Source organism: Arvicola amphibius, chromosome 1 (assembly GCF_903992535.2).
Source record: "Arvicola amphibius chromosome 1, mArvAmp1.2, whole genome shotgun sequence".
Lineage (NCBI taxonomy): Eukaryota > Metazoa > Chordata > Mammalia > Rodentia > Cricetidae > Arvicola > Arvicola amphibius.
The window spans coordinates 29693898-29838076 of NC_052047.1; the positions used below are offsets into that span (position 1 = coordinate 29693898).

Sequence of the window (144179 nt, forward strand, 5' to 3'; positions counted from 1 at the left end):
GCGCCACCACTGCCCGGCGCTTTTTCAGGTTTTTAAGTGGATTTAGTCACCACGTTGGAGCGCCAATCTGTAGAAAAAGCGGCAGGGTTTGCGTCCTGCCACCCGGCTAGCTTTACCCAAAATAATTACACAGAAACTATATTCATTTAAATACTGCCTGGCCCCTGGCCCATTATCTGTAGCTTCTTATTGGTTGATTCTCATATCTTGCTTTAACCCATATTTAGTAATTTATATAGCACCACGAGGGGTGCCTTACCAGGAGAGATCTTAACCTGCGTCCATCTCGGAGAGGAGAAGCATGGCGACTCACTATGGCGACTCACTATGGCGACTCACTATGGCGACTCACTATGGCGACTCACTATGGCGACTCACTATGGCGACTCACTATGGCGACTCACTATGGCGACTGCCTGAATCGTCTCCCCCTCTTTCCCAGAATTCTGTTCTGTCTACTCCGCCTACCTAATTTTCTGTCTCCTAAAGGGCCAAGGCAGTATCTTTATTAATAAGGAAAGTAACACATAGACATTCCTCCATCAGGATGGGCTTTTTAAACCTCAAAGTTTATTCCCAGTGACATAACCCCTCCAGCGAAGCCACACCTCCTAACCCTTCCCAAATAGTTCCACTGGTTGGAAACCAAGTATTCAAACATATTAGCTTATGTGGGGGACGTTCTCATTCAAGCCACCTCAGTAAGTGTCCCCAAGTTCACAAAGGAGCCATGGGCAGAGCAAAGGTCTACAGATGAAACCACCCGATCCTGGTACCCAAAGTGTAGAGTTGGTTCTTGTTCAATGATGGAGCTGCATGTGGCTCCAGAAGACAAGGATGAGAAAGTAGACAGACTGGTTGACACCTCAGAAGCAGGAGCCAGTGTTTGTGCCTTTGGTTCTGCCAGTCCTTGCCACTCAGCTCCACTGTCATGATTTAGATATGATTAGAGTGTGTCCTCCAAAGGTCCATGTCCTGGAAGCTTGGGAGACCTAGTGGAAAACATTTGCTCCTGGCAGATTCACATCACAAATGGCTTAATGTTTCCCCACAGGACTGGAGCAGGTCTTGAGGGGCTGAGAGTAATTCCCATGTTTTGTCTTAGGGTTTCTGTTGCTGTGAATAGACACCGTGATCATGGCTACTTTTATAAGGAAAAACACTTAATTGGGGTTGGCTTATAGGTTCAGAGGTTTAGTCTGTTATCGTCATGGAGAGAGGGATGGTTGCATGCAGTCAAACATGGTGCTGGAGAGGGGCTATGAGCTCTACATCCAGCAAGAAGAGAGGGGCAGTGGGCCTGCACTGAGTTCCTGAAACCTCAAAGCCTCCATGTAACACATTTCCTACAACAAGACCACACGTACAAGACCGTGCCTTCTAATAGCGCCACTCCCTATGGCCCGTGGGGGCCATTTTCATTCACACCTCCATACTCCTAACCTCTATTCGGGGTTGCCTGCAAACAAAATGCCCCTAAATCTGTGACATCCTGCATTTGTCATCCTCATGAAGGGATCGTGGTACCCCACATTTGAAGCTTCAGATCTGGGGGTTTACAGTTGGCATGCACTTCTCTCAGAAGCTACTCTTGAGAGGCATGGGAAGCTTCAAGAATAATGGCCTACCAGACTCTAAACCTTCTCTTTTTAACCCAAGCTTCTCTACCAGGACACTTCTCCCAGGCAAGACAAAACCACCCAGACTCAGTCTCCAGCTTGTGTCACGTCAGGGTCTGAGGTGGGAAGTATGTTTCTGTGTTTTCCAAGAGTAGATCAAATCCCATCCTGCTTCGGATGGTCCTGGAAAAGTGTGGCTAAGTTGGGAAGGAACCATCCCTGGGAAGAGGCAATGTCTCCATCTCAATGCACCCTGTTCTCTTAAGTTACTTGGAACCCCATGTTCCCTGAGGAGCCCAAGAGATCTGCTGTTCTTAGAGCCCTGAAAGAGGGGAAGCGATGAAGTCATGCCCAGCTGTCTTCTCTCAACAAAGCTCAGAGACTGTTCTGTTTAAAATCGCACTGTCCCTGTTCCTCTGTGTTTGCTGTGCCTCCCTCAGGGCTCTGGGACTTTAGAGCACAAAGGTCTTTAGTCAAGCAGAGCCCTGGGACTGGGGCTGAAACTGCAGGCAGGACTATGAGACATTGGGGTGTCACAGAGCAGGCAGGGCCCCAGCATCTGCTGATTGTGACTACACGTGCCCATGTAAGAGGAACAAATGGAACACAAGACACCAAGGCAGTGACCTGGAGTTTCTGACAATAAAAAGCAGGCCTCTCACCTATGGGAAATCTTGGAGAAAGGCCACGGAGGGTGCAAGAAGAGCCCACGTGGACAGTTTGCTGTAAAGGACTCACCCAACAGACTGAATTCATGCCCTGTCTCCATGCATGCTATTTTACATGCTCTGGGGAAAAAACTAAGGTGCAGCCTCACAAACACCCATTTGCAAGTCAGGCATATGCTCTTTATCTGAGCATTTGGGAGGCAGAAGCAGATGGATCTCTGTGTAGCCTGGTCTACATAGTGAGTTCCAGGTCAGCCAGGACTATTTAGATTCTTTTGGAAGGAAGGAAGAAATAAGGAAGGAAAGAAAGAAGGAAGGAAGGAAGGAAGGAAGGAAGGAAGGAAGGAAGGAAGGAAGGAAGGAAAGAAAGAAAGAAAGAAAGGAAAGAAGAAAGAAAGAAAGGAAGGGAGAGAAAGGGGGAGAAAGAAAAGGAAAGGAAAAGAAAAAGAAATTGGTTAATGTAAGTCAGACTGAGTTTGTTTTTCTGTCTTAAAGCTTAAGGAAATAAAACAAAACTTTGATTTCCCCTCCCTAAACTATGTCTATCCTTTTTGAAAACAGCAGTGAGTGGACTTGTTTTATGTGAGTGGCAGCCATCCTCGTTCACTTAAAGTGAACGGCCAAGATTGGTCCTGGTCTTTATCCTATCATTTTTTTATGTGTGTGGGTGTTTTTCCTGCATGTATGGAAGTGTACTGACTGGATGCCGGGTATTCATAGAAGCCAGAAGAAATCCCCTGTTTCCCTGGAACTGGAGTTACAGGCAGTTGTAAGACACCGTGGATGCTGAGACTGGAACCCCAGACTCCCTGCAAAAGTAGCCAGTGCCCCTAACAGCTGAGCCCTCTCTCCATCCCCTCTTTTTTCTGATGTTAAAAATCAAAACAGAGGCCTGCTGGCAGTCCAGTGGTTGACTTTGTGCATGGATCCTGCTGGTACCCAGGGGTTGGCATCGTGCACAGATCTTGGGTCTGTGGAGAGGTAGGACTTCTTGGGTTCCTGTGACTGTACTGCCATTGTTGGATATTTAGAAATTAGTAACCATATTTAAATGCCTTGAATTGTCTGGGGAAGGGGATCTTAACAGAAAGGAGGCTTAGCCGGGCCCCTCGAGGCAAAATTTGAGCACTCCTTGGTTTTCAGGGTCTGCAGAGTGCTAGCGTTAAGGCTGATTTTAGCTCTTCAACATAAAGTCAAAAAGACACGCATTTCAGAACCCAGCCAAGGAGCTCACAGCAGAGCTGCCCCGGCAGTCAGCAGGCATCCATTCTCTGTCAGTATCTGTCTTTCCCATGCAAGATGTTCCCTTTCAATAAGAATGGTGAAGATATTTTACTCAAATAAAACAGCCTCTGGCTGCTGAATTCCTTCTCAGTTTTATTTACTGCTCCCTTGAAAGGTCAAGCATGCTGTTTTTAGAGCAGCCGGTAATGGCATCTGTACATCAGACTAATAGTTCAGCTCAGTGGTCAGAGTGGGACCTGGACCACCCCCAAGAGTAAGATAGCAGAGGACTGGTGGGATCCGTGCCCACAAACATATCACCAGACACAGAAACTGGCGATCATCTCTGTTTCTCACACACGCCACCCTTCAATCTGGAGACAATAGAGATAAGTTACTGATAACGTGTTGTTTCTGGGATGAGAAAGTCAGTTCTTGGGTTTGATTCTGTTTCCAACAAGACTTAATGAACAGACATAAATCACAGTGGGACCCCCCCCCCCCACCGCGTTCCGGACCTCCCTTAAGATGTGGACACGGCATAATCTAGAGTTCTTCCATTGTTTCCCGATACTGCGCTAAAACGTTAGTGAGTTATTGACCTCTAAAGCTATTGCTTAAATAACCTCACTTGAATTCAAATGCTGGTTTGTTACTCTTTTCCTAAAGACCCCCCCCCCCCCCAAAAAAAAGGAAGAAAGCCAAGCATAAAGCCCAGTTTGAGAAAAATGGCTTCATGGGGATGTGGGCACAGGGGTGCATTGGCGTGGGGGTGTCTCTTAGATAAGACTTCTAGAACTTTGAAGATGCCATTTAAACTGGTCCCGAAGCCTCCTCCTCCCCTCCGGGTTCTCAGTAGGTCATTGGGCCCTGTGCAGCTCCAGAGGAAACTGTTCCCAGCGTGGTCCGGAGGTCTGTCTCAAAAACACTACCACAGCTCTCCCTCTACGGCTGCGGCTTCTCTTCAACAAGGAACCTGATTCCCAGTTTCTGTCAGCTGTGTTCCTAAGCAGCTCAGGGAGGGCAACTTTGATTTGGTTTGCAGGGATTTGTTTGTTTGTTCAGTAAGACTTCTTTAATATTAGGTTTTTATTAATACTTTGAGAATTTATACAAGGCAAACAATGTATTTTGATTATATTTATCCCAACTCCTGCCCCTAACTCCTCCCAGATCTAGTCTCCATTGTAACAGCAGGCTTCTTGTTGGTTCCTGGCTGCCCGGCTAGCTTAGACCCGAAATAATCACACAGAAGTCATATTATTTAAATCACTGCTTGGCCCATGAGCTCTAGCTCATATTAATTTAACCCATTTCTATTAATCTGTATATCACCAAGAGGTCGTGGCCTACCAGCAAAGTTTCAGCACGTCTATCTCCTGAGGCTTCATGGCATCTCTCTGACTCCGCCCTTCCTTCTCCCAGCATTCAGTGCAGCTTTCCCTGCCTACCTAAGTTCTGCCTTGCTGTAGGTCCAAAGCAGTTTATTCATTAATGGAAATCACAGCACACAGAGGGGACTCCCACATCACTCCTCCTTCTCCCCACTCCATCCCAAGTGTGTGTCTTTTAACCATCTATGGAGTCTAGTTTGTGCTACTCACGTACTCACGGGTGGGAGGCCAACCACTTGACGGCAATCAATCTAGCAGAGCCACACCCCTGAGGAAAACTGAGTTTCCCTCCACGGGAAGCTGTCAGATATGGACAGCTCTTCAGGGGTCTGGGCTCACGAGACCCCCATGCTCCATGTTGGCTGGCTTGACCTTGTGCTTATTTTTCCGTAGGGAACTACAGCTGCTGTCAGCCAAGCTCTGCCCCTGACAGAAAAATTCCTGTCTAGAAAGCACAAAGAACTGAAAACCGTGAAACACACACACACACACACACACAAAAAAAAAAAAAAAAAAAAAAAAAAAAACCTCAATGGAACTGAACAGAGGGTGTCAGAAGAACAAATACAGTGGCTAAGAGGTATTTTTTTGTAAATGCTCACCATCCTTAACCATCAGAGGACACAAGTTTAAATGACTTTTAGATTTCGCCTTACCTCAGTCAGAAGGGCTAAGATCCACAAAAGATAAATGTTGTGTGGGCTGTGGGGTTGAGGGTGAAGCACTTCCTCACTTTCCGTTGGGAGTGCAAACTGGTACAGCCGCTATGGAGTGATAGTTCCTCAAGAAACCGGAAGTGGGTCTCCTTCATGACCCAGCTCGACCGGTGGCATAGTCCCAAAGGACTCCACGTCCTACTAGACATGTGCTCATTCATGCTCACTGCCACCCTAGTCACAGCGGCTGTGACATGGAAACAGCCTAGATATCCATCAGCTGATGAGCGGATAAAGAAACCATCCCTATGCCCAGTGGGGTTCTACTCAGCTATAAAGAGAAGGAGATTTGTAGGTAAATGAATGGAACCAGACGACTCGAATGGTAACCTGGATGCAGACAGATGTCACACCTTCTCACTCATACAGGAAGGCAAGGAAAGTAACCCTAAAGCCAAGAGACTGTGCCCCTCTCTGTCCATGTGCCTGAGTTCTCGGGCACCATGTATGTGCAGATGTCTTTAGAGGACGGAAGAGGGCGTCAGATCCCCTGGAGCAATCGTGAGCCATGGTGTGTGTGCTGAGAATCAGCTCAGGGCTTCTGCCCTAGCAGTAAGAGCAAATATCCATGGCATTGCCTCTCGCAGTAAGAACTCTAGATTGACACAATGAGGTGTTAGATTGAATTTCAAATAAAAAAAAAAACTTACCCCACCCTTCCCCTTGAGCTTATAAATTTGGTTTTTGAGCCTTAAGGGAATCAAACATATAAATCCTTTATCAGGTGTTATGGCATAGTTGATTGCAGTTAATTTTCTAGCACGCTATATTTTATATTGACCATTCACTATCAATATAAGCTATTGTCCAAATTTATAGTGAGCTATTAATCCAGTAATGAAGTTGCAGATATAATCTGAGGGCTTTCTACTTCTTTCTCCGTTTGAACCATTGCCTACAGCAAGTGTGTGCCTCTCATTTCCTAAGCAACATTGCCATCTAGTGGCTCCTCTCATATATTTCCCAGGGAAATTCTGGGTCACAGGCCTGGAGCCCCCCTAGGAAATCCAGACCCTGGAATTCCTTCCCATCTGTGGCCTCAGCTAGTCAGGGAGAGAGCGGTCCTGCTGTGAACTATTACAACTTTGGTTTTCAAACTTCCCTGTCGTTTTATAGTACCTCGTCACCATTGGCTAGTCAAGGGAGAAAAGCCGAACTTGAACAAAGGAATGTTAAAAAGAAACGTCATTTCCATCAAACATTTCTTATAGCTCTATTAACCCAGCCAAGCTCACGAATGTTGTCTCACTCAGGTTGGGATTACCTGTGGCTCTTTTCCTAGAATCTACCTTGCACCACTGAGACGTTTTGGGAGGTGGGAAACTAAACTGGGCTTTGAAAGAAAAGAGGGGAAACGCTTCATTTTCATGAGGGAACGAGGCGAGTTCATTTCGGACAGTTTGGGGAATCACTGGTATTTTTTGAAGTAGAAGGTCAAGCTTTTCTATCAGGTGTCTGAGGAAATTCCAGTCACGGAAGGCCATATGGAGAGTCTGGCGTTCAGATATCGCTTTGCCTCCTCTGGAGACAAGCAGAGTCATCGCAAGCCTGGGTCACCCAGGTAGCTTTCGGCTCCCTTTGGCACGTGACCATGACTGTTCAGACACGCCCACAGGGCCTCGTGCCATAGTTATACTCCAACTTTCTGTTACGCACGCTGAACACAGATCTCTACAATGTAAGCAAATGAGGAAACATATCTTCTCAACAACAAAATCATCCAGACACTAAAAACAAGAAAGTGCTGACCTCTGCCGGAGAGAAACAAAATTAGCATTCTTTTTCATCATCCTCCTTTAGCAACCATCTAAATGTATAGCTTATAATTTGCTATGTGTTTTAGATATACATGCCAAAAAAGATTAAATATACCCAACTTTCAGTGACGTACACATTTCTGGGTTAAGATAAATAGCTGAATACACACACTCAGAGGTTTGTGGGTTAGTGCAGCATTTTCTGTTTAGAAAGTTCATGAAAATACATTGGATCTGTGCCATTCTGTTTGTGGGGTTATCAAAGCCTGGTCTTAGGCCGATATTTTCAAACCTACTTATGTGTACTGGCTAGTTTTATGTCAATACAAGCTAGAGTCGTCTGAAAGGAGGGAATCTCAATTGAGAAAACGTCTCCATAAGATCCAGCTGTAAGGCATTTTCTCAACTAGTGATGGGTGGGGGATCAGGGTGGGTGGTGCTATCCCTGTGTTGGTGGTCCTGGGTTCTATAAGAAAGCAGGCCATTGGAGGAAGCCAGTAAGCCACACTCCTCTATGACCTCTGCTTCTGTTCCTGCCTCCAGGTTCCTGCCTCCAGGTTCCTGCCCTGTTTGAGTTCCTGTCCTGACTTCCTTTGATGATGAACAGCGCTGTGGGAGTGCAAGCCAGAGAAACCCTTTCCTTCCCAAGTTGCTTTGGTCCCGGTGTCCATCAGAGCGATGATAACCCTAAGCCAGGCTAATGCAAATAACCCAGAGGCTCTTAATAAGCTTGGTGGGAAGCCCAAGAAGGCATCTCTGATGTGCACAACAGGTATTTTTGCCAAAAGTTTGAGAAATACCAATATTTTCTTTGAACTCAATGAGCTAAGAAAAACCATAGATCAGATTTATTGTACATATAACTAATTTTTAAATGTGTTGCTTTTTAACACCCTAAAAATTTAAAATTTTAAATTACTTGGAAGTTAAGTAAAATTAATGCATTATATAAATCAGGACGTAATGAATCTTTATGTAAAATTCCATTTTTTGTCTTCAATTAATTCATACTTACATTGAAAGTTAGGGGCTGATATTTTGGGGTAAATTAATTTTTATCAAAGATATAAGATCAATTGAAACTCAAGGAAAGGGATAAATTCAAAGAGAACCAGGGAGAAATTAGAAATGAAGATATAAAAATAGGGAATTTAAAGGAAAACACACATGTTGGATAAATTCTGGCATCAGCATAATAAATCAGGAATTTTATTTCATAATAGTTCCATAACAGTTTTATAATACAATTAATATATACTATATCATATATATAATTATGTATTATATTATATATTACACATAATATGTTATACATAACATTATTATACATATTATATACATGTGCATATATAATAGAAAGCAAAGATAAACATGTATATATAAAGAACACAAGAGATTGCCTATTTGGGTCTTTTATCAATAACTGGTTGTATTAGTACACATTTCACTACTATAATAAAATACTTGAGGCAAATTATTTTTTAAAAAGGCTTTATTGTGGCTCAGGGTCCTGGAGGTGCAAGGTCTAAGGGACACATGGAATGATGACCTCCTTGCTAATAGAGTCCACGGACAGCACGGAGCGCCACACAGCAGAAACTAGCGAGTCCATGTGTAAGCATGTCTCTTCTGCAGCCACCAGAACTGAATCACACCCTGCCTAATGACTCTACCACCTAATACTAACCACTTCCCCAAACCCTAACTTCTAAGCATCAGAGAATTAAGATTTCATCCCCAGAATGCCTCATGGTGGAAGTCAAATTTCTACAGGGGCACAACCTGGCCGTACCACACATCACCGTAGCGCTCACCCATCAGTGACTTGGCCAGTGCACTTAGTGGATGGTATAGCTCTGATACGGTATTCACTTGTAGAAGCGAATACAATGGTTTTCTTTTTTTTTTTTTTTTTTTTTTTTTTGGTTTTTCGAGACAGGGTTTCTCTGTGGCTTTAGAGCCTGTCCTGGAACTAGCTCTTGTAGACCAGGCTGGTCTCGAACTCACAGAGATCCGCCTGCCTCTGCCTCCCGAGTGCTGGGATTAAAGGCGTGCGCCACCACCGCCCGGCTACAATGGTTTTCAGTAATCAACAGCATGTTTAATTCTGAAAAATAAAAAAACGCATCCTAAAGACACGCATGTCCTGGAACAGGGTTTCTATAATGCCACCCTGCGAGACCTCCCCTAAAAGCTCTCTCCAACAACTCACATGCCCACCAGCACACCAGGAAAAGCTTCTCGAAAGCTAACAAAGGAGCCTTGTTCCATCCTACCACACACTCAAGGCTCACAGGGCTGGACCAATACTATTTTACAGCAGGGCGCCAGGACTTGTTCCCTGAACCAAAGAGACAGAAGTATCAGTGGAAATGTAACGCCTCGAGCCCCAATGTCCTAACATAGGAAGTGAGTTGCTAAGGGACCTGATTCACAGTATGACACCCAAGATCTTCTGGCCATTGCCCAGTTACTAAGTAGTCTTTCTAGTACATTTTACAACATATTTTAATACGTCTTTTCAATACTAAAAGTCTAAGAGTACATACAACACAATTTGTAATTAAATCTGCAATATACCCACTTGCCACTCTCCTATTTCGTTAACCCAGTAGAGGGGCAAACAGATGCCAGGTAATCGTTGGTGACATATGGAAAGTGTGTTCATGCTGACCCCTGCTGGGCTATTTTTCAAGTGTAAAACTGTCCAGTTCCATTTCATTTGCAATTAGAAAGCTATTCGTATTTTTTTTTTCAAGGCCTCTGCTCATTCCCGTATTAAGGCTAACATACCATTCTAAATCTCATTTATTCATATGGTTCCTGGGCTCACGGTTCCATGATCCAATGCAGTTTGTAAATTTTCTAGCTTCTTTAAAGTCCCATAACATCTTATCCTTAACTACATGTAAGAAATTTTTCAAAGCAACACCACCAAGAAATCTCCTACCAGTTCTAGCCTTACAGAATGATGCTGGCAGCCCTAACCCCACCACAGGAGGTGCGGTGTTCATACCGGCTGATTAGAATGATGGACGAGTGCCCTCTAACTTAGAGATACAATGGGTGGAGCCAACAGCTGTGCTAGAGGGGAACATTCAAAGCGATGTCCTCTGATGCTTCTGCCTTCTCACACTGGCTTCCTTAACGATGCCAGGATTATAAACTCCTTCTGTTCTCCCCCACCGTGCGTGTGTGGGGGGGGGGACAGAGAGGAGAGAGAGGAGAGAGAAATCTTCCCTTCAAACAAACCAAGAACTAGTGCTGTGTGCCAAAATAAGCAGAAGAAAATGAGACAGGGTCTTAGTTTAAAGCAAAAGAAATTGAAACAAGACTGTAGAGTGCACTGAACAAAAAGTTCCTTCTATACGAAGCCACAGGCGCGCCTAGCTATTGTGGGGAAACACTGAAATAAGGTAAATGAAAACGGTTAAGTGGGGTCCGGGGCATCCTGAACAGGTGAGAGGAGCTGTGGATAAGACAAAACAAAGCAGGTTGACTTCCCCATGAGCCGCAGCTCTCTCAGGGTCAACCTGGGGCAGGCTGAAGTCAGTATTTACTTGATGAATGTGTGATGGTGGTTCACATTTGTGGGTTAGTGGAGGTGGGGGGGAGCCTGAGAATCTAAAGGGAAGGCATGTCAGAGTACAGTGCATTACTATGGTTTTATTACAAGACACTCACACGCTCAGGCATAGCCACAAGATACTCAGAGAGGTTTGCTTTTGTTCATCCCCACCAAAAAGCATCAGATGCTGCTTTGCACGCGGACCTCAGAGTAACAAGCCTGTGGCCTGTGTGAAAGGGAAATCAAAAAAAGCAAAGAACCCCTGTTTACCTGGAGAGAATAATGGCCCATTCCTACCTTCACTATATGCTCTCAAGCACAGTGCAGTGAAGCAGTCAAAAGAGATAAACTCGGCTTAAAATCCCCTCACTTGGGGCCCTGAATAAGTGTACTCTGATCAGAGGGCTTTCATGGGAGGTCTTCATTTACAACTAGAGAAGAAAGCGGGAGGTGAGCTTGATATTTCACACACGCATGAAAACGTGACGAGATAAATGGCAGACAGTGAACACTGATCTCACGCTGATGTCTAGCCACGGGTCTGCTCTATAGGAAGTCCTCTCACGTGGACCAGTTCCGGGGCATCTTGTATCACTCAACATTAATTTATCTGTGATAAGTTGCCGGTATATATGCAGTTTAATTCATCAGTTGGTTAAGCTTGGTTGTTAATTGTTAATCGCTAGTTGATTAACTTTGTTGTTTGATTGTATATCTTGCAAGAAAACGTGTAAAGAGGGGAATAATGGGAGAGTTAGTTCTCAGACCCTTGACGCTAAAGCTTCCAGATCTGAGCTGATTAAATGGCACCTGTATACAAAAAGAGAAAGAAAAAAAAGGAAGGAAGGAACAAAGAAATGAAGAAAGAGAGGAGAAAAGAAAACAGAAAACCCAGTAGCTTTGCCATTCAGCCAAAGTATAGAGAGAAAAGCAAGCTAATTGCTCTATCTTTTAAAATGAATATATTCTTATTGTCTACATTTTCCCTAAAGTGAGTGTTAGGGGGACGAGTTTCCCAACCTGAGACTATGAATATACTGGAATCCTTGAGAGGGGATCAGAACACTTAAACTGTGGTTTCAGGGAGCTAAAAGCTGATGCTAGCAACGAGAGGATTCTTGACTGCTCTGTAAATGAAATCGCTCGTCCTTCCTTTGGGATTCAGCTGGAGAGTGACTTCTGCTGTCACTTCTAGAGTGGGCTCTGAAAGAGCCCAGTAGTTAGGGAGAGAAGTCTTTGCCTTTGTAATAGACTTTGTTCTAATGAATATGATCCTATATGCCTATAATTGTTTTATGAAATTAATGGAATTCGCTCCTACGAAACGAAAGGACCTAGAGTGACAAAGGCACTGAGCCAAAGCATTAAACTCTCTGTGCGGAGTGACGCACAGAATTGCCTTTTCATTTCATGTTACGTGAGGTCGGAGGCAGACAAGGCAGGTGGCTGCAGGCACTGAGGAGGTTGGCTGTTCCAATGGACTGTGGCAAACAAACGTGGCTGGTGGTTTTAATATCCTAGGGAGAAAAACAAACAGCTCATTACTACGGCCATGTTTGCACATCCTTCAGAGCTGCCCAAATGAAAAGGGCCATAGCAGTCAAATCTCTCCAAGGAGGTGGTTCTTCTGTAACCCATGAGACCAGCCCAGGCATCATCAGCGAGAGGGCCCAGAAATGAATAAATAGAGCAAATTGGAGAAGAGAGATCTTCCCCCCATGAATAATCATGGTGCTCCAAAATGCGGCATAATATAAAGGATATTTAAGAAACAGAAAGCTTGCTTCGTCTTGACTGTCACACTTACTTGGCAATGTACATCTTATTGGAGAAGGACTCCGACTTCGAGATATCTGAAAACATGAAAGAGCAATGTGAATTAAACAAGATAGAGCTCAGAGGGCAGATTCCTGGGACATGGGTAAGTCTTAAAAGCAGCCAGGGAGTTTCTCTGAGGCACTGCACCACATGAGTCTTCCTAGGCTTTTTAAGTAAATGCACATCTGATTTGGTTTAAGTTATATTGGTGATTGGAAGTTGGGTTCGATGGTTTAAGAGAAGAGAAAACTTTTTAACATGATTAAAAATTTGAGAATCAATGGCTTAATGGGAGAGAATCTTTTTAACACAATTAACCAACAAAAGCTAAAATTATGACATAAACTCAAAGACTCTTTATAAAAGTTTACATGTGTCCAAATCCTGCCCTACTAAGAAAGATCTGAGCATCCACAAAAAAATGCTTTTCAGATCTTACCATAAGCAGAAACTACCACTCTGTGACTTCACACCTGGTACCAGCTACAAGCCGGTTTCCTGTTGTGAACTCTCAAACGTGTTAGGTAAATACATACTGTCCAAGATGGAATCTATTCTGTGGGGATCGTAGCCTTAATTAAGCCTAAAAGGCAGACTAATCGAACTATTCACATTTTCTCTTGGAGGTGCCTATCTTTGTTGAAGGAAGAGAGAGAGAGATGGGCAGAGAAAGGAGGTTGGCTCAGTTTCACCTTTGAGAATATACTTTATGACCTCATCTACACTTGGGTCTATGTTGGCTCTCCCTGAGCAGAGAATGATAAAGAAAAGGGGGTTCAGACATGTCTCAGGACTCAGTGCAGAGGACACTCCCCTTGCATAAAATTTCTACTGAGAATCCAGAGTTCAAGTCTTCAGGGCTGGAGAAGCATCTACCAATACTAGCCTGTCAACTACTATCTCCTCTGATACACCGTTTCCTCTGGGGATGGGGAGACGTTCCATCATGATGCTGCCAATGTTCCCTTTTCCTTTATCAGGTCACGAAATGCATGGTCCTCTTTTTTGCCCTTATCACACACTTATTCATTTATGTTTTATAAAAACCCCAATAGCAAAAGGACCGTGTCCGCTGTGGGTCTTTTCCACTTCCCTAGCATTTCTTATGTGGTTTGTTTCCTCTGTAACATCAGACCGTTCGAAAAGACCAAATCAAATGCCAGCCTTTATGCTGTTTCCTCACCACCTCCAGGTTTTTACGTCACAGACTATATCACACCACACCACCCATGGTCCTCTCAACTTGATCTGCATCATGACCATCCAACTAAGTTGTTCACGTTACACTGATCTTCCTAGATGGTGACCCATTTGTGGAGAAGACCGCATTTGGTGATTTTTGTGTCCCTCTCACATCTGGCCTTTGAGTTATGTTTGAGAAGGAGCCTACGGGAGGGATAAGGGGTGCTTGCTAAACTCCGAGGTGATGGTGGGTCTGTTCTGCTTGGTTCTGCAGAGGAAGCCCTGCCATGGCATTGCCAGAGACACTTGGGATATGTGAGGTATTGCCACCTGTAGTTCTTCTTTGCTACGATTTCCTTGAGAACAAGGTCAAACACACATAGAAAGGATCTCCATTTAAAGAAACGGTAGATCGGTAGCCTGTCTGTCTTGGTCCAGCCCCTCAGTCAACAGATGCTGACTACATGTTATTTGGTGAAAAATAATATTGAGTCATTGTGATGCTTTTAGGGATGCAAATAGTGAGTTTCCAGAAATATTTTTGTTATTTTTTTATTTAAATAGATTAGTAACCTTTCTAAGGATTAATATGCAAAGAAACTAATTTTATCTTTTCTACTTTGAATTTGGAGACAAATTGATACTTTAACTGCCTATTAGAAAGTATTTCGAGCTGGACTCTAAGTAATCCCTCCAACTCATGTGCTGATTTCTGTAAAAGCCAGGGGCCTGTGTTCAGATCTGTGACTCAAGTGCCGCACGTCCATCTGTCTGTTCTCTAACAGCCTGTTCCAGGGTGCAAAGAATAAAACGCTTAAATGAGTAAAGTCCTTTATTCCTTGAAAGACCTAAACAGGAAAAGTGAAAAGACAAGCTCTTCTATCTTTCTCTAGGCTGCTAAATTGCTTAGCCATCGTTATGTAAAAGAGAAAAGTTCCCTTAGGGGTTGGTATCAGGGCAATCACCTCTCTTTCTACCTATGGATTCGCAAACACCCCTTGCACAGGAAAGTATCACTGTAGGTGGTTTTCTGCACCAACGTTTTGACAGGAATGTACCGTGCTTAGTCCAATGCGGTTACGAGGGCAGACGGGGCTTAAACTCCTGCTGCGGCAGCGAGCTACAGGTCGCACAGAACTCCACTGAGGAAAGAGAAAGAGGCAGAGAAAGAGCCGTGAGTTTGTGAAAGCAGACCCGGCTCACCCCAGGCTTTCTCTTGTCACCCGTGTGAGTGACACTCCTAGCATTTCCCGCGACACAGTATTGGGCAAGAGCTTCTCCCGCACAATCCCATTATAATGAACTTGAGGGTATCCACATTCTGGCGCTCAGAGTCTTTTCGTGTGTAAGCTGTTAGACGTCACATTTGGCTTTGGGATTCAAGGCTATTTGTTCACTTGAAGTATCTACCGTGGAAATGAAGCTCTGGGGTCATATATGCTACAGGGTAAATCAGTCTCGCTGAACTCAATGAGAGGCCTCTGCTGGCCAGCTACGGAATCCAGATGAAGAAAATTATACTCCAAGTGCATGGGAGATGTGCTGTTTTAATTGTGTGTCAATGAAAAAGTCAAATGTGTGCTTGTGGGAGAGGAGATCAATAGGCAAAAGCTATTTGACAGGGTCGTAACAACTGCAATGGAGGGAAATAAAAACTGTGACCGAGTCACCTCCTTCCCTTCCAAATTGCACTTCATTAGTAAACTTTTCCTAACAGAGAGTTGTAAGAGCAAGAACCCGGGTTATAAAAATGTTCACTGGAGAGCATATGTGTTGTCAGGTGGACAAAATCCAATTTTGGTAAGCTCAACTTTTGAAACACAAAACGAGATAGTTTTCACTACAGTGGGATTTGAACTTGTAAAACAGCACCAACATCCTAAGCTTTTTATTATAAGCTTCTCTGTTCTACTATACGCAGCCTCAAGGCACCACCATTTTCATCCAGGTCAGAAAACAGGGATTAAAACCACACCTTGGCTTTGCTCTGGACCAAGGGACCCCCTTCAGAATTCACCTAGTTCTCTCTAGGAAAGGATGAGGTAAATAATACATCATGGTCTACACATATCCAAGGTCCCTGTGGCCACGAATCCCAGCACACAAACTCCCTATTCTCACACGCATACGCACGCGTGCGCACATCCACACACACACACACACACACACACACACACACACACTCACACACATGCAAGACTCCATTTGGAGGTTTTCAATTTTTTTAAGATGTTCAAAACATCTCTAACTAAGAACTACAAGAAACACCCCTCCAAAGCAAATAGCTCCTTTCTCCCCGCCCACTCTGCCCCATTTTCTTCCATCCTTCCCTTCCCTATACATCATACCAAGGAGAGAAAAACAGGGTACATGTATAATTTCCCCCAAATGAAGAATTATGAATGTCAAAATATCTCTAAGACGGAGTAGATAAATGAGTCATGGCTAACTCCGTCTTTAGACAGAAGAGCAGCAACGAAGTCACTGCCAGGGAATTGCAAACAATTGTGGGACAGTCCAAAAATCAGGCCGCTGTTTTTTTTCCTTCTCCTTTGTATGAAATCTTATCAAACTCTATCGACTTCTTTTATAGAATCTTTGGGTTTATAAATGTTCTCGAACTTGTGAATCAAACACTGGGGATGAACTGTCACTATGCAAGGCCACCGTACAAAAGCCCCTCTCTTGGTGACAGCTTCTCCCTTCATGATGACACAGTCATTCTCCATGAGAGCAGGCCACACGTGGTAAAAGACCAAGGGGGCAGTGAAATCCGAGTCATAGCTGCGGCGGTACCTGTGGGAATGCACAAGAGAACACAGAAGGTAAGAAACTGCTTTTCCATGGTAGGGATCAAACCCAGAGATCTGAGCATGCTAGACGTACATTCTACTGCTGGGGTATGGCCACCAGTTGGAAGTTAAGCATTTTGTAGCAAGGCTAGGGGAAACTCAACTGCAGAGTTCAGTTTTGACCAGGCTTAGATTTGAACAGGGCCCAGATCCTCATTCCGTGGTTAAGGAGATGGACACGTTGTTAGAACAAAAACCAAAAACAGCTAGCCTCTAGCACAGACTTGCTATGAACACACATCAACAAACTTCATCCCATCTCTAGTCTTCTCAGAATCCTAAGAGCTATCTGTAAGTCTAGAAAACGCTAGAGGCATAGACAAAGTCCTCTAAGGCTTTCTACAATATCTCTCATGCTGTCTCTGTGAACAAAACAAAATAAATCTAGGCGAATGTTTACATCGACAGACTGAAATGTGATTCAGTGGTCACATCTAAAAAGGAACCATCAGCAGATCAATTAGTATCAGACTGAAGATGCTGGGGCCTCGCTCACAGTTTTTTGTTTATGGATATTTTGTGGTATGAATGTCTGGGGTCTATGTCCACGCAGTGCCTGAGGAGGTCAGATCCTCTGGAGCTGGAGTTACAGACAGTTGTGGGATGCTGAGAATTGAACCCTGTTCTCTGTTCTTCCTCTAAGAACAGCCAGTGCTCTTGACCACTGAGCCATCTCTGCAGCACTCTTTCTCCATCTGATGACAAGTCAACATATTTGTCAGTGACTTGGGTAAAATGTAGAAAAAAAATTGCTCAAAAGCAGGCAGAAAAAAACCAAAACCTAGATGATGGCACCCAATAAAATAGCTCAATAGGCTGGGACAGTAAGCCAGGGGTAAGAAGACAAGGCAGTGTGAGCACATGAGAGCGTGCAGGTGGAGTGTGGAAAGTGTGTAAGCATACAAACAGAGGAAACACGGGTGTAGGCAAAGCACAAACAGCAAACAGTAAGAGCAAGCTTAGTTTTACTTGAAATGGGCAAATGCCATTTTCATAATAAAAAAAGTCTGTAATTTAGTTAGATTAATAGAGAGGGATAAACAGGGATGGAAAGGTGCCAGTCCCTCTTTGTTGACCACTTCAATCTAGGTTCCTTTATCCAATTTTTGGATTCTTCCTTTCAAAGGAAAACTCAGCAGAGCTCAGTGCCCACGCCAAGGATCGGAGCTATTTGTCACATAAAAACATGAAAAACTATGACGCCATGAGGCCAAGGAAAGGATTTCAGGAATGCTTCCCAGGAAGGGAACTAAATGCCAGGTACTAAACGCTCTAATGTGTTCTGTGACTGTCTAAAACACTCTGCCCCTTGTATTCAAGGGGGATTGCGTCAGGACCCAGCAGACACCAGGGTCGCCAGATGTTCACGTGCCTTATATAAAATGGTCTCAAAGGCTGAATATGTGGTGTAAACGTGTAATTCTAACACCTGAGAGGCTAAGGCAGAAGGATTGAGTTTAAAATCAGTCTTATGTAGTTAATGAGCTCCAGGCTAGCTTGAGCTGTGTGGTAAGACTGACTATAAATAGATAGATGATAGATAGATAGATAGATAGATAGATAGATAGATAGATAGATAGACAGACAGACAGATAGATACATACATACAGATAGATTTATAGATAGATTGATAGATAAATAGATAATAGATACATAGATAGATGATAGACAGATAATGTTACATTTTCATATAACCTATGGAACTTATCCTGAATAAGTCACATCTAGATTGTTTAGCAATACCTAATACAATGTTAATGAGGTATGACAATTATTAGTCTATACTGTTTAAGAGATGATAAGGAAAAATAGTTTATACATGTTCAGGTTTTTTTCCCCTCATATTTTAAACCCCTGGCTGGTTCACTCAACAGATAGGGACCTCTAGACACAGAGGGACAACAATAGAATCACATTCAATTATAGTTAGGAACTCTGATCTCAACTGCTGAGCCTTTAAGGTTTCCTTTGGTTAAAAGCATGTGATGGAGAGACCCAACAGCTGTCCGCAAACCAAAGTGGGTGACCATCTGGTGATAATACCCATATTCCAAAGAAGAAGGAAAATAAAGCTGGAAGGTGGTAAGAATCTCTGCAGAGAAAAGGACCCAGCTGCAGGGCAATGTCCACACATCCAGCTCTTCTGGAGTGGGTACACACTGGGAACAGTGACCTGAAAGACACTAGAACATGAATCAAGACACAAAATCAAGAGCATGGATCAAACTAACCAGAAAAGCCACTCTTGTGGTGAGAGAAAGATGTGTGGTTTCCCTCATCAGTAAGCGTTCAGGAATGCTGGGCAGCTACCTATCCTGAACTATGGCTAAAACAAAGACCCAGAGTTCAGATTCCTAAGCACTCACTACATGCCTGGCACCATCCTCAACGCTCCATCTGAGTGATCGTAGCTAGCCTTCTACAGGCCTGGGGAAGAAGCATTACAAACCCCACTCCTTGAAAGAGAAGAGACCTGAAGAACAGACAAATAAAGGATCATTCCCAAGATCACAGGGTGACTAAGTAGAGTCAGGATTTAGATCTAGGCAGCTGGAGGCCAGAGCTGGCCTTCTTAACCACTAGCTTGGCCTCTCCTCACGTAATCTCCAGCTATAGATAAGATCTTGCCAAATCTCAGGGAATGTTTCAGCTTATTTCAGCTTCTTCTGACTAGAAGAATATTCGCCATGTGAAATTTGGTAGAATCTAATGGTTCTAGACAGGAGTCCGGCACACGAGTGTGCGTGGAGTATGCCTGCTGTTCATAAACCGCAGCCTTCCGAGCGCCATGCTGCAAACACTGCAGAAAACACTGCACACCTTGGTGAAGACGTGTGCATCCCTAACAGATGCCTGGACTGCTTCTGAGGTTGATGGTGCACCGGTGTCTCTGAACATCAACCTTTGACCTCCTCAAGAGTGTCCATCTGCACACATATGCACACACATGCATATACCGTAAAATAATAATAATAATAATAATAATAATAATAATAATAATAATAATAATAATATTTAACTGTGTTTGTAGTCACAGGATGCATTTTTTTTAAATTTCCAATGATCCAGCAAGGCTCCAGGCAACTCCTTAGGTCTCCCCAAAGCTAATATATTCAGTGAAGAATGAGCCCAAGGAGGATCCAGATGATGGTACAGAGAAACTCATGGCACGGGAGTGGCTACTGATCTCTCTACCCATGGTTCTTTCCCATTTATCTTCCCAGGGAGCAAAGACAGTGAGCATCTTTTAGCACCTGTTCCTGTGTCCCTTACTTGCAATCATTAAAGACTTCTCCGTCGGCCCCAAATGCGATATCTAGCGGTGGATCCAAGGATTGCATTGCAAAGGCAATACAGCATATCTCCTGGATGAAGTCACTGAGGACGCAGAAGTCAATTTCAGGAGGGAATGAGATCTTGGGGTTGACGTTCATGGCACGGATCACATCCTGAAAAACAAATGATGGCATCGACTGGCGGTGACATCCAGAGGATTCTCAGCATCGTGTGACTGATGGGAGATGGGAAAGAGCATGTGAACGAAAATACATGGGTCCAGAAAGGGAGGCAGGTGTACCGTGAGGAGAAGGATGCTGCTGCTCACTAGGGAAAAAAGAGAAGACACAGCAGAAACAAACTGACAGCAAGAAGAATCCCTCTTTAAAAAAAACTGAAGGAAGAGGCCCATGGTGTTTATTAGTTCATATGTGTGTGTGTGGGGGGGGGGGTACGTGTTATTATGGGTGTGAGCACATAGGAATGTGGAGTTCATAGGTTAATGATGGATGTCTTTCTATTGCTCTCAGTCTTGTTTCTTGAGACAGGGTCTCTCACTGAACCTGATTTAGATAGGCTGTCAGGCCAGCCAATGAGTCCCAGAGATCTACCTGCCTCTGACCGCTCATGCTGTGATTATAGACATGTGCCACCTCATCCAGATTTTATGTGTGTGCCTGGGACCTGAACTCGGGTTTTCACCCTTCCATGACGGACGGCATTTTACCAACTGAGGCATCTTCCCTCCTGACCTTTCTTCCATGAGTGAATGTGGGAGATACCAGCCCAAAACTCTGGCTATTACTCCACTACACCATAATGTAAGTAAAATAGCTTGCTTTTTGCGCTAGACAAACGGCCCGCCTCCTTTCGTTGGCCTCTCCCAACAGCTGTGCGGGGATAATGATCTCTGAGGCTCCTTGTCAGAGATTAGAAAGCCAGAGCCCCGAGAGCTTAAATGAATGTGGGAGGCAACACAGTAGTCATGTGACAAAGTCAAGGCCAAATCAGTACTCATTTCCCAGAATCCTTGCTCTTAAGAACTAAAATATTTCAACTCCCAATCTCAAAGACCCACCTAAAGGATGGAAGTATAAAGCTCAGAACATTTCCCCGTAAGATGCCTAGGTAAGAAACTAAAGAGATGGCTCAGTGCGTAGAGCATTTACCACAAGCATGAGGCCCTGTGTTCAAATCCCAGCACTCTCAGAAATTCAGGGTAGCTGTCTTAGCACTAAAGAGGCAGAGACAGGAGGTTCCCTGAGCAACCTGGCTAGCTAAAGTACCTAAGTTGGCAAGCTCAACAAGAGACCTTGCTTTAGCAATTAGAAAGTGATCAAGGCAGATACGCAGTGTCAACCTCTGACTTCCACAGATGTGTACACACCCCACAGACACACAGATACACATGCACGCGCGTGCGCGCACACACACACACACACACACACACACACACACACGCACACCACTTGCATACATATACAGAAGGAAAGCAGTCAATAAGAACTGGTTTTACAGGGTAAGTTGAATGTTGTGCTCCTCTACCCTGTAGACAAAATACCAAAGATACAGTTGGATTCCTAAGTGGTCAGTATTCGGTCATCATCAGCCATTATCAGTCACATGCTAGTCCTCAAAAGAGACCCAACACTTACGTTAACACTGCTCTGAGAGTCATATAGATCAAGATGACAAATGATATAGTCCAGGACTACACACTCGAAGTCATTTGACCCCACGTGCGACGGGGTCAGCATCTTCCTCACCCGGATCTTGAAATGCCTGAACGCCATTTTAGCTACATGAAACGCCTCCTGCACATGAAAACACAGCAGGTTTATCTGATGAGGAGGGGGGAAGGTCCAAAGAAAGGAATTAGGGAGAATTCAGAATGCAACATCAAACAGGCATCTAGATGACCAAACACGGCTGGTCAAACATGGTTTTGACCGGTGAGATAATATGATCTTCAGTGTTAAAACATTTGTAGAAATACATGTGATGACACACTAATTTTAAGACAAGCAAGCATTGTGTTGGTAACTCTGGGTGCCAAAAAGCAGCACGATGCAGACCCAGGGACCTAAGTCCTGTACTGGGGACACACAGCAATGTCATGGTACCTGCCAACATGTTAAGAGAAAACACCCTTGATGTGGGAGGGTTTTCTGTTTGAGTTGATTTCATCGGTTAATACAGAAACTGCCTGGCTCATTTGATTGGCCAGCGCTTAGGTGGGCAGAGTAGACAGAACAGAATGCTGGGAAGGGAAGTTAATAAATCGCCATGCCTCGCCTCTCTGGGGCAGACCGCCATGCCTCTCCTCAGGGAGACATGCAATGAAGCCAGCCACCAGGTCAGACATGCTGAATATTTCCCAGTAAGACACCGCTCGTGGTGCTACACAGATTATTAGATATGGGTTAGTCAAGATGTGAGTAAGAGGCTGAAACTAATGGGCCAGACAGTGTTTAAAAGAATACAGTTTGTGTGTTGTTATTTTGGGGCATAAGCTAGCAGGCGGCTGGGAGCCGGGCGGGACGAAAAGCAGGCCTGCCTGCAGCCCCTCACTACACACCCTGCCCCAGATTTCCCAACAAGCCTTTATCCCATATCTGTTACCCCATATCCCATATGCAGTAACACTGACAAGACTTGGTTTCTTAGGCTTTAGCCAAATCCCTTTAACCAAATCACAACGTAGCTTTAACCAAATCACTCTTAGTTACATAAACTAGGGCCTGGCAAGATCCTCTTATGATGAACCAAATGGTAAATGCTTTCTTTAGGCTTCACTGGCTACCATTTCTGGCACTGATTAATTTTTTATCACACCTCTTTAAAAGTATAAACCCATTCTTCCTTCTTAGCAGCTGGGCAGTGTTTTAGAAACGAGCCAGAAGTGGCCCGGGCACATAGCTTGCTGACCTTTGACATAAATGAATAGACCCAGGATTTCTGATATGTCTGCTCTCACACTAACAAGGTGGGCTTGTAGTCTCATATCACAAAAGGTACACTATCAGTCGATTTGACGGGAACCCATTTGGGACAGTCCTGTGTTGTGGACACTGCAATAAATGTCTGGTCCATGTAAGTGCTAATAGCATATTTGATAGTTCACAGTTGGAACAAAAATGAATAGCTCCCAAATATATTTAATGAAAGGATGGGAGGGAAGGAAAGGAGGACTGGAATCCCCTCTCCCCAGTGACTTCAGGATGTACCAGCCTTTTAAGATTGCACAGTTCATTTGGTGATGGATCTCCCACTGCCCCAAGGACCCGAAGTCCAGTTGCAGATGTCGCATTTACCACTGTGGCGATGTAAATGATCCGCTGCACCGTCTCCGCCCTGTCGATGCAACGCCGCAGCAAGCACTGTGCGTCCAGACGGGCCTGGGAATAGGCATCGCTGAATCGGGACAGGAGAGCCGCTTTGCGAGCCACGCTGGACATTTTGGACCGGTTTGGGGACGGGCTTCTGACCTTGGCCATTGCGGTGCAGGGGCTGTTGGACCGGCTGCGGCTGCGGCTGCGGCTGCGGCTGCGAGGAGGGCTACAGCAGGTAGGGCTAGGAGACCGGCTCCTCACTGACCTGCAGGTGAACAAGAATCAGCTGGGCAAGACTGTGACTCGCTCTTCCCTCATTCCTGGACTTCTTGAGCTCTTAGTCTTCTCAGCATACACTTCACAGATGACACACTAATTGCCCTACAGCCTCTCACATGTGGACAGGCAGAGGGTCTGTGGAGACGGCCTCCCCACTAGGAGTAGCATTTTTGTCTCCAAGGGCCCCAGAAATGGGAGAGAATACTCCATATTTACCCAGCAAATTAGTAATCGCAAAGCCCTTTCATCATGAGAACCCCAACTTATATTTTCAGTGTCTCCAACTTTGACTGCTGAGCATTTCACAAAGGGGGAACTGGTAGTCCTCGAGGACCAACTGGAGGTACCGCCACCAAATGAGGACCGGAGTTAGCATACAAGTCAGATGCTGGAGCTTCTTAGGCTGACCTCGAAGTACTAACACAGCATCCAAGTACCTCCCAGGACCTTGTGATTGAAACTGGGCTGCTATCAAGAGCAAAGTAAACTATTCGAGGTCACACCAGTCAGTGCCACGGCAATGAGGCCCGGAAGAGAAGCCTTACAGAAGGAACTATGCAAGTACGACGGTGAAGCTGTCATCCAGTCAGCCTACTCTGTGAGTGGGGACTGTCACCTTCCTCCCTGGCGTGGTCCATTCCCCTGGGGCAAATACTTCTACTACTCACATTGGCTGATCAGCTCCAGTCAGTATCGGCACTGCACAGAGGAACTGCACAGAGGAGAGCCTCCGCAAAGGAAGGACTCAGGAACCATGGAGGCAAATGTGGATAGGCATGGAGCCAATGCTTCAATAACCTCACTCAAGAGGTGCCAGAGGGGAGAGGGGACTGGCGCAAGTGAGAAACTGCAGTGTTGGTGACACAGCTGCTTTGTCCTCACGCACCCTACTCCTCTCCCCATTGGGTTGAACAGTGGGGTTTCATGAAAACAACCTATGCATGGCCCATCAACAAAGTGAGAAGAGAAGTGTGGTTCTTCTTCACACCTCGTATTCCACCACCCGAGACACTGAGGCAGGAGGATGGCAGACCTCACGACAATTCTGACTACATAGTGAAAGGCGGGACAATCTTGGTTACAAAACGGGACTGTGGCTCAAGGGGAAGAACGCAGTGTGGTAAAATGAACAACCGTCTCTAGTCACTGGACACAGGACTCCCGGGCTTCTGGGGAAAGAGCGTCAGGTTATGGAACATTCTTTCAGCGTATACTATCCATTGAAGAAACAGCTCACACAAGCCTGGTTTCAAGGGCAAGACACCACCTTCGTAAGTTCTCAGGCATTTTTCCTGGATAGAAGGTGCAAGTTCGCGGGCTGGAGAGATGGCTCAGCCGTTAAGAGCACTGACTGTTCTTCCAGAGGTCCTGAGTTCAATTCCCAGCAACCACATGGTGGCTCACAACCACCTATAAGGAGATCTAGTGCCCTCTTCTGGCCTACAGGCAGGATACTGTATAAACAAACAAACAAATAAATAAGTAAAGAAAGAAAGAAAGAAAGAAAGAAAGAAAGAAAGAAAGAAAGAAAGAAAGAAAGAAAGGTGTAAGTTCAAGAAAAAACCCTTTTACAAACCGGAGCTCCCCAGGACATTGGGGTTTTGATTTCAACTCTGTCATCCTCTCCCTACTGTTCAGGCTTTAGCTACTAAGTAAGAAAAACCCTAAAAGGCAAACGAAAGGATCTGAGAGAGTTTGTCAGACCTTCCCTGGAGACCGGACTTTTCAGCAGACAACACAGCTATCTCATCCTTCAGATTTTGGAGATGTTTCTCATAGTCGAACATCACCTCTTGGCCCCGTGGTTCTAAGCCCCGTACATCTGAAGCCCGTGCGTCTGAGCCCCGTGCTTCTGAGGCCCGTGCTTCTGAGGCCCGTGCTTCTGAGCCCCGTGGTTCTGAGGCCCGTTTGCTTGAAGCTCGACGTTCAGATCTTGAAGCCTCTGAGCGCCGACTCTCTGAGTTTCTGTGACGAGCGTCTTCTTGAAGTGATTTAAGTCTAACAACAACAACAAAAAAAAAAATGGGAATGAGAAAGAAAGGAAATAGGGTGGGAAAAAAATGAACCAATGTTTTAGGAGGTAGGGAAGAGATTAGAAAAGGAAGAAGAAAGGAAGGAAGAAAACGAGGCCACTCGCATGCCATTGCTGCATGGGGAGATTCCGAAGGAAACAGATGTGAACACATACAATAAGTAAGGGACAAAATCACAGAGATAGGGATTCACCCCACTTCTACAGCTTCCAAGGTGGGGGGCTCCCTGAAGAAAGGCTATGTACATGGGTCCTCTGGGAACAGCAGCATTTACAACTGAACTCAACTTCCTCGCACTAAACTCCAAAAGCATTTACCCTTCAAAACTTAGTCCAACCCTGGTATAATCCCTACACTCAGGAGCTCATTTCTTGAACGAAGTATGAAGGAAGGGTGCACAAGGGTAGCTGGAGGTATGGACTTCTAAAAAAATAATGCAACATTAAAATAAAAGTGTTAGAAATAAAATCGGCATCCTCATTATGATTCGAAGAGGTGTGACCACTATAACAAAAGCCCGAGAACCTGCCTGCTTTGATGAAGACGACAACAGTGGAGGAGGAAAAGAAGAAGATTGGGATGTGATGGAGCCAGAGCACTGAAGGATTTAAAGGCGCACTAGAAACAACGGAAGACAACTGGGTAACATCAGCCATGAGTTCAAGGTGGTGGACCAACCAGGGCCTAAGAGATCAAAATGAGGCAGGGGAAGAAAGACGTGGAAAACATAACAGCATCTCAAGAAGCCTCAGGAGTGTTCTAGAAGAAATTAACACTAGAACATATATAGAAACTCAATTAAGCTAAAATACATGTGAAAAGTATCCAAAGATGTGTGCCTTGGTGTGTGCATATATGTACATATAAAATACACTTCCCACTTGCTCCTTTGGGGGAAAAGGAGGGAGGCTTCAAAATTAAGAGAAGATAAAGGACGTGTAGCGCACTGTTTCCCTCTAGAAACAATCACTAGGATCTAGTCCAAAGTCTAAGTTAAGATTTGCCAAAAATTTATTCCAATGTCTTTTAATCCAGAATTAAAAGTTAATATCCAAGTACGTGCTCAACATGAAGGAAATTCTAGAACAATTTAAGATGATGAACCTATTTAAAACTAACTTCTGCATTACTTTTATCTCGATGATAATATGTATGTATGTATGTATGTATGTATGTATAATGAAAAGGTGGAGTCCAAAACCGTATAGACCTCAATCTGATCTTAGCTGTTTCAATCTACTAACTGGAAGAAATAAACTGGTAATGTTAAGTGTCATAGTATGAGGAGAGGGATTTTAGGCTCCTGGATACTATGCTACATTTTAGAAATTTCCTGTAGTAGCAAGAAATTCTTGTAGTGAGAAAAAGAAGCTAAGTATTCATAAAACGCCACCACCCTTCCTCATTCATGGTGAAGTCTTGCATTTGTAATAGACCACTGAAAAGCCTAACTCGGTGGCTCGGCAGCAGCTGCAGGGTTCTATGGGTTCTTGTTTTCTTACTGCTTTTTTAGCTGATTTATCTCCTCCTCTGCAGCCATGAGGGATATGGTTGATCTGTTCTTGGTTCCTTCAAGACTCTTTCCAGTGTCAGCCAGACTGTAAGAGAAATCAGTAACTAAAACCAGATTTTCCCAAAATGGCAGACTTTCCAACTCAAGGCATAAATTTTCTAGGAAACTTCTGGCCTGAGTTATAAATTCGCCATTAAAAAAAAAAAAACCATCAGATTCTCAGCCTTCAGACCATGTTGTAGACTTTATGATGGAGTCAAAGAGAAACATGCCAGCATCCTGCTTGGTCAAACGCAGGGAGATTACAAAGCTAGTCCCTAAAGGACTGTGATAACTATCAACATTAGATGGTAAAGGATAAAACTCAATTCCTACTGAGTCCTCTTACATTACCTACCATTTCCATCCAGACCCCAGGTAGCCTCTCTATGGAAGCTCTCCATTTTCCACTATGGGCCAATTCCTAGTCTCAGTTTTCACTGTATGACTTTACTTATTTTACTTTTTCGATGTAAAAATAGTCATTCATCCATTGTGGTGGTGAACTGTAGTTACCAACTTGATTCTATTAAGAATCCTGTCAAAGTAAGGGTTTGGAGGTATGTCTATGGGGATGTTTTCAGGGAAGATTAACTGGAAAGAGGAAGAATAACCTTTAGTAGAGTCAGAGCATCCCATGGGCTGACTAGTGGGGAGCGGGAAGAGGTAGCCACTGAAGGCTAGCATTCTCCTATCTCTACTTCCTGATCCACAAAGACATGAGCAAGCAGCTTCCAAGTGCCTCCAATACCTTGTCTCTCCGGCACACCTTCCTCTCTGTGATAAACTATATCCCTCTAAACCATGAGCCAAGATAAACATTTTTCTCCTAAGTTTCATCTAGTCCGGTATGCTGGTTAATTTTATGTCAGCTTTGACACGAGCCACAGTCATTTTGGGAAGACAGAACTTGAATTGAGAAAATGTCCTCACGAGCCACAGTCATTTGGGAAGACAGAACTTGAATTGAGAAAATGTCCTCACTAACCTGTGATGCATTTTGCTCACTGATTGCTCTCTGAGGGCCCAGCTCACTGTGGGCAGTGCCACCCTTAGGCAGGAAGCCCTAGGTGCTGGAGAAAGCAGGCTGAGCAAGCTATAAGGAGCAAGCCAGTGAGCAGCACTCTTCCATGACCACTGCATCATTTCCTGTCTTCAGGTAACCTGCCACGAGTTCCTGCCTGCCTTCCCTGGATGGGGTACTACAAGCTGTATGATTAAATAAATGCCTTCCTCCCAGGCTGATTTGGGTCATGATGTTTTATCACAGCAACAGAAACCCTAACTAAGACATCAGTTTTTAAGTCACTGACCAAAATTGGTCCTAAAAAGCAGGGCTGTGACTCCCTGACCAGAAGGCTCATGCGACTGGCGTGTAGTTTGAAACTGCAGACTGGAGAAAGCCCTAGAGGCTGCAATTGGAGCTTAATGGATCTCCGGGAGGAGTTTCGAGGACCAGAATGAAGATACTAACCATGTGAGCTATAGAAGCAGGAATGGTACCAGCTCAGATTTAGACTATCAGAACTTCACAGGGAATGGGAGTAGAAGCCTTTCATGTCATTCTGGCCAAGAACCTGGCTGCCTTCTGTCCACACCCCGAGGCTGAACTTAAGAACAGTGCATCGTTTGTTTGGCAAAGGGAATTCCAGGTCAACATGCTATCCAGGTTGTGGTGTGGTGATTGCTCACCGCACTTCCCAGATTTACAGTGAGAGAGAACGATGGAGCATAAAGACGGGAAAGTGTGTGGTGTGTTGAAGAACCACGTGACCCTGTCTAAGGCTACAAACAGAAGCATGTGGTTTAGTGGGGAAAGAAACGTGGACCCAGTTCAAGTTGAAGAACAGGCAGGAAGAGGTTAAAGACATTAGCACCATTAATGAGAAACTTTGGATGCTGCACAGGGACAACACAAAAGTTGCCTAAAGGACAAGATCCCAACCAACAAGAGTTCCTGGGTATGTTCATGTAAATTCATTTAACAGGAGAATGCCTGAGAAAACATGGCCTTCGTGGTACAGCACAGAAAAACAACTGAATAAGAATGTGTTTTCCTGGGTTAAGTGGAGAAGTCCCACAGGTTGCTGCGCTATGTATGGTCCAAGGGGGCTAGGTTACATCTCAAGATGGCGGGAGAAGTTTGGGTGAGGCATACGTACTGGTTTTGCGCATGTGCGCTGTAAGAATGAAGGAGAGAGACATGGAGGTGAGAAACCAAGGATCCAGAAAACCAGTGAGAGCAGGTGATGTGTATCAAGGTTGGTTAGCCTGCATGCAGCTGCAGACTGCACTGTGCACGAAACCGTGAAAGTACAGCTTATGTTGCAGTGAAGACCCCAGAAAGACGGGACTACCTGTAAAGCCAGTGGAGCCTAGATAATTCCACAAGAACCCCGATGCCACACTTGGAGCCTCAGGATTTGGTTTTTGCTAGATCTGTCTTGCTTTGCTCTGTTCTTTCTGTGCTTCAGTTAATACCTTTAAGGAATGGGCATGTTTACTGTGTCGCTGTATATTCAAAGTATAGAACTGACTTTTTAGATTAGATGGGTTAATGGAGCCCCTTGAATCTCAGAAAAGACTTTAAACTTGCACTTCTGAACAATTCTAGAACTCTTAACGCGTTGGGAATTCCTAGAGATGAACTAAATGCATTGTGCACTTTGAGATCCGCATGAGGCTATACAAGCCAGTACATAATACTTTGATGTAAAGCCCTGTACTTGGGTGTTAGGCTAGTTAGAGTTGGGATTAGTGACGGTTGCTTTTCCAAATTCTCTTTTTATAGCGTCTGCGCTCAGGCAAGCCACAGTGCATGTGTAGAGGTCAAAGGACAACTTGTGAGAGTCATTTCTGCCTTTCCAGACATGGAACTTAGGTCATCAGGCTTGGCAGGAAACACCGTTTAACCACTGAAGCCAGCCTTGTGGCAGTTAATTCTGATGAAAAAGCGAGAAGCATCTAAGGTGTCAGCGTGGCACTCCTTTAGAATCCTGTCCATGAAGGTCCTTCCATATAAGATTAGCCAAGAGAGAAAGGCATTCTCTAACGTGGACAAGACCATCAGATACTTCTGGGGAAACTAGGAAAAGGAAAAAAAGCCAGCACAACAACAATATCCCCTTTATCTTCTTCAGTCCCCCAGTATGTGAGCAAGCAGCTTCCTGCTGCCACAAGCAGGAGCTGCTCCTTCTACCATGGCTTCCCTGCCATGGCGGACAATATTGCCTCCCTTACATTGCTTTTTCAGTAGATATTTGGTCACAGCATGAAGAAAAGTAATGTGTGTGTGTATGTGTGTGTGTGTGTGTGTGTGTGTGATATAGATATATATGGTTTTATGTCATTGATTTCCACCACTTACTAAGGACAATTGTCCAAATGACTTGGTCAAAATTAGTATCCAGGAATCTCAACTTGAATTAAGCCACATCACCTTTCTCTGACCAGAGAATTAAAATTTAGCCAGTGAAGGTCTGATGGACATTGGATGGAGACCAGTGGTTCTCAATGGAACTGTCCTGGTACAGGGGGACATCACAGGCTCACAAAGGGTCCACAACATCTGTGACTTGCCTCTCATGAAATATCTAGACTGTTTCCATCACAGCAATCCTGAGGATAGAAAGTAAGAGTCTTTTAGTGAAAAAAAAAATAATAGGGGGTAAGTCATCGGAATCTTGTTATGGTTTAAATCTTCAGTGTGTGCCCAGAGCTCAAGTGGGATAGGCTTGATGCCTGGCTGGAAATCCTATGGGGGCACTGGGACCTGCTGGGAAGATACAAGGAGCATGTCTTCAAGGGGACACCGAGACTGTCCCTTCTCTCTTCACTGCCCAGACTGTATGAAGTTAGGCATTTCTCTTCACTGTGCACTCCCTGTCGTGATATGTGCCTCATCACAGTCCCCAAGTGAAGGGGCCCAGAAACCACGATCTCTGAAACCATGAGCCCAAATAACTGTTTCTCCTTTTAAGTTATATATCTTGGGTATTTTGTCACAGGGTTGGAATCTGACAAACATGGGTCTTCACCGAGAGAATAAAGCCGACAGGAAAATAACGGGAAGAAGAATTCATACTAACCCCAAAGAATCGGGCAATCGGTTACTACTTACACGTGAGCCCACCTCCACCTTCCACATGCCACCAGACACAGCTTCAAGTTCAACGTGCTCTCTTCTGCTGAATGCCGTTCACATTTATCTGATATTCATACCATAAACTACAAACTGTACTACTCCTCTTTACCCTCAGCACTTAAAGCCCATCACACAGATCTTTGTGAAAGATGAAATACGAAATGAATGAAAAAAATAAACTGTCTACAGTCTAAAAGACTGCTGGATTAGAAATGGATTAATACAGCTGTTGCAGGTTGAAGGGAAATTAGCTTGTTCTTTGAAAGAATTGAATCTATTACGGATTTTTAATGTAAATGTGGAAAGATGATTTCTTTAGTTCTCTCTTGATGAGAACTCTCTTGATGAAAGAGCTGAAGAAAATCAACAGTAACAACAAAAATGAACCAAGGGAAAAGTACAGACAGATGAAGTACTCCCCCTCCTTGCACACAGTATGAACATATATGTACACCTGCACACACACAGTTCTAATGCCACACATTTGGATGACATCAGGAATAGATAAGAGGTAGATAAGATATAGCTTCTTAAACTAGAAGCTGTTTTAGTCAGGTAAATATCCTTTATTTAAATGGTTTGTTATGGATTGGTTTGATTCTTTGAGCAAATTTCTGGTATAGGAAACACACACTTCATCATTTTGGAGATCTTCGATAAAAACAGAATAAGATCCAAAGAGATGTTAAACAAAACTAAGCAAAACAGGAACATGGCAGTAAGTATCTCCATGTGAGCTTCTAGAAGGAAAGGAAGTCACTCAAAAGTAATAAAGTAAACGGAACACGTGACATGAAAGGATGGGTTGGTGTTTCGGACACTATTCTTACAAATTTCTGTCCTGGAAGCATTTTTCAAAGACAAAGTTTTAAAAAAAAAATATGCATTCACCAATGTGGTGGTTTGAATAAGAGTGGCTCCCATAGGCTCATATATCTGCATTCTTAGCTGTCAGGGAGTGGCACTACTTAGATGGATTAGGAAGCGTGGCGTTTGGAGTAGATATGGCCTTCGTAGAGAAAGTGTGTCACTGGGGATGGGCTTTGAGGTTTGAAAAGCCAAAACCAGACCCAGTGTCTTTCTCTTCCTGCTGCCTGCAGATCTGGGTATAGACCCCCCAGCTACTTCTCAGCACCCTGTCTGCCTGCACACTGCCATGCTTCCCTCCATGGTGACAATGGACTAAACAAACCTCTGGAACTGTAAGCCAGCCCCAGTTAAATGCTTTCGATGATAAGAGCTGCAGTAATCATGGTCTCTTCACAGCACCAGAACACTGGCTAAGAGTCAAGATTCCTGGTCCTTATCACCCCTTTAGAGTGGTTGTGAGGCCCGTGCAACAAACAAACAAAGGGAAGTAGAAAATCCTGTCCCCATCTGTGCTAGTGGACGTCAAAATGCAACAAATTCTCAAAGCTTTCCCTTGTAACTAGAGAAACCAGAAGGTCCTCACCATCTGAAGCAGTTGCCAGGAAACTGAACCAGACAAGACCCAACTCAGAACCCAGCAGCATAAAACACTAGTGCCCAGAGGGAACCAAGGCCAGCAAAGACCACAGGACAGTACAAGACCCAAGCGACTCACTTTTAGGGATGCCTAAGCATAGATCAAGAAAAGAATCCCACAAGAGACAAACCAGCTCAGAAGGGAAATGTCTCTTGGAATTTAGTAGACACTTTACACAAAGAGGATTTATGATAAAGGAGATAAGCCCATCTCACCTAGAAGTGGTGAACGGAAGGATCAGCTAACACAAAACACATTCGCGTCCTGAGGAACTCAGCTTTTGTGTGTGCATTTGGCTACTGCAGTTGTGTGACTGTTGCCTAGGTGTGTGCGGAGGTGCAAGCACACGCAGTGTGTCTGGAGTATAGTGTGTCAAAGTGTTGACAGAGTGAGCTAACAAGACTTCCACCTTTACATTTCTGTTTCTATGCATTTGAGAAGGAAATTTGCATCGTTTTTTATTATCAAGCAAAATGCAAGATTTTCCATGTAAGGAAAAAAAAAGGAAATTCCACCAGAGAACAAGAGAGAATCCCAAACTATTCCATCCATGACTTTCTCACTGTTCCATCCACGGTAGGAATGAAGTGGATGCTAGGGATGGGGAGGGTTGTGTGTGTGTTGTTGTTGTTGTTGTTTTTATTTGTTTGTTTCTAAATTAAGCATGTCAAATGGTGCCCCATATAAATTGCCTACCTTCAGACTGAAAGCCTGAAATTTTTTGCAGTGATTCCAGAAGCTTAATCTGACTCTTTTCTGTTGCCTGACCTTGCCTAACTTTTTTTTTCTTGCCTAACTTTTAAATATAGATACATACATATATATACATATACGTCACATACCATGTTACATATGTATATATATATATGTATATAATAGCTAATTATTCAAAAACCTTGATTAAGTTTACAATTCTCCCAATAAAATATAGATGCTCCCCTAAGAGATAATAGACACAGTGGGTCTTGACAGGATCTAGATAAGGTAAGTGATATGTGTAGTGGCTTATGCCTCTATGCCATTAATTCTATCTCTTCAGAGGCAGAGGTAGGTGGATCTCTGTGAGTTCCAGGTTAGTCATAGTCTACATCTTACCAAAAAAAATAAACAAAAAACAAAAATAAACAAACAAACGACTGGGTCATAAGGCTCTGGCATGCCTATGAGGGATTATATGGATTGGGGTAATTAATGTCTGAAGCAGCCTGCCTGCCAGACTGACCAGCAAGAGAGGAGAGCTGAGCCTAGCATGCATTGCCCTCTGCCCCTTGACCGGATGCGAGGACAGCAGCTGCCCCGATTCAGCCGCCATGATGAAATTTATTTCCCCAAAATAAACTTCGAGTCCCTTAAACTCGGATCCTCTGTCTCAGCATCGAGAAAAGTAGCTGATACAGGTATTCCTGCTCTGCTTCTTTTTCTCAGTCTTCCTCTTCCTCTCACCTTTCCCCGCTCCTGCGACCTTCTCCTTCTACATGGTCTCTGGACTAACAGACTGGTATCTACTGATATTTATCTAAAACATGAGCTGTGATGGAGGTGAAGAACCAAGGATCATAAAATGCAGAAACCGAGGCCCCAACTCAGTCATAAGTTCCCCCACATCTTCTACTCCCTCCCTCTCCCCGCTTCCTCCCTTACACACACACACACACACACACACACACACACACACACACACACACTTATTTGCAAATCCCTACATTTTACATGACCCATTATTCTCTTTTCAAACTTAAAAAGTAATTAATTTTAGAATAATTCTGTTTGAAAAAAAGATAACTTGCATTCCTCTTACTCGTCTTGAACCTGGTTTTGTTGACTCTCGGGGCTGGATTCAATGTCTAATTGCTCTTGGTCCTGATCCTGAAAACTAGCTTCTCTCGTTTTGTCTCTAACATACATGTCCTGGAAAGAAAAAAAAAATTAGTGTGGACACATGACAAAAACACGCCACTTAGCAAAAGAAGCTTCATTCATTTGTGTAAACTTTCTCCAGCAGGAACCCTCAGTAGCTGCTCTGGAGGTGACACAAGGCGGGCTCGGAGGGAGGTGGCAGTTTGTGGATCAGTGTAGGGATGAGTTTTGTGTGTTTGTTCCTGGTTCGAAACTCATCTACTGCGGGCTTCACTATATATACATTACAACTCGATTTTAAGTGTAGACTTTAAAGCATCATCCTACATCACCTCTACTCCCGGAATAAAAGGATGACTAACCCAGAATAATACCCACAGACAGTAAAATTCTAGCCATTGTATGTCCTCAAAAAGTATTAATGACAACTGTCACCTCTAGGTAAAGAGAAATCTTACCAGGTGCCAGGCTTGCTACAAACCTGTTTGTTTTTGTATACCTACCATGCTTTAGAAATCAGGATCGCAACATTAAGTTGGCAAACTTATTGTCCCCGTGTGGCCAGTAGGTAAATGGGACCATCAAAGTCTATAACTCCCCAGGGTTTCTGTCCAGTTTGGTTCTCACCTAAGCAGAAACTGTTCAACTACTGGTTCTTGCTCAGAACAGCCCACTCTAACTACGTTTCTCTGTAGCTTTGGGGAACTATGTCCATTTTTATAAGTCTATGCAAAGCCATTTAAACATCTGGAAGTAAAATTACTGGTTGCCGTTGTATATAATGTGACTATGCTGTGTTCCTCAAGAGTATGTGGATTGGAAGTTTGGGTCCTGGTGTTCCAGATGACAGGTAGGGCGTGATGGGAGAAGCCATTAGAACATGGAAAACCGGAAGTTCTCATGAGACTCGGGCTAGTTCTCAAGAGAGTTACTATGGCCCCTCCCTGTGTCCTGGCTCCCAGGGATGTGCTCACTCCCTTCAGGACATATGCCCACCAACATATTGCTGTCTCCTGCAGGAGTTTGTTGTGGCAACAGAAAAACACGATGGGACTGCTGTCTTAATTTTGGTATGCATCATGCTTGTGCTCTGGATTCCAACTATCTAGAAAGTTCCACTGCTCATGGAAGTCACCAGTGCCAGGCCTACGTGAGAACACTGTTTGCTCACTTTTCCAAACTTGGAAGTACCAGTTTTATGCGGCCGCATCATCCTTGTGCGTCCTTACCTTGGTCTCTATAAGTTTTCCCACGTTTACAGAGCTGAAAGATGTCTCCAGCAAAGGCAAAAGGCGACCCTTGATTGTTGCCACACCCTCATTATGTCCTCCTAAGAGAATGGACACGGCAGATCAGCAGGGTGGGGGAGGGGTCCCAGCCAGAGGACATGGGCACACACACACACACACACAGTCGCACAAACAGAAAAGGAGAGGGTTTGAAGGGCGGGGAGGCAGAAGTTGCTCTCACCTTCTTGGGCTGTCACTGTGAGGATCCCGAAGAGTTGCGCCTGCACTTTGGCCACTTGTTCGATGAGTCCGATGCAGTAATTTAGGTTTTCGTCACAGGAGTTTGTCTGTAAAGTCAAACAGAAGACATCCGTACAGTTCCTTGTTTCTGGAACTGGCTGCAGATAGACGTGACTGTGTAATCCGGGGGCTACCAGGCTCCGCCCAAGATCTATTCCTCTGAACCCAGCTGTCATTTGGCGACTCTCTGTTTGAACTCAGTTCTATACACCATGACTGGGCCTGGCAGGAAAAAAATCTCTTGAGCAATCCTGTTTCTAGATTTCCAGATCGACCAGGTAAATGCAGAGGAAGCATTTTCCTCCTGTGGAGGAGGGGAAGTGTGAACCCCAACACCCCCAAAGCTATTGACTTGATCAACGATAATTGCCTGAGGAAGTTGTTTGTGGGTGTTTAACCCCCTGAGGTTTGAGGAATTACTTTCATAGCAATGATTCTACTCAGAATCCTGAGAGTTAAAAAAGAAAAAAATCCCCTTATGAACCAAAGAGACTCTTTACACCCCAATGCACATTGTCACCTCATTCATCTACTTTATCATATTGTGCATAACATTCAGTTCTTGATATTATATGTGCCAAGACTACAACTCCTTTAACAGCAGGACGGTATTATGCTGGGTGCAGGATGCTATGGGGGAGCAGGACAAAAGGAGGCCCATGGCCACTAACAGATGACAGCAGGGAGTGTAAGGGGCATCAAGTCCACTGAAAAGCTGCTGTCTTAAAAAATCGGGGAAGGGTTCTAAAGTCTGAGAAGAAATTAAGTCAACGAGGTAGTTTGTGGGAAAGAGATGGCCCTACTGGACATGGAACCCTTTCAGAGATGAGAATGGAACTCTAGAAGGTCATGTGGGCCTCTTGATTTTTATTCTGGGTTGGTCTTTATTTATTGTTCATAGCTAGACCTTGAACTGACTCCAACAATCAAGAAGCTCTGGATTCAAATCCCACTCTCCGCCAGCAAGATGAATTCTTTTACGAAAGGCATGTAAATGAGATACTGCGTCCTTGGATTTAGGAAGGAGTTGACGTTGTGTGCTAACTCAGCCTAGATCCTCAATTAGAAGTGTGTCCGTGGTTTCCCACCACCTGCTTCCATGCCTTGCCTGCCGCCCAAAGGTGCATTTGTGTACACACCACAGATATTCATGCCTGTATCCCAAGACAAGTCACAACATGCCCAGCTCCCTACTCAAAGCACTGCTTAAGATGCTTGAGTTACGATAGGATCACATTATCCAATTAGCCCTATCATCTGATACACAGAGAAAAGATGGGAATCAAATGTACCCTGTGCAGAGCAGAGTCTTCAGATTCATTTATTCCTAAGTCTCAGACTTCCTAGTCTATATAAGGTCTTAGACTGGCAGCCCCTCCCCACGCCAAAGTTACTTTTAAACGAAACGTGTTGTCTGCTGTGGGTGAGCTCAGCAGCTGGGGGAGAGGATGGAGAATGAGGAAGCAAACAAGTCTATAAATGATCATCCCAGACTATATCAAGTGTTCTGTGTGGGAAGTAAGCTAGAGGCTGAACAAAACAGGCCCTGGGGAGGTGGAGGGGAAAGAGAGCCAGGGAGGGGAGGAGAAGGGGAAAGAAGGGAAGGGGAAGGGACAATCCTATACATTGGCTACCTTTCCTACGGGAGACACACCAACACAGGAAAGTAAAGTCATTCGAAGGAAGGATGGTTGACGTGCATGTGAGACATGCATGCTTCACACCACAACACTACCAAAACCAGGTAAAGAGACAGGAATGGGGGTGCGGCTTTGGATGGAAGCGTGGAAACCCACAGAGGTGAGATCACAGTAATGATACAGGATAGGCAGAGGGCTCAGGGACCATCTTGTGTCTCAAGTGGACTGAGGAAGAAAAGATAATTAGTAAAGAGCAAAATTATGGCAACAAAAAAAGAAAGAAGAAAAGAAAGAAAGAAGAAAGAAGAAAGAAAGAAAGAAAGAAAGAAAGAAAGAAAGAAAGAAAGAAAGAAAGAAAGAAAGAAAGACCAAGAAGGCAAAGAGGAGGACAGCTTCAAGAAAGTAAGAACAGATTTCTATGATTCTGCAGTGTGTTTACACTCTCAGCCACTCTTTAGCTGCCTGACAACCAGGCTGGCGTCACAGAACTATGGTTATATGACATTTCTGTTACTAACAGCCATGTACAAGACAGTGGTTTTATAGCATCATCCAACTTGAGTAAGTAAACACTATGATACACAACCACGGAATTGCCCAGGGATGACTTTCTCAAAAGAGACACCCATTATCAACTGATACACAGCCATGCTTCTGGCGAAAGGATGATGGATAAGACATCTTAAATATGTCATTTAAGAGCAGTACAAGTTTGCTTCCTTCCCCTGTAGCTCTTCCAGATGGCATGCTTGGACACCAGCCGTGCTCTCTCAAGGGGAACTGAACCAGAAATGAAGAGCTGCCCTGTGACTTTTACAAGAGAAATGTATCCTTCCCATTCAGACCCTGGGATCTGTGAGTTTGTTTGTTCCTGCAGCTTGAACTGGTAGTAAAGAAATAAAGACAAGGATAAAGTTCTTTCTAAGTTTACCGCTTAGATAGTACCATGAAGAATGTGTTAGTTTGTTGACTGAGGAGTGGTTATGGTGGTCAGGGAGTCTGTTTGAACACACCATGGCAACACTGACAGACCTCTATTTCAACCACAAATGCTATTCTAAACCAAACAGAAGACATGCCTCAGTAAGATCTCCTTTTCGTATGTGGATGTTGAATACCATGTTTTCAACTATTAGTGAACACATCCTTAATGGAAAAGAATAATAATAGAGCTCTTGCCATCAGTCTTGCTCACATATTATAACTGATCTTTCTGGGGGCTGGGGACCCACTGATAGAATCCTTGCCTGTCATGCACAAATCCCTGACTCTATTCCTATTCAGTTTCACACGTAAACTGGGCATGATGGCTCACACATGTAATCCCAGTACATCAGAGGTAAAAGCAGCAAGATTAGGAATTCAAGTTCATCTCTAGCTACGTAATCAAGTTTGAAGCCAGCCTGGGCTACAGGAGATCCTTTTTGTTAAAAAGAACAAAAAAAAACCCACAAAGTTTCTGAATTGTGATGTCCTACTATCTGTCACCTCACTTTAAAAGCAATTGCATGCCTGTAATCTCAGCACTCAAGAGGCTGAGGCAGAGGGATTTCAAGTTAGAGGCTAACCCTGCCTATATATAGCAAGACTTTAACTCAAAGTATATGTCATCTATCCTATCTTGAGAACAGACTGTAAAGGATAGCGTATTTACCGTTTGCTGTTATAATTATCAAACACATGCCTTTAGAATCAAGGCTAAGGTCATCTAACTCAAGTTAACTCCCTAGTCCACAGGACTTGGAGGGGAAATGGAAGTATCCCAGAGGGAGGAGGGACCCAGTCCAGGGCTGCCCCACTGAAGGCAGTGTAACATAAGGTGTTGTCTCGAGATGACATCTCTAAGGAGTAATTGTCATCAGAATTCAGCTCTGCTTATAAAGGGATCCTTGCCTTTTACAGAACTGACCAATACAACTATAAAGTTGTTGCCCCGTAAATTTCTGGTATTTAAACAGTACCCTCTCACCGGAGCCTTAAGGGGCATTCTTGGTGTCTTCATCTTGTCTGCTAAATATGCCAGGTTGATTCATTCATATATTCTCTTGCTTCAAGTATCACTTAACCCCAAACCCTCTTTCTAGAGATTTCAGTTTCCCCATCACAAGACAACTAGAGCCACCAGTGTGGAGTCCAATCCCAAGTGGTCCTCTTCCTGTATTGTGCTTTCAGAGTCTCCCTCTGGGCCCTCAAGCAAAGGCTGAACTCCCACCCTCCCCAATGGCTCTTTGACACCTGCCCCAACTCTCCACCTGCTCAGCCTCTTCTCATTGCCATCTTCCCAGCCCCCACCCGTTCCCTCAAGCTTCCCTACTCCTTGCACACGGCTCTTTCTCTTCTGCAGAGGGAGGCTTAGTGATGGCTCAGCAGTTAAGAGCACTGGCTGCTCTCTGAAGACCCTGGTTCAGTTCTCAGCACTCACGGGGCGGATCAACACAACCATCAGTAACTGGTTTCAGAGGACCTGGTGCCCTCTTCTGCTCTCTGCCAGGACTGCACAAGCGGTGCACAGGCCAAACACTCATACATAGAAAACAAACTTTTTAAATTAAAAATGTGAAGCTCCCAGTGCTAATCCCAGTACCTAGCATAGACAGGCACAAAATATGCTCTTTTTAAAAAGTAAATAAGGAAAGATGCCTTGCAAAAATTCTTGTCAGGCCCCCTGATTTGATGGCCAGTAACTATTTGCTGGATGAGTTAAGTTTTTGCCTTTGCCTCTAGCTGAACAATGATGGTGAGCAACTTCTGAAAGTCACGTGCTCAGACCAAGCTGTCCTTTAAAGGTTCCTGAGAGGCTCACATTAAGTTCAGTAGCACCCGCTTGGCAAAGAGAGGCAGGACTGTTAGCTGTCTTAGCTGTCGGCTTTAGTGTTTGTTTCTTTGGGGGACTGTTGGAAAACATTCTTTTCCTGGAGAATTTTTTTTCTTTTTTTTTCTTTTTGGTTTTTCGAGGCAGGGTTTCCCTGTAGTTTCTAGAGCCTGTCCTGGAACTAGCTCTTGTAGACCAGGCTGGCCTCGAACTCAGAGATCTGCCTGCCTCTGCCTCCCGAGTGCTGGGATTAAAGGCTTGCGCCACCACTGCCCAGCTCTCCTGGAGAATTTTTTAAACACTGTTACATTGTATATGGGTAGGAGCTGCAAGCATGGCACAGCACACATGTGGAGGTCAGAAGACAACTCGTGGGAGTCAGGCTTCTCCTTCCATCACGTGGGTCCTGCAAATGGAACTCAGGACAAGGTGTGGCAGCAGGTGACTCTACCTAATGAACCATCTCATCAGCCCTAAAAAGATTGTGTTCAAATCAACAAGGGGTAGTTTCTTCTGTGACCCTAAAGACTTGGTTTTTTAAGACAGGGTTTCTCTGTGCAACAGCTCTGGCTGTCCTGGAACTCACTCTGTAGACCAGGCTGGCCTGCAAACTCACAGAGATCCACCTGCCTCTGCTTCTTGAGTGCTGGGATTAAAGGATTGGCCACCACCACCCAGCTAAACCACCTTTTTTGTTAAAAAAAAAAAAGGCTTTAGGGCATAGATTGATATTTCTAAAGACCATCAGCTGTGTTTGGAAACTGGGGCAGTGCTATCTGCGGGTACTCTGCTTGTACATACTCTGCACAAGCTTCAGCAAGAGCTGAATCAACCTCAAATACAGATTTCATCACACTACCCCGCACAAAGTCTAAAACATAGCAATTGGTTTTGTTTTGTATTTTCAGACCATAGTTGACTGTAGGTAACTGAAATTGGGGACGATGAACACCTGGATAAAAAGAAGCCAAGGCACAGTACACAGTGAAGTCCGTCTTAAAAGGCAGCTACCAGGTTGTGGGTGCAAGTGCAGCATTGCCTAAGTTAAGGTGGAGAGGAGGATGAAAGGGGAAGCCACACGAGGGAAATAAAAGGAAAGCGAAACCGGGTACTAGCCAAAAAAAAAAAAAAAATCATTAATTGGAAGAAAACTGAAATCATGTATTGTGGTTAGGATTTATATAAACCATTTATTTTCTTTTAAAGTAAATTTCCCCCCCCCCCGGGGGGGGGCTTTAATTGTAAAGGATTATTCATGACGTTTTTTTAAATTTTTAATTCTAACTAAGCCAATATGGGTGCAGTCAGCAAAATCAGCCTTCCAAAGCAAATACAATGTACAGGTTTTGTTGTTGTTGTTGTTGTTGTTTTGTAAATGTAGTTTCCTACAGCTAGCATTTTAACTAGAGTTTGCTGCAGTGAATATTCATCTTAAGGTTTAAGTCAAAAATTTCTTGGTACTAACAAAACCACTTTGGGGATTACAAGAACCTGCTTAGCAACTGACCCAAATCCAAACTACACATAACAAGATATGGGACGGGTTCAGATGTAAATTCAAAAACAAGCTGATCTAGGTTTTAAAAATCTGAGATCCACAAAGTAATGTTACATATTATTGTAATAATAAGAACTATTATTACTAGTCAATTATTATTTAATAATAATTAAAACCCCAACTATGGAACAGATTGAGGTGCTGAAACCCAGAGAGGCTGGAAAACATTACTTGGCTAATTGTAGTCACATTCAGACCTAGAAGTCAGGCCCATGTCTGTTGTCCCAGCTCACATCTCTCCCTGTTGGCTGCTCTGTACGCTGGGAAAAGCCCAGAGCAGCCTATTCAAGGTACTTTCATCGAATGTGAGTCATATTCAGTATGTAGCTGTTGGAGCCGGGGTGGAGTGGGATTAGTGAAAAATTGGATTAGTGAAAATTGTGCTTCTGGGTGTGGCAGAATGCTGTTGACACTGTAATTTCTTACAAAAAGCCTTGGCAACACCTCCTGGAAGTCGCTCTGGTACCTTTCAGTCATGCTGCCAGCACGCAAAGGGCGCAACTTTTACAAATGTCCCCTTTACTATAATAATAGCTCCTGGGTGTAGGTTTAGAAACGTTTGCTCTTTCACGATACTGGATGTCCTGAAAACTGAGAACCTTGCAGAAAGGAAACCTCGCAGGGATTGAAAAGGGTACAGTAGAAAATAATTCCAAAGCAGGCAGAGAGAATGGACGGGGGGAGGGGAAGGGAGAGGGGACCTGGCAGCCCGACTTGTTCCTTCTGTTGCTAGGGCCTCCGGCGTCCACGGTTACCGAACACAGACTAGCGCTCTGCGGCCGCCCGGAGTCATCCCGCCCCAGGTGAAGACTTAGGACTTCCTTCATTGATCTGAGTAGGAGTCTGAGATGCCTGTTAGGGTATCAAGAGCGGCGACTTTGCGAAACGACCTCCTGGACGCCAGCCCCGATCGAGGCTGTAAGGGGAAGCTAGGCAGTGAGAGCCCTGGGTTCTCCCACCCGGACTCACGTTGTAGTCCTGCACCCAGAAGGCGACTCTATCCTGCAGCGCTCGTAAAGATTCGCTTTTGGCCAGCTTCTTCAAGTTGTCCGCCATCGCGCGCTTTTCCGCGCCTCCGACTCCGGGAGATCGAGTGGTAGAAGGGACGAGGGGGGTGGCCTGGGTAGGACGGTGGGGTGCTGTGGCCGCAGGGGTGTTATTTTCTGCGCAGGCTCAGAACGCAGCTGGAGTGTCCATCCTCCCCCTCGGGTCGGACCTGGCAGGGTTCGGGAAGCCGAGGGGGGAGGCGCTCTGAGCCGCAGGCGCCGCGACTCGTCCACTGGCCGGCCCGCTGTTCAAGCTTCCCAGCCGCCGCCCGTGGGCCAGGCCATAAATACCCCGTCGATTATTAAACAAACCTTGACGTGGCGGCCGGCTGCCATGGACCCGCGGCCAGCGTCGGAGCAACGCCCCGCCCCCCACCCAGCTCATGCCCAGCTTGCGGACTTCAGGGATCTGCCAAAATCGCAGCGAGGGCAACGGGTTGTGCGGCCCGCTGGAGGATGTCCAGACCCCTGGGGGCTGCTGCCCGACCCTGAGCTGGGCCTAGACCTGCCAGGAGGATGGGGGACCGCAAGACACCTAGCCTGAGGCTACACCCGATTCTGGGTGACAGTGTGTGCCCAGGAAAGCAAGTTAACTCCGTGGAAATTTTTAGTAGACTTCCTTGGCCCTTCCTTTACTCTTTCTCCGCTCAAGCATTTAATTCTCCGTTTGCCTGTGAGAAACTGCGACTAAAATATCCGTTTTTACTACTTACATCTTTGGCGTTGTCCCTTGACCCAACTCTGTGGGTCTAAGTCGATAGATTTGTACCCCATACAATGACACACACAGCTACACAGTGAGATCTTTGCCTTTTCAAGTCTTCCTCAGCATGAACAAGTGCAATCCCTTTGCCAACCTGTGTTGTGTGTGGACACTCGGGTCCCTCGGTGTGCCATGCCACTCTTGTCCTACTGATGTATCTGGATTTTCTTTTTCGGTGCGGTTGGTGGTGTCAGGATCTGTAGTTCTGTTCAAAGAAAACCTAGCTTTTGCTCCGCTTGCACGAAATTGCTTTTAAAACGGAGTTTCCACAGAGGTAAGATTTCCCAGTCGGTGAGGTGTTTGTCATGTAATCGCGAGGACCTGGGTTTGGATCTCCAGTACACACGTTTAAAAAAAATGAGGGGGGGGGGGGTCTCTGAGACAGGTGACTCCTGGGACTACCAGTCAATTGGTCTGGATAATCACTGAACTCTGGATTCAGGGAGACCTTGTCTCAAAAAATAAGGTGAAGAGATCGAAACAACATGTCCACCCACGAGTGGCGTGTGTGCGCAACACAGAGAGAGGGGGGGGGGGGAGAGAAAGAGAGAGAGAGAGAGAGAGAGAGAGAGAGAGAGAGAGAGAGAGAGAGAGAGAGAGAGAGTTTACTGGTGGTGTGCCAAGACACTTTGTCCTAAGTGCCAAGCACTTCCTTGTTCATTTAGTAGGTATCCCCTTACCTGAGTGGTTTTGTTCTTATATCAGGAACTTAATTTTGCCCCTTATGCTTTCTTCCATGTAAACAGAAAAACAAAAATTTCCGCTAAAGGAAGAATCAACTGGTTCCGATGGAAGCTGAAGGTAGGTTCCTCCTCTAGGAAGCAAGAAAGTCAAGGTTTCATGTAAAGTTCCAATACAGTACCAGTCTGCCAGTATGCAATCTCTCTGGGAAGATCAGAATTATTACCCCTCATGCCCAGTTTGCCTAAGGCACACACACACAAAAAAATCCTACAAAGATCGTAATCTACCAAAATTTTATCACTATAAAACCTAAATAAATATTTAATGAATTTAATAAACAATAAATTTAAATACAGAACAGAAAAGAAAAATAAGAGAAAATTGTATTGACCCAAATACCCCCCTTAATCCCAACCAAGGTTTCTGTTATACCTACTTCATCACAGAAGGGATCCCTGCCATCAACTTTTTCAGCACCACTAGCTCCATAAAATGCAAATACACGATAGTGTGGCCATGGCCATCGAGGGGGGGTGGGGGGTTCAGCACACAGACATTGCAGAGAGGAGCAAGAAATGATCAGCCTTGACAGATACCCTTCATCCTCTCAGAAGAATGGCGTGGTACGGCAGGAAGGTGGTGCCTAGGATGGCTGATGTGGAAAAGAGCCTTCTCACATTTAATAGCATTTACTGGATTTTGATGATGACCCACCCATCCACCTTAAGGATAAGCTGAAGTCAGACTGGTTTCCTGCTCTCTGAGATCTCACAGTCTGCAAGAGACAGACAAACAACGGTAGCTCAGGGTGCAAAACACTAATTATATAACTATACAACTAGGGACATAGTGATCTGTCCTTTCCAGTCTTTGTGGAAGAAAGTGACCTTTAGAAGCAGCTCTGTAAGGATGGAGGAGTCTACCAGACACAGGAAAGTGAATGCCGAGAAATGAAAGCTACCAGGGTAAGAAATGCAGAGTCCACTGTGACTACAGAGTTGGAGACAAGCTGACATAGTCGTGCGTTTGGCTCTGATGAGCCTTTTATAACAAGAGATTGTTTATTTCATAGACGGTGGGAAGGCAGGCAGGGCTACAAACAGAATTGTAATTGGATCTCTTCTTATACACCATGTGGCAGGTTCTATAGGAGGGAGGATGGGACTAAGGACGAGCACTTAGGAAGCACAGATGATGGGAGTGTGGGCCTCATCTGGAGTATTGTATGGTGAGAGAGGAAGTAAATCTGTGTCAGAGATACTTGTCATTGTTTTATTCAGCGAAAAAGACCAGTATTCAGTCAGCAGAGCTATTTGGCATTTATTGTGTATTTCATTCCTAACATGATCAGGACTTGGAATAACATGTAATGACATACTGCACCCAGTTTGTAAGGAGCACACAGTCTGCTTAGGAGAAAACTATGTTAACAGCAAAATAACTTAAATATAAAGGGGGTGTCATAGTGAACTGGTATAATGTCAGAACAAAACTGCTGGGAGAACTAGGGATATTGCCAAGCATGTAGCATCCTCCAAATGTTTCAGGGGGGAAAAAGGACTTCAGAATAATAGCATTAGACATGGCTCACATTATGCTTCTGGTTGAATGAATGAATTGGTTCTCTTTTTCAAACGACAAATGGGGGGGTGGAGCGACAGCTCCGATATTAACATCTCTTGGCTGCTCTTGTAGAGGACCTGAGCTCAGCTCCCTCTACCCATTTGGTGGTTCATAATTGCCACTCCAGTCTCAGGGTCTAACACCCTCTTCTGCTCCCCACCAGCACCAGGCATGCAGGGAGTGCACATCTGTATCTGCAGGCAAAACAAACACATAAAACATCTGCTCTTAAAAACAGCCACAACAAGACAAATTGGCCACAAGAATAAGTGGGTGTCCTGTTAGCAATGAGGAATCCAGGGAAAGCAGATCTTCAGACAGCCAAGGGACATCCGACTTCAGGAAAATCCATTATCAAAGCACCTATGTGAAGATAGGTTAGGAAAAAGGTGGGCTTATCTTAAAACTCGGAACATCGGGCAGCTCTGGAAGATATTTAGTAAGCTTCATATTGTGTGTGATTGAGACATGGGCCTTCAACCCTGCAGACTAAAACCCCACACAAGATTAGAAACAGAGGACTCATATCACTGACTGTAGCTTCCAAAGGCTCCAAAGAGACATTTGATGGGTTCTTGGGGACACAAAGGAGAACGTCTTTCAGAGAAAAGGGAAAAAACCTTCCGAGCACAGTAAAAGGAGAAGCACGGGAACCCAGGACCAGTCAAAAGCCCTGTTGTCAAAGTTGATACATGGGACGAGAGCCGAACTATTACAAAGACACTGCTAATTCCCAACCCTGTGCCTTGTATTTATAGTCTTCCTGCCTAAAATGCAGGCATGCTATGGAGATGGAGCCAGTTGGTTTCAGCAGTTGGGGAAGAAGGGATGAGCAGGCAAATGACCACACAGGCGCAGCTCTTACCCCAAGTTAGACACGAGAAGGAAAAGAGGTTAAAAGACATTAGTTAGGTGACAGCGTCTATTTAAACTCCATACTCATCAGAAGTAGGCCAGAGCAGCGAAGGAACTGGCTATAAAAGCAAAATGACCAAGCTCCAGGGGGGAAAGAAGCTGAGTGGAGCATTCCCCTTGGGGCAGGGGAGTGGGGCATGGTACTTTCTAGAAGCTATTCATGACCTGAGGAACAGTTCTTGGACGTTGGACGCTGCTCAATCTACTGTTTTCCTTTCGACTTAAGAGATTGTTAGAGCAGAGAACAACCAGTGTGCACCTGTCCCCTGCACCTCCGAATGTCTTCCAGGTGCTCACTGTGTGTCAAATAGTTAGGTCCCTAAGGACCTAATTATGGTCATCACGTCTCCAACATTGTATTTGCAGACAACCTGCCTCAAAGAAAGAGTGCCAGACTTGACCACAGCCTTCCCGGAGTCTGCCTAGTTTGAATTAACTGCCTAACTTCTGTTCTTTTGGTCTGCACCCAAACCTCGCCCACGAGTACTCTCACTGACACCTCGCCCTCTCAAGTCGTCACAACTCGGGATGGTACAGCATTCCACAATGGGAAGTGTGTGGACGGGAAAGACATGCTTTGGACTTTGAGGGCGTCCTTTCCAAGGAATCTGAGGACGCCCCGGAATGCGTACTATCCCTGCCACACCCGTCCAACCCTCGCCGCTCACTGTCGCGAGGGACCCGCCTCCGCGGATCTGAGCCTGCCCAGGACTCTTGGCCCACTCTGGATTTCTCTCGGGGGCGTGGCAGGGGCGCGGTAGGGCGTGGCCACCGAGGGTGTGAGCCCCACCCCCGTGCCAGAGCGCAAGCGCGGGCTGCAGCGGGTCAAGATGGCGGCAGCGGCGGCGGCGGCGGCGGCGACTGAGCAGGTCTGTGAGCCTGCTGAGGCCGAGGGCTTGGGAAGCGGGATGGCCGGGTCGTCCCCACGGAGGGCGGGGACGAGGGCCCGAGGGCCGGGCTGGGGCGGCGAGGCGGGGTGGCAGGGCGAGACGGGGCGGGGCGGGGCGGGGCGGGGCGGCGGGAGCTGTCCGCAGCCAAGATGCTGGCCAAGGCCGGGCGGGAACCTGGACAGCAGCTCCGGGCCGGTGAGAGCAGCTGTCCCTCGGCGGGAGTGACCGTCATTGGCCTGCGCAGCCTGCGCCTGGATCTCTCTCTCCGCACCCAGCAACCGTGCGGATAAAAATAACGTCTACTGAGGCCGGGAGACTGCAGCCAAGTCGTGGTCAGCTGTTGCCTGGTGTGGATCGGGGCCAGGTCTTGTTTCTGCCATGCCCGATGTGCACACAGCCCAGATTTCCCCTCCCACTTTGGTTTCTCGGAGATTCAGTCACCGACATAAAACTGATCCTTGTCCAGTGGGTTTAGGATTACTTTTAAGAAATGCATTATCAAATATTTTCTGGTCCTCGTTGTAAGCCTAGAATAGTGTAGAAGGCGTCCCCTCAAATAGCAAAATGTACTTTAGCTGTGCATGTGTGTAAAATGTGTGAATGCATGCCCGTGCATGTAGTTCCCAGAGTCACATTATAATCAAAACAATTTTTGTAGTCACTTCTTTACTGCTGTTTCCCTTTTAAAATAACCCGTCAGATAGCTTTTCTTTAATCTCATTGATTTTTTTAAAAAGTGAGTCGAGTTGCCAATACTTAATTGGCTTTGGGGAATTTTTTCTTAGGTGGCTAACATTTTAGAGACCTGTTAGGTATATGTTCCCGGAGGACTCATCTAAGGGGTAGAAAAAAAATAGACATGAAATCTTTTCTAGTGCCTAAAAGTCAAACGGCCAAACATCGAACTGTTTGCCAGGCAAGTGCAGAGCCACAACAGAATGCCAAGGGGCAAACGAAGCTGAAAGGGGACAACATGAACTATGGGACTGAAGCCATTCCCAGGTTTTCCTAGTTTACACCATAGCTGAATCAGCCTCTGAGGTAGCTGAGGCTGTTGTTATGCGCGTGCGTCTTGATGCTCTGAGGGTCTGCGCCGACTATTAAAAGGCTACAGTCATCTGCTCATGTGACTGCCCTAACCATAGCAGGGCTGTCTGGTGCGAGCCTTGGGCTTAATGACCTGCTGTCCTCGACTTTATATTTGAACAGGAAGACTTGCTTTTGTGCTTGGGGTTCCACAAATTATGTGACCTGTTCTGTTTGGAAGTCATGGTAGACGCCTTTGTGTCAGTCACTGGGTCCTGGCAGTTCTGCCACTTAAAGCTTCATCTCCAAAGCCAAGGAAATGCACTGACATCTTCTCCAGCTCCTCTCTTCCTGCCCTTCTCATATGGGACATGATTTTGCGTCATGCAAATGTCTTCAGTAGGGACTGGCAAGATGGCTTGGTGGATAAAGGTGGTAGCCATGGGGCCTGACAACTTAAGTTCCTGTGTTCAATCCTGAGACCCCACATGGTGAAATAACAGGACCAATTCCCAAAAGTTGTCCTCTGATCTACACACACACACACACACACACACACACACACACACACTAAAAGAATAAAGAAATGCAAAAGAAGAGGAAGATTGGAGGAGTGGAAGGGGCAGAAGGAAGGGGGGGGGGAAGAGGAGTCCACCAGTGGCGGCAGCAGCAGCAGCACCTCAGTAGTTCCTCACCGCCCTCAGACAAAAACCCATCTTCTGTCCAGTGGTGCTTGTGCTGTTTTCCGCATCTCTCACTTCATTTTCCCCTTCATTTCATGTATCTATCCCTCCTCAGTTTAGTCCCTCATTCCCTCAGACCTCCTTTCCTACATTATCTGAAAGCCTGCTTACCTCTGTCAAGTGTTCATTAACCTCGAGTATGCAGAAATATGCGTCATTTATGCTCAGCAACTGCCAGTGACTCCTGAACACTTGAGTCTCTGCCCTGCTAAGAGCTGTCTCAGCCTGGCTCCGCTTTCCACCTCTCTTCTCCCAGTGTTGCCAGATCTGACCCATGTGCTTCTCCCATTTTCCTAACTCCAAAGTGTCCAACTGCCCCATCTGAACTCTGAAGCACATATTCTCTATACTGCTGATTTTGGCACCCAGACATACAGAGTGTGTGTCATATAACACACAATGCCAGTCTGTAATACCTAAGAAAAGGATCATGTCCTCCTATCCCATGCTCCTACTTATTGTGATAGTGTTTAAGCATACAGTTCTTAGTATGTGCCTCCTGCAACGCGAACTGCCTCAGAACTCTAAAAAAATATGGAAACTGGGCAGTGCCCATTTCTGCTGCTGCTTCTGTGTTTGTATCACATGGTTGCTTAATGTCACTTAGCTGTGCTCAAGCTCAGAAGTTCTCAAGTTTTCTGATCCTAGATTATATTTGTACTCCTAAATACCTGTTGATATTTACCATATTAGAAATTCAAACTGAGAAATTGTGAAAGCATAGGAATGCCCAAGGAAACATTTCACTAACTCTTAGAACAATCATGCTATCGTAAATGGTCACGTAGCCTCTGGAAACACCATTATTCATTCAAAAGAGTGGCAGAGTAAAAAATATTATTATTACTTTTAAAATGTGCCTGACATTTCAGACCTTGAAGAGAGTTCAGTGGGCACCCCCAAACACATACTCACGCGACTGCCCCCGAACATTTTGAAAATTGCCGGTCTAGAATAATGTAGGCTTTAAGTGGTTGAGTTATAAGTAGCAATCTGTGTCAATCATTCTAAATTGTTTTCACGTAAATGAAAAATATGTAAGTAAAAATTTAGTAAGTCTTAGTAAAAATAAGAATACCCTCTGCAGTATGTGCGCATGCCAGCTCTGCCCAGAAAGGGGCTGTGCCACGTTGACAATAGGATGAGTGAAAGCAGAGGAAGCGTGTCCTGTGTGACAGCAGCCTTGACACCTGCAGTGCAACCTGGAACATCTGTCAACAGCCAGTTCAGCTTTCTTTAATTGTGAGTTTGAATTTAATAAATACAGCAACAGAATGCAGGTGTTCTGTTCTCTCTTGTTTTTTTTTTTAGCAAAGTTCCAATGGGCCAGTGAAGAAATCCATGCGGGAGAAGGCCGTGGAGCGAAGGAATGTCAACAAAGAGCACAACAGCAACTTTAAAGCTGGCTATATTCCTATCGACGAAGATCGTCTCCATAAAACAGGGTTGAGAGGGAGAAAGGGCAACTTAGCCATCTGTGTGATTATCCTCCTCTTTATCCTGGCTGTCATCAATCTACTCGTGAGTATGTGGGGCAGAGTATTGTCTCTTAAGTTACCTTGGGGAATTTTTCATCTTTTTCAGTGAGATTTGTCGAAATAACCAGGCTAGCTAAAGGATACAACAATTATATTTTTATTTATTATAAGGGGAAAACTCATGAAACAGGAAACGAGAAATCCAAGCACAGCAATGTCCCGCGGGAATGGTGCAGAGACGGGGATGGGGGGAGTTAGGGGGTGGAGAACCTGGATGGTGCACAGGTTTTTCCTGGGGTCCCAGAAAACCATGCCTTAATTGGACTCCACCTCTTAAAGATAATTGGCTAACAAGATTTTCCCCATCAGAGATGATGGATTTTGCTTGTATACTGTGTTCTGGGACAGTCTTGTCTTCTGCTTTTCTATACTGTTTTATCTCCTATTGGACTTTAGTTAATGCTTTAACATAAAAAACGTAATAGGCTTCTCTCTCCAGTCCCACAAAAATAAGTAAAGAAAAATTTTAAAAAACTCATAGTATGATAATATCCATATATCATCTAGAAAAATATTGATGGATTATCCCTTTAAAGGAGTTGTCTTTAATAACGATTGTGTAAACTCAGAAGAGAACTTCACTGCAACCTTGTTGCCTTTTTCTCTTCTAAAGAAATACAGTTTCATTTAGTTTTTCCTATATGTTGGTTTTTAAAACATAAGCACTTTGATGGCACGGAAAGTCTGTGTCTTGTAGCCTCAGTCCACAGTGCTGAGATCTGAAGACTCTGCCAAGCCCATTCTCACCAAGGGGTCGAGCCCTGGCCTGCGCCTTCCCAGGGTTGTTACTGTTTTGGGGAGGGGACTTTTCAGTGTGAGACTGGAACTCTGGCCTTTAGCACTGGAGCCTGTGGCACCATCAGTGAACGGCACCATCTGTCCAGAGGGAGCCACTGATTCTCCTCCACTGCCTCCCATGCTCCTGAGCGTTCGTTTGTACTCCATGTACTTCCGAAACATCTGTGTCTATCCCTCTCTGTGGGAAGAGCTGGCATGGGCCTGAAAGAAGGCACCATAAATAGCTTCACTGGGAGTGTGCACTCTGAATTTATTGTGCCTTATGCATTTGCTTTATTGGAGATTCCTGGCAAGGACAGCAGAATTAAGACATTTCTGCCCTCTTCTGTAAAAAAATTCAACTCCAAAGTAACAGTGTCAGGAAAAATACCTGTATTTGAAGGGAGAGAGAAATGGCCGAAATCCTAATCCTAAGGCATAAATTATAAAAACAAAAGAGGAGACAAAATGACAGATAACTTATCAGAGTCTTAAGACAGATCTCGTGTGTGTGTGTGTGTGTGTGTGTGTGTGTGTGTGTGTGTGTGTGTGTTGGCAAAAAATACAAGCTGTATTGTAAAGTGCCTTGCAGAACCCAGAGTTAGAGCGACAAGGACCTTACTAATCAGGATCGACTCAAGAAGTGAAATAGGGGAATTGTGCACAAAGTCTGAGGTTAGTGAAATTCCCCGGGCCTCGCTTCCCAGCCAGCAGCTCACCAGTTCTGTGCAACCACAGCTAACCCATGGGTGTCCAGACACCCTGGACCACTGCATGAGGGAATTTACGTCGTGAAAACAGGGCAGCCTAGCACTGAGTACAGAGCCTCACTTCCCACTCCTTTACTGTTTCTTCTACCTCCAGATACAACGAAGCAGGCTAGAGATGGAGCACCCCTCTCTGGAGAGTTAAAGCACCCAGAGAAAGAATGTAACATGACAGTGACATGTGTCAGGGCCAGTGAAAAAAACACTCCCTGCTGGGAAGCCTGTAGGTCAGTCAGGAGGTCCACCCCACAGAGTCCGTTATGAATCCTTGGTGGTGGTGAATGCCAGTAGGAGGTGCTGGAGAGGCAGACTAGAGGATCACTCCAATTTTGTCTGGACTTTTTACAGCTGTGCTGTTAAGACTGTGCAGTAGGCCTGGACTCAGTGGACTTGTGAGGGTAGCTGTAATAACTGAACATTGATAGAGACAAAATACCCACCATGGGTGAAGCAGAAACTTAGGGAAATAGAGACAATGCAATGAATAGCAGAAAACAAACCCCACAAAGCCATGGTGGTATACCTATAAACCAAGTTCTGGGGAAGTGGAGGCAGGAGATCCGGAGTTCAAGGCCAGCCTTGACTACATAGTGTGTGAGAGGCCAGCCTAGACGTCATGAGATTCTGTCTCAGGAAACAACAAAAAGAACTACCTGAAACTAAATTCAGCTTCTTCTGAGAAAGATGATATTCCCTCCATGAAACAAAAATTACGTGACATTTCAAATGGTGTAATTAAATATTAATTTAATATTTAGGACCCATAGGTATTTACATAAGGGGCTGGAGATCCGGCACAGCAGTTGACAGTACCCACATGGCAGCTTACAACAGTAAAGTTCTAGAAGATGTGATGTCCTCTTCTGGCCTCTGGGGGCATTGCATGCATGTGGTACAGACAATGTATGCAGCAGAACATCCATTCATTCACATGAAATAGAAATAAACAAATCTTTTTAAAAAGTAAATATAAACCTACATGGGTGAGTGAGCAAGTATTAAAAAATTAAAGCTCTTTCATAAAGTTCTACAAAACCAAAGTGTCAACCTGGGAGCTTTCTAAATAAGGGGGATTTGGAAAGTGAGAACAGAAAAAGCATTGAAGGAAAGGAATCAAATAAAATGAATTAACAAAATTCTCCAAAGCCCAGTGACATGGTGCACGCCATTAATCCCAGCACTCAGGAGGTAGGGGCAGGAAAATCTCTGAGTTCAAGGCAGGCCTGGTCTACACAGTGAGTTCTAGGACAGCCAGGGCTAAAGAGTGAAATCCTGTTGAGAGAGAGAGAGAGAGAGAAAGAAGAGAGAAAGAAGAGAGAAAAGGAGTAGGGGGAGAGGGGGAGAGAGAAGGAAGGAAGGGATGGAGGGAGGGAAAGAGAGGAGGAGAGAGGAAGAACAGAAAGAAGGAAAGGAGACAAGAAAATTCTCTAGAAAAATTGAAACCATTCTGGGTTCAGTGTGATATATTTTAAGAGAGAGGGCAGCAGAAGCAGAGAAACAGACAGACAGATCATGCTATGACTATATCCAGTTTTAAGAAAACTACAAATAAAAAATTCAAAACTTCCTAGAGAGGAGAAAAGCATGTGGTGTAGGATGAACCCAAAAGCAAATTGGCCCTGGACCTCTTGTGAACATTAGAAACAGCAAGGTAATAAAGTCTCTGCCTTAAGAGCTCAGCGCTCAGGTCAGAAACATGTCTAACCAGATCATCCCACAAATGTGAGGATTCACACAGGCAGTGTCTTACCATACATATGCGCCAAACAGCCACTGGGCCGCCAATAGAAAGCTCTAAAACAAGCACTTCCAAGGTGGAGGTACCAGAAGCTGGGCATCTCACATGGGAGAAAGCAGGAGAGGAAAGGAAAGTTCCCAGTTCCTTCACATGGGCAGCCTAGAGACTGGCTGTTCTCGATGAAGCAAAAAGGCCAGGTCCAGTAAAATAAACTAGAAGAGAAAAACAGAACTGACGTCATCTGAGCAGCTCAGTAAACGTGTCTTTCTTTCAGATTACCCTTGTCATCTGGGCTGTGATTCGCATCGGGCCAAATGGCTGTGACAGCATGGAGTTCCATGAAAGTGGTCTGCTGCGGTTCAAGCAAGTGTCTGACATGGGTGTCATCCGCCCGCTTTATAAGAGCACGGTGGGAGGAAGGAGGAATGAAAATCTGGTCATCACTGGCAACAACCAGCCAGTAAGTTTCCCCACTAAGGAAGTGTGTGGATGGTAGAGAAGCGTAGACAGCATTCCTCATGAAAACCTACAGTTGAGTACTAGAAAATACTATCTTTTTGTTAAAATGATATATTATATGTACAAGCATATCCACATTTATAAATACCCAATGGCCAATAACATTTAGCTGTATAATTTCACAAGAGTTAGGTACTTACTATTCTAGAGGTTTTCCCCATAGGAAGCACTGACTGGTGTAATTAGTGTAAGAGCATGTAGGTCATTGTTTGCTCTTCCATGTGACACAGCCATCATAAAGGCACCTTCCCAGGTCAGAAGGTCCAGGTTCCTGGAATCCGGAAGAGAAATGCTGCTCAGTGGCACATGAGGCCCAGTGGCTGCTAAAACACAGACTTTAAAGTGAATGAACCTCAAGGGTGATTCTTCACTTCCACACTGGCCATCTGGAGTCCCAGCCCTGTTCCCTAACCTGTGGGTCTTAGAACAGCAAAGGAGGGCACAATTTTTAATTGTATCCTTCATTTTAAAGTTGTATATTAGCCAGTTTTATGGACAGGTGCAGTTAAAAGAATTAAAGTTTGGCTCTTACTGTCATTTTTGTTTCTTAGCCTTACTGTTTTCTAGTGTTCTAAAAATAATAGTCTTCCTGAAGTTTGTTTGTACATTCTTTGAAAGGATACTCACAATAAAGCATTTTTCTGAAGATTGTTTTTCAGCAAGGGACGACCAAACTTAGTGTAGAAAAGAACAAAACGTCTATCACCAGTGACATTGGAATGCAGTTTTTTGACCCAAGGACACAAAATGTCTTATTCAGCACGGACTATGAGAATCATGAGTTCCAGCTGCCAAGCGGAGTGAAAAGTCTGAACGTTCAGAAAGCATCTACTGAAAGGGTATGGCTGTGCTTTCAGCATTGCTAGGGGGGAATTTGTCTGCAGCTACTCTCTAGGGGAGGGTTTAGGCTGCCTGCGAACACAGCCTCCAGACATCCAAGGGCTGCTTCTAGCCCTGCCCTTAGCCTGCAGGAGCGCTCGCTTTATGTTAACTCCCACCATTATAAAACTGCCCTTTATAGCCCATAGCTAGAACTTTTACTTCTCTGTGGCAATAATTCTCACTTGAACTGACAAACTCTTTTCAGCATGTGTTTTCATCTTTAGATTACCAGCAATGCTACCAGTGATTTAAATATCAAAGTTGACGGGCGTGCAATTGTGCGTGGCAATGAAGGCGTGTTCATCATGGGCAAAACCATTGAATTTCACATGGGGGGTAATGTGGAGTTAAAGGCTGTGAGTATTGTTTTGTGTATGAATTTAAGAAATTATTTTGGAATAGTTTATAATTACATGGAGAATAATATATAATTGTAGCATGAATAATAAAAACCCAGAGTCAGATTTTGGAGTTTAACCTGAAGGTCAGAAAAGCAAAACAGCCATCCACTGGCTCTCACCTCTACCTCAGTCCGAAGTGGTGATCCTGCCTCCAGGACTCTCAGACTGAGACTGTGTGTGAGAGCTGTCTCCTCCCATCTTAGATTCCTCTCTATTGCTGAGATTAAAAGCGTGCACCACTACTGCCCAGTTTCTATGTCAACTCGTGTGGCTTCTGGGATTAAAGGTGTGTGTCACCACTGTCTCATCTGTAAGGCTGACCAGTGGGGCTGTTTTACTCTCTCATCTTCAGGCAAGCTTTATTTATTAAAATACAAACGAAATATCACACATACAATTACTGAAAATTATTTTTTGTCATGATGAGATGTTTCAAATGGATTGTAAAATGAAAGAAGGTTATAAAGTAATTTGTAAAATATTTCATTTCTTTCAGAACATGTGCATGCTTATAAAATCTGAAGGGATGTAGAAAATGTTAACAATATTTAGCTAAGAGTGATAGAATAACAGATGATTTCATTTTTACTTCTGCTTGTTTGTATTTTTTATATTATTTTAAAGGGCAGTTGACACTAAAGGTCGGAGGAGTGAGGTCTGAGCCCTTTGTATCCAGAACATGCCTAAGTTTCTGAATCTTCCATCTGCCCGCCAGAAAATGCTAACACTATTCTGTCTTGTCCATGTGACAAATCTTAAAATCGTCTGAAGTAGTCATACATACTAGTTTCTATTATTGATAAAATACTTAGCTTTGTAAGTCAATTGATATCAATAGCTAGATTTAAAGTATATAAGCTAATCATTAGCAATAATTTTGTCAAATTACCTTTTACATTTTATTTTTAATGAACATATAATATACATATTTATGGGGTATATTGTATGTTTTTATTCATGTACACATGATCAGATTTGAGAATTAACATACACATCATCTCAGGTATCTGCCATCTCTCAGATTAAGAGCATTCAGAATGGTCTCTCCTGACTATTTTTACCTCTACAAACACTGTTAACTTAGTCACCCTATGTTACAATGCATGGAACACTGTTACAGTTTTAAGAAAGAACACTTAAATGACCACAAGATGGCAGCATGGAAACAAAATTTGAAATGGATCCTTTACAACTTAGAACTTTATTTCAGAATAATAGTGAGCGCTTTATTCTGAAAATTTGGATGTTTGCCCAGTAAAATCTATGCAGATACGCCAAAAGAAAATAAACTCAGAACTATGAAATGGTTCTGTTCCAAGCATTTCAGACAAAAGCTGCCATTCCGTCTGTATATAGCAGGACCCCTTCCTGCTGTTTGATTGCCAGCTCCCATTGATTTAAGCCCCTCCCTAAAGTGACGACCTTCATGCTTACATGGATGGCACTCTATAAGAACTTGCCAGTTACCTAGGATAAGGCTGGCACACGGCAGCACTGAGTAACTATTTGTTAATGCGAGGGAAGGGAAGAAGGGAGCCGGGAGAGAAGTAGAAACTTACTGGTCCCTAAAAGAAAGGGCCTTGGGAGGCTGAGATGGCTCAATTGGTGAAGTGCTTCCAAACCATCATGTGGACCTGTGTTCAGAACCCAAATAAGACGGCAGTGGCATGTGCCCATAATCCTAGTTCTCAGGATGTAGAGGCCGCTGGATCAGACAGCCTAGCCTACTTGCTGAGCTCCAGTATCAGTGAGGGAAAGACCTCACCACATAAAGTATGAGAGCCATTTACAAAGACACATGTTCAACCTCTGACCTCCATATGCTCACGCACACACACACACACACACACACACACACACACAGAGTCTTAAGAGCCTACAGTATAAAATGACTCTGTAGCTACAAGTTAAAAGAAGAAGCCTTCAGTTTCTTTGGAAGTCTGGTCTAATAAATTATATAGTTTTAATCTTTAATTGAATTTCTATTAACTAAAATTAGTTTCCTATAAGAGAAAGCCCCCCATATCAACATTAGTAACTAAAAAAGAAAAAATCTCTGGAGTCAGAAAGTGGAAATTACCCAAGGCTGTCCCCATCAGTCACACTGTGCGGGGGACGTGATTTGACTCGTGCTTGCGTTTTGACTCTCGACTCCTTGGTGTGGTTTGGCTTTGCGATGGCCACGGTTGTTCTGATCAGGACTTTACTCTCCCGCTGCCTCCCTTCCCTTTGATATTTCACAAGTTCTGTCTAGTTTGATAACTTTCTTCTGTGTCTATTTTGTGGAGGTAGCTAAACCATATTCCCATCCTCCTAGGAAAACAGCATCATCCTCAATGGAAGCGTGATGGTCAGCCCAACGCGCCTGCCTAGTTCCTCCGGCGGGGACCCGTCCGGGAGTGGTGACTGGGTGCGCTACAAGCTCTGCATGTGTGCAGATGGCACTCTCTTCAAGGTACAAGTGACAGGCCACAACATGGGCTGCCAGGTGGCAGACAACCCTTGTGGGAACACTCATTAGAAGATCCACCCCAGGGTCAATGTGTTCCGATCTCAACTTGATCTGTTCTTTGTGAGAATGCATGTGAACCATGTTTTTACAGAGTTTGCGATGACCTCTAATTATTTGACTGGGGAGCACCACTGTGTGTGTTACGTACTCTCAGTACTTAAGGGATTTTTGAGTGCTTAAATTCTAATATGCTTTATTAAGTTGCACTGATACAAAAGTGACAGTTCTCTAAAATAATTATGAGAAATTAATAAAATCAAAACTAATCTTGGAAGTATTTTAACATCCTTTGACTAAAGGACAAAGGACTGAAGAGGTAAAATTGTAAGTAAGCCTTTGGTTATTTTTATCAGGGGGGAGAGACGTTTGGAGGGCACAACGTCACTGTCTGGGCTCTGTCTTTGGCTTTTAAGGGGGAAGGCACAGGTTTTTGCATTAACCCAAAGCCACATTTTCACAAACAAGTCACAGGAGAACCTTCCATATATGAGCTGGTAGAAACTATGTTTCCTTAGCTTTGCACTAAAGAACATACTCTGTCATGGAATTTTTACTTGAAATAATGAGACATGTAAGTACCCGCGATGTGTAAACATTAAACCCAATCCCAGTTCTCACTTGTACATGGTGACAGTAGCTGTCATTGCTGGGTTCTTTCTCCCCAGTACTGTCCTGGGCATTGTGTGCAATCTCCAGGCCTCACTGCACCTCTCTCAGTAAGCGCTTCAGTTCCAGCCTCACCCATCAAGAAACCAAAAGTCAGAGAAGTTGTGGAACCTGCCCCACACCACATAGGAGAGGATGGACTCAGGATTGGAAGTCAAGTACAGTGCTGAACTAGATGAACTCGATTCCAAATGTGTTCCTGCCTTTTATACTTTACACTGAGTTTTCAATTATTTAAAACTCTCAGAAGATGGAAAAAGCCTAATTCCTATTTACCTAATAGGTAAAAATCAAACATGTGTGCTATTCTAGTTAAAATACTAACCTATTAGCAAAACATGACCAATCACTGTCAGATTTTTAATTATCTTGAGCCAATTCCAAGTTGTGTTTCAGTAGACAGATCTGCTTGGTCTGCCTGCCATAGGGAGCACCTGAATGAGTTACAGAGAGGTCAGCATATTTTTCCTTAAGCCCCAGGAAACCTGAGTGGAAAGCGGGGAGGCTAGGCCTCCATAGGCCCTGCTGCCCCGTGCATTTCCCTTAGAAACGCGTATTCAGGAGGACAAAGGGTGCTGCAGCAGGAGATGGTGCCGGTGCTTTCAGCTATGAATAAAACCTTTATCTCTGCTCCTCATCTCTCTGTCTTATTTTAGCTATTTGCAGCCCTCAAGCCAGTTGGTTCTTAATGTGGTTTTTACTTGGTCTGAAAGGAATTTCTGGTATTACCAAGATACATGGGATGGGGACCCAGAATACATAGCTGTAAAGTAGACAGCCGGGAGATATGATGAACCTAGCTACAGAGGCTGACACTTGCATTCTGTCATGGTCACTTAGAACGGTGTAAGAAAATCAATATAGAAAACAGTGTGTGTTCAATATTGTCACAGTTTTGTCAAGTGGGAAACTGAACACCTTATAGATTGTGCACTCAGGCTGAGGTAGGAATTGACTTGAGGCCTGACACTAGTGCAGGTTTTAGATGTAAAGGAAGAGAGTGGTTTATATCTCTGGATATATTCAAGTATTGTTTAATAACTAAAACATGCTCAGAAAAATCATGTTTGGAATTCCCATTTTCATGCTCAGTGTATTTTTAAATTGTGCATTCGTTATGTATTCTCTTTAAATTTTTGAGAATTTCTTTAAATAAATATTTTTACTAAAATCACAGAACACTATATTACTAAGTATTATTTACTAAATACAATTATTGAAAAAAATGTATTTTTGCATTTCATTGAGAAACACTTGTATTTCGGTACGTCTCCATTGAGCACTTTGCTGTGAGAGAGCATCCTGGTGTTCTGTGGAGAAATACACTGCAGGTGGACCCACCGGCGCACTCACCCGGAAGCTCTGCCAAGGAGTCAAGCAAGATCAAGTCCTCTCGGTGCACAGCGAAGCCACGCTGCTCACTCTGGCCGCCAGGCGGCGCTGCCTGCTCATCTGTTCATTTCTTCTGTTTGAACGGACTACACGGAGAGGACTTGCTTGCTGCAAGGGCCTCGCGGGAAGCAGATGCAAGAAAACGGACAAACATTTATTTAAGTAAGGACAATGTTTTAGAGGTGGTTATCAACGCGAAGAGGCAGAAGAAATAAACATAAGGTTCCTTAGAGACTGTCCAGTGAAACAGGAGGAAAATACACAACCCAAAGCAGGACCTGGCAGCCTTCTTCTGCAATCCTGTAGAATACACTGTATTGGCAATCTTTTTGCATTGTAACAGAAGCAAAATAAACCTCGTGTGATAGTTTTAATGATGGAAGAGTTTCTACCTGGTTCTGATGAGTGTTTTCAAGGGGTTAGAATGACCGTGTTAAACTTGAAGAGGAGACCACCGAAGGGCTGGTCACTGGGGTCTTTTGAAAGACGTAAGAGGGCCAAAGGTTACAAGCCCTGCCACACAAGATAACCCTATACTGTGTTTCAGATTGATGACCTCTGTTTACAGTACAGTTCTGTGAACTTTGCTGTCAGTTTCTTAATGACTTTATTAAGAAGCTTCTACTTTAGCACAACACAGACTCTAAATATAGCTGGAGACCCCGCCTCCGTGACCTGTTTATGTGGCCGCTCTGGAGTCAGAAACCTGTGCATTTCCAGTTTAGACAGTCTCCTCTTCTATGCTTTCCAAAAGGCTTCTCCCCAGTGGTCCAGGAAAGGGTGTTCACCCACTAAGGTGAGAGCCAGGAGATGAAAGGGTGGGGGCTGGCAACAGAGCTGGGGAACATGGGCAGAGCCCCACATGGCTGGATCAACTGGAGACAGAGCAGTTAGAGGCCGCCTGAGGATCCTGAGGTAGGCCTGGGGCAGAGTCCTGTCCTCCTCATGTCCGTTACCCGGAGAGCCTCACTATTTGATTCTCTTTCCCACTTTCTTACAGAAGAATTCATCTCTTCTCTAGTTTGTCCTGTAACCTGTCTCTGATGTGCGCATGTCCCAGTCATTTCTAACTGCTTCCTCATACTTCAACTTGAATCAGTCTAGATAAAGACTTACAGTCTTAATTACAGACTTAATTACCCGTAATTTCCCCGCAGTTCTCACTGTTTCCTTTTGGGGCAGGGCTTGCTTTTGATTTTGTTTTTGCCTCACGCATAGACACTTGTATGTATTATAAATAATGTTCCTTAACAATCCTTTTCCTTTCTTTCTTTCTTTCTTTCTTTTTTTCTTTCTCTTTCTTCCTTCCTTCTTTCTTTCTTTCTTTTTTTTTTTGAGACAGAGTTTTTCTCTGTAACAGTTCAGGCTGTCCTGGAACTCGCTCTGTAGACCAGACTGGCCTTGAACTCACAGAGATCTGCCTGCCCCTGCCTCCTGAGTGCTGGGACTAAAGGCATGCCATCACCCATTGGAAATAAAATTATTCTAGTCTTCCTTTTTTCAATGTGAATCTATTCATACATCTATCTCTTTACCCTGAAAAGAGCCAGACTATAAAAGTCTTTCACTTTCATTCCCTCTAAAAAAAAAAAAAAAGGTGTTTTTCAACCCCATCATTTTCTTCGCTCTTACAAAGGAATGTGCATATTTATGATAAATTTATATTTGCTAATATTACTTTAGGTTAGCACCCAATTGTGTGCATAACAATGGCAGCTTTAGTGTTGAAACACATATAACTATGACTAGAAAAGTGAGCTTGGTTTCTGGTATTGCATGAGGGGTATATTATAAATTACTCCTTACTCTAGGTAGGGCACCTTTGCAGTTTTTGTACCTAAATTTAGATGCCCTCTGAGATATGGGAGAATTGACCTCCTATGAAATAGACGTTTAGAAGTTACAGTGAAAATGCCCTTCATTCTGTGCACTCATTCATGCAAAGAGCACAGCCCAGTGACAGGCTCCAGAACACTAAGCCTGAGAAACATGGGTGGGGGAGATTCTTGCCCTCTTTTTGCTTTTTGTTTGAAAGGCACAAAGCAGAGCGCTAACACTGTGTGACGGCATAGATACTGTCCGATTGGATGGTACTGAGTGCGTTCGTTCAATATTTACTGAAAGCAAAGACAAAATATTGGCTAACTCAAGAAAAAGGTGTTCAGACCATAGGAATTAAGATGAGACTTAAAAGTGCGAAATTCAGACCACAGAGGGTATTGGCACTGATCATGGATTAGGGGCAGATGGGAAAGTCATTTAGTGTGAGGCAGACACACCTATCCCCTGCCTGGGCCACATCTTGAAGTTACCCCCACACAAATCTGTCAGACTTAGGGCACCAGGCTAGCTAGGTTATGGGAAGTTGGGAATGTCAACCTTGGGGATTCTGACTATAGGCAATTAAAGGAACTTTTCAAAATTTTGAAGAAAAAAAATCACAAGGGAAATAGCATTTTTGAAAAGATAATCCTCTGGAGTTATCTACTGTGTGTGTGTGTGTGTGTGTGTGTGTGTGTGTGTGTGCATGTGTGGCGGGGGTAAGGGGTCGGGGGGGGGGGAGGAGCCCGGGGCAGGAAGCTCAGCAAAGCTATTCCAGTACTTCCGATGAGACCAGAAAGGAATGGCTGATATGTTGCTGAGAAAGGGTTGTTATTTGTACTCTGGTTTTGTCTTCAAGAAGTTTAGCTTAAAACAAATCTCCAGAATCCGTCTGCCCACCTGTTGCAGTTGCTTTTCTAGATATATTCAGCCTGTGTAAATTGTTTCAAAACCTACAGATGTTTCTCAAGACTGACATGAAAAAGGCTTGACATTCCAATATTTTATGACATCTTCCTGGCTTGGGGGAGAGGACATCCTTTCCATAACATTTTATTTATTTTGTGTATATTAAAAGGACTTCAAAATGATGTGAAAAGTAGTAAAAGCCATAAAAGTAAAGCTTATGGTTCTAGTCAGGAAGGACACGAGCGTCCGTCCGTCCCGCAAGTTGCACTTTCTGTTCATATGAGGTGTGCTCTGTGGTGTAGCTGTGTGCCGGTCATGTCATGAACCACATGACGATGTTGGAGATAAACATAAGAGACTTTGCCCCATGCTGGGGACGAGCAACAGAGCAGAGAAGTTGGACTCACTCACTAGGAAGCGGACTACAGGCGGGAGGATCCTGGGAAGGCAGTGGAGAGGTGAGGCTTAGGTAAATGTCTATTCTATGAATACCAGTGGGGGATCTTTCCATAAAGTGTACATTCATCTCATTTTATTTTATAGTTACAGCTTTGGGGAGAGCTATCTTTCAGAGGCCAGTTTCTAAGAAATCAAATATTCGCTTCTGTTGATAATTAAGAATGCTTCCTAAGTCTTAGGATGGAAATTAAGTTTTCTGCTTTTTATTTGCTGTTTGTTTTTCCGTGTTACTCTACTCTGAATTAATCGATTTACTTACCCTTTTCCCAGGCATTATGAAAGACTTCGACTTCAGAGTTACTATCGTGGTTATAGGTCTTTGCTTTCGGGGAACAGCGACAAACCCATCAAGAAAAAGCAGTATTTTCCGCAGTTCTGGGTACCAGTGGGATGGGCATCTTCTGGCAAACTGGTCTTCAACAAGACACACATCACAGATGACAGAGACTGTGGATATGAGCTCCCGTTTCCTTCGAGTCCTCTTCCAATCTCACACGAGGAAAGAATGGCAAATAAAACATCTGGACCTGAGTAACCGTAGCATATCGGAAATGACCCTCAGCTGGCTCGCTCCTTTACATGCTTTGGAAACACTAAACCTCAGCAACAACGCCATGCGCTCCCTCTGGCTGGATCTGCCCTTGGCTCTCCCCTCGCAGCGAAGCGGCGCCCACAGCGGACTGCCCCATCTAAAGGTGCTGATACTTCAAAGAAATCAACTCAGTGGCACTCCTAAAGGTGAGCACTTTTAAAGAAAGGATGAGACAGAAAGACAGTATGTGGGGAGCTGGTGGTGTATGTCAACAAGAGCTCTGTATTTCGTTCAGTTACAAGGGAGCAGCTGAAAAAGCTAAGCGGTCTGACCGAGCAAATACAATAAAGGCGTTTCCTAGTGGCGCTGCCGGCCAGAGTGGAATCTACAGTTAGTGCAGCTTAATCTTCCACTTGTCTCACTCCTGTTAATGGTTTATGACTTTGCCAAGAAACCCTGGGAATCCCCTAAGTGCTCATAATAATCTCTAATGTATTTAGGTTTGTTTGTTTTTGAGGCAGGGTCTCACTGTGTAGCCCAGGCTGACCTGCAATTTCCTATGTAGACCAGACTGGTCTCAAACAAATAGAAATCAGCCTACCTCTGCCCTCCAAGTGCTGGAATTAAACATGCACACCACCATGCCTGGCTAAGCTATCTATCTTGTTTGCTATATCTATTTACTAAGGTGTGAAAGCCCTGAGAAACAGTGGAAACAAGGTATTTTTAATAGATAATTCAAATTAAACATGTTACCACATTTACAATTTTTTCTTCTTAGAATCCATTTTGCATTTTTAGTTGTCCTCCACATGTAGACCAGGAATAACATATCACAATAGTCTATATTTGTATGTAAAACTTCTTACTATGAAACCCAAATCAGAATTCCTTGCTGAAGCTTAAGTTGGGTCCTGGAGATGCGCCTTCGGTTTTCTGGCACAGGGGAATAAGTTTCTGATTCTGAGCCCCTGGGTGTTCCCAGGGCACATACAACAGTCTCGGGCCGGCCCTCCTCTGCCCTTTCAAAGTCTTCCTCCACAGCTGGGGTAGAATTTTAGGTTCAACCAAGACATCAGTGTGTGTGTGTGTGTGTGTGTGTGTGTGTGTGTGTGTGTGTGTGTGTGTGTCTGTCTGTCTGTCTGTCTGTCTCCCTGACCCCCTGCTACTCAGAGACTAGCCTTTCTCAGTCTCTCAGATTGGTGGAAATCCCTTCCCCTTTCTGCTTCTTCAACGCCCTTTGAGAAAGGCCTAGGGATTCACTCCTCTGAGATTCAGGACACCCAAACTCCTCTGCTTCATTTTTGCTGGGCACAGTAGCACAGAGCCTGCTTTGCTTTTAGAATGGAGACTAAGGGAGCCACAGGATTAGCAAAGGAGACTACTATCCTAGAATGAGTTGAAATGTGACCCTCCCTCCTGAGGACAGATGTGTTCTCCAGAGGGCTTGCAGGTATGACTGATACCAGCCAATTCCACTTAAAGGTCAAAGGCCCAGTATAGACACGGGCTTCTTCCTCTCTGAGGTGAAACTTCTGCCTTCCAGACTGTAAGGGGGGGAATGGTAAACGCATAGAGAAAGCAACAGGAAAACAAAATGAGCCAATCCTGCATCTGGAATTCTGTTAGAACTCTAGCAAATGGCGCTGTCAAGAAAGGAAGGATGCAAACATAGAAAGTCCATGGAATGTGTGGATCTGATTGGATATATTGCAGCCATTGTACCCAGTGGTTTGTGATTTGAACTCACGTCCTGTAGCCAACATACTCTTGAAGTCTGTCTAGGTCAGACCCCCTCTAACACCCCTTGTCATCCTGCGAGGCTGACCGTGGCTAGGTACACAACCTTGGATCTCATCTTGGAGGGGAGGAGTTGGTGAGATGTGCTGCTTGGGCGTCACCCTACATCTGGCCTCTTGACTCTGCCGCTCAAGTCTGCCTAATGATGGTGTCTAGATAAAACAGGTGCTCCCTGGCCTATAATTACCACAAACCCAACACAGGTCACAAACACCGTAAATCAGAGGTGCATTTAAACATATCTGCTGGGGTTTGAATATTAAATAATTCCCCCAAAGGCTCATGCGTCTGAACACTTGGTCCTCAGTTGATGACACCCCTTGGGGAGGTTACGTGTTGTAATAAGGCCGCTTGTTTGTTTCCCAGCCACCTGGCAGCTCAGACCTGAAATAACCACACAGAAACTATATTATTTAAATCACTGCTTGGCCCATTAGCTCTAGCTTCTTATTGGCTAACTCTTATATCTTAATTTAACTCATTTCTAGTAATCTGTGTATTGCCACAAAGCTGTGGCTTACCAGGTAAAGTTCCTTCATTTGTGTTCAATGGGGCTACATGGCTTCTCCCTGACTCTGCCTCCTTTCTCCCAGCATTCAGTTTAGTTTTCCCCATCTATCTAAGTTCTGCCCTATCAACAGGCCAAGGCAGTTTCTTTATTCACCAATAGTATTCACAGCATACAGAGGGGAATCCCACAGTTAGGAACTTTTAGAAGGAAAAAACCAGTCTTGCTGGAGGAAGTACATCACTGGGGCAGGACTTTGGCCCCCTTGCTGTTTTCCTTGTGCTCCTAAATTTGGATGAAACGCACACAGCCAGCTGCCTGCTCCTACACCAGGCCTTCCCAGCCACAATGGACTCCAGCCCTCTGGACCTGTGAGCCCAAACCCTTTCTTCCTTAAGTTGGTTTTGCCAAGATATTTTAGCACAGCAAGAGAAAAGAAACAAACCTACCAGCCCCTGACCTCCTCGGCATCAGAGCTGAGTATGCCCTCCCTTAGACAGTCTCAGAACACTTACATTAACAGCTAGAAGAAAAGCCTGCAATGCCAAGTCCATTTTCTGATAAAATGATGGGTATCCCATGTCATATAGAAGACAGTGTGAAGGTTTGAAGGTGTGAATTGGTGGTCGTGTAAGCACAATTTCAGACCATCGTGAAGCAAAAAAATAATCACAACTCAACCCATCATAAATCAAAGGCTCCATGAGCTTTATCTGAATTGTGAAGATTCAGTGGAAAGGGTCCCTCATGTTGCTATAAGCCATGCTCAGTTAAAAAATGTGAAATTAAAAGATGTGAAAGGTTGTTTGGAAACCTGAGGGAGATTTGCAAACATTAGTTTTTATTGCTCTCTTGGCACAAATGGAGAACAACAGTATACTCAGAAACAAAGAATTAATTCGCTTCTCTCTACATCTTAAAACGTTAAGTCTTTATTGCTATGGAGGGGACCCATAACCCACTACAATCCACGGCAGGGCCGTGCATGTCTGTTTAGATTTGCTCTACTCATCCAGAATGAGAATAAATTAGAAACACCCAGAAGGCAACTCTCAAGCCACTGACTGTGCAGCACACAGAGCTTCATAGCCTATGACTTGTGATTGTTTATAGGACACTCAGAAAAGTGTCCCATTTTTATAATGCTGGAACACCACGCTGACTAATCAGGCATGCTCCTGTGTTGAGTCAGCTGTGACATCAGCAACAAGCTTCATGTGGAGGAAACACCCTGTTTCGGTGCTGGGCAACACAAGAGAGAAGCCAGACATGAACACAACCTTAATGACAGTTCCCCCTTCCACCCATCACTTTGGAATGGTAATAACTTAAAATCAATATATTGGGTCTTTTTATTACTGTAACATAATGCCTGAGATAAACAACTTGAAAAAGGAAAGTTTTGCTTTAATTCACAGTCCTGAAGGTTCCAGTCCATGTCAGTTGGTTCTGTTGCTTTGGGCCTCTTTTGAGCTGTACATCATGACAGGAACACATGATAGAAGTGTCTGACTTCATGGTGACAGACAGTGAGAGAGAGAGCAAGAACACAAAGTACAACAGTCCCCACCAGGGGCATGACCCCTTTGGCTGCACACCTCCTGCTAGGCACCACCTCTTGAAGGGTTCGCTTCCTTTCAGTAGCTCCAAGCTAGGGACTAAGTCTGTAATGCATGCCATCCTAGAAACATGCCCAGGTGGAGGGGAAGCCCAGCCAATCACCTTGTTTGTAAGGCGTGTCCCCCTTAGGCTAATATTTACTTATAAAATATTGCGGGTGTGTGGCCCACCTCCTCTTTGTTTCCTGCGCTTCACTAGAACTCTGGCTTTGTAAGTTTTTCCCATTTCCTCCTTTTATTAAAGCTGAATATTTTATAATAAAGCTAGTTTGGTTAATTCCAATTGCCGATTGACCACGCCCCTTTGCCCAGGCCATAGCAACCAGTATTTTAGGAGTTTAAAGCAATGGAGTCAGGCTCTAAGACCTTCATCGAGCAGGATTTTCAATAGCTTTCAAGGTAGCTGGGAATGTCCTGGGACAAACACCTCGTGCTGGCCCCAGGGAGATTGATAGGTCAGACTGGCATCCTCCTGCTAACCCACCAAGTTTCAGAAACTAGAGAGCTGCATTAGAGACGAGGTGAAAGAATAGATGACATTTGAAATGAGAAGAATTAGGAAAGACATAAAATCCCATGTCTTATAAAACAAGAGCTTTTTTATATTCTTTTACCCACAGGGATTGCTATTGGATTATAGAAATACAAATAACCGTTCTCAAAATCAACTCAATTTCTAAAGAAACAAAATGTGCAGACGACATTAAGCCAAGAGAGCAGGACTTTGAGTGACTTACACACCTTGGTCACAATAAGGGATGACATTAAATAAAATGTCCCACCCTGGGCCATTTTAGACCCTACTCCAGTTCTTAATACTCTGAACTTGAAGCCATGACTCCAGAATGGTGTTGTTGCTGTGTTCTCTGATGACCACACGTGAGAAGGCATGCAGAAGTTCATAGTTCAAAGACAGTGCTTACTAAGATGGTGGCTAGACACCCTCTCCTGCCCTTTTTACTTAGGGACTCTAATATGATTTCCAGGAAATAATAAGACTGTTTCTGGCCTCTTAAATACTGGGTGACTAGATTTCACCCCCTCATAACCCATGTCATCATCAGAATAAAGTTCCAAAGTTAATTCCATTCCCACAAAGTCACTTCTTACTTTTCCTCTCAGCCCTGAATTCTCCCTGCTTGTAACATGGAATCTAACTGCCATGAGATGTCCCAGTGGCTCCCAGCATCTCACAGCTTCTGCTCACTCGCCTCTGCATCATCAGTGGCTCAAATAAGAAACACATTCCCCCCATTTAGCTGTCCAGCCTGGATATGTAAATGAGTTACTCGAATGACCTCACTCCACTTTGGGAGACCTTGAACAGTCAAGGTCTTTGTAAGGACCACACTAGTACCTTAATGAAACAAAATCTTAATCCTCTAAAATTGGAAGAAGTTCATGGCACATAGTCCCATATCCAGAAGAAATTTACCCTTTTTGGGAAATCCTGGGTAGACCTTATGAGGGAAGATGAATAAAACATCTTACATTACTCTGTTTCCTTAATAACTCACCTTTGATAACTCACTTAACATGAAAAGTCATATCTCTGAGAATAATGAGTATACAGGATCAACAAATGAGTATACACACAGGTGCTATCTGAAGCCTGGAACTCAGTGATGTCATACACAGTACCTTAGCCCAGTTAGCCACCTTTGGTGCTGTTGGATGGCCCTGCAGCTCTAACTGTGGGGCCCACCACAGTTTTCTTCTGTTCTTGTCACTTCTTTGATTTCATGTGCAATAGAATGTTAAAAACTATTTTCTGGCTGGATGGTGATGGTGCACGCCTTTAATCTCAGCACTTGGGAGGCAGAGGCAGGGGGATCTCTTTGAGTTCTAGGCCAGCCTGAGGTACAGAGTGAGTTCAAGGACAGCCAGGGCTACACAGAAAAACCCTGTCTCAAAAAATCTTGTACAGAAATATTTGGCAGAGAAAAAGATAATTCAGGCTGTATACGGGCAAATGCTCATTTCAAAAACCAAAAGCTATTCTAAGTGTCTTCAATGGTTCGGAGTATTTGTCATCTGTGCCGTTGATCTGTTCACAGTTGTGTGGGTCTTTATAGTGTTAGAGGACCCTCCCCTTCCTTGTTCTATGCAATCTTGGTTCTGTGCCCTGATTCTAAGCCATTCTGACCTGTAAGATAACCATCCCCATCATCCAGCTATGATCTAGCGATCACTGTGGAAGTTTCTCCAGAACCTTTGGATAACCTATCTTTCCCATTCTCCTCCTCATCATCTCCTCAACCCAGGGAAACACTGGTTTCTCTCCTGGCATTGCAAGATCACTTGAACTTCCTGTACATTTATATGAACGGAACCATACAATACAGACAGACCTTGACTTATGATGACTCAAACTTTATGACCCTTGGTTTTACAGTGGTGACAAAACAATACACATTCAGTAGAAAATGTCCTTAGCATTCTGTTTTTGTTCCCCCTGGGGCCTTTGATACATAGGCGGTGGCAGAGTCATGGCTCCCAGTCAGACTCTGTGTACTGCATTGTTACGCTAGGCTATTTGGTGGGTTAGTTATATTAAAGGCATTTTGATGGGATATTTTCAGCCTGTGATGGATTTATTAAAATATAAGATCTTTGTTTATCAGGAAGCATCTGCTTTCACTTTTTGCTTTATTTCAGCATCTCTATTTCAGTGCAATTATTTGGATGTTTACTTGCATCATCATATATATTAAATTTTTGTTATTTTTCTCTGCTGAGTGTAAGCTCATCATTCACCGGCTGACAGATAGGCTAGTATGGGGGAGAGGCTCAATGTGCTGGAATGAAGATGGATGGAAAAGATAAACTACTAGATAATCACTAACCAATAGAAAGGCAAAGTGTGTGTGAGAGAGTGTGTGTGTGTGTGTGTGTGTGTGTGTGTGTGTGTGTGTGTGTGTGTGTGATGCATATGTTGACTTCAGGTGCTTTCCTCTATCAATTTCCATCTTAGTATGTTTTTTGTGTGTATATGGTATGTATGAGTGTATGTGAATGCATGCTTGTGTTATGTGTGAACACACATGTATGTGAACGCACATGCACATATGTGTATGTGTGCACATGAAAGCCCAAGTTTGGCACCGAGTATTGTTCTAGTTTCCTACTGCTGCTTTGATAAAATACCCGGACCAAAAGCAACCAGGGGAAGAAAGGGTTTATTTGGTTTAAACTTCCAAGTCACATTCATTATTGAAGGACGTCTGAGTAGGAAGTCAGGATAGAAATCTGGATGCAGGACTCATGAAGGAATCCTGCTTGCTGGCTTGTGTGCGGGCTTATATAAAGTGATATTTTATTTATGGTTTAGTAAATAAAGTTTGCCTGAAGATCAGAACGCAAAGCTAGCCACGCTAGTCAGCCATACAGGCTGGGTGGTGGAGGTACACACATTTAATCCCAGCAGCCACACTAGTTAGCCATAGAGGCCAGGCAGTGGTGGTGCATGCCTTTAATCCCAGCACTAGAGGAATATAAGGTGGGATGACACAGGAACTCACTCTCTTTCAGTCTGAAGATTCCATAGAGGTAAGAGCTCTCTAGTGGTTGACTGCTTTGCTTTTCTGATCTTCAGCTTGAACTCCAGTATCCGTCTCTGAGTTTTTATTATTCATGCTACATCTGGCACCCAATATATGTGGTACAAATTCATGAAACAACCATTTGCCTGTGGCTTTATAGCCACTGGCAGAGGCCAAAGCTACATGCAGCCAGAGTCACCGCCCTACATTCTGGGTTTTCCTTACTTCTCTCCTGGTGGGCTTTTGCTTCGTTTTCAGGCCGAGAATTCCGTTCTTAGGCTGCTTCCAAACTAGGTAACTGCCTTGAACTCCAGTCAGGCTTTTATTGTTCTACACGGCAACAATAAGATTCACATCTTCATCGTTATTGGTGGCAGATTTGGTGAGAAAATTTGAAATTCTTAAAGGGAAGAGTTACTTAAAAGGGAGAGCTTTTTACCACGTTAAAAAATGGTAAACACAATTGCGATAGAGAAAGTTAGGTCTCTGTATGATTATGTAACGCATAATTCAAAAAATGGAACAACTAAATGAAAGGATGATCAACTTAACCAGGATTGACTTTCTGTTAATTATCATTTTGATAATCCTTGTTTTTTTTTTTTTTTGATAATTCTTGGTTTATCTCTTAAAAAGTTGTTTGGTTTGACTGCCAAGATACAGGCCTTAGAAAAACTTAATAAAATAGATTATAGAAATATTCAGATCTAGACAGAGGAATTTAATGGAGAACCAATTTCAGCATTGCATTATAAGGTTAGAGAGGAACAGCCTAAGGTCTTCAAACAATCAACTTTAATATACCCAGTAACCTTAAAGGAATTGCCAAATAATAGAGGGTTTGTAAGAAATAATTGGGCTCCTGCGCCAATGCTAGATTTAAAGAGATTCAAGGAAGCGGTAGTCTCACATGGCATGCATACACCTGTTATGAAGCAAATGTTAAATTTGAGTCAGTTTGTGATAGGATTATATCTAAAGACTGGATAGATATGGTTATAGCTGTTTTAGAACCTGGTCCACAATTTAAAAAGAGCACCTGGTTCAGAGAAGAGGCTAAGACAGTTGAACAATAAAGTAAAGCGAGAGGTAAGGAAATCTCCCAAGATCAACTTCTTGGAGAAGGAGATTATGCTACTATATAGAAAGGCAAGCTTTATATGATGACTGTCCCCGGATTTATGCTAGTACAGGAGCTACTAAATGCTCAGCATATTGAAGAATCAACTTGCCTTTGGAATTCTCTATTTGTTATTAAAAAGAAATCTGGAAAATGGAGAATGGTAAAAGATTTAAGAACTGTTAATAAGATGATTAAGTCAATGGGCTCTCTTCAGTCAGGAATTCCTTTGCCTTCTCTATTGTCTATAACATGGCCTCTTATTACTATTGATTTAAAAGACTGTTTCTTTACTATACCTTTATAAGAAAAAGATAGAGAGAAACTTGCCTTTACAGTACCTCCTTATAATAATTCTCACCTTGTTAAGAGATATCAATGGAAGATTCTCCCACGGGGAGATGTTAAATAGCCCCACCTTGTGCCAATATTTTGTATGGCAGCTGTTGGAAATGATACGTAAACAATTTCTTCAATCTATAGTTTATCATTACATGGAAGACACAATTTTATAGATACTTTAGATACCTTAAAAAGAATACTTTAGAAAGAATGTTTGAAGAAGTAAAGAAAATTTTACCTTATTTGGTATTACAAATTGCTCCTGAAAAAAAATACACAGAGGAGATTCTATTAATTATTTAGGCTATAAGATACATTTACAAAAAAATTAAACTTCAAAAAGTGCAAATTAGAGCCAGGCAGTGGTGGCACACACCTTTAATCCCAGCACTCAGGAGGTAGAGGCAGGTGGATCTCTGTGAATTCAAGGCCAGCTTGGTCTACAAGAGCTAGTTCCAGGACAGGTTCCAAAGCTACAGAGAAACCCTGTCTTGAAAAAAAAGTGCAAATTAGGAGAGATCGATTGCAGATGCTTAATGGCTTTCAAAGTTTGCTAGGAGACATTTTGAATCTATGATTAACTATTGGGATAAAACCTCATAAACTGATTAATTTAAACAAAACCCTAGATGGTGACAAGGACTTAAATAGTCTCAGGAAATTATCAAGAGAAGGAGAAGCTGAAGCTGAAAGAGAATTGACTTTGATAGAAGACAAATTACAGAAGGAATACATTGATCATGTGGATCCAAATCTTAACTGAGTTCTGAGCATATTACTCTCCAAACATTCCCTTACAGGAAGGAATTTTAATGCAGAGGGAAGATATTGTTTTAGAATGGATTTTTTTTAGCACATAAACCAAGTAAAAAATTTAAAACTTATGTGGAAAAGATCTCTGAGTTAATTCTAAGAGGAAAATTGAGACTTCATCAATTAGCAGGAATAGACCCAGCAGAAATTATAGTGCATTTTAATAAGGATGAAATTTACAAATTATGAACAGAAAGTGAACACTGGCAAAGAGCTTGTAGCAATTCTTTTGTGAGAGATTAACAAAAGAATCTCCAAAAGAAGAGAATTCAACTTACAAAGAGAACTAACTGGATTCTTTGTCACATTGTATAGGACATACCAATAACTAGAGCCCCTATATTCTATACTGATGCAAATAAATCAGGAAAGGCAGGATGCAAATCAGAAAATTTAATAAAGTGAATCAAAGCCCTTATTATTCTGTCAAAAAGTCAGAATTATATGCTATTCTCGTGGTACTAATGGATTTTAAAGAACTTCTCAACAGCCGGGCGGTGGTAGCGCACATCTTTAATCCCAGCACTTGGGAGGCAGAGGCAGGCGGATCTCTGAGTTCAGGGCCAGCCTGGTCTACAAGAGCTAGTTCCAGGACAGGCTCTAGAAACTACAGGGAAACCCTGTCTCGGAAAACCAAAAAAAAAAAAAAAAAAAAGAAAAAAAAAAGAAAAAAAAGAACTTCTCAACATACTTGCCAATTCGCAATGTGCAGAAAGAGTTGCTTTGCACTGAATTTATACCAGATGATACAGAATTGACTTTATTATTTATTCAGTTACAAAATATAATCAGGAATAAGAATCATCCCATGTATATAACACGCATCCAATCCCATACAGGTCTGCCAGGGCCTCTAGCACAAGGTAATGCAGAAATTGGTGGATTGTTGATTGGAAATTTCATAAAAAATATAATGTCAATAGAAAAGGTTTAAGAAAGACTTTTTTATTATGTGACAAGCCAAGGAAATTATAGGGAAATGTCCTACTTATTCTTTATACAACCAAACACCACTACCTGCAGAAAGTATCCCAAAGGGTATTCAAAGAAATAAATCTGGCAGATGGAAGTGTTCCATTTTGTAGAGTTTGGAAAACTGAAATATGTACACCACACCATTGATACCTATTCAGGTTTTAAATTGGCAACTGCTTTGAGTTTGGAAAAGGCTGATTTGGTAATTACACATTTACTTGAAGTTGTGGCCATCATGGATATCCCTGTACAAATAAAGACAGACAATTCTCTGGCATATGTTTCTAGGAAAATGAAACAGTTTTGTTTATTAGAGTATTATAGCTTATTATAGGTATATCACACAATCCTATAGGCCAGGCAATTATAGAAAGACCAAATAAAACTCTAAAAGATATGTTAAATAAACAAAAAGGATGATAAATACCCCCATAAATAGACTGAATAATGCTTTATTAACTTTGAATTTTCTAAATGCTAATGATAAAGAAACAACAACTGCAGAAAAACATTGGATAGCATCTTAAAAACTATGAAATTAAAGTAGCCAATATAGTTTAAAGATGTACTGACCTCAGAATGGAAACCAGGACATGTGTTATACTGGGGAAGGGGTTTTGCTTTTGTTTTTATAAAAGAAGGAAAGCTATGGATACCATTAACATTGATAAAGATTCGATTTGAACAACAGACACCTCTTAATTAGGAGAAATTATATAGTTCATCAAACAGCATGGCCATTTAATCTAAACTAACCTATAAAACTAACAAATACTTTTCATTTGATAATATATAACTAGCCAAAAAGAGAATTTCCCAAAAATTTAGGGTTGGGGAAGGGTTTGTTTTTGTGTTTTCAGGAGAATAAGGCATCCAGCTAAGGAATCCAAAGACAACTGGACAAGAGAGACATCTGAAGAAAAAGGATAAATCATCAAGAGAAAAAAGTCCCAAGAAAAAGAATTGGCCTATTGGTATATTACATTCCCAACAGGAAAAAAATTCATAAATCTTCCCAAATGTTTGTTTCTGCTGTTCTCTACAGACATATAATGCAAATGGTCCTTTTGTAGTACCTGTCCTACTAAAAATTAAAGCTGGCTTTGGAGTTGGAGCATGGCTCTCTCTTCCTCTAAACCCAAGCATGCTTGTTAAAGTAAAATCCAAAATCTCTGTCCCATGTCAGAAGAGCCATCTGATATGGAACATAAGAAAAACAAAATTAAAGGACTATTTTATTGCCTCTAATCTCATAATATTTTGGTTCTATTTTGAGTCTTTGAAGCTTTTCTTTAACCTCTTTGAGATCTGCTGTACATGATATTTGTTTAAGTTTTCTGCAGTGAATGAAGACCATGCCTAACAGAAACATTTGAAATTTCCAAAAGGAGGATGGGGCCTTACAGTGACAATTCTTCCAGGACTTTGATTACACCACTAAGGTGAGAAACAACACCTAAAGATCAGCTTTGGACTACAAACTTCTCAGAACAATTTCAAGGTCACTAGCTGAAATGATCCAGCCTAACAAACTACTCTAGGCATGATTTGAGATAAGTCCTGCACTTTCCCATTATGCAGATTTGAAAACAAATAATAAAGCTACCTCTCCCAGGACTTTGCAACTCAATTTTTTCTTTTCAGAATCCCCTAAAGATGCCATCACCCCCAGACAATAGGAAATAAATTTAAGAATATGACACCCACATTCCCAAGAGGTGGGGTTGGTGGGTTTTGGTCATTCAATGGGTTATGGCTCTTTGTCATTGTTTAGGGGAGTTGAGATGGTTACAAGTTGTTATTGGTTACAGTCAGGAGGAAAGTTGAACAAAGGAGATTAGAATCAAAGTTCTTGTTTTGAAAAGAAAAAATTGGGATATAAATATGATAGGATAAAAGGGTAGAATATTGAATCTACTCTGAAAAAAGGGAAGCTATAGATATGATGAGATAAAAAGGTAGATTATTGAATCCACTTTTTAAAAGCAACTACTAATTTTAAATATCTTACAATAGACTGGATTCTTATATATTGTACACAAATTTTGTATATTGATACAAATTTGAGATTAATTTTGTTAGAATATACTGTACATACATTTCTAATATTGTTCAAGGTATCGTACCTATCTATACATCTCATTTGACAATGCAATGCAAATTTTTAGTCATTGAAAGCTATTATTAGCAACTGTTTAGGATAATAAGGAAATGCAGGTTAGTAATTAGTCACCTATTACAATCAAACTTGTAGCCATTATTATGTATGTTTTCTTTTTTTTTTTTTTTTTTGGTTTTTCGAGACAGGGTTTCTCTGCAGCTTTTTTTAGAGCCTGTCCTGGAACTAGCTCTTGTAGACCAGGCTGGCCTCGAACTCACAGAGATCCGCCGGCCTCTGCCTCCCGAGTGCTGGGATTAAAGGCGTGCGCCACCACCACCCAGCTTTATGTATGTTTTCAAGGTCAAAAGAGATACATTTTAAATAGATAGGTCATTTTCAAACACTTCAGAGATCTAAGAATATGGCACTTAAGATGTTTTATTAACGTAGGTTCTTTCTTATGACAATAAAATAAGTCTGCTCCTGGTAGCACCAGTCTACTTCTGAGAAGATAATGGACATCGAAGAAACTCCACATAGAGTTTTCTTTCTTTGTGGCAAAAGTAAACCACTGGGCAAGAAAATGCCCTTGCCTCAACTGCTGATGCTATGCTGTCCTAATTGGACAAGCAGGACACAAAAGAGAGTGACTGCCAAACCTTGTCAAGACAAGGAAAGAAAGTCCTTCAAAAACTCTGTTTCATAGAAAATTCTAAGACTTTAGGCTGAAGATGGATGCCCCAAGATCAGAGGAACTTTGGGGAAGTGACCAAACAGCCAGTTGCTTCCTTCATTTCTCAAATTTTTTGAAAGTGTCTTGCTTGCACTTCTTGCTTACTCTGTTAATATTATTTCCTTCTTGGTTCTCTGAGATAGTTGAAGACTAGATAGTTATAGTTTTCCTTGTTGTAAGACTCAGAAGAGAAATTCACTAAAGAAGTGTAAAGTGCATAAGGTTGAGAGATATCAAAAGATAGTAATGCAAATTATGATTGAAAGTAAATTAGGTACAAGACTTTGAACTTGCCAAGATAAGAGAGATAATTATGTATTTTCTCTGAGTTTATCAAGTGCAAATAGACTAGATATTGTTGATGTACTTATTGCCTGTATATATTGTATATAGTTATTGTATTTATTGTATATAGTTTTTCTTGTATTAGTTATAGTCCTCTTTTTTATTTTAGGTAAAAAAGGAAATTATAGTAGTGTTTTATGTGTTTTTTTAATAAACAAAGTTTACCTGAAGATCAGAGTACAAAGCTAGCCACACTAGTCAGCCATAGTAGTAGTGGCAGGCAGTAGTGGCACACACCTTTAATCCCAGTTACCACAATAGTTAGCCATAGATGCCAGGCAGTGGTAATGCATTCCTTTAATATCAGCACTAGAGAGAAATATAAGGTGGGATGAGACAGAAACTTACTCTCCTTTAGTCTGAAGATTTTGTGACGGTAAGAACTCTCTAGTGGTTGGCTGCTTTGATTTTCTGATTTTCAGCTTGAACCCCAATATCTGTCTTTGGGTTTTTGTTTTTCTTGCTACACTTATGCTTAGCTAGATTCTTTTCACATCCCCAAATCACCTGCCAAAGAAATGCTGCTGCCCAGAGTGGCTGAGCCATCCTGCATCAATCAAGACAATCCCTCACAGACACATCCACAAACCAACCTGATAGACAATTACTCAGTAGAGTCTTTTCTAGCATGTGGCATGTGAACAATTCGTGCTAAGTATGACAAGTGACTTCTTTGGCTAATCTCCACCTTACCTTAAGGCAGCATTACTCAATAAACCTGGGTTTGCTGTTGTGGCTAATGGAGGTACCCAGTTTGCTCTAGAGATTCTTTCTCCATTACCTCCCATTTGCTAAGTTTACAGGTGGCTACCACACCCTCCAGACTTCTTTTATATGAGGTCCACACTCTGGTCTTCATGTTTGAATGACAAATACTGTACCCATTAAGCCATCTCTCCAGCCCCCACCTTATTTTTTGAGTCAAGGTCACTCTTTTAAAGCTAAAGCTCACTTTTGGATAGACTGGCTGAACAGCAAACTCCTGGGACCCCCACCTGTCTCTGCCCCTAAGCAGTGGGATTACAGAAACACACCACATGCTTAGCGTTTACGAGAAGGCTGGAGATCTGAACTCAGGTCCTCAGGCTTCCACAGCAAGCACTTTATCCACTGAGCCCTCCCCCAGCCCAGAGAAGGTATATTAATTCCAGACAAAGAATTTGAAAGAAGAAAAATTATTAGGATAAAGAAGAGTCCTATGCAATGATAAAGGGACTAATTCTTTTAAAAATAATGATAATCTATAATAATCCTAAACATAAATACACTTAAAATGAAACATAAGAAAACTTGAAAAAAAACTGATAGTTCAACATCCCTCATCAATAATAGATCAAGGAGACAAACAATCAGTAAGGATCTTGGTGAAGTGATAGTTTAATCAAAAATCTTGATTCAATTGGCATATAGAAAATGATTCATCCAGGACTAGCGTGATGTCTCATAGGTTAAGCACACTAGTTACTTGTACAGAGAACCGAAGTTCAATTCCCAGAACCTTCATGGTAGCTTATAACTCTCTGTAACTCCAGTCCCAGGGGGCCTAACACCTTCTTCTGACCAAACACCTTCCAAAGGCATCAGGAAGTCACATGCAGGCAAAACATTCATACACATAAGATAAGAAAATAAGACATAAATTGGTACTAGGATCTGGGTTATTGCTGTGATGGGATTGACCATGCTGTTTGTTCGAGGTTTAAGGAAGACTTTGGAACTTTGAACTAGAAAAAGCAATTGCACACTTTAAGAGGGGAAGGCTATTGGGCACTCCTAGTAGAAGCATGGAAGACAGTGCTGAGGGAAATTTGAACTATGGAGGCCCAGCTCAAGTTTCAGAGGAGAATAATTTTAGTAAATGGCCTAGAGACCATTGTTACAGTATTTTGGCAAAAATGGTGGCTATGTTTTGCCCTTATCCTGAAAACCTGCCTGAGGCTAAATTGAAGCATTTTTGGATTAATGTCCTTTGATGTGGGATTTGCCTCTGTATGCTGTGGATAAGTTTTATTACCATTAGTTAATAAAGAAGCTTCTTTGGCTTATGGCAGGGCAGAATATAGCAAAGTGGGAAGTCCAAGTAGAGATAGAGGAGAAAAGAAGGCAGAGTCAGGGAGATGCCATGTAGCTTGCCAAGAAGCAAGAGGTAACAAACCACGAGCTTCGTGGTAAAATAAAATAATAGAAATTGGTTCATTTAAGATGCAAGATCTAGCTAGAAATAAACCTGAGCCATCAGCCAAGCAGTGTTGCAATTAATAGAGTTTCTGTGTGATTATTCGGCTCTGGGTGATCAGGAAGCAAAAGCAGAATCTCTGCTTATGGTCCTTAGAAGAGATTTTCCAAACAGCCTAGTGCTGACTGTGTCATATGATTACTAGTGGCCACTCGTGTAGATTTACATTGAAAAGGAGCAAGAAGGGCAAGGAGAAATGCAGAATGTACAGTTTGAGGAGAAAAGGAGCAATGTAACGGAGCTAAATCCAGTGCTCACAGAGACTAAAAAGTTTAAAGAAAAGCCTAATGCTAAATGGAATAAATGGAGTGATGACCTCTGGGCAAGAACCCACCCAACTAAGCCTCAAACTTGTGAACAGAAATGAAAGAAAGGCTTAAGCACTGAAGGAAACCATCCACAATAGAAAGCCGGAATACATGTAATTGGACAAGGGAGCCAAGTTTCAGCTCCAAGCAGCAGAACTTGGTAGCTTCAGCCTTATGGTTCTGGTTTTAGAGTCAAAGATACAAGAAAGTAGTTCTTGAATCTCCACCCAAGACTAAGGAAAGTCACTGAAGCCAGACATGTGTCAAGGGTGTCTCTGAATGGAGGTCCAGAGAGGCCATTGTGTTAAGCTATGAAGGTGAGCTCTGGATTGCCTTGGAGACCCCAAGATGTTGCAGATGCCAGAGCCATGGGATACCTGCTGAGAGCTGCTAACAGGGAGTGGAATCAGCCCAAGAAAAAGAAGTGTATTGCAGTCAACAAAGCTAAAAGGAGTTGCAGAGTTTGGAATTTGCTCAGCTGGTTTTCAGTCTTGCTTTGGTCCAGTATTTCCTTCCTATGCTCCCTTTTCTCCCCTTTCAGTTGGTAATGTATATCCTGTGTCATTGCATGTTGAAAGTATGTGATTTGCTTTATTTATTTTGATTTTATAGGAGGTAATAGTTAAGTGATTGCATGAATCACAGAAGAGACTTTGAACTTTAGACTTTTAAACAATGATGAAGCTGTGATAGACTATGGGGATTTTGAAGCTTGACAGAATGCAGTTTTGCATTATGATATAGCTACAGTCCTATACGGACCAGGGAATGGAATAATTTGGTGTTTGAATTAGAATGGCTCCCATAGGCTCATAAATTTTAATGCTTGGTCACCAGGGAGTGACACTATTTAAAAGGATTAGAAGGTGTAGACTTGTTGGAGGAAGTATGTCACTGGGAGTGGGCTTTGAGGTCCCAAAAGCCCATGCCAGGCCCAGTCTCTCTCTGACTGCAGATCCAGATGTGAAACTCTCAACTACTTCTCAGTACCATGTCTCCCTGCATGTGGCTATGCCTCCCGCCATGATGACAATGGGCTGAACCTCTGAGACTATAAGCAAGACCCCAACTAGATGCTTTCTTTTCTAAGAATTGCCCTGGTCATAGTGTCTCTTCACAGCAACAGGACAGTGACTAAACCACCCAGTGCATTCTTGGAGAACCACACCCTCTTGTCCCCTTTTTATAGGCAAGTTCCTTCAGTATCTGTCCCTGTCTGTTTTATTGGTGTGTCTGCTGTTGGGGCACAGTTACACGGTAATGAATGGTTAAGCTATCTGGACTTTGATCCAGCTCCTTCTACCCTGTCACTGGGCAAGCCTTGCGTTAGTGTTTTCTTTGTAAATGTTGAGAAGCCCCAGGACTTTGTGAACATTAAAAATGAAAGACTCGTGTAATGCCTAGAGCATAAAGCGTGTATGATTAAGCAGGAGCTTTGTGTAGTCGTTTCTCTACCCTTCAAAGCTTGGGTGTACTCTCCCTCCACTGAGCTCCTAGAAACTTACCAAGTTCCGTTGAGCATTGAGTTATTTTAAGAAACATGAATTCACATCTCTAAATAAACCAGACAAGTATGAGGGAGGTGCAGAGTGCCTGTAGTGCTTTTCCCGACGCTGTCTTCCATGCTCCACCCAGTGCCCTATGTCTGCACATTTAACACGGGAGAACAGTTTCTGCACAAAGACATGCTTTTCTTTGGCAGTTGTGTTCAATTCTGGGGGTTGTTGACAACTGCCCCTCCCCAGTCCCCGTTTGGACGTCTCCTGGTGCTAGAACAGAGAAAGAGTTGAGGGGGCACTTGGGAAGAGATGGAAGACGTACACTGGAGTTCCAGGACCATGGGGCAGCACACACAGACTCCAGGCACACAGAAATATGAGAGTATTTTACACACACATGCGCTAACTGAGCATCAGCTTTTGTTCACTCTCCTTGCTTTTTAAATATAATTTTCTTGACCAATTTCTAATATCTATCTATCCATCCCTCATGCATGCATCTGTGTGTCAGACACACACACACAGACACAGTGTGTGTATTCATAGAAATAATAGCTTTCTACAAGCTCATGCCCCATCTAAAGCAGGCAGCCTCCATTCAGGTCTATCCAAATGTCACACACCAGATGAAACTTTGAATCTTTCCAGAGAAGCCTGAAACACAGACTTTTGTATTGAATCCTTAATGTTGGCTCAATGCTTTTGCTTCTCTGTGTAGGCCAAACACCACATTCCCAAAGTTCACCTATTCTGCCCAGAAAAGACTTGATCATTTGCCAGTCAGGAGGATGAATCGTCCGTTGTGCAGTGGGGTGCTGTGGATGACTGCCAGCTCTGCCCGACATGGAAGTTTTATTGTCATGTGTCCTATTGTGTCACCGCTCTGAGCTTCTGGGGTAGGGACCTGTCATCAGGACCATGTGCCTCCATCCTAATCTTTTTATCGATCCATTTCTTTAAAGTTCCCTTGCTTGATCTGCGCATGTACGACGATCCGCACGGTGCGGCCGTTTCAGTTCTGTGACGATCCGCACGGTGCAGCCGTTTCAGTTCTGTGACGATCCGCACGGTGCAGCCGTTTCAGTTCTGTGACCTGCTCTCTTCGGCGTCAGTCTTGTCGTCGATGCCTTGCAGACAGAAGCAGGGGATAAACCTGGCTCTGGAACTGAATAAGCTTGATCTGCTACCCAGAAGTTAGAGACCCAGCCCACGTTTGAGAACAAGGCTGAAGAACGTGTGAAACTGCAAGCACCTCCCTGGGACCCATCTGGGAATTAAGTTTGCAAGTCTGCTGTGACCGGCACCTTGTTCTCTGTCTTCCTTCTCGGTGCCAACGGGACCTTTTGCGAACTTCCCAAAGCAAAGCGAAACACAAGAGGCAGAGGCTGAAACTCCATCTGATTCTTGTGCCGGAAAGCAAAGTCTGCCTGTGATCCCGTTACCATCGAAATATCTGAGGATACCTAGAAAATAGTTGTAATATCAGCGGCAAACGGTTACAAGAGTGCAAATGGCTAAAAATAAAGGTGTGCGCGCGTGGTGTAGAAGAATTAGAACCCTCCAGCTGAACAAAGGGGGCAGGTGGGGAGGGATGGGAGGTGGACACACTCAACATACAATCTACACTTGCACAAACGTATTCTTTTGCAATACAGGACCATGTAGAATGAATAAACACAAAGAGAGCCCTAAAAAAATGAAGCTTTAAAAAACTGAAGAAGAAACTTTCAAAGTGGAAGAATTCATTTATGTAATGATAAACCTCAGGGTTAAGTTTCTCCCGTGTTCACAGGGACACGGTTAATCAAAGCAACAGGTATCTGCTCATCACCTTACTCAATCATGGTTAGAATTCTAAAAATCGATTCTTTAATTTAAGAAGGGCACACACTAGACTAGAAAGACAGCTCACCAGGAAAAGAAAGGTGATTGCAGACAAGACTGATGATCTGGGTTCAAATCCTGCCCCCCCCCCCATGGTGGAAGAGGAGAATGGCTCCTGACAGTTATCCTCTACCCTCCATACATGTACTGTACCATTCACATACAAATACACAAATGATAAATGTTAAATGAGTGTGTGATAAAAACAGCACATGCTCATTTGAAAGAATGAGCCAATATATATAAAGTTAAAGAGTTTTCTCTATATCCCTCTCCCCCTTCCTCAGCCATCCTATACCAAACCGTGATGACTGTTAATTTCACTCACTACCTTATTTCTGCCCACATGCCTATGTTTCTGTGTGTATACTCCTCAAGTACATACCTACCAATGTTTATATGTGCATCCCCCTCAAGTACATACCTACCTATGTTTATATGTGTATCCCCTCAAGTACATACCTACCTATGTTTATATGTGTATCCCCCTCAAGTACATACCTACCTATGTTTATTTGTTTATACCCCTCAAGTAATACCTATGTTTATGTGTGTATACCCCTCAAGTACATACCTACTGATGTTTATATGTGTATCCCCTCAAGAACATTGTCATTATAATCTATACTATTTTGACTTGATTTTTTTTTCCTTCCCGCTCACTAACTTCACAGGCTAATTGGCCTCGTCTCTCTTAAGACCACTTATTTTTCTCATTCTTAATACACTTTGACAACTTCCCACTCAAGAGCCATTAATATCTCCAACTTCCCACCACACACTCTGCGGCAGCGAATAGCACCAGTTTAGGTTTTAATTTGCTTTTCCTTTTCTCAGGACTGTGGAAGCTGAAGTCGCTGCAGAGTCTGGATCTGTCATTCAACAGGATAGTTCACGTTGGGCTGTCTGATTTTCACAGCTGCCTGCAGCTGGAGAGCATCTATTTAAAGAGCAACAAGATAAGCACGATTCACCCTGAAGCCTTCCAGGGCCTCAAAAAATTACAGGTTCTAAAATCTTTCTTGTTACTGTCTTAACTCTACAGTCTCATGACCAATTAGATGAGAGGGCTGTTTCCTTGTAAGGGTGTCTCCGTGTGCAGGGCTATGGGCTGTTGATCGAAGCATGTGAGTCTACTTAAGAGCTCCTCAAACAACCGAAATCTGTTGCTCAAAAGCCACAGACCACAACCGAGGGCACAAACTTAGCAAGAATTCTCAGCAGCAAGAACTCACGTTATGGGGCTGTAGATGTAGCTGGGTGGATAAAGGGCCTGCCTAGAATTCCACAAGCCCTAGGTTCGATCCCAAGCATACAATATATTCTGGGGGTTGGGAGATAGAAGTGGGAGGATCCTTAAGTTCCAGGTGGTAACCACATGCGTATCAAGTTAAGGCCAGCTCGCTTGCAAAAGGCACTATCTAAAACTGAAAGAAAGAAATTGACATATTATTTTTTTCTAAATCAAATCAAATTCAACTCCAAGTTTCCATTTACCAGTTGGCAAGAAATTAAACGTGTTACTTAGGAGTTTGAAACCAGCCTGGTCTACATAGGGAGTTCCAGACCAGCCAGGGTTCCAGAATGAAACACTGTCTTTTTTTTTTTGACTTGTGAAATTTTTATTTCCCAATTTTTGTTTATATTAAATCACAAAGTATTTCAAGTTTTTAAGGCACATATAAATAAATAATGCTAAAATACAGTGTGAAATGAATATATATATATATATATAAAGAAAATTAATTCCTTTTCAGTAATCTAGTGTTATTCTTTTATAATAATGTTTTGTGACTGCATTCATAATTAAGAAAGTTGGAAGTCTGCCATATGAAATCCATGATTTGACTTGAAATCCAAGGAACAACTGACTTAATCACAAGCTAAGATATTAACAGAACAATGTAATTAATAGTCTCTGCATTGTAAACAAAATTAAAAAAAAAACGGATGGATGGATCTTAGCAATGAGTTAAGGCCATTCTCGGATTGAAGGATGTATGACCTATCTGGTTTGAGGACTTTTAGTTTGCTCATGTCGAACATCACTAATATGGCAATCAGTATTTATCATCTAGATCTCAATTTCATTCACGCTGAAGTACCAGCTAAATCCTTAGGCAGAGAACGCCTAAACATCCTGGCAGGTTGTTTCTGTTCCTGAGAACTTCTCTAGACAAATTATATCTGGTGACCTTAGGTGGCAGATGTCTTAAACAAGCAAACAAATAAATAATATCACCTACCTAGGCTGCAAGGTCAGCCAGAGGTGCCAGGGCTCTTGCATGAACTGGAGTGTTTGGGAGGTCCTTCTGACCACGGTGGCCAATGCTGAGGCGCCATCAGCTCAGGACCCTGCGGGTCGCTGCTGCCAGGGACCCTGCAGTTTTCATAGCCAAAGTATCCATGGGCAGTAAAAATGACGGTGATAATAGTGCACCCACGTGCATCCCTTAACACATGCCACGTGTTATTCTAGACACCAGTAGCATTCCTAATGGGGCATGGATGTCTCTTTTCAGAGTAATGAGTCTTGCAAATTGTCTCCCTGGTAGGGCTGAAGCAGAGGAACCCAAGCCCCCTTCTCCATGACCTTCCCTTCGATGAAGCCAGTGTGATGGCTCCTCTCAGGGACCACCAGTGAAGCTGAGAGACTCATCAGTCTCCATCTTCAAAACACCTCCATCTCACACGCACGCACGCTCACATGCACACACACGCACACACGCACACGCGCACACACATGCACACACACGCACACACACATGCACACACGCGCACACGCGCACACACATGCACACACGCGCACACACGCACACACATGCACACACACATGCACACACACATGCACACACGCGCACACGCATGCATGCACACACACGCACATGCACACACACGCACGTGTGCACACACACATTCTTCTCTAGGTCAACGCTCTTCACTTAAAACAAAGTTGAACACACATGCAATTTCAAATGCTCCAGTGGCCAGACTTTAAAAATGAAACCGAGGGGCTGGAGGGATGGGCCAGTGGTTAGAGCATGCACTACTCCTCAAGAAGACAGGAGTTTGATCCTCAGCACCCACATCAGGTGACTCACAACCTCCTGTATCTTTATCTCCAGGCCAGAGCTCTGTGGGCACCAGCACTCACCTGCACATACTCTGATTAAAAATACTAAAACATAAATCCTCCTTAAAAAGGGAAATGAAGAGTTCCCCCTTAATAATGCACATTATTGAACCCAATATAATAGCTTTTAAAGGTATAATTAGTATAAAATTATTAAGGTGGTATTTAGCATTCCATTTTTCAAAAAAAAAAAAAACAACAACAAAAACCCTTCAACCTCTAGTGTGTGTTTCCTGTCTCCTTATTTCAATTTTCAGTGGCCATCCGGGGCTAATGGCTGTCTTATCAGGCAGCCTGGCCGGAGACTGAGGATGTTTCCCCAGCATTTCACAACGTGCTGTTAAAAACAAGCCCCCACCTCTCCCTTTCACCCACAATGGCTTCCTGAACCCTCCTCATGGAAGGGAGACTAAGGAAGCAGGAATGAGGTGGGGGGCAGAGTGCTTGGAATTCAGCCTCGAGTCGACCACTTTCTACCTCCTCTCCACAGGCAAGTCCGTCTCTGCGCCCTGGGCTCCTTCCTGTCTGTGTCTCCCTATGAGAACGAGAAACTTAACTGCAAAGGAGCACTTAGAGCGGGCCGGGGTGGTGCGCGCTCTCCTCTCACACACAAATCTAACGGTGTCGCTCCTCTTAGAATCCTTCCCAGATGTCACAGCCAGGGCCTCTCCAGCCGCATTTCAAACTCCTGTCCCTTTGTGCATTACTATCCTTCCTGCTTGCACTCCAGGACTTCAGGACTCCTCCACCCCACTAACTTCTCCCCTTTACCGGCAAGAACCTGGGCTATGACTCCTTGACTCTCACTTCCTCTTGGAGGCGTTCTTTAGTCTCCATTTTTGCGAGCTTACAACATGACTGCATGTTTCCTCCTTGCATGGCTGCCAGCATGGTTAGTTGTTCATGCCTTGCCCCATCCCTGCCAACACCAATGGTAATCATGTTCTTGATGAGCATACTGAAATTACCTGGCCCTAGTGAGAAGGAAACACAGGACATGCATTAGGAGTTTATTAAAGGGGAAGTCAGTGTGTGTGTGTGTGTGTGTGTGTGTGTGTGTGTGTGTGTGTGTGTGTGTGAAAGAGAGACAGAGACAGAGAGACAGAGAGATAGAGACGGAGACAGAGACAGAGAGAGAGGAGAGAGAGGGGCGAAGTAACTCTTTTCTTAGAAGGTCAGAGATAATAGGCTTAAGTCCCCTAAGGCTCTGGAGAGAGAGGGGGTACTGAGCTTGGTAATGTAGTTAGTAGGGTCTTATAACTGGATAACAGTGGGGGAATGGTGTTTAACAGCAGAGGGGTTTTGGGTGTCCCAGACTTGGGGGTTCATTTGAGAGGCTGGTAAAGGAAAAGACACATTGGAGCTAGGAGATTGGAGGCTAGAAGGAGGAGGAGGGGACCTGTTGGTGAGTCTGGGGTAAAGTGACTGGAAGGAACAAATGAAAAGGAAACTCCTACTTTTGCTAAAAAAAATCTCTTCCCATAAGAGGTAACAGGTAGGTTGGCATGACTAAAAATGAATGAGTGAGATAAATACCCCTAAAAACACACAGTTAAGTGGTGGGGTCTGAAACTAAAAGAAGAGGTAGGCCCCCAGAATTCCCTCAGTACTGAGTATGTGGCTCAGGTGTCCAAGAGAAAGGAGATGGGCCATCCTGATACCGTGATGTTTACCCATGGCTCCCTGTTACAGATAACAGTTGTGGTTGGGTCAAGGAAGCCCAGGCAACCTCACTCGTCCATGGCCAGACCTAGATGGTCAACTTGGGAATTTTCTGGGTTTGATGTCTCCATGCCACTATGTGCATAAGGACAATTAACTGCCCAATGTCTTTCCCTATGGCATCTTGGACAAGGTCTTGCAGGACCAAGATGAGGATTAGGGCATGCTTGGGCCCAGTGACCAGTTCTATCACATTTGAAATACGGGCCTGTTGGTTCTTGAGCCCCGGGGGCCATGGGAACAGCATGGATGACACAGATCAGGTGGTCTGTCACCTCAGCCAGTGGGAAGGCTGTGGCTAGCACGTGACAGTGATTGTGGGCTTTGTCATTCCTTGCATGGTACACCTTAAAAGCCAACTCTAAAACTTCTGCCTGTGGGGTCTAGGGACCCTTCTCCAAATGTCTAAGTTTAGCCTTAATGTCAGGGTAGCACTGAGGAAAAATAAATGAGTCACGAGTAACTGTCTGCCTTCCATGGTTTCTGGATCTAAGTTACTGTATTGTAATAGAGCTTTAGTGAGGCATTCCAAAAATCCAGGATTTTCCTTCATATCTTGAATGTCCTCTGAGAGCTTAGTATAGTTTACCGGCTTGAGGGCAGCCTTCCAGAGACCTGCCAGGAGGGAAGTCAAAAACCAGTCCCTAGCTAGAATCCCACCTGGAGTGTTATAGTACCAGTGAGGTTTCTGCCCCCAGAGGGTGTGTTGCATGTGTTTGGTGAATATTATCTGCCAGTAGTCTGGCCTGCTCCCAAACTTGCCTGCACTCTTCAGGAAGTAACTTATTAAATAGGATCATATAGATATCATGAAAGGTGAGACTATAAGACTGGGTAATATATTGGCATTGCTTTATGAAAGTGGTAGAATTAGACATATAGAACCCCAGTTTTTGTTCTATATTGGAGAATTCTGAGAGGGAGAAAGGAACATGTACCCTAATCAATCCATCTACGCCAGCCACCTCTCTCAATGGGAGAACTGCAGCCAACTTGGCTTGGTCAAGTTTGGGTTGCACAGCAGCACATGAGCATGTGAGAGGAGGGGTAAAAGTGGGTGCTAGAGCTGGGTGGCTGCTGTGGCCAGGCATCTGACAGGAAGGATGGTCCAGCAGGGCTGATGGAGTAGTTAGTGGGGGGAGAGAGAGAGCTGAGTAGGGCAAAGGAGCAGAAGAATCTGTCTGCTGAGGTCGGGAAGGTGTGGACTTCTTAGTGGGGTCCAAAGGAGTAGGTGAAGGAATGGGGGTAGGAGCTGGAGGAGTGGGGGTGTGGGCTAAAGGAGCAGGGGTAGGAGCTGAAGGGATGGTGGTAGGAACTAAAGGAACAGGGGTAGAGGCTGGAGGAGTGGGAGTAGGCATTAAAGGAACAGGGGTAGCTGCCCGCTGAGGTAAAAAAGGCAGGGGTTTGTTAGCTGGGTCCAGAGTGGAAGTGGAGGGTTCTTCCAGTTCAGATGGCATAGCCAGGAACATGTGAGCAGGCGAACAACTTGCAAGGACAGAGGGCTTAGGCTTAGAGCTTAGATAGTGAAAGGCTTAGATATAAGGAAACTCCTTCCATTTGCCTGTGTGCTGACAGTAGTTAGAAAGCTCCCATAAAATATCAGGATCAAAGGTGCCGTTAGGCGGCCACTTTAGATTGTTATCTAAATTGTAAGGATGCCATTTTTTGAACAAAGATGGAAAAGTGTGGGAATCTGTAAGTAGGACTTTAAGGCCTGTGGTTTTGGAGCCTCTAAAAGGCATCCCGGGAGATTGAATGGCTTGTTACCCATAGCTGAAACTGTGAAAATCCCCGAAAATGGTGACACCACAAGGCCCATAGGAAGACGTCTCTCCTCTCTAGGTAGAGGTGTAAATCAGCAGCAAACACAGCAGGGCCTGTAGGAACGTGTCCTCTTTCTACAGGTGGGGTCCTAAAGCCTGACTGAATCTGGTCGGAGTGACTAGGAAGCCAGAGAGGCCAGGGACTGCTTCAAGTGACCTTTCATGGTGTGGGGAAAAAGAAAAGAAAGGAAAAAGAAAAAAAAAGAAAAATCTGAGGAACCCTAGGCCCCCAGTCACGAGAGAACTGACCCCAGGTAGTCCAAACATGATTTTAGCAAGAGAAGCAATCCAGAGATGAATGTCAGTGAAGGGCTCAACTGTAGCCACAAAGACCACGGTTGGGGGCTGTCCCCCCATTTCTAGGAACACCAGATTATTTCCGGGAGCTCAACCGTCAATTCCTTGGGTTCAGAAAAACGGTTAAGTTGACCAGATGGGGGAAACTCAACAATTGAAGGCAGTGGTGTGCATAGAAATTGCGCTCAGGCAGATGGAGCACATGGTTGTTGTAGAAAAATATCCAGTTCCGGATCCTGACCTCAGGAGAGGGGCTCGGGGCAGGAGAGCCTCCCTAGTCTCTTGGCACCAATGAAATTACCTGTCGTGAGTGAGAAGGAAATGTGGAACATGCAACAAACCCGCTTAGGAGTTTATTAGAGGGGACATGTACAGGCCTGAGGAAGTCAGTGTGCAGAGAGAGAGAGAGAGGAAGATAGCACATCCAGCTTTTAAAAGCTGCCTAGCACATGCACACAGGGGGTTAACATGGCTACATCATACGCAGATGATGGGCTCACCTATGTGCGCAAGGGCTTATCTGAGTAATATGTAGATGATGTAATCCATGCCACACGTGGGTCATGCAGGGCCCTTTAACATCCCCGGGGGCCATTAGGCACTTCTGTGCCTGAGGACTTGTCTGCACATGCATGGCCCCTAGAACCCGGAAGTATCCGCCTTATTGTGGCTGAAATCATTGCACATACCTTGCCTGACTCTGTTTCCCAGTGCTAAGCTGAGGGCATTTTAAGCACCTATGAATAAAGAGTGGTATGCACAATGGGCAATGCTCCCAAGGGACCGAGTTAGTGGTCTATTGCTATATCATGACTTACCACAGCTTTGTAGCTTAAAACCACACATCTGTCTATCACACAATGTCTGTGGGGCAGGGATTCCGACATGCCTTAGCTGGGGCCTCCACCTCATGGTCACTCAAGAGACTGCACTGCTGCCATGGCTGGAGTCTCACCTGAAAGCCCCACTGTAGAGAACAGACACCTCAGCCAGGCAGGCAGGACTTGCTTCCTGTTTGGGCTGTTGGACCTGAGCTCTTTACCACTGTTGGTTTAAGCCTGCCCTCAAGTTGCTGCCCTGAAGCCTTCTCCACCAGGCTAGTCCCTCTGATAGTCTCTGCTCTGCATAAGAAAAGTATTCTGTTTTATGGAATGTCATCAGAAAGCGGCAATCCCATTGCTGTGGCTGGCAGAGTCACTTGGATAGAAACCAAATCACCTGTCCTGCCTGCACTGGAGGGAAGCAATGGTTTAAGGGCCTGAATACTGGAAGGTAGGATCGTGGAGGGCCACTCTGGAGTCTGTCTGCCATGTAACTAGAGCAAAAGAGTCCACCTCACATGACGGCGCTCTCCACTTTGCTGGCGAGAGATCGCAGATTGTGAAGGAGCCTTAACCAGTGTGCACCGGTTACAGGTACATCCGTATGTGGAATTTGTCATGCGTGTTGCTCTCCTGTGCATTTTATTGTACTTGAGGAGTCTTTGAAGTTTGAGGGTTAAAAAAATAGCAAAGGCAAGCTATAAATCAGCTCCAAGCATGTTTGGAATACAGCCATAGTCCCCGACTCACCAGAACTGGGAATACTCAGAGGTCCCTGCTCAGCATCCCCTTCTGTGTGGTTGGCAATAACTCCAAACACTGGCTGTGACCATGATGAAGATGTTTGGCATCACAGTGGTTGGCTTTTTCCCTCTGGAAGATGAATTTCACATTCACACTGCTGTGTTTCTCTTCCCATGGGGGCACCTTCCTGGAAGCCAGATCGATTTTTTTAAGCATAAATCAATGAGCATACTTAAACAGGATGAAGTAAGTTCCACTGACAGTCCAGATTAGCTTTTCTTTTCTTAATCTTCTCTCCTTCTTCTTAGATACAATGATTTGTGCAGCAACATTCTGCCTGTCTTTGGGCCATCCTGGAATATATGCACTTTTCAAACGCCATAGAATGGGGTTTCTTTTGCTAAGTTACAATTCTGTTTCCATTTTTTCTCAGAAATTATTCTTCCTGAATTATTCCAATTCATTTTCTTTTCTCCAGACTGACTTTTAGTCCTATGATTTGTAATTTATAAAGTGCTAGGATGTAAAAATATACCAGAAAGAAAATATCTACTCAAAAAATGTGACAATAACTCAGTGCTGAGACCAGGCACCAGTGGGGGAAGTTTCTGTTCCTGGACCACACCAAGCCCAAGTGTTTTCCCTTCTTATCCAGGCCTCCCCCTTGCTGGTTCCAGGAGCCTTTCCTGAGAGTCAGGACTGCATAGAGGCTCTACACAGGAGAACAACTGTCATTAAGTTCACGAAAAACTCGATTCTACTTCTAGTGATTCTGTTTGTGATGAATTTTTTTTGGTTGTTAGACTTACCTCATTTTAGGGATCTGTATAATGTAAGATGTTTCTTTAGAAATTGGCCTTAATCAAAGGGTAGAGCAAAGAAGGTTGCCGTGAGTTCAAGGCCAGCCTGGATTACATAGTGAAAATTTGACCATTCTTGGGGGACTGGAGAGAAAATATTGTCCTTCCTAGTTTTCACCCATGTCCTCTTTAGTTAAAACAAGATTCGTGTTTTCAGTTTTCCGATTTCCCGTTCTGTTGTTAACACCCGATGTTCTCCAAATGTCTCCTTCACACTAATGTGGTAACTCAGAGGGGGTGTGTTTTGAAGTGAAGACACACAGCCAGGAGGCCAGAGAGCTTTTCAACTCTGTCATTTAATTCTTCAGTGTCTCCATTTACAGCTGTCACTTTTGTTTGGGACAGAGTCCTATGTAGCTTGGGATGGCCTCAAACTCAGTATTCTGTCTGACTGGTCTCTTCTGTCCTCCTGTCTCTACCTCCTAAGCGCTGGGACTGCAGAGCACCACCACATCAGATTTACGGTTTCCATTATTTCCTGAGTGCGCATTCTGATCCAGACCCCTGTACCAAGGACATTCTGTATGGGATCCACTGTGTGAAGGGGAGCTGCAGAAGATGCTGGGGGAATCTGAGAAAACATGCCTGCTGGGCAACGCTGTAGCCACAGCCATACCTAACCTAACTTCCCCTGCTGGGTCATGCATTGCCGTGCCCAGCTCTAGCACACCCTGGCCCGTCACCTGAGCGACTGAGTGATTTCTGTCCCCTGGTTCTCCATACATTTCCTTTTTAGGTGGGGAGAGGGTGTGGGTGTTCAAAACAGGGTTTCGCGGTAGTTCTGACTGTCCTGGAACTTGCTCTTTAAACCAGGCTGGCCTCAAATTTACAGAGATCCACCTGCCTCTGCCTCCCGGGTGTGTCGGGGACCATGCTTTGACAAATATACCACTTTGCCAGGGTAGGGGCATGAGAAAAGTTAGCAAAGGGTACCAAGACGCAAGTGAAAATAATAAATAAAACAGAAAACGTAGGATAGTACCAGGAGGGAGTTCCAGTGAATACTGAAATTCCCGTGTTTAATTTTCCATACACCTTTATGCCCCAATACCACAGAGGAAAGAAGACAAAAGACTGCTTTAACATGATACAAAGGACAACCAGTCATTAGCATTCTGTTGTTTAGGCAGTGAACCCACCTTAGACCAAGTGTCCTGAAGGCAGCCACTCCCTAGGTCAAACCTCCTATCTCAAAGAAAGAGCAGAATTATGCTTGAATATTCTGACCATTGGTCAGGGTGGAGTGGATCTACCTGTATGGGCCATCTTAATGTAAAAGACCAACTAACCCTACCCTAGGTCAGGGTGTGTCCCACACTTGTGGTCAACAACTTTGAACAACCTCAAACTCTCTGACCTTGAGACAAGGTGGAAATAGGCTCACATTCTTGGGCCTCCACACGGGTGCTGGGATTAAAGGTGAGCACTCCCACTGCCCAGCTTCGCATTTCTAACTGTGCAGGAGAGGTGAGTCATCCTGCAGATTCTGAATAGCCACAAATGCACCAAGAACCGTGTGGTACTCTCAGAGATTTAACCACACACAATTCTCCTGTTTCGTGGTCTCATGGTTCACATCCTTTGCTATTTCCAAGATGATGATATTTTGAGAAATTCTTGACCTGGACCCAGTTCTGAGCGATGATGATAGCCCGTGAGTCTAGGGTTTACTGTAGGTTATGTGGTAAATAAAGATGAAATGCTTGGACGTCTGAAAGGCTTTCGCAAGTTGCATCTAACCCATGGACGATGCTGGGCGGCAGTCTCACTAAAAGCAGTTGCCAAGATGCAGAGGCTTTTTGGGCAGGGCAGGGATTTAAACCCAGTGTTCGCCGACTTTCATGCCAGGCTTGAACTTGCATTGCTTTTGTAGAGCTAGAAATATCTCTGTGTTAACACCTTGTAGCTTTTTCCCTTGCTGTCTTTGTGCACAGACTGACCTACGTTTGCTTCTTTTGGAGCAGGTGGTAGACCTCAGAAGCAATGCCCTGACCGCCCTGGCACCCATTGTGACCATTGCTCTGGAACTACCCCACCTGGAACTTGACTTGGCTGGTAACCAGTGGCAATGTGACCACAGCAGTGCCAGCCTTCAGAATGCCACCTCTGCATCCTGGAGGGAGAAGTGGGATGCCATCTGCAGCACGGCTGTGGGTGAGTGAGTGGCGTCATTTGGCCTGGAAAAGCATATAAGAAGGCAACCTCCTTAAAAGTAGCAACAGTCTCTCAAAAGACAGGGATGCTGGTCCCCACCCCATTCAGCCTTGGGCTGCGTCAAAGGACAGTCCTAACACTTAACCCTTTTCCTTGGCTTCTGACAGTTTCTTTTCACGTGATCGAAGAAACATACAAATGAAACAGTTCTTTAGCTAGAGAAGAATTTTTCCTGGAAGTCCCCAAAATGTCACAAAGTTCACCCCAATTCTTAATGATGGATTAAAGAAGGGGTTTTTAGCATCATTCTAAATGCTTACTAACTTCTAAAATGTGACCCTCTGAGTTCAGAAGACAAGCACACGGATTTCAAAAGTAAAGTTTCATTTGATCTGGTCCTCGTCCCTCCCCACGAAGAGATGACACCGGTGAGACGGGACAATCTGGGCAGGGTTTAATCCCCCTGCTCTTCTCACTAGCCTGAAAACAAGATTCAGGACAAAAAGGCCTGGAATCTGACCGCTTTGGCTTGGGCTTGGACTTTGGGCTTTGGGCTTGCCATTTAAGCCGTGTCATGGCCCTGGCTACTGAGTGTAGAAGATATCCATGGGGAGCAGAAGGAAGTCATCAGCCAGGACTGGCATTCTGAGTGTATAAGGCAGTAGAAGAAAGTGGGGGTTTTACTGCTTAGCAAAACTGGAGAATGGTGAGGAACTAGTATTCCAACCTACAACAAGTAGGTCAGAAGCAGATACCATAGAGGACTGATAGAATGTTCTAGCAAATGCAAAGTAGCTGAGGGTATGAAGGAAGGAGAAGCCATGTGTTAGCTCTCCCATCTGGTTGCTTTACCTGTGGGCAGTCGTCGGGCAGGAGGCCTCAGAAACATAACCAACTTTTGGACCTGTGAGAAACAGGCCTATGTCTCACAGAGCCACTGTGGGCAATGAACATGTGAATGAATACATGAAAATTACCTGTTACTTGATACATGCTTGAAAACATAGCTAGCTGAAGTTTGAGGGTTCACAGACTCTCTGAAGCCTGGTGTCTTATTCCAACATCTGATCCGTGTGTTTTTCCATTTCCCTCTTGCAGAAAATGAGAAGCCATATTTGGAGACCCCCCAGATCAGAATTTCCAGGGAAACACATCTTCCTGCTACTCCGAATGACACGAAAAGCCTCATGCAGAGCAAAGCAGAGAAGCCCAAGGAAGGAGTGGATGTTCACCTTTCCGCTCTGGAAAAGGCAGGCCAGGTGGGCTACGATGACCTCAAGGAGATACAGCCACAGCCCCCCACAGGACTCAGAGACTCTCGCGATGATAATGTCACTGACAGAAAGGACGATGATTCTCCAAACCTTGTCCTAGCCATCTGCCTGTCGGTGTGCATCACATTCGTGGTGGCTTTCGGCCTGGGTGCCTTCATGAGGCCTGATATTGACAGACTGTTGCAAAAATGCTGCCTGAACAAAACGTCTGGCTCAGGAGAGGCCTATTCAAATGAGGGCTTCTATGATGAAGTTGAAATTTCCCTACCTGAACAGCACCAAGGGACAGAACCACACCAAGCATCCCACCAGCTAAAGCTTTATGAGAGCGAGAACCCTTCCTGGGCAACAGAGCCAATGCCATATGATATTGTCATGCCAGAAAGGGTACCGGGGAGCGGCAGAATGGATCTCAGTCATCAACAGAACCCAGTGCAACTCGAGGACAACACTGGGGCACGAAGCAGAGATGGCAATGTGCTTCCATGTGGCCGTGCAGCCCCCTCTGCTCTCCATGGACTTCCAAATGCTGGTACTCATGAGCTGATTTCAGCGGCGCAGGATAACTATGAAGAATTACATTATGACACGGTGGACCATGAATCTTCTCTCTACGAGGGTGTGACAGATAGGTCTTCCATTTCTAGCTCTCTGGAAGTTATCCCCGGCTCCATCAATGGTGAATGGGATGAATTGTGCCTGTCACAGTCAAGAGATGTTGTGGCTCCTGTCTCCAAAACTCTAGCACCTACAAATACACAGTGCTCTGGGGAGAGTAAGGAAAGGGGGTGCCCTGAACCTTTGGGAGCTATGGGCTCACCGATGGAATCTTCCAAGGAAAGGCAGGCGAGCAATTTCGTTAGGGGGATGGCCACATGGGAGCCAAGCTTCCAGAAAGCCGATGCTGAGGAAAGAGTTTCCAATGTCTATGATGAGGTCCTACACCATAACCCAAGAGATGTAGACCCACCCTCCCTTGTGCCAAGGTGGGCCAGTGGCCCTCATATCACACCTGTCACCGAGGAGCCTGTGCCGAGAGATGCCCCTTTTGACTCTCTTTATGACTTGGTGGCCAATTATGATTCTGACTCTGACGAGGGCTCTTTGTTTACCCTTAGTTCTGAGGATTCTGAGGATCCAAGGAGTTTGTCTGAAGGACAGGCATCTGTGGAGAATGCGGGGGCCAGTCAGCCCCTGCCCAGCAGGAACTTGGGAGACTATCAGGATGATGTGACATCAGCAGAAAATGATGAGGACATCACCCCACAGAGGATTCTGGAGATGTGTGAAATCCAGGATGCTCTTTTTGGAAACCTCTTCATTTCTGCTCCAGACTCGTTTGTGTGAGATGGACCTGGGAAGAGCCTTGAACTCCATTGTCCCTGAGAATATAACAACTTGGACCCAACCCCTTAGTCAGGAGACCCTGGACATCTTTGTATGTGATGGTGACATAGGACCCCAGCTGGAGGCAGTGGACAGGCCTTAGAGACCTGGAATTCCCAAACGTGGGTCCTTCACCGTCACCACTGCAGTCTGCTGGAGATTCCTCAGCTCCTGAGGAGCCTGGCACCAATGAGAAGTAACCGTTGGTAAACGGCCCCCTTTTATGGCCTGGGGATAAAGCTCTGCTGGTAGAGTGTAGAATCCAGGGCTCACCATGCATGAAGCCCTGGATTCAGTCCCCTGCACTGTACAAACTGAGCACAGTAGCCCGCACTGTCCTCCCAGCAATCAGGAGATAGAGACAGGAAACACCAGGATTTTTCAGGGTGGGTGACAGAGTGTTCTGGCAAATGAGAGCCCTATTGCTCCAACAATCAGCTTGAGACCGCTGCCAGATCCTCATGGCAAGGCCTAGTCCCCCACTCAGACTCCAGGCTCACATCCCCCAACTGCAGTTGCCCGGATCCACATGGATCATCCTGGAAGTCATCGTTTTCCTTCACAGCTGTGCTTTCCCGAAGTCACTTTTTGAGTCACCATTATCACGGTGTCAACCCAGTAAATTCATTCACAGTTGTCTTAGTCTTGACGTCTCTTTGATTTCCTGCATCTGCTTGCTACACAGGAGTGCAGTGTGAGCTCCTGACTGTCTGTGTAGGGAGACAGTTGGCATGCAGTCTGGATCTGGGCTAGACAATTTTCATTGAATTAGGGTTTGCATAGAAGACGAAACAAGATGGAGTTTGGAGGGAGGACACTGAGAGTGTCCCTGTCCACCTCATGGCATCACTGCTGGTCCTCAGGGTTCTAGCTTCTCAGTCATCCTCACAGAGGCCCAGGACATCACTCTCCAGACTTCTCAGTCTGCTCACCTTCCTCTGTGAGAGTTCTCAGGTGTCGGGGCTTCAGAAGGCCACCTACCTCTCTGCTAGCCTTCCTTATTTCTACAAGTCTGGCTCTGAAATCTTTTTGAAATTTTATGCTCACTTCCAGTTGCCTATCTAGTTTTAAGGTAAAAGTATCCACACTGAGCCGGGCGGTGGTGGCGCACGCCTTTAATCCCAGCACTCGGGAGGCAGAGGCAGGCGGATCTCTGTGAGTTCGAGGCCAGCCTGGTCTACAAGAGCTAGTTCCAGGACAGGCTCTAAAGCTGCAGAGAAACCCTGTCTCGAAAAACCAAAAAAAGAAAAAAGAAAAAAAAGAAAAAGAAAAAAAAAAGTATCCACACTGAAGCCTATTCTGTCCCCTCCATCCAGCCACCTACCAGATCTGGTCCTCACTGCTCATACAAGGGCTCCGTTTAGATATCTAAGGATTATTCTTTTGACATTTATCTCTACGTTCCCCATATGTAACTTCTTTGTCATTAGGTACAGCCAGTCCAAGGCCCTAGAGATCCATCAAGTCTATTCCACCTTCCCTGTCCATTCTGTTCCCACGAGGTTGGCCACAACATCACACATCAATCATCAAACTGCCTCCTCCAAATCCTGTATTAGCCAAGAGTCTCCAAGGAAATAGAACCAATATGGTGCCCAGAGAGAGAAGGAATGGTTTTACTGTGGGAAACTGACATCCATGAGGATAGAGGCACAGAAGTCCCACAATCTCTTCTGTCCAAGCTGGTGCCCATGCAAGCCAGCAATACAGTCCCATCCAAACAATGCAAGTTAAGAGAATGTGCATCTGATGTTGCAAATCCCAGTCTGAGCCCAAAGTCTTAAGAACCAGGAGCACTGATGTCCAAGTGAAGTGAGAAAATGGTGGCCCCTAAGTATGATAGAGACTGTCTAGTCTCACATGGGCTTAGCTCAGTGGTCACGGTCACAGTCACTAAAACCTCTACAGAACCAGTGATATTCCAGGTTCTTGGTGGTGCACACGCAAAGGATGAGTTTCACAAATAATGAAGAGTAAGTTCAAGCCAACAAGGAGCTTTATTATAGCAAGAAAGAACATAAAGAAAGTGAAGGGTCTTTGGTCCAGGAGTTAGTAGGATTCTTGACTAAAGTAGTCGGTAAGTCCTTGAAATGACTGGGCTGAGAAGTAGGGAGACGTGGACTAGTCAGCGCAGGGTGTCTTATGTCTCTCCACCCTGGTGACTGGGCGGAGATTCTGGCGCAAGTCTTTGAAGGCCAGTGAAGTATCTCTTTGTGCCTAGGTTCCAGACAGCTGCATTCGTTAGCTTGCTCTGCTAAAGAATAAAAAACACATAAATGACCTAGGACATGAACCAAACCAATGTCTCCTGGCCAAAACATGTCTGGCATTTTCAGCCAGGACAGAATAGCCATAGAACCAAGGCTATTCCTGACTACTGGCCAGGAAAGAACAGGTTGATTTTGGAGGTGCCCACCCTAACTACCTGTCAAGTTTCTATCTCCTCATCAGAAGAACACAAAAGTTCCAGCCCAAGAAGCGAGAGACACTCCCTCCTTCCTCTGCCTTTTTGCTCTTCTGGGGCCCTGTGTAGATTGGATGGTGCTGTGCACACAGTAAGAGCCAAGCTCTTCACTGGGTCTACTGATTCAGCCGCTGAGCTCTTCCTGAGACCGCGCCTGGGCACAGCTGGAAATGAAGCATTGCTTGTTGTCAGGCCATCCCTTTGCCCTCAAAACATAAAACCCATCACCACACTCTCCGTCCTGCATCAGGAGGGTGACTGAGGTGCAGACGTGACCTACCGTGTGGCTTCCCCATTCGCCTGTTTCTGTAAAACTCCAGCTAATTCTGTTTCCAGACCTTTGTCCATGTCGTATCTGCCCACATCCTCCTTCCAGCGTATCCAGATAAGCCTGCTTTACCCGACTGGTATCCACACAGGTCTCAGCTTTTGTGTTACCTCCTTGGGGAACTTTCAGACCCTGGACTAAGTTAGATTTCTCTCCTACTACTCTCACTATACATCGCCAACTTCTACAGATAAGATGCTTATTGTGCGTACAATTAAATAACTGTACGATCGGAAGCTCAATCTCTGTCTGCCCCTTTGATACTAAAAGTTCCATGAGAAGAACAACGACGACAAAATCTCTACCACCACAAATCTGTCTCCCTGAGAATTCACATTGAGTAGGTTCTCAATATATTTGTTTATTAAAGAAATAATGGAAGAGCGATCTTTGTAACACAGGACAGGGAATTCCATGATCCGGTCCTGCTTCTCACGCAGCTTGCTTGCTATTACCTCTTGCCTGCTTCTGACCACCCAAACCAAGCCAGCCAGCCACACAAGTTGCTCATGGTTACAAACACTAGCCTATGTCATTCACTGCTCTTGGCTGAGCTTCAGCCTACATTCTGTGTTGTTTGTCTGGTGTTCCAACCCCTGGCATCTGTCTATTCTTCATCCAAGCCTTGGTTCAAAGCATACCTCCTCCATAAGCCTTTTCCTCCTCATTCCACTGAGGTAGAAATGATTACTCTGCTCCCCACTTGGCCATGCAGTATAATTCACGTCTTGTGGAAGCAACAAGGTTTAATATGGCCTGGGTGGAACCTACGAGGCTCTTTTATTAGTCAATCTCCAACTGCTGGTGGATTTTGAATTCAGTGAGTGTCCAGTGGGGTTTCCAACTTCTTGTGTCCCAGAACCAAAACCTGAACTGAGAGACACATGGGTAATGGCAGAAGTGGAGATAGCTTACCAACAAACAATGTCGGTAAGAAAGGGGCCAGAGCTGGGAGAACATGAACAAAAACTGTACAAATCTCCGGGATTTTTTTACGGCCCAGGCTTTGGGGTCATTCACACAGCGTGAGTCTTTCTGTTCATGCTCTATTTGTTACATATTGGCCTTTGTGGCACAGAGGCTCCAGTCTCTGTGCCAACTGTGTCTTTAATATGCTAATGTCAACCTCACTCTCTATGCGACTCTCTCCTGCCTCACAAAAGTTGGGCAGAATTCAGCTTCAACATGGAATCAATGGAGACGGCCATCACCTCAGAGCCCGCAGTTATGCATAAGGTGAAAACCTGCTTTCCAGCTCAGAAGCACACAGAAAATTGTCTCCGGGCTTTGGCTTTTTAGTCATTCACTTGGTTTCTTTCCGACTTCCAAAAGGAGCCCTCATAGTGTGGCAGAAACAACGCAGGCAGCACAATTTAGCGGCCCAATTTCCCAGCAAGGCCCCTGTCTTTTGTGAAAACACATTTAACCCCGTCTCAGAGTGCCTGCTGTCAACTTGGACAGAGCTGGTTGACGGAGGATTGGAAGCCTACAATTCCAGATTTTGAAACTCACAAATCTCTGCCTGAGTTCTGTGGAGCCCTTTCTCTCGACTTCCCCTCCTGATTTTCTCCAAGATTATGTCTCTAGTTGTGTTATTCCACAGAGGACTTTCAAAACATCTTAATTTTATTCAGACCGCTCTTTTGCATGTCTATAGCAGAACAACAAATTTGCCTCAGCCAGGTCCTAGCAGACCTAAGTTCAAGAAACACTTTCAAGAGAAGTTTCTTGTAGGATTTACCTTCCAAAAACTATGAAATAAATAAGTCTTGGCCCAGGGCTGAACCCCCAAACATGAAACATTGCAATTTTACTCTCTTTGAAGATGAGTAGGATCATAAATGATCTGTCTCTTATGACCTCCTCCCAGGATCCTTCAGTTCAGTGAAGTCCCTTGGGGATCTGCCTGACAGCATTTTCTCCTCATTATCTAGAAAGGTACCAGGTGTGAGGTCTGGGGCTCCATCTTTCTTCTTCAGGGCAGTTCTTTTGAGTGACCACACAGGGCCAGGGCAAAGTCACAAGAGTAACCCGGGTAACCAGAAATAGCTGCTGGAAACACAAAGCCGCAAGTAAATGCAGACCAGCAGACACTCGTTCATATATTTCTGGTCTACTTCAAATTAAAAACCACCCCTCCCTGGTCTGCAGGCTGTCCTTGAAGCACTTCTGTGTACAAAGGAGACAAAGACAGCAGGGTTAGAAGTTCCCCCATGTGAAGAGGTTCCACGAAGGTCAATAGTGCCAACACTAGACCCAGCTGCCAAGCAGAGACAAGTGGCAGGCTGACAGCCGTGAGGAGCCTGTCTGCTAGTGCACATGGAGAAAGAGCCCATCGCAACACTTTCTGAGAATCTCATATTTCCTAAACGTTCAGCAAAGGCCTACAGCTAGCTATCTCTAGCTTTTGCACAACCTTCGTCCAGATTTTATGTCCAGATTCCTACTTTAATGTTTCCCTAGTAACTGCAAATTCCAGGTGATACAGGCGGGGAAGATGCTCATAATAGCTTAACCAATGACAAGCGCTCTTCCGTCACCACGGTAGCTCAGGACATCCCAGTCACAGACATGAAATTCACCTGCCTCTGTGTGTGTGAGCGTGTGCGTGAGTGTGCTCATGCATGTGAGTGTGTTTGTGAGTGTATTCATAAGATTAAATATGAGTAGCATCTTTATTTATTTGAATAAATAAATACAGCCCAGATGTAAGTCTTGGGGCTTAAAAAGAAAATTCTCATTATTTTTCTTTAGCTATCACTACTGACTAGCTTTTTACAGCTCAACATAATTTTAAATAACTGTAATTTTGGTTTTATTTTTAGATGTTCTAATGTTCACAAACAGACCAATAGGCTCCCCCTTATGCTATTTTCTGTGTCTTTTTTTCTGTTATTCCTAAAGTATTGTTGCTTTTTCACAATAAATATTCCAGTGCAGTCTAGAATGTTCCTCAATAATGGAAATCACTCTCAGCTCTGCTTTCTTTTAGTGGAGAATAATAGATTGATTTTTTTTCTGCTGTGAAATCTGCATCTCTGAAAAGCCTTTCATTCTGTAAACCACACGCTACAAGCCAAGGGCAGATCAAGTTGAGGAGACTATGGACGGGTGAGCCGAAGCAGAGCATGAAGCAAGAGTTTCTGGCTTCTTAGAAATCACCTGGGACTACCCTAGCAGGCAGCTAGAGGCAGCTAGAGGCAGGGAGAGACAGGGGGGAGGCAGGGAGAGGCAGGGAGAGGCAGCTGGAGGCAGCTAGAGGCAGCTAGAGGCAGGGAGAGACAGCTAGAGGCAACAAGAGGCAGCTGGAGGCAGGGAGAGGCAGGGGAGGCAGGGAGAGGCAGGGAGAGGCAGCTAGAGGCAGCTAGAGGCAGGGAGAGGCAGGGGGAGGCAGGGAGAGGCAGCTACAGGCAGCTAGAGGCAGCTACAGGCAGCTAGAGGCAGGGAGAGGCAGCTAGAGGCAGCTAGAGGCAGCTAGCGGCTGCACCCATAGATTTACAATGCACATCAACTGGAGCTGGGAGACAGCTCAGTCAGTAAAGGGCTTTCTGCACAAGCCAGCCTACAATCCCATTGTTGGACAGGAAGAGATGGGAGGATCCCTGGGGCTTGCTGGCAAGTCAGTCTAGATGCAATTGTGAGCTCCAGGTTCAGTGAGAGACTGCCTCAAAAAGTAAGATGGAAAAGCAATTAAGGGTGATACCAGGTGTCAGCCTCTGGCCTAACACACACACACACACACACACACACACACACACACACACACACACCTGCTCTTCCTGCCCCAGAACATGAACTGACTTCTTTGGGAACACTGCAGGGACTGAGACTACTAGGTCACACCTGGGCTGGGTGTCTTGGAAAGTTCTGGATGAAGCCAGCTGCTGTGTGAGGGGTCCAGAGACCCTAAGACAATCAAGCTATAAAAAATGCAAACGAGCTCAGTGGAAGAACCATGAAGACATCATGCCTCACTGAAATTGATCTAGACAGTCTAACCTGGGTACCAACATTTAAATATGACAATGGTTTCTGCCATGGCCACAGATTATTATAAAAGTGATATAAAGTTTATAAAAAGAATAAGGTAGCCAGGTGGTGGTGGTGTATGCCTTTAATCCCAACACTCAGGAGGCAGTCGGAGCTCTGTGAGTTCGATTTGAGGCCAGCCTGGTCTAAAGAGAGAGTTCCAGGACAGGCAAGGTTACACAGTGAAACTCCTCAAAACAAACAAATGAACAAAAAGAATAAAGTAGCCAAACCCACTGTCAGTGTGAAAACACAGCTCTCACCTCAAAGGGAATAAGAGATAGGTTATTCTTAGCCAAGGATAAGTGACTATGGCCCAGGAACCCAGACAGTGTGTTACAGTGTGAAGTGCTTAACAAACTTTTATAGTCACTGTTGCCAGAGGTTTCTGTTCCACCCGATCCCACAGCCATTCAGTCCCAAAGAAACACACAGAGGCCTACATTAATTATAAACTGGTTGGCCTATTAGCTCAGGTTTTTCTATTAACTAATTCTTACATATTACATTAACCCATAATTCTTGTCTGTGTTAGCCACGTGGCTTGGTACCTTTTATTAGTGAGGCATTCTCATCTTGCTTCCTCTGCATCTGGGTGATGACTGCAGACTCAGCCTTTCCTCTTCCCAGCATCCTCCTGTTCTGATCACCCTGCCTATACTTCCTGCCTGGCTACTGGCCAATCAGTATTTTTACTAAACCAGTACAAGTGACAAATCTTTACAGCATACAAAACCATTGTCCCACAGCAAGTCACAAAACAAAAGAAAGTCATAGATATATGCCAAACACTATGGAGGGTACATCAGGCAGCTTACTGCAAAGCAGAGAAATCTTTGCAAAGGTTTCACATGTTGGCTGGCAACCTGCTTAGCTTTGGGGCTGGAGCTCTGCTAAGTTACTACATTCCTTTGCCTAGTAGTTGGAAGGATGTTAGATACAGAGGTAGGTGATTGACAGCTACTAGAGACAGCCCCCAAGATTCCAGACCTGTAGCACTGATCTTCCCATAGTCATGTAGTTCTAGCTAGTCAATCAGCCTTGGGGAGTCTTCAGTGTAGGTGTGGCTTTTTTTCTTCTTCTTCTGGAAACTTGGGTTTGCACCATCCACCTCCAAGCTCTGAGAATTCATAACAAGTCACTGTTTTGAAGCTGCTCATTTTATGCACAGTTAACCAGAAAATAGGCCAATATTGTTTTGGCTGATCTTGATTGACTAGACTGGGAATTGCCGTGGAGGCTAGTGAGGCATATCTCAAGACCCTGATGTGTCTGTGGAAGCATCTCCTGAGATGAGCCGATCATAAGGGTTCTGACCTCATGACTGGGCTTACTCCATGATGGATTAAAATGTCCAGGCATTATAAGAAAAATGGGAAAGATGAGAACTGGGATCTTGTTGGAGTCAGCAGACCAGCGGGGGACATCCTTCGGTGTTTTTGTCCTGCCTGACCCACTTCTGTATTCCTCTCTGGACTTCCCTGTAAGTCGAGATGCTCTTCTACTGCCACAGTGACTGACCGCTCCAAGACCGTAAGCCAAAACAAATCCTCCTTTCTTCTTAGGTGTTTATGTCGGGTATCTTATCAGAGCAACGAGAGAAGTATCTAAGCGAAATATACAGTACTAGAGTATTAAAATCAGGTATGAGGGCACGACAGACTTGAGTGCTGGGTTGGGGGGCTGAGCTACAACAGGGGTACAGCTGGGAATGATCTGCTTGGCAGACATGAGTGCACATTAATATTTACTAGGTGTCATCTCCAGTCCGTTCTGTGATATACCTAATACAAATTGAAGCTCCTCCCCAGACCCTGATTTACTTCCCTTTCTTTTACAGTTTGCTAAGCCACCATACATGAAGGCTGCTGAAAAGTGTGCCCACCCCCACCCCCAGCTGGGCCTTTAGCAAGGCTGGCTAACTGATTAGAACTTCGGTGCTGTGGAGAGGTTAGACAGCTGCAAGTCCAGAGGCAGTTTACCTGGGAGCATCTTTACATCTTTAATAGTCATTGACTGCCTTCCTCTGTACAAGGAGAGCATCCTTGTGATGTTTAGGTAAGCCCTTTGGAATGCACAAACAGAACCCCTAGTGTCGAATCAACCAATGGACTAAAAATGCTGCCAGACAGCATCGGAGGCCTACAGTGGGTGGATTCAGTTTTATGACAACTTGACACAAGCTAGCGTCGTATGAGAGGAAAGAACCTCAGCTGAGAAAAAGCCCCCATAATATCTGGCTGTAGGCAAGCCTGATTTTCTTAATTAGTGATTGATGGGGGAGGGCCCAATCCATTATTGGTGGTGCCATCCTTGCACTGATGATCCTGGATTATATAAGAAAGCAGGCTGAGCAAGTCATGTGGAGCAAGCCAGTGAGCAGCACTCCTCTGCATCAGAGCCTGCCTTCGGGCTCCTGCCCTGTTTGAGTTCCTGCCCTGACTGCCTTAGGTGATAGCCTGGGACATAGAAGACTAAGAGAAACAAATCCCTTCTTCCCCAGGTTGTTAGTGCTGCTGCTGCTGCTGTTTCATCACAGCAATAGAAACCCTAACAAGTCAGGCCACACAGGCCAATGTTTGCCCAGGTACTCAGACACCACTGAGGCTGTGGTCCAAGGATCCCCAGATACTGCTCATGTTAGCAGCTGACCTTGACATTAGCCATGTGATGCTGATTTTGTAGGTATACAGAGGGAATTGCAGGTTCATGAATGATACAAGGCCAGGCAACGTGAGGCAAGGACAAAGTCCCTACAGCTGAGATGCACAAAGATATAAGGCTGAAGCCTAAGCTGCAACAGAGCCCTCAGAGTGTTGAAGATGGCAACAAAGGGATGTCTGTGGAGGAAGGCCATGGACAATGAGTAGAATCAATCATGAGAGAGGCTGCCCATGTGGAGTGGGCTGTCTGTGCTCACTGGGACTCATCATGTCACCGCACACCCCAGATGATGGGCGTGGGGCTACAGGACTTAATGTCTGTGCTGCTGGGTTTGGGTCTTACTTTTGTTCAATCCCTCTTTCCTGTTCTCTCGTCTGTCCCCTTTGGGACATTATACTCTGGAAGTATTTTATACAGCCATGCAACTAAAACTCCGCCCTAAATCTCAGAAGAAACAGAATTTGAACTCTGCAGAAATATTGAAACTGTTAAGATTTTGAAGATGGTCTAAATGCATTTTGCATTATGAGATGACTAAGAGCCTTTGGTGATTGGAGGCCAGGAGTATGGTTTGAACACAGAATGTGTGCCTGGTGTTTTGAATGCATATTCTCCAGATGTCAGTACTCTTCGGGAAGGCTGTGGAAACTGTGGGCCTAGAAGAGGTAGATCACCAGAGGTGGACCTTTGGAAATCCATCCGGTCCCCAGTCTCCTCACTCTCTGCTGCTTACTTGTGATGTGATGAAGATGCTCCTCTGTCCCCTGTTTCTGTTATCATAGTGGTCTGCTCGAGTTCCAGTAACCATAGCCTGAACCTCTGAAACCAAGAGCCAAAGTAACTCAGATGCTCAAGCTGTTTCTGTCTGGTGTTTTGGTGACAGAATACAGACCCCAAAGTATAAGCAAAACCTACCCCCTTTCTGTAGTATATTCTATGCTGTATTCAGAAAGAACAGAAAAACACTGAAGTTCTGTTCTTTACAGAACTGTATGAAGATCTCATATATAGCGAGGTCAAGGTCGTCCCTGGAACCAGTAAGGTGACCCTTAGGCTACTGCAATCCATGCCATGCAGCATTTAGATATGGAACTCACTGGATGTCCTGGATGTCTTTTGTCAACTTGAGACAGACCTCAATGTATTGGGGAAGAGAAAATGCTTCACTGAGAAAATGCTTCCATAAGATTGGCTTGTAGGTAAGTCTGTGGGGAAGTTTCCTTGAGTAATATTTGAAGTTTGAGAGCCCATCCCACTGTGGGTGGTGCTGCCCCTACACAGGTGGTCCTAGGTTGCACAGGAAAGCAGGTTGAGCAAGCCATGAGGAGCAAGCCAATAAGCAGCTCTCCTCCATGGTCTCTGCTTCGATTCTTGCCTCCTGCTTCCTCCCTTGAGTTCCTAGTTTCTCCCCTGATGTCCACCATCTCAGTGATGGGGTGTGACTTGAGACTGTAAGTCAAATAAATAAGCCCTCTCCTCCTCAAGGTGATTATACACAGTGTTTAATCACAGCCATGGAAACCCTAAGAACTGGGTCAGGCTCAGATTGGCTTCCTTTCTCTTGCCCATTATACTCCAATGCCACATACAGAACCAAACTTAAGGAAACAGAGAATTTCATAGACTCTTGCCCGCAACTTACTGCTTTCAACTGAAATAGAACTGACTTCTCAGTTTTACTGAAAAGTGGTTACACTGTTGCTTTAAGTAGACAAGGAGAGCCTGCAGAACTTCCTCCAACATTTTAGTCATTAACCCATTTATCATAACACACTCAGTGAAGATGGAGCTGGGACAAAATATGAAGCCAGGATTGGCATAGAGGTTAGCAATGCTTCCAAACCAGATGGGAAGTTCCAAACTGTGTATCTTTGGGGAGCATGGCTGCTTACGAGTCCTTGACACTTTCCATAAATTCTTTATTTTCATGTGCAATCTCATCCCCTACAAGAAATGTCCTTAACACCCAGTGCAAATATTGCTATCATTTTTATATCTCAGTAATGAATTTTTCACTCAAGTTCTATTTATTTGACTGATTACTAATTACCTAAATGCACCTATGAAGAAAACATGGAGTTACACTTTCTTGACTGTGGCAATGCTTTATGATAAAAATACTGCTTCCTCTCTAAGAGCTGGAACTTTTGCTGGAACACACACACAGCCAGGGTTAAAGTCAGGTCTCGAGGTCTTAAGATTGCTCTTCTCCTGTGTGCTCAGTCTGCTTGTTTAACCTGCCTTGAGGAGAGCAAAGCAATAGCCAGCCTTACTTGTCTGGAATTCCCATGTAATCAACTTTTACAACCTAAACTAACACGCAGCTGCAATCTGAAACTACTTACTCTTCCATGCCCTTGGCCCAAGGATAACACATTTGAGTTTCAATGTGTGTTATGGTCATCATTAGCTGAAAACAGCGAGTATAGGTGGAAAATAACCTTATAAAATAAATATCCACCAAAAACATTGAATGCGATATAGAGATATTGCTGGATAAACAATGATGCTTGCAAGGTCAGTTGTGGTCAGTTGGAGTCAGTAACCTAATACCTTGTAAAACACTTTTAAATGTTTCTGTAAAGTGTTCCTCATCCCTTCCCCCATGTAACACTTTCTGTACTCTACAATAAAAGAGAGAGCAAAGCCCTTTGCACAGGGACAGATTCACAGGCCAGCCTTCAGGCAGGCACAGATTCTGACTCATATAACAGACAGAGAGGATGGAAGGAAGACACAGGGAGAGCTAAGAGAATTGAAATCTTGGTCCCCTTGACAGTAAGAGGAAGTGCTTTGATTTATTTCCTTAATGTGGCACTAATGCATCATTGGTGGCTCTGTATGCATTATAAATGTGTTCAAAGTGACCACAATTGACCATGTGATTTTTGTTTTAAATTTATAACCATTGTGCTGCTGGTGATCAAAGCCAGGCCCTCCAGGATGCAAGGCCAGCAGTGAATCCCTGGGTTATAGCCCCAGTACTATGGACAAGTTTTGGATTTTCCAGTTAATATTTTCCCAGAACTTGTGTTCTTCTCTCTGAATATATGTTTCTGTCTCTGAATTTATATTTTCTATATATACATAAATTTTTTGCTTGTTTTTAAGATGGGGTCTTGATATATATATATATAACCCAGGATGACTTTGAGTTCACTGTGTAGCACAGGCTTGCTTCAAATTAGTGGCAATCCTCCTGCCCCAGTGCTGGGCTTACAAACCTAAGTAGACACTCCTGATTCATAAATTTTCATGTAATAAATGTTGTGTTCACTCATTAGTTACCGATAGAAGATATGCATAACACCCAGAAGCCTAGGCGAAGGCACATAATGTTAAATATTTTCTATCTGAAACATAGTATAGGTGTTTCCAGACTCTTCAGACACCTTGTCAATATGGTAATTGCCTCAACATCAATCCGTAAGTGTTTATCACATCCCCCGGGTACCCTCCTCACACCCTTCAGCAATTAAGAAGAGACGTTCTGATGCTGGCAGGTGGAAGAAGATGTGAGAATTATGCAGAGGGTAAGAACACCTCGCCCCTGCCGCTCTGTTTCCTGGCTCACCCGTCTGTTCTTTCTCACAGCTGATGCCGTACCTGAACTGACACAGGCGAGCTCTTATTCCCGCTTGCAGCAGCTCCTAGTGGAACAGTGATATCAATCTGACATAGCCAGCCACTGACCAGCCCCTGTTCTAAAGAGGAGGACTCCGAACCACAGACTGGAACGTGTTGTGCCCAGGTCACCTAGTTAGCTCTTGTTTCCAACCAGAACTCCCTTGGGGTGCCTGGCATCAAATGAATCTGCCCTACCCTTTCTCCTCACGGCCACCGCCCTTGCTGTTTGCCTGCCCACTGGACCAGGTGACTTTAAAAAGACTCTGCAGGATGGCACAGCATGCTGCAGACACTCCCTCCTGACATAAGCAGCTATCTGTGGTGGCAGATGGCCCTGATTGCCCCCTCACTGTGACAGCTGGCTAAGTCTTGCAGGTGGATTTCATCCACAGTTGCCAGCCTGAACCATCACGTTCCTGCCATCTGAGATGACCTTGGAGAGCCCACCCATTTCGGATGCCAGGGCTTCTGCCTGCTTCTCCTCCTCCCCTCTCCGTAACTACCCTTCAGATGCAGGGAGCCTTGTGGCTCACTCCCTCCTGCTTCCTGCAATTCGCCACTACTGGTTTCCCCCAGGTTTACCTGGACACAGATTATACCAGGCAGCAGCTATGACCATGAACCAGATGCATCAATTGGTCCTTCCCCCTTCCCTCCTAATTTTAGCAGCTCACGTGTGCTTATTCTGAAATCGTTACTGTCTTCAGCAGTCTCCAGGCAGCTAGGGGAGGCTCTTCTCCTGCTAACATCAATCTGTCTGCCTCCTTATCCAGGTCTCTGTCAGCCCAGCCAGCATGACTGTCTATACCCAGCAGGCCTTGTTCCCTTTCCAAGGAAAGACAGAGCAGTTCAGAGGATGCTGAGAAAGAAAGACGTTCCATCAATTCCCTTCTGTTTCCCAAGGGAAGCATTTAGCTAACAGTGCTGGCTGCAGCAATGGTTTGGTTTTTTTTTTTTTTTAATTCATGCTGCCAAATTTAACAAATAAAAGTACAGGCTGTCCAGTTAAGTTCCCATCTCAGATAAACAATACTTTCTTATTATTTAAGCATGTGCGATGTACATTATATCATGTGCTGCTTATTTGAACTTTAAGCTCTGTTTTGTGACCTGTATTTTATCTGGAAACCCTATTTTAATATCCAAACAAACAAACAAACTGGGAAACAAAACAAAACAGAAAACACCACTTCCGTGCAGTGTGAGAACCCTTTCTGCACTTGCAGCGAGGGTGAAAGAGAGAATCATGAGCTTCCCTTGCTGTAGCAAAGAAGTTTTCAGCTATTGGGATGACCTACATGTGGCATCAGATACACCTGCTTGCAGAAATGCCTCTGGCAGAGTCTGAGCAATGACTCACATGGTAGTTAAAGCAGAAATTCACTTGCACCCAGACCCGGGTGGGGAATTTCAGAATACCAAGTCTTCCCTGCAATTGTCAAGGAAAAACCAAAATGTGACAAAATGAAATATTTGTAAATGTGATTGGTCTCTTGCTTAGAAGCAGAGTTATTCAGAGAGAGTGGGTCAGGTAAAACTTGCAGTTTGCAGAGAGCTTTTCCGAGAGCCTCCCAATCTATTAAGTTCTAACTAAAGACATCAAAGTCCATCCTTCACCTCCCTGTGGACCTCCTGGCTTCAAGAGGCATCAGTTTTGATTCTGGCTGACTCAGCAAGCTAGAAGGGATTACCTTCCTCCATTCTATTCACTACACAACACGTAGAAAACTACACTGTCTAGCTGGGGACATAGATCATCTTGGTAGAGTACTTGCACAGCTTGCAGGAAGCCCTGGTTTAATTCTCAGCATCACATTAACTGGGAGTGGAGGTGCATGCACGCAATCCCAGGAGGTGCATTCCTGCAATCCCAGGAGGAGCATGCCCACAATCCCAGGAGGTGCATTCCTGCAATCCCAGGAGGTGTGTGCCCACAATCCCAGGAGGTGTGTGCCCGAAATCCCAGGAGGTGCATGCCTACAATCTCAGGAGATGCATGCCCACAATCCCAGGAGGTGCGTGCCCACAATCCCAGGAGGTGCGTGCCTACAATCTCAGGAGATGCATGCCCGCAATCCCAGGAGGTGCATGCCCGCAATCCCAGGAGGTGCATGCCTACAATCTCAGGAGATGCATGCCCACAATCCCAGGAGGTGCGTGCCCACAATCCCAGGAGGTGCGTGCCTACAATCTCAGGAGATGCATGCCCGCAATCCCAGGAGGTGCATGCCCGCAATCCCAGGAGGTGCATGCCCACAATCCCAGGAGGTGCGTGCCCGCAATCCCAGGAGGTGGATGCCTGCAATCCCAGGAGGTGCATGCCTGCCTATAATCACAGCACTCACATGCCTCTAATCCCAGCACTTAGGAGATGTAGGATCAGAAGTTTAAGATCACCCTTGGCTAAGTGAGAACCCATCTCAAGAAGAAAAAGAAAGAAAAACCCTACACTACTGTAAGCATTTCTCTGACTTGCTAAATTATGTGCACAGGTGTAGGGAAGCCCCCTGGTATTTATCAGTCAATCAAGCCAAACACTAATGTACATAGTGCCCATGTCCACAATGCTCCTAAACCCCAAGGATGAGGGTGGGATGTAAAGGAGGCAGGATGTAAAGACTGGACCAAGTCGTTGCCTCCAGAGGGCTTGGATTCTTAGTATTAGTAGGAGAGACTTTCCAGAAATCCAGGCATGAGTTGTGGAGGGAGATCAGCTTCGGGTTTGGGAAGGAAGGAATGAGGAAAGGGAAATAGGAAGGGAGGGAGGTGGAAAGCTATGTGCTAGACTGCTGCTGGCATTTTAGTATAATTTATGGATTTATGCAGAGGGAATGCCAGTGTATTGTTTAAACCACACATCTAAATAATAGTAAAATTGCATGCAGAGGAAAATGGGCTACAGGCCCACTTGGGTCACTAAAGAGAAAATCAATTTGCAAATTCATGAACAAAATTCTATTTACATTTAGTCATGAAGATCCAACAACTTCGGACAATCTAAATCTACAGATGGAAGCTTTCAGAAATTCTGTCTTTGAGTGTGTAATATTCTAAAACTCAATAGGTGGGCAAAATTCAACATGCTGGAAGAAATGAAAATGTACATTCATTTGTATATGAATAAGATTACCATTAAGCGAGAAATAAAATAATTCCATTAAGAGCACTGTGAATTCTGACCCCAAGGCAAACACACAGATGGCCTTTCTTATGTTCCATTTAAGCAGCAGAGACAATACGTTTTCCACTGGGCAATCTGAGCAAGCTGCTACCCGATAGAAAACCTTCTAGCTCAGCTTCTCCCTTGGCCCTTGCTAGTTGCCCTGGCCAGCTCCACCCTGGCCTTATCATTTGCTGTTCCCCATGGTGCAGCATTTAGGGTGCATTGGCTCCTCTCTGTTTCTGGAGCATGACAGTTGCTTCACCATCTTCTCAGTATTGGATGTATCATCTGTAGTTCCTGTTTATGGTTTCCTTCATGTGTGTGTCTGTGTGTGTGAGTGTGTATATTTGTATATATGTGTACATGTGGAAGCCAGAGGTCAACCTCAGATGTCATTCCTCAGGTTCTGGTTATTTTGTTTCTTTGAGACAGAGTCTCTCACCCAGATCTGATGCCCTCTAATTAGGTGAGGCTTGCCAGCGAGGCCTAGGGATTTTCCTGACTCCGCCTCTGATGTGCTAGGATTACAGACTCATGTACCACACTTGGATGTGGATCCCAGGATTGAATTTGGGTTCTAATGTTTGTGGGGCAAGTGCCTTATGAACTGAACCACTGCTACAATAAAAAACAAATACAAACAAACAAACAGGTTTTATATTGTAATGAAGATCCCAGCTCACATCTCACCTCTGCACACGAGCCTTTCTATCCTACCATGTCCAGGGCAGTAAACCCACACATTCTTCATCAGCTTTGGTGCTTACTGTCTTTGCACTGCCCAGAATGTTGCACAAAATGACACTTTCTTCCATGACTTTCCCAATAAGGACAAAAACCTTATGTGCTATAGCAGACAAAAAGAGTAAGCCAGCATTCCCAGGCTTAGATAGTGACTGACATACAATAATTAATCTATTATTCATATTTACTGTTTGAATAAATAAGTCTTGAATATGAATGAACCAAATAGAAATGGCACCTTTCATTGGCCCAGAGAACCCAGAGAGGAGCGAGTCTGCTTCTTCTACACCAAGTGGGCCTATACTTGGGGTGTGTCACTTCCTCCCTCATGTTCCTACCTGGAAAGTGACTTGGAGCAGGGATAAGAGCCCCACATTCATTGGATGCTTACTAAGGGTTTGCAGGGAATTGCATGGCTGTCACCTCTTTCAACAGTGTCACCAAGAACGGGACTCAGAGTTTCTTCCATTGACCCAGGAAGACTTGGACCCTTGATGCCCAAGCCATAAAGTTGTTGAGGAGGGAGGCTGTGAAGAGATGGAGAGAATGGTTAGGAAGCTGCCCCTTCCAGTCTTGGAGAATTGTGGGAGGTGGGAAGAAGGAGCAGAGAGTGAGGTGCAGATCAGAGAAACACTGGGAGACTCTATGAGAACTTGGGAGAGGATGTGCTGGGACTACCTCAGAGACTACACACACACATAGTGGCCTGGGCAAGAACAGACACAGGAAAGCTGAGGAGACTCAGTAGTGTTCTTGATAAGGAAGTTGGAGGACTGGCTGCAGATTTTCCAGAGCAGCCTTTGTTGCTATGTGAGTGCAGCTCGGGCTCAGGCGACTGTGCAATGAAATGACCCCACCAACAGGTTTAGCCAGAGAAAGTTTCAGACCTTGACTAAGCAGACACAAGTGACCGCTGCTTTCAGCCCGAGAGTGACAATGGGACAGTCCAGAGGTAACTCTTGTAATACCAGACCTGAAGATACTTCTCCATAATAGCCCCTCAACAGAGCGTGGCCTTATCTTCTCCAACCTGAGGGACAAATGGAGGGCGGGTGAACGTCGCAGAGATAAATGTCATCCTGGTGAGACTGTCCTAGCAGTGTTGACAGAAAGTCAATTAATTTTTAAGAGATTAAAGTTTTGAATAAAAAGTTGATAATTTAGATGGAAAGAGCTAGGAGCAGCTCTCATTGCCCAGGCTAAGTCACCCCTGCTACACCAAGTGATGGGAATCAGGAAGAAAAGAGACATGAAATTAAAAAAAAATGGCCTTTGCCTTGCAAGTCCGAGTGCCAAGTGTGATTCAGAGGCTCTGATGTAATCCCCTGAAGTGACAGAAGAGATCCTTAGCTGTAGGCCAAGATCATGGTGTAGTCAGACATTTTCTCTCCCACCCACCTGCTCCCAAATTACCACTCAGAGGCTTATATTAATTACAAATGCTCAGTCAATAGCTTAGGCTTATTACTAACAAGCTCTTACATTTAAGTTAACCTATAATCCTTATGTATGGTCTGCCACGTGATGGCACCTTTGTTAGCATGGCATGTTCATCTGCTCCCTCTGTGTCTGGCTGGTGACTCCTCTGACTCCACCTACCCTTCCTCATCCCATCATTCTCAGTTTGGCCTTCTCACCTACTATATCCTGTTCAGCTACTGGCCAGTCAGTTTGTTTATTAAACCAATCAAAACGACACATATTCGCAGAGAGTAAAGGACTATTCCACAGCATCATGGAGATTAGGGGTCCCAAAATGACTCTGGACAGACAGAAATTGGCCATGCTGATCTGCTACTTGGCGATGAGGCTAACACTTCATTCATTTCCCGTCTGTCTGATCAGATCCATGATTGTAAGTCAGGGGCTGCAAGCTACAAATGCCTATGCGGACCAGGTGAGTAATATCGGTGGGTAAAGCTGGCCAGATAGAAATCAGCAGGGTCCTAGGGGAGGGGTGGGGGGCTCTGCCTAGTCTACACAGGATGGTGACAGTCTGATTATGGCAGATGGGACAGGCAGTGTTTCCACGCTGGATTATATATACCATGTATTAACAGGTAGCTGATCTCATTCGTAGCTCACGGTGTCCCTACATGGGAGCTATTGTCATTGGCCCTATTTTAAGATGAAGAAAAGACTGCATTATTTCCACCAAGGGGTCTAAGAACTTGAACATGGTCCCCAAATAGGAAATGGCAGAGCTGGGATTCAGACTCAAGCGATCTGGCAGCAGGGCACACTCGACCATTACACTGTACACTCAACCATCACAGCATACTTTATCAAGTACCCCATTTACTCAGAGATTAAAGTGTGTGCATGTGTGCATGTGTGTGTGTGTGTGTGTTTCTCCAGATATTCACAGCACAGTTTAAACTCACAGTTTCCCTTAGAGTGGCCAAGTTGGGATGCCTGGAAACGTTTTTCTGATAGAATTTCCATTGCCTAAAATATTCCCAGATGTCTTCTGTTAGAATCACTTTCAAAGAGGTTTACAAATCACCCAGGTTATTTTGCAGCTAAACTGGCATCTCCTGGCATGGTCCCTATCATCTTCACCAGGTGTGGCTCTGAACCCCTTCTGCCTATTTTCAGAATCCACATTCATCCTGACTGTACAGTGTTACACTGCCTAGAGAATCATATGTGGGGAGGGTGGTCCAGAATTCATGGAGCCTTGCTCAGAGCCTTCAAGGCAATAACATTTAAAGATACACGTCAATCCACTTGCTCATGTTTTTATTAGTTAAAAAAAGAAAAAAATGAAAAAGGAAGCTGTCACGAATGTGAGTCTCCATCCACCTCATTAATTTTACCTGGGATGGAGATTCTGGGTCACACTGTGATATTGTGCCTTATAGAGTCTGCTCTATGACGTCAGTCATCTTTTATTCTAGCGCTGAGAATTGTCCACAGAAGCTTGAAGGAAACGATGCCCACAGAAAGTGCTGTTTGATGCAACACTTATCAAAACAGCAGAAGCCTGGGAAGGAAGATCCATGCACATTAGGTCATCTCTGCAGGCTTTTGCAGTGCTGGTGGCTGTGTGCGACATTGCAGTATTGGCAGCATCTGTCCTATGCAGCTTCCCCCTCACTCCTGCGACCGGGAACACATCCCAGTATAGTTATAGGCCACACAAGAAGTGTGGCTTCTGTAAGTGAGGCAGGGAGAAATGAAGAGAATCTGAGAGACAGTCCATGGAACAGATTGTTCTGTGACTTCTGGCCTCACTGGAGATGGGGGTGGGGAGAAGATTTTTGCTATATTGAGGTTGCCTGTGTCTATCCAGTAACCACTGTAGACCAAAGCTGTTAGGAGTGGCTTTAAACCAGGCCACCTATTAATCATTCTGTCTCTTGTTAAATCTGCGTTGGAATAAGTTCATTTTCTCTCTATCACTTTTCTCTGAGTTTTTATTTCTCTATTTGTGGCTGTGTATGTGTGTGCAAGTGCACATGTATTTGTAGGGGTGTATACAGAGGACAGAAATTAGCCACAAGTGTCTTCCCTCAGGCTCTACGCACCTTGACTTTTGAGACCGAGCCTTCCCCTGGCTTGGGGAATCTCTCGGTTGGCTAAGCTGGCTAGCCAGTAAGCCCAAAAGACTACCCATCTCCATCTCCACAACGCTGAGGTCACAAGCTCATTTTGATGTGTATCCCAGGCATCAAACGTGGTTCTCCTGCTTGCAAGGCAACCATTTTATTGAGGAAGCTGCCTCCCCCCCCCAGCTCTCTCTTCCTAAACATTCTCTTTTGATTCCCGACAATACTTGAGGGATGGCTCTTTCCTGCAGAATCCCTCTACTCTTTTCCTGTAGGTTCCTAAATTTGAGTTCATAACATGAGATTTGTCTTTCGTCTTAAGGAGGAAATATAATGATAACAACTTTTTTATTTAGGAGACTGTGTGTGTGTGTGTGTGTGTGTCTTCCTGAGACGGGATTTTTTTTTTTACTATATAGTTCAAGGTTGTCCTCGAACTCAAATAGATCCTCTTGCCTCTTCATCCTGAGTGCTGGGATTAAAGGTGTGCATCACTATATTTGACCAAGTAAGAATATTTTTTAAAGATGACCTACAACTGCCATGAAAGGAAAAAATAGCTTAAACAGAAAATGGAAAGTGAAGAGGAGGGGAGGAGGAGGACAAGGAAGTAACAAAGCTGCCAGGTAGTGAGTGACACATACTTGTAAACCCAACATCCGGGAATATGAGGCAGGTGGATCTCCACTCCAAGGCCATCCTCAACTACATAGTGAGTTTAAAGGCAGACTGTCTAAACAATGAGAAAGGGAGGGTGGGGAGTGAGTGAAAGAGAATGAGAGAGAGAGCAAGAGCGAGCAAGAGAGAGAGAGAGAGAGAGAGAGAGAGAGAGAGAGAGAGAGAGAGAGAGAGAGGAGGTAGTGGTAGCACACACTTTTAATCCCACACTCAGGAGGCAGAGGCAGGAGGATCTCTGTGAGTTCAAGGCCAATCTAGTCTACAGAGTGAGTTCCAGCAAAGTCAGGACTACGAAAAGGAACCTTGTCTCAAAAACACAAACAAAAAAACCCATATAATTATCTATATAATTGTATCTGTTAGGACAGTTACTGTTAAGAAAAAATATAAAAATAGCAAGTATTAGAAAGGAGATACAAGAGATACTGGAATGCTTATGCACAATCAGTAAGGACATTAAATGGTCCAGTCACTGTGAAAAACTGGGTGCAGGCTCCTCAAAACAAGAAAATGCAATTATCATATGATTCAGCCATTCTGCTTCTGGATATAGATGCCAAAGAACTGAAAATGGAGACTCGGATAGATATGCACAATCACTGTAACACTCTCACAGGAGCCCAAAGGTGGAAGCAATTCTATTGTGTGCACATCGACAGAGAAACAGACGAGCAAAGGGTAGTGTGTGCACGCAATGGAATAGTAGTTGTCCTGGTTAGCCAAATGTCAACTTGACAAGCTTTAACTCCCCAACACAAGCCACTCTGGAAGGAAGTCTTAACTGAGGAATTTCCCAGATCAGATCAGTGTCTGTGGGGGTACTGTTATTATTTATTGATGTAGAATTAATTATTAATTTATTAATTAATAAGTAATAATAATTAATTTATTATTAATTGATGTAGAAGGGCCCAGCCCACTATGGGTGGCACCATTCCCTGGGCAAGTAGTTCTAGGTTGTAACAGAAAGGTAGCTAACCATGAGTCTACAGCCCAGCCAACAAGCAGTCTACCTCCGTGGTTTCTGTTTCAAGTGCCTATTTGATTTCCTGCCCTGACTTATCTCAGGGATGGACTAAAGTCTGTAAACTGAAACAAACCCCTTCTTCCCCTAAACTGCTCTCGACCAGAGTGTTCTATCACAGCCACAGAAAGGAAACTAAAACACAAATGAACCTTCGAAAGGAGAGGAGCTGGGTGTGGTGGCTGACACACCTGTAATCACACCTGTAATCTCAGGGCTCTGGGAAGCTGAAGTCAAAGTACTATGGTGGCTAGCCTGGGCTTCATTGTGAGGTCCCGACCCGCTTGAAACACAGTCTTAGAGGGGGAGGGCGGATTCTGACTAGCGCGTGCTATGGAAATGAACTTGGTGCATGGCACAGTAAGGGAGCTGAGATGGTGCACAGTAACAATGCCATGTGATTCCACTTACACAAGGGCCCAGAATGATCAGCTTCACGAAGACGGAGGGGGCATGGTGATTGAAAGGGTCTGGGTAAGGAGAGGACTCAGAGTTATTTAGGGACTAAGAGATTTGGCTTCTCAGTGTGAGAAGGTTCTGGAGAACCTCTGCCCATCAACGTGAAGCAGCAAGCACTACCGGCTACCTCTGAGGAAGGATGAAGGTTTTCTGTTGTGTGTGGATCACTACAAGTGAAAGCAAATGAAACAGGTGAAGCTACCAACCTCCTTTTAAAAAGTAAAGCCTTCCATGACTACGTCAGCCATCTCAGCAGGCCGACGAAACCTTCTTGACACGTGGGCACTGCCCCAGGACCTGCTTGGGAACCTTTGGACCAAGAGGCTTCATGCCTATGATGGAGGCTGGCAAAGGTGCAGGGCAAAGCAGTCCGGCCTCGATCAGAAAGGAGCGCAGTGTCCGGGCAGCTCTGTGGGAGGAGCCTTGGCATGTGTCCCAGGCAGGGCAAGTGTCCATCTCTATCCATCCTCGCTTCCAAGAATTCTGAACACCGGAATACATGATTGTATAGACAGATGGCAAATGAAACTCTACTCTTCTGAAAGCTAGGCACAAATCAGCTGAATGGGTGCCTGCCACCTACTAGCAAAGTGATCGAGCCACTGAGCCAGGTGCCCCACCATTGATGAGGGCCTTTCCAGGAGAGAGGAGACTGGGCATGGATTCACCATGGTCAGGACCGCAGGAGTTATAACGGTGAAGAGCAGTTCAGGACCAGCCTTATCTTTTAGCTTCTTAACTGAGGTCACTCTGTAAATTCCCCAGCCTGCTGCCGTGAACCAAGAGTCTGTTCTAGCAGGTTGGTGATAGGAAGCAGAGTGGCCTGAAGCATCAGGAATGATGGAGGAGGGCCAGCCTGCAGCTAGCCTGACTGGAAAGCCAAGGAGGAGCAGGTAAGTTGCAGTAACAATGTGGACCTGGAGGAGGAGCCGGACTGAGAAAGTGGAAAAATACCTTTCCCTACCCTCTGCTCAAGGGCATCCACACAAGCCTGGCATAAATAATTAACTCTACAAACTTTTAAGGTAAGGACAGCCTCCGTTTTCTCCCACCACTCCAGGGGAGCTTATACGGAGTTGTAAAGTCTGGAAGCCAGCAAACCCATAAAATAGCTGGTTGCCTCAGGGGAAAAATTAACATTCATAGACATTCAGCTCAGCAATGTTCGGGCATCCCAGGTTATAGTCTCAGGATGGCCAGTCTCTCCTTCTTCCAGATAGAAGGAAGCACAGTGATGGGGTGGGGGAAGCCACCTCGAGAGCCGGCTGTGGGTGGAACTCGGTGTTAGAGCGTTTGCCTAGCACTGTCCGGGTCCTAGGTTCAACCCCGGGTGGCAAGTAGAATAGCTTCCATGGAGAAGTCCTGGGCTTCGTGGTTCAAACTTCCCCACACCTAATGGGGCTGAGGAGGATGTACCGTGCATACTGGTGGTCCAGGCATAGCTGCTCATACTTAGCTGGTAGTTAAATCAGGTGTGTAGAAAGCATCATATTGCCAGAACAGCACACAATTAATGGAGGACTCAACAAGAAAGTCCAGTCTCCTGCAGTAGCAAAGCCGTCTGGCCATGCTGACTTGACACCCACCTTCCTCTCTCACACATTCCCTCTTTCCTCAACTCATTCACAAGACTCATGGTTTCAAATAGGATTGCAATATAGTTGGGTTTGAGAAAATCATCACAGCAATAGGAAGGTGTGGGAAAATGGACGTAAGAGGGATCACCTAGAGCATGGCAGGGCCTGTTATGATGTCCATTGAATGAATGAGGGATGGGGTTAATGTGAGAATAACATGGAGTTTAGCTTGGTCTCTAGGAGATGTTATAACAAAGTATCACTGGGTAATTTATAATGGTTCTGGCAGATTTCCTGTCTGGGGATGTGTGAGGGCCCACAGAGTTGTGAGCCTGTTCCACCTTGACTGGAGGTCAGAGAGCTGAGCTTACCTTTGCTCTCTCAAAGTTATTGACAACAGGTGTGGCTACATGAGAGCTTCTGACCTAGGGTGTGGTTAATTCTGGATATAGGGAGGATCCTTTCCACCTGGACCTAAGGTCAGAGAATTCAAGTCTGCTTCTTATATCATGTTAATGAAGTCTGTAGCCTCCCCTTCCTGTTTTGGAGTGAAGTATATAAGTGTGTGGAGAATAAATGAGGTGGATTCAGTATTCACTGAAAGTCCCTCCCGATGCTGTTCTGTGTTTCTGCCTCTTATTTCTCTCACATCTCTGTTCCTTTTGCTTAATAATTCTAATCCTCCTGCTCCCACCCTGGAACATATGAGTTTTGTTGAAGCTGATTTTAGACAGGGATGGCTGTTCTCACTCTGTAGATTTGACGCCCTCTATGGGTCTTCTGAACACTGAAGGGCTCCAATCTTATTCACGTTAGAGGGTGATCCTGACACTTCCCGTAGTCCCCCACCTATTGATTATGATACAGTTTGATCAAGTCTTATTGTAGGCATCTGGGTGGAGCACGTGCTCAGGTCTCGGCCGAGACGGATAATAGCAATCTGTAGAGGGCAGACACTCTGCCCCGTCTTCATGGATTAATTATCATTAATTAATTAATAATGCACATGGATTAATTATCATTAATTAATTAATAATGCACAGACATTAATTATCTCATACTTCTCACGGCAGCCAGAGAGGGTAGACACGACTCATCCCACGCTGTGAATGGGAAAGGTACAGAGGCAATGGGCAGATATTTGACAGTCAACCCGGGGAAAAAAAATTCTGACTTGTTGTGTTGCTGAGTTTCAATCTAGATGAAACTGCTGTGATCTGTTGACGTGCTTACATCAGGGTCCTACCCGCAGCTACGGACAACCCAGGGAGGCACATTTAAGAATAAATGGTCAACTATTCACTCAATAGTTAAAGAACTTCCCACAAAGGCATGACCTCTAGAGTTCAGATCCCTCAGAACCCAAGTCAAAGGCTGTGTGGGCCTGGCAACTGCCTGTATTTTCAGCCTCAGGGGGCAAAGACAGGGATACTGTGAACAAACTGGCTAGCGAGACTAACCTTGTTGGTGAGCACTGAGTTTTATTAAGAGGCTCTTTCTCAGCAAATAGTTTGTAAGAGCAATGGAAGATGATTCATCCATATACACACATATGCCTACTGCCCACTCTCTTTCTCACACACACATACACACACACATGCACACACGCATGCACGTGCTCGTGTGTGTGTGTACACAAAAGAAATGGAAACATAGAAAAGGTTTATGACTTACAGATTCCAGGGAGAGTAGAGAAGCATGCCTCTGAGGTGAAGGGAAAAGGGAGGTACATCTGGAGGTACACATTGAACCCTTAGCTGTGGGTAGGGAATGAGACAAGAGAGATAAACAGGGGTCTCTCTACTGAAGCCTTCACTAGGGGCAAGGCCTTGCCTAGGTCGGTTCCTGTGACAATGGTTTAGATTGCTTAACTTGATTTAATATTCGAAGCTGAGTCTAGAAACTTGGGATAACTTGAGCTGAGCTCACTTGGCTTGAAACACAATAAGGTGGAGAAACTGGCCAGGTTATAAATTTCTCTACATAGAACATGGGACCAAAAACTAGGTGGAGACCTTTCAGGTCCAGAGAGACAAGAACAGGATGCGCAGATGGATCTAAGCAGCTTCAAATGAATAAGAGTATCGGCCATCATTCCATCAAGGTGAGCCAGTCTCACTCAATCAGGTTCCTCTCCACAAAGTAACCGACAAAGCTCTTCCCTGCTCACTGTGACAGAATCAGAGCTCAAGGGGGAATCTCACTCCCACTCACTTTCTTAGCCAAGCGCTCTAGCACCCAAAATGCAGATGATCCCCCCTCCCCGGGGTAGCAGCTATGCCCAAGGAGAAGAGAAGGATGAAACACGGCTTGTCTGTTTGCTATATGGGTCACTGGGAAAGACAAATATTTTTCATTTTCTCATCTAGGAAGTTTGGGGACTCAGAGATAAAAGATCAACAACCACTTCACATCCAGCTGCTGAACGGGGAAACAGAAGCTCCTCCTGCGAGGAGGCATCTTTGCGGAACTCTCTGGAGTCTGACAGAGCCCTTTCAGGACAATGGGGAGGGGAGCATGTAGTAGAATTCCACCTATGCTGGGGAGAGCACCACATAGACGACAGCTCTATGGCAGCTCTCGGGGCCACAGGGGTCAAGAGTCAGGTTTCTGTAAGTCTTGTCCAAAGCCAAGTACTATGATAGTGTTGGCAGGATCTCCAGATCCTTCCACATGCTTCTGCACTCAGCCTTGGACACGCAGCAAAAGCCTTGGCTTGATGGAGGTGATGAACACCTGGTTATTTGGTGCTTGGTTTAGTATCCATGAAGTTCCACGTGACTCACTCTTAACAGCTTTGGATTACATTCTAGTCACAGCCCTGACCGGTGCCGTAGCGACCTTGGTTCCAGGACACTGCGCTTGTCTCTGCTGCACAACAAATGGACTAAATCATTGCCCAAATCCTTCCTTGTTCTAAAAGGCTGCGATTCTGTGGCACTTTGCTATTTTCAATTGCTAAGGGATAGACTCCGGGCAGAAGCTGACGAAGTGAAACAAAGTTGCAAATAAAACACCTGGAACAAGAAACGTCTGCATGGAGCAAATGCTTTGCCGGTTGGGAAGCTTAAGCGGAGCTCCCAGCTGAGCTACTCTCTAGTGTGGGGCCCAAGGCTTTCCCTCTGCATCTTGTCCTGACTGACCCCATCCTGGAAGACAGCAGCATGCCCCACTGTGAGCATAGATGCTCAGCAGAAAGACTTTGTATGTTGTTTGTGTGATGAATAGCCACGATCTCCCCAGCATAAACGACCAGGTGTAGGCTGATCAATAACACTCACACAAATTAACTATGACTGCTCAGGAGTGGATGGACACAAGCCAGGCCTGTAATGGTGTTGTATTCCTCAGGCGGGACTGTCAAAGAAGGAACACCTCAAGACTGAGGTGTGGCAAGGATGCTGACCCATCACCTAGTCATCACAAACCTCATCCAGAGCCTCTGCCTCTGATCCCTGGTTCCAGCTCGGGTTCCGTTTCTCTTGCCTGAGACACAAAGCCTGCTCCAAAGTGACATTTGAGATGGCTGCCATACATGTGTATTGAACACCTCTGTGCTCTAAAGAGCTCTGAGCCATGTCCATAGAGACTGCATCTATGGGAGAGGCAACTGCCGTGTGGTCTGCCCTGAGTTCAAGAACATGATGCTCTCATCATTGTCCCAGGTGACTTCTCTGGGGTCCCGTTACCAAGGAGATGCTCGAGGGATGACGGGATGTCTTTCCCAGCAGCTAACTGTAGAGAAGGCTGACTCCCTCTCTCGGAGTTCCTTGGCCACGGCATAGATTGCTCCTCCCCTGCCGCAGGCTATCTGGTGAGCGCTTGGTAGAGTCAGCAATGAGACAGTGTGTTGGGCTGCTCTTCCAACGTCCTCTGACTCCTCCACATTGTACTGAGTATCTTAGTGGCAGTCTTACCCATCTGGATGGTGTCCAGAAGCAGCTGGTCTGCTCACGGCCCACTCTTCCTCGAAAATACCCATCTCTCTTGGTTTTCAAGTCAGCTGTTGGCCTGGCAGCCCGGGCCTTCTGACAGGCTCAGGAAGAGCTGAATGTGAGGATCTTTCCAGCAGCTCATCCCTTACCATAAAGTCTCCGAATGTTCAGGAACATGCCCACAACAAGCCGACTGAGTAAAATGAATCAGCAGAAAATGCAAATGGGAAAAGAGTTGAACAATCGGCAAGAGAACGCTCTTGGATGTTAACACAGGCAGTGGATCAAGCCGAGAGTGGCCATGCAGATGGCTGTGAGGTTTCATTAAAAGCCTTTGTGAATGACTCAACCCATGGAGCCACATTCACACTATTTTGGTAAAAATGATGGTAAAGCCATTGGAAGGGACAGAGAGCGCATTGTCGCTAAGCCATAGCAGTGATCGAAGGATTTCAGTTACACACTGTTGAGTCACTGCTGTTGGTCGGGGTCAGTGTCAGTCACTAGGAAGAGGGTCAGACTCGTGTGTTCGCCTTCAAAGAGCCCGTTTATTTATGGGAGTGAACTTAATGGTACAAGCGCTGGGCGTGCCTATCATTTTAATCTCCCGTGCTCACTTTAATCTCCATGAATTTAACCCGAGTAGGTTTAGGAATGGACGGGCCCCCTGTATGGACATGCGCTGGGCCCCTGAATGACAGCCTCAGGCTTCCTTTGGAGAGGAACACTGCTATGGGTGATAAATCTTCCTCTGTTCTTCCTTTTTAATCTCAGCTGCTCTAATTTCAGCTTCGTTCTCACGGAGATGGGAACCCATCTTTGGTTCCAGCAGTATCAAAAAAGAGCCCAAATCATTAAGAGAATCTGAGTCGACTCCTGTCCAAGAAACAAATGCACAAGCCAAGGAAGTGCTGGCTTTTGTACACTTGGCATTTCTAAGCCTCGGCTTTATCAAATTGATGATAGGGGAAAAAAAGAAATTGGATTGTTACACTGACTCGGTATGTTAGGATATTCTTAAAATCGGTTGTTACATAATTAAATTGCCTGAGATGAGCCATAAGTAGCAGCAGGTCTTGTGTGTTGAGCTCATTCCTGGGCAATGTTTACAAGAGTCTGGGTGTCTTCAGCCAAGCTTCATCCCAGCGAATACATAAATGTTCGGCTCTCTGCCGGTGCTCAGCTGTCACCTGGGTTGGAAGAAGAGTTCTCAGCCAGCCTGGCCCCCTGACCTGGGCCAGGTCATGCTTGTGGATGTCTCCTTCACAGCACTTTCTCTAAGCAAACATTTCCAGAAACACGGGATCGCACAAAGAAATGGGTCAAAAGCATGAGGTGACATTCCGTCATCCAGCAAACTCCTCCGGCATCTTCCATCTAGTTCCTTAGACAGTCATTTGAAGAAGGTCATTACCTTTCACTTACTGGAAGATGACTCAACCAAGTGGATGTGAAGCTTTGGAGGTGCAGAATGTTCTTAATGTCTTAGATTGGGGGAAAGTGTCCAAATCTATGTCACTAGGACCCACACTCCTGCACTGCCCCAGCGGCGCGTAGGAGAAATAAGTGCAGAAATTAGACAGTCATTAATTTCACATACCCAAATATATGGACCAACCAAAGCTAAAAAGCCTGGACCAAAAGAAACTGTGGGGAGCTATACAGAGGAGAGTCGAGGGAAGTCGAGGAATGTCTTGTTTTCGAGACAGCATCATTTGCAGAAGCTGGCACTCACTGGCTCATGTAGGCTGTCTAACCATCTGTCTCCACCTCCCCCAGCACAGGCGTTGCTGAAGTGTGTCACTATGCCTGGCTTCTTACATGGGTGTTGAGGATCAAACCCAGCAACCCAAGCTTGCATGGTGAGAACTGTACTTGCTGAACTTTCTCCTCTAATTCAAATAGTTTAAACTTCAGTAAAATAGACAATTTCGTAGTCTTCTCATTGCCGAGGAGTTCTTCCATGGAAGTAGAACATATATTCAAGGAAGGGCAGAGTTGTGAAGTATGCAGGCACAAAGCAAAAGAACCTGTATAAATGCCACCCTAGAGCATGATCAGTATCAGAATCTTAGAAGCCCACCATGCCCCCATCTATATACCTCCTGTCCTCAGTCCTAACACGACAGCTAGTTTTACCCTTTTCAAACCTTATAAAAACGGTATTGCAGAAAATGCATTTTCCCTGTTCTTACATTTGATATCATAGTGTAAGACTTTAAGACAATCTGAAACCATTTCTGACAATTCTGAACCCTCTCAGACTCCATGCCATAGTGCTTCCCCTCCTCCCCTGGGAACGAAGGACCTAACAGCTACACATGCACGTACTCAGTTCCTGAACAATTACCCATATACGTATGTTTTGATTCAGTCCCCTGGGAAATGGGGTCAAAATGACTTCTTACCTCATCTGATCTGGCAACAGCTCTCCAGCCAATTATTGGTAACAGCCCTTTCGAATAAGCCAATCACAACCCCCCTTGCTTCTATGGCCTTCTCCTTTAAAAGTAGCCTGTACCAGCTATTCGGGGTCTCTCGGCTTCCAGAATGCTGAAAGACCCTCTCATGACAGAATTAATAAAATCCTCATGCTTTTGCATCGGCTGTGGTGTGAGAGGTGGTCACTGGGGGCGACTCCTCCTCGGTGTTTGGACGCTAGAGTCCAGCAATAGCTATGGCAATGATTGGTGAGACCACAGGCAGGTGCTTTGCTTGGCATATCATTTCAATGCCATTTGGTGTCCTTAAAGCAAACACTTCTGATAAGTATATATGTATGTATGTTGTTGGTTATTCTTTTTTACTCTCCTTCCTTTTTGGGGGGCCCACCACCCTGCTCCCAAATAGATCACACATGAAATCTTATTATTACTTATAAATGCCTGGCCTTAGCTTGGCTTGTTTCTAATCAGCTTTTCTTAACTTAAATTATCCCATCTACCTTTTACCTCTGGACTTTTTCCTTTTCTTACTTCTATAATCTTAATTAATCTTAATTTCACTCTTCCTCTCTGGCTGACTGTGTGACTATGTGGCTGGCCCATTTTCTCATTCCTTGACCTCTCTCTCTCTCTCTCTCTCTCTCTCTCTCTCTCTCTCTCTCTCTCTCTGTCTCTCTCTGTCTCTCTCTCTCTCTCTCTTTCTCTCTCTCTCTCTCTCTCTCCTTCTCTCTCTCTCTCTCGGTTTTGTTTTGGTTTTTGGTTTTTGGGTTTTATTCGAGACGGGGTTTCTCTGTGTAACAGCCCTAGTTGTCCTGGAATTCACTCTGTAGACTAGGCTGACCTACAACTCAAAGAGATCCACCTGCCTCTACATCCGAGTACTAGGATTAAACGTGCGTGCCGCCACCGCCTGGCCCTTGACTTCTTTTGCTCCCAGATTGCTCCTTCTATTTATTCTCTCTGCCTGCCAGTCCTGGCTATCCTTCTTACTGCCTTGCTATTGGCCGTTCAACTCTTTATTAGACCAGTAGGTGTTTTAGACAGGCAAAGTAACACAGCTTCACAGAGTTAAACAAATGAAATACCAAAGAATGCAACACATCTTTATATCATTAAACAAATGTTCCACAACATAAACAAATGTAGTACATCTTAAAATAATATTCTGCAACATATGTACCCAGCAGGGGAAATAATGAACTGTAGGTTTGTGTGTGTGTGTGTGTGTGTGTGTGTGTGTGTGTGCAACTTCAGCCCATGCTTTAGATAATTCAGTCTTTCTTCCCACATGTACTCATGTCAGCCACACACAGGGTTCCAGTCATTCCACATCCCCACGCAAACCTGGTATTTCCATCATTTTCTTTGGTGTTTAGGTCACCATGGAGTTAGAAGCACAGCACTGGACTGGGATCACCTTTTGTCTCTGCAGAAGACTAGATGCTGAACTGTGTGAAATGCTTTATTCCATATCACCCAGGGTAAATGTATGATATGAATGTATGGTTTCTTTCCTCTCTTGTGTTTGAGATCAGATCTCACTCTGCAGCGCAGGGTGGAACAGGACAAACTACATAGTCCTAGCTGTTCTAGATGTCCTCCAGTCTCAGGCTCCCGAGGGCTGGGATTCCAGATGGGAACCACCGTCCTTGTTTCCTTTCCTTTCTCTGGCAAACACAGCAGATTGCATGGCCTTTCAAAAGTTAATCCAAGTTCTCATTCTTAGACCAAACCTAATTTCATCATCTTTATATTTTTATTCAATTTAATTTCACAATATTTTGCCAAAGACTTCTACACCTTTTTGTTGTGGTTTCATCAAACAAAACAAAACAAACAAGCAAACCCCTGGGAATGCTGGTGTTTAATATAAAGCTCTTAGCTTGCAGTGACATTATCTAAAAGGACTTCAGAATGTTAGTGTTCTTGCCTTCTTAAATGTTAGACTCTGTTGCTGAGGCCATGGGGCTGGGTGGTTTTCTCTGTTGCATTTTGTGGGCAGATTTTGCTGTTATCTCACTGTCTTGGTTAGGATTATTATTGCTTTGATGAAACACGATGACCAACGCAAATTGGGGAGGGGAGGGTTCATTCAGCTTACGCTTCCACATCACAGTTCATCACCAAAAGCAGTCAGGACAGGAGCTCAAGCAGGGCAGGAACCTGGAGCTGATGCAGAGGCCATGGAGGAATGTTGCTTCCTGACTTGCTCCTTGTGGCTTGCTCAGCCTGCTTTCTTACAGAACCCAGGACCAACAACCCAGGGGTGGCAGCACCCACAATGGTCTAGGCCCTCCCCCATCAAACAATAATTAAGAAAATGAGCCGGGCGGAGGTGGCGCACGCCTTTAATCCCAGTACTCGGGTGGCAGAGGCAGGCGGATCTCTGAGTTCGAAGCCAGCCTGGTCTACAAGAGCTAGTTCCAGGACAGGCTCTAGAAACTATAGGGAAACCCTGTCTCGAAAAACAAAAAAAAAAAAGAAAGAAAGAAAATGCCCTAATGCTGGGCAGTGGTGGCCCATGCCTTTAATCTCAGCACTAGAGAGAGACAGAAGCAGGTGGATCTCTGTGAGTTTGAGGCCAGCCTAGTCTACAGAGCAAGTTCCAGGACAGGCCCCAAAGCTACAGAGAAACCCTGTCTTAAAAAAACAAGAGAGAGAGAGAGAGAGAGAGAGAGAGAGAGAGAGAGAGAGAGAGAGAGGAAAGAAAAAATAAGAAAATGCCCTGAAGACTTGCCTACACCTGATCTTATAGAGATATTATGTCAATTGAAAACAGAAGTCTCTCTGATGACTCTAGTTTGTGTCAAGGTAACCGTCTGTAACTCCAGCTCCCTGTAGAGCAGATTTTTATAGCACAGATTTCTGTGTCTATGTTTGTCTTTCAATCCCCCCCCCACACCCTGTCCGTCAGATTGGATTGACTGACCAGTCTTTGGTTCCGCTGACTTTTTCCACCATGGGTTTAGTATTTGCAGCATTGCACGTCTTGGGCCTACATTCCATAGTTAGTATTTCAGTTCTGCTGGAGCTTTCCTTGTCCGCATTGCTGCAATTGCTGCCACTACTACTATTATTATCTTTATTACAATTATTGTTATTTTAGCTTTTTGAGACAGGGTTACTCTGTGTAGCCCTGACTGTCCTGGAACTCACTCTGTAGACCAGGCTGGGCTCGAACTCACAGAGCTCCGCCTGCCTCTGCGTCCTGAGTGCTGGGATTAACAGCGTGCGCCACCACCGCCTGGCTCTTTCACTTATTATTACCATAGTTTTCTTCTTTCCTTCCATCCTCCCTCGCTCCCTCCTTTCTCTCTCTCTTTATTTGTAGGTTAAAGAAACTACATTCTTTAAAACTCCTTTCCATTCATTGTAACCCTGGCTCCCCCTAGTCTTTGTTGATAGTCTCACCTCTGGAGATTACATCTTACTCATACAGATTTTCCTCCTGGATCTGGTGATTATCATAAGGTGAAAACTCTAGACTGTCCCCACTTCCTCCAAAGCATGTTAATAAATTTGCTTTGATTCAAATAATAACCTCTGGGTACTGAGTGACAACTCCAATTTTGTGTGAGTAGATTTACCGGACCCAGTTGCAATCAGCCCTGTACAGGTATAGTGCAGCAATTAGTTGAAGGCTTGGACAGAATTTATGCACAGTGTTTGGGAGTCTTCTTTGATCTGTTTCACTGTGCAAGCCACCTGGCTGATTCAAGTTGTGGATCTCTGCCTATCATCTCATGAGTATTGTTCTTTATATCATGAGCCTGGGGTGACGGGGAATCAAAATTCAAAACCAAAAATGTGTTCTCCTCTAAATGCATATTGCTTTTGTACTATTGTAAATTGGGAAAATAAATCACAAGTTAATCCATCACAACGTTTGAGACTGCATTTAGCAGTTCCCCCTGAGATAACTATGCACCCTGGTCAGTCATTTGTAGTGGAAAGACTAGGGTGAATATCCAAGAGGCAGATGATAGTGCTTAGATGAAAACCTCAGCAGACAGGAAGGAAAACCACATGTGGGGTTATATGGAATGAGCTGTATCCCTGTCACTAGATTTCGTGGTTTGGGTTGTACCTGCTAGGGTCATAAAGTGAAAATGGATCTCACTGCTTTGACTCTGGATTCTTTTTCATTAGCCAAGCAGAGTTTTAGTTCACATACGTATCACTCAGGGCTGATAGATTTTTCCAGAAAGGCTTTATTTCCCATTGTGGCAAGACTTAGGCTGGGGTAACCACCCCAGTCCCACCAGGGAGTGTTCTGATTTAGGACCGGGTTTCGGTCCTTGGAGTCCCGGATTATTTTCCGTTCATCCCTAGCCCTCATGGTGTTCCAGAGTCCTGGTCTCACATTTGGACATTAACTAGACCGTCTCTCTCCATCTAGTCTGACCTTAATTTTTTTTTTTATTCTCCCCCTTCTGTTCTTTGTATCACGTTAAAGCAGTCTTTTGCCTTCTCCCCCACCATTTTATTGGGTTATATAAGCATATGGAAAATAAGCATGGACAAATTCAGTATTCACTGGATTGCCCTCCCGGTTCTATTCTGTGCCTCTGTCCTTTGAAACCGTGTTCCCGTCTGGTTTTTAAGACAGGGTTTCTCTGTAGCTTTGGAGCCTGTCCTGGAGCTAGCTCTTGTAGACCAGGCTGGCCTCAAACTCACAGAGATCCGCCTGCCTCTGCCTCCCGAGTGCTGGGATTAAAGGTGTGCGCCACCACCGCCCAGTTCTGCCTGGTGTTTCTTTTCCATGCGCCCCTACCCTGGAATATGCGAACCGTCAAGGCTGGTCCCCAACATCACCATGTGGATCGCACATACTTGAAGAAATTCTGACTGCTCATGTTTTTATAGGCATAAAATGGTTTGAATAAATGGTTCCCATATTTGCATGCTGGGTTTCCAGTTGATGAGTTGTTTGGAAGAATTTGCAGGTGTGGCTTTGCTGGAAGAGGTATGTAGCTAGGGGTGGGCTTTGAGGTTTCAAGAGCCCACACCAGTCTCTCTCTCTCTCTCTCTCTCTCTCTCTCTCTCTCTCTCTCCCCACCCCCTTGCATACAGATCAGGATTCAGGATATAATGCTCTCAGCTACTGCTCTGGTGCCATGCATGCCTATCTGCTTCTTGCCGCGATGATCATGGACTAAGTCTCTGCGACTGTAAATAACACCCCAATTGAATGCTTTCTTTTATGAGAATTGTCTTGGTCATGATGTGCTTCACAGCAATAGAACAGTGACTGAGACAATGGGCTGTATTAGTTACTTTTTTGTCGCTGTGACCAAATACTTGACAGAAACAGCTTAGTGAAGGAAAGGTTAATTTTGCTCACAACTTCAGAGAGATTCCATTCCTTGCTGTTCTGCTTCTTGTATTGTTTGTGACCCAATATGCTGGCTGTTCTTGGTTGTCAACTTGACTATATCTGGAATTAACCAGAACTCAAGCAGCTGGGTACATCTGTTAGGAAATTTTTTAAAAAATAATTGAAGCATTTGAAGTGAGAAGATCCACCTTAAATCTGTATCGTTTTAGGTGGGAAGATTTACCTTAAACCCAGACCATACCTTCCAGGTGGCGGGTTAAATAAAGGACATGGAAGAAGAGAGTGTATGCCTTTTTCCTACTTGCCCTCACTCTTGCTGGCAAGTTCATTCCTTTATAGGCATTAGAGCCTAGTTCTTCAGGGTTCTGACACATACTAAAGACCAGCTAAAACATTCAGCCTTGTGGACTGAACAACTACTGGATTCTTGGACTTTCTATTAGTAGACAGCCACTGTGCTACAGGACCATAGCCTGGAAGCCATTGTAATGAATTCTTGTGTGTGCACATGTGTGTGTGTGTGTGTGTGTTTACGTGTGTGTGTGTATTCATTCTATCAGTTGGTTCCTCTAAAGAAGAACCTTAATACATTCAGCAAAAATATACTATTTGTAGTGGCAGTGGCAGACAAGAAAGTTGCTTACAGCCTTGGAAGGCTCTATCTGGGAGTCAGCATAGGCCTATGGGATTTTGCAGCAAGACCTTGCCATCTTCTACAAATAGCTAATCCTGTCTTATAGCTCTTGAGCAATCACTGGGCCCGAGTAAACACCGAGTACTTAACTACAGGCACTAAGTTATTGGAAGACATGAACTGTTGACAGAGATTTCTATCCTTCTGGTCCCACAGCCATTCAGTCCCAACAAAACACACAGAGGTCTACATTAATTATAAACTGGTTGGCCTATTAGCTCAGGTTTCTTATTAACTAATTCTTACATCTTACAGTAACCCATAATTCTTGTCTGTGTTAGTCATATGGCTTGATACCTTTATCAGTGAGGCATTCACATCTTGCTTGCTCTACATCTGGATGACAACTGCAGACTGCCTTTTCCTCTTCCCAGAATTCTCCTATTCTCGTTGCCCCACTTCTACTTCCTGCCTGGCTACTGGCCAATCAGCATTTTATTAAACAAATACAAGAAACAAATCCTTAGAGGGTAAAACCACTGTCCCAAAGCACTGAACTGTCCATCATGAACGGGGTGTTGGTCGATCTTCCAGACCACAAAGTTGAGCATGCAGTACTTCATCATCAAACACAAGTGAAATGTATGAGATCAGGCCTGAGCAGGCCTGGAAGGCATATGGAAATGATAAAAAGAAATGACCTGGACATCAATGGGTCTCTTTTCTGCTCCACTGCTTTCTGTCTCCCAGTTGTCCCTAGGGCCTCATGAAGGAATTCCCCTGCTATCTATGACAATGCAATAGAGATTCGGGTCTTCTTTATACATAGCTTTTTTTGTAATGTGTAGGGCCCAGCTTAAAGGAAGGCAGATGCATCCCTTTGCCCATTCCTGGGACATCTCTGAAGAAGTAGCAAAACTCTTCCAAAAGAAGAATTACCAGACATGTAGTCATAGGAACTATGACTAAACTTGGCTGGATGATTGGAGACTTGGGAGAAACAAGAATGTAAAACGAGGAAAAGGATGGGCAAACCCCAATGTATGTACCTCCTGGGTGAAAGCTACTAAAGGTGACCTCAGCAGGGAAGATCCGATGATCAGGTGGACAGCTGATTTTCCCTGTGGAGACCAGTCAGTCTTTATGTCAGCCCTGTCATTGTCCTGGTGGTTGAGGGACAAGTGCCTGTGGTAGCAGAGGTGGCAATTACACATGGGCTTAGCAACCAAGCAGCAAAGCCCAACACTGAACATCAATGAACGCCATTCCTTTGGTGTGATTAGTGGGCTATCTCATGACAGGTGGATCACACTGGACAGCTTCCATCACGGACCGGACAACCTTTTGTTCCATCAGAATAGACCCTTGACTCTGATATGCATTGGCCTTCCCTACACGCAGTGTATTTGCCAAGAGCTTACAGAAGTAATTTTGGGGGGTGTTTATGGTGACCTTTTGTTGGGGGGGGGGGTCTTGGTCCATCAAACCACATTAGTCTGGAGTTATTCCACGGTTCTCATCTTCTGTTTTCCCACCATCCCAAAGTGGCTGGCACAATAGAACTGTGGAACGGCCCTTTGAGAACGCACGAGAGAACAGTACTTTGCAGGTCTGGGACAAGGTTTTCCTCAAGGCCACACATACTCCAAATCAGAGGTGCTATTTTCTGAAAGCCAGGCTTCACGGGTCCAGGAGTCAAGGGGTGGGAAAGGGAGTGGCACCATTCATTACAACCTGTTGTGACTCACTTGCAAAATTTGCTGCTTCTGCCCCGTGGCCTTTGCTCTGCTGGCCAAGAAATCTTGCTGCCAAAAGGGAAAATGTTTCCATCAGAAGGCAGAACAACAGCTTCATTGAGCTGGAAGTTAAGACTCCCAGTGGCCATTTTGGAACTCTCATACCTGTGAATTGACGAAAGGGATTACAGGTGGCTTAGGGTCACTGACCCTGTCAAGGAGAAGCGCACCCATTTCTTCTCAACGGTGAGAACACATTCGGCAAATTCAATGAGCAAGGTCCATGGCTGCATTTATTTTGCTGAGCGATGCGTTCCTTGATTGCAAGCAATGCTGTGTGCACCTGCCACTGTTCGTGCATCAGGCATTTGGTAAGTGCACAAAGAAAAACTCCACAGCGGAGGCAAGGAAAGTACATCTAGAAGACAGGACATCCTTTAGGCATGTCTCATAAGAAAGGAGCTGGGGCTGTAGCTCACTGGGAAGAGCCCTTACCTGGTATGCACAAAGCCCCGGGTTCATCCCCAGCACAACATAAACTGGGCACAAGAGTGCACACCTGTAATAGCAGCTCTTGAGAACTGGAGGCAGAAGGATCACAAGTTCAAAGTCATCTTCTGCAGCATAGTGAGTCTGAGGCCAAATATTGGCTCCATGAGACCCTATCTCAAAATAAAATAAAAATATTAAAAAGGAAAACTATGATCGTCCAACCCAGGAAAGACTATTAATGCCACAGTGCTCCAGGGATGGGGTCTGCATTGCTCTCCCAGGTAATAACTATGACCGGCTGACATGCATGCTGAGGGCAAAGGAGATGCACCATGAGTACGGTAAAAGGCAGTGATCAATGTCAGGTGTAACCACATGACCAGTTACAGACATGAGGGCTGTGACTGTCACCAGCATTTCCCCCTTCACTGTCCAAATTTGTGTGTATATGCCAGTCTTACCAATAATGATGGAGGAGAGTTATCTGTCTATGTTTCTTTCATTGGTTAATTAATAAAGAAAACTGCCTTGGCCCTTTAAGAGACAAAAAATTAGGTAGGTGGAGTAGACAGAACAGAATTGTGGGAACAAGGAAGTAGAGTTGGGGAGACGCTTCAGGCAGTCGCCATAGTGAGTCTCCATGCTTCTCCTCTCCGAGATGGATGCAGGTTAAGATCTCTCCTGGTAAGCCACACCTCGTGGTGCTACCCAGATTACTAAATATGGGTTAAAGGAAGATGTGAGAATTAGCCAATAAGAGGCTGAAACTATGGGCCAGGCAGTATTTAAATGAATACAGTTTCCGTGTAATTATTTTGGGTAAAGCTAGCCGGGTGGCGGGACACAGCCCGCCGCTTCCCACTACACAATAAAGGCTTCCATAACTAAATACAATAGAGCAGGTGCCTCATAAGCAATAAAATGTGCCTCCCATAGCCCTGTAGACTGCAATCCCCAGGTTAGAGAACTGGCACAGTCAGGTTCCACGGAACACCCTTTTCCAGATGGAAAAGCACACTGTCAGCTTCTCCTTGATTTCTCCGATGACAGAAAGAAAACTCTTTGGAGTCTTTCTTATTGCTAATCCTTTCATAGACCACTGACCTCCTAATGCCTTCATACTGGGAGCTGGGATTCCATCAGTCAAAAGTGGGGGCAGCCACTAAATCTTCCTCCCTCCTCCTCCCTCCATACCTTTCATCTTCTCTCTCCCCATTTCTCCCTTTTCTTAGTCCCTTACCTTGTAATAAATGTGAAGTCTATACCATAGCATATATATTAATTGTATATCTAGTATTCAAGTCATGGTCTAGACCAAGGAGAATAGTTACTATAGGATTCCATTTATAAGGCATTCTGGAAAATTCAGGGCGGGAAGGAAGCGTGGATAAGAAGGCTTGACAGAAGAAAGAGAGGACTCCTGCAGAGGGTGTGTGAGATCCTTAAGTGAACCCACAGAGGTAACCCACTCCAACCTTCCTAGCTCCTGACAGATGTCTGTATTATCTTTAACTTTCATACCAAACAAGAATGGAGAGAATCTCAGCTCCCCAATTGTTCAGATAAAGGACTTAACTTAGAAAAAAAAAAAGCTATATTCTGTGTTGGAAAAAAGGAATCATTTTTCCTAACAAATCCTTATAACACAGATAAGTGCTGGCATAAACACCTCTCCATGACCTGTCATTCAACTTTGACACTATTTCCTAGAGATAGCATCAGCTCCCGTAGTTGACGCTCAGTCCCCAGGATTCTCTCCTTGACTTCTAAATGTCAGTCATGTTTTACTGGTGCTTTTCATTGGCTGGCTATTAAAGGGGTTCCCACCCGTGAGTTAATTTGTGTAAGGTCAGAGAACTTGGGGGTACACTCCTATTTACCATTACAAAGGATGCTACAAATGCCACAAATGGGATGGCAAGAGTGTGGAGCTCCCAGGTCCTCTCTGGGACCATCACACCCCAGTAACTGCCAATGTTCAGGTGTTGAAGAACTCCTGTCCTTCGGATCTGGCCGAGCTTTGATGAGGCATGGGGAACTGCATTGAAAGTATATGATCTGGCATTAGCGGGCTGGGTTGAAACACAGCAAGGCCTGGCCAGATTCCTCTTGGTCTCCAGGACAGAATTCTTCTCTCCAGGTTACAGGGAAGCTCTGCTTTAGAAGGAATAGTTCTGTGACTACCAGACAACATGGCTAATCCAAGACCAAGAGCTTCCAAGACTTGAGTAAGAGATGTTCTAAGCTTGTAGGGCCTGCCTTGGGGAGGGGTAAGTCAAGAACCACGTAGGAAAACCAAAAACTAAATATATCACCCTCTTTACCCAAATGGGCAATATAGAAAATGCTCTATATATTTCCTAAAATGTTATAGGATAGTCAAGAGAGCAGTGTAGAGTACCGCCTGGCTGACCGGCTTGTCAAGAGACAGCTGTTGTGTCAGATAGCCACTAACTAGACTCAACTTCATCTATGAACTCACAACTTGCAGACATCCAGACTGCACACTAACCAGCAAAGCTAGACCCACAGTGTTCATCTGACCTCCAAGGAGACTCTCTATGCATCCTCCATGTATCCCTCTGCCTCAGGGTGTCTCAGCCAAGCTGAGTAGGTGTCTTTCTGGTCTACTGCAAGCTAGCGGTGCATGCCCACTGTGGTGGCTTGAACGAGAAATGTTCCCCATAGTCTCAGACTTTTGAACACTTGGTTTCCACTTGATGATGCTGTTTGGAGAGGATTAGATTGTGCAACCTTGCTTGAGGGAGAACTTCACTTGGGGGTGAGCTTTGACATCATATAACCTCACCCAACTTCTAGTTCTTGGTTCCCTATTTGTAGTTAGAGATGTGACTGTTTGGCTTCCTACTTTGGTCACCTTGACTGCCTGCTGCTACACTCCCAGTCATGATGGACTCTCATCCCTCTGGAACCACAAGCCCAAATAAACTCTTACATTTATGAGTTACTTTCAGTTGTGATATTTTATCTCAGTAACAGGAAATAACTAACAACCCCTGATTTAAGACTGCATTCAGAGGTCCATAGCACAAATTCTAGTCAGTCTTAATAATAAAAACCCAGAGTCAGATACTGGGGGGCAAGGACTGAAAGATCAGAGAAGCACAGCAGTCAGCCACTAGAGTTCTTACCTCAGGCTAAAAGGTAATTCTGTCTCTCCAAACCCTCAGACTGACTCTACAAATCCTCAGACTGAATGTATGCTCTGCTTGCTTGTATCCTCCCACCTTATATTCCTCTCTCTGCCCAGCCATATCCTGTGGGAGATCCTTCTGTCTATGTGTTGCTTTTATTGGTTAATGAATAAAGAACTGCTTTGAGCCTATGGTAGGGAAGAACAGAACTAGGCAGGGAAAGCTAGGCTGTATGCTGGGAGGAGGGCGGAGTCAGAGGGACACCAAGGAGCCACCAGTCAGACATGCCAAAAGTTTGCCTGTAAGCCACTGTCACATGGCCATACACAGATTAATAAAAATGAGTCAAATTAATATGTAAGAGTTAGCCAATAAGAAGCTAGAGCTAACAGGCCAAGCAGTGATTTAATTCATACAGTGTCTGTGTGATTATTTTGGGGCTAAGCAGCCAGGAACAAACAAATGGCCTCCTCCAACAATATCCCTTCCTGTCTCTACCTTCCTAGTGCTGGGATTAAAGGTGTGAGCCATTACTGCCTGGCTGTTTCTCTTTTAGACTGGATCAATTTTGTGTAGCTCAGGTGGCCTTGAACTCACAGAGATCCGTCTGCCTCTGCCTCCCGAGTACTGGGATTAGTGTGTGCTACCACTGCCTGACCTCTACGGTTAACTAGTGGCTTAGCTCTGTACGCTGATCCTCAGGCAAGCTTTATTTGTTAAATCACAAATAAAATATTACCACAGTGGTCCTCTCAAATGTCAATTTGTTGAATTTCAACTTTTTGGACACTTCTACACATTCTTAACAATTTCTCATGGATATTCTGCCTAACACACAATCGAAGTTTGGCAGTTTCACTGAGAATCTGAAAATCGACCTTGAGGTGGAAGAGTATACGTAAGGGCTCATGAGCACTGAGGCCTGCAGACAGGCTGCCAGGAAATGTGTTATTTCAACTTATCATTCCAGACTACCGAAGGATTACACAACCATCTCTCAGGATGGAACCAAAGGAGCCACCACAGGTGAAGGAGCGCCAATAAGGAAGGGCACAGAGTGTGGCTTGAGAAGCTGGCCCTCTTGTGAACTTTTTTTTTTTTTTTTTTTTTTTTTTTTTTTTGTCTAGAGTGCCTTCAAAGGAATTTCTTTGAGCACTAAATATTTCTTTCGGAGATGGGACTTTTACGTGCTCTTTACAATTCCCCAGTTACTTCAGTTCCCAAGTCTCACCAGGGCCTCTGTAACATCTAAAAACCTACTTCTTTTCTGTTAAAGTGATTGGAGATTAAGCACCAGGAATGAATTTAAACCAGGAAAGAAATTAAACTCTTCTGCCAAAAGTAGTATGTGTGCCCTTGTTGGGTGGCCCTCTGCCTCACAAGCTGCGGATGGGGCCAGGAAGTCTGAGGTGTCATGTCCACATGGGTCATTTGTTGTCTTTCTGGCTGACAGAACTAACTGCAAAGACAAGTCATTTCTAACAGAACTGGGAACACTTTTCTCTGAATTTCTGCGCCCCCACCTCTCTCTCTCAAGCACACACACACACACACACACTACAGCATCCATGAAAAGTGCACCATGCCTTTGTTAGGCATAAACAGATCACACAGTGCCGACTTTATTCATTTCTGTAACCCTGGGTTCGACCCAATTGTTCTTCATCTGTTTCTTTAAAAAAAAAACTTTATTAACAAATTTTCTGTGTATGAATGTTTGTGCACCATGTGCATGCTTGACCTGGTGCCTGCCAAGGCCAGAACACATTAGATCCCCTATAACTGATGTTAAAGACGATTGTGAGCCGCCATGTGGGTGCTAGGAATTGAACCTGGAAGGGCAGCCAGTGCTCTTAACTGCTTTCTCAAACAGGGTCTCAAACTGTAGCCCAGGCTGGCCTCGTGCTATCCTGCCTCAGCCTCCCAAGTGCTTAGAGGCATGCATACCACCCTGCCCACTGTAAAATCCAGCTCTAGAACAGTGGTTCTCAACCTTGCTAATGCTGCAACCTTCTGTTCCTCTGTTGTGGTGACCCCAACCATAAAATTATTTTCGTTGATTCATCATAACTGTAATTTTGCTAGAAGTATGAATCATAATGTAAATATTTTTGAAGATGGGTTTGCCAAAGGGGTCATGGCCCACAGGTTGAGAACCACTGCTTTAGAATGAATCTCATGTGTGATGCTGTAACCAAGACCTTGTGCATGCTGGGCGAGTACCCTACCTCCAAGCTCTGTCTTCAGCCCCAAATTCTACCCCGTGTCCCATGCCCAGCTCTTTGGGCCTAAAAAGTCCCTGAGAACCACCTTGTAACTTTCTTCCCCGCCCGTATGTTTGCAATGCACCTCAGCTGCTCCGACTAGGCCTTGGTGATTGTTCCCATTTACCTTGGTCCAATCTCACTGCTGGAGAGCTTTGTGTACCATGACTCTCTCCATGTGCATGCAACACTGTCCAAGGGTCCTACTACTAGGTAACATACTGCATACTTCTCTGCTGACCACACCCCAGGCTCATGCCTACTGGAAGCCAGAACCAACCCACGTTCCTTCCCATTAACTTGAGATTAAATTTCTTTGTGTATCCACTTGCCATCTTCTCTCCTGAGTCTGGAAGAAAAAGGCTTTCTTGGCTTAACCCTTAGCTTTCGGGCCAATTGATAGTGTTAAGAACCATGTATGTCACCAATCTGAAGAGTGCCGCTGGACTCGCTTCTCATCTATTTCGCTATTTTCTTTCTCCCTGAAGTTTATGAGGCTCCAAGAGCTATCACTTCCTGGCCTTTCTTCACATCCAGGTCTTCCTGGATGCCTTTATGTGCTGATAGTGCTTTGCCAGCCTGGAAACTCCGACTTGCTTTCTTCCACACACGCTTTCTAGTCCTCTAGGATTTGTCAAAGGCCTGTCAGCTCACACTGTAGTACAGGACAGAGTGGAAAGTAGGCTGATACAAACATCTTAACTGGATGGTGCCCTTTGGGGGAGTAAAATGGTTGTTGCTGCCTAGCTCTTGGCCATGTCAATTCTTATTAGCATTTACTGTAGAAACACAATAGATGACAGCAAATTGTTCTGCCATCACAATTTGGTGAGGAGTGTTGACTCTTGCCAAGACATTTCAGATGCTCTATGTGGAACATTCTTTTCAAAAGAAATTAATGAGACATGATAAAT

At 44.5% G+C, this 144179-nt stretch overlaps 3 protein-coding genes across 4 annotated transcripts; 2 read left to right on the forward strand and 1 right to left on the reverse strand.

Moving 5' to 3' along the window:
- Nucleotides 1-12333: 12333 nt before the first annotated feature.
- Spata18 (spermatogenesis associated 18) lies at nucleotides 12334-43373 on the reverse strand. The gene is made up of 14 exons (XM_038309674.1): nucleotides 43287-43373; nucleotides 36249-36354; nucleotides 36008-36108; nucleotides 34720-34829; nucleotides 27221-27316; nucleotides 25566-25683; nucleotides 25390-25475; nucleotides 23389-23671; nucleotides 21730-21888; nucleotides 20072-20247; nucleotides 16619-16742; nucleotides 15005-15088; nucleotides 12754-12799; nucleotides 12334-12463 (listed from the first exon to the last, which is right to left on the reverse strand). Exons 1-14 carry the CDS (start codon nucleotides 43371-43373, stop codon nucleotides 12456-12458), a joined length of 1584 nt encoding a protein of 527 aa, XP_038165602.1. The 3' UTR covers nucleotides 12334-12455.
- A 4784-nt stretch (nucleotides 43374-48157) lies between these two features.
- Sgcb (sarcoglycan beta) lies at nucleotides 48158-61578 on the forward strand. Of its 2 annotated transcripts, XM_038316255.1 has the most exons (7): nucleotides 48158-48217; nucleotides 51319-51528; nucleotides 55102-55287; nucleotides 55994-56185; nucleotides 56453-56584; nucleotides 58947-59084; nucleotides 61056-61578. In XM_038316255.1, exons 1-7 carry the CDS (start codon nucleotides 48179-48181, stop codon nucleotides 61098-61100), a joined length of 942 nt encoding a protein of 313 aa, XP_038172183.1. In that variant the 5' UTR covers nucleotides 48158-48178; the 3' UTR covers nucleotides 61101-61578. The 2 variants fall into 2 exon arrangements, with proteins under 2 accessions (XP_038172183.1, XP_038172175.1); XM_038316247.1 differs by having other exon boundaries at nucleotides 58947-61578.
- A 312-nt stretch (nucleotides 61579-61890) lies between these two features.
- On the forward strand, nucleotides 61891-99361 carry Lrrc66 (leucine rich repeat containing 66). Its single transcript, XM_038316234.1, is given in 7 exon segments — nucleotides 61891-61995; nucleotides 64659-65126; nucleotides 85583-85752; nucleotides 96110-96299; nucleotides 97398-98916; nucleotides 98918-99052; nucleotides 99054-99361. Coding segments are annotated over 6 exon segments (2583 nt in total). The 5' UTR covers nucleotides 61891-61995; nucleotides 64659-64663; the 3' UTR covers nucleotides 99160-99361.
- The last annotated feature ends 44818 nt before the right edge of the window (nucleotides 99362-144179 follow it).

Bases quoted from the DNA above. Each gene is read 5' to 3' on its own strand.
- Spata18 (XM_038309674.1), bottom strand. From the start codon at position 43,373: ATGGCGGACAACTTGAAGAAGCTGGCCAAAAGCGAATCTTTACGAGCG. The intron at 36,109-36,248 runs GTGAGAGCAACT...CCATTCTCTTAG, and splicing joins CACAGTGACAGCCCAAGAAG to GAGGACATAATGAGGGTGTG. The intron at 20,248-21,729 runs GTAAGTGTTGGG...TTTGTTTTTCAG, and splicing joins ACTCTCAGAGCAGTGTTAAC to GATGTGATCCGTGCCATGAA.
- Sgcb (XM_038316247.1), top strand. From the start codon at position 48,179: ATGGCGGCAGCGGCGGCGGCGGCGGCGGCGACTGAGCAG. The intron at 48,218-51,318 runs GTCTGTGAGCCT...TTTTTTTTTTAG, and splicing joins CGGCGGCGGCGACTGAGCAG to CAAAGTTCCAATGGGCCAGT. The intron at 51,529-55,101 runs GTGAGTATGTGG...TCTTTCTTTCAG, and splicing joins TGGCTGTCATCAATCTACTC to ATTACCCTTGTCATCTGGGC.